Source organism: Gobius niger (genome assembly GCF_951799975.1).
Source record: "Gobius niger genome assembly, chromosome: 5".
Taxonomy (NCBI): Eukaryota; Metazoa; Chordata; class Actinopteri; order Gobiiformes; family Gobiidae; genus Gobius; species Gobius niger.
In genome coordinates, this window is record NC_136856.1 from 28,394,996 (window position 1) to 28,513,749 (window position 118,754).

At 40.8% G+C, this 118,754-nt stretch overlaps 3 protein-coding genes across 3 annotated transcripts; 1 reads left to right on the forward strand and 2 right to left on the reverse strand.

The window, feature by feature from the left end:
* Positions 1 to 1,769: 1,769 nt before the first annotated feature.
* Positions 1,770 to 36,190, forward strand: neil3 (nei-like DNA glycosylase 3). Its single transcript, XM_079557280.1, has 10 exons — positions 1,770 to 1,964; positions 2,459 to 2,565; positions 3,361 to 3,495; positions 8,892 to 9,105; positions 12,517 to 12,591; positions 15,481 to 15,647; positions 23,833 to 23,999; positions 27,298 to 27,712; positions 33,962 to 34,154; positions 35,872 to 36,190. The coding sequence occupies exons 1-10, from the start codon at positions 1,860 to 1,862 to the stop codon at positions 36,034 to 36,036; spliced, it is 1,743 nt and encodes a 580-aa protein (XP_079413406.1). The 5' UTR covers positions 1,770 to 1,859; the 3' UTR covers positions 36,037 to 36,190.
* Positions 36,191 to 36,326: 136 nt separating this feature from the next.
* Positions 36,327 to 57,262, reverse strand: aga (aspartylglucosaminidase). Its single transcript, XM_079557301.1, has 9 exons — positions 56,971 to 57,262; positions 52,999 to 53,152; positions 50,898 to 51,010; positions 48,663 to 48,775; positions 43,840 to 43,948; positions 42,332 to 42,407; positions 40,517 to 40,624; positions 38,510 to 38,643; positions 36,327 to 36,564 (listed from the first exon to the last, which is right to left on the reverse strand). Exons 1-9 carry the CDS (start codon positions 57,080 to 57,082, stop codon positions 36,464 to 36,466), a joined length of 1,020 nt encoding a protein of 339 aa, XP_079413427.1. The 5' UTR covers positions 57,083 to 57,262; the 3' UTR covers positions 36,327 to 36,463.
* A 6,953-nt stretch (positions 57,263 to 64,215) lies between these two features.
* LOC306963604 (protein NLRC3-like) lies at positions 64,216 to 68,933 on the reverse strand (the record flags this gene model as incomplete). The annotated part of the gene is made up of 6 exons (XM_079557180.1): positions 64,216 to 64,745; positions 65,165 to 65,211; positions 65,351 to 65,524; positions 65,627 to 65,794; positions 66,037 to 67,796; positions 68,859 to 68,933. The coding sequence occupies 6 exons, from the start codon at positions 68,931 to 68,933 to the stop codon at positions 64,216 to 64,218; spliced, it is 2,754 nt and encodes a 917-aa protein (XP_079413306.1).
* Positions 68,934 to 118,754: the final 49,821 nt, after the last annotated feature.

A 118,754-nucleotide genomic window follows, 5' to 3' on the forward strand; every position in this document is an offset into this window, starting at 1 on the left:
GACCCATGAGTTCATGAACTGAAATGTTGTTTTACAATCATCAGTCCATAGAAATGTTTCCATTTGATGCGTTAGGTTGTAGCATTAACCACAGAGCTTCCCTGTTTGTTTGGACTTGCTGTAGGAGGTGTTATAAGTTCACCTTCTCTGTTGGATTTGGCTGACTCCTCCATGCCACGCCTGCACCACGCTCCACTGGCTAAACACAGCTGATATGCTCACCTGTCTCTAACTGTGCACTGACAGTCAGCAAGTCCTGTTCTGCTCAGCAGCTAAGCCTCCCCCTCATCACCCCCAGAATCAACATTAAAAGCTACAAACAACACTTTTCAATCTTATTTGAACCTTGCAAATTAGACTTTTCACTCACACCTGTACTCACACCAGTACCTTCATATTCTCTAGTTCAGTTCTTTAGTTTTATAAAGCCTGACTTTGTGGAGGACATTGCCTCTTACTCTCCTGAATCAAACTCCTTTTTTCGCTCTATAAGTGCTGTCCTCTCCTTGATCCACAGCTAATACACATTATGCTGAGTGTGGCCCTTTCTGCAGGAGGGAAGGGCATTGCTGGAGACGAACATCGCACTGTCTGTCTATTTTTATCTTTGCCCACACAAGTGCAGAGGAAACAAGTTGTTGCAATTACACAGGGAAGTCATGCAGAAAATCTTACGCCCATATTGCAAATTATTATTCCTTACATTCCCCTTGCCAGATGGGACGCCGTACAGGGACACAAGGCTCGCAGCTGTTAGGCATCGAGGACAGCACCGCGACTTGATCACAGCGTTTTGGTTGTAAATGTCACCCAGCCATAGTAATTCAATTAACATCTTTATTGCAATTATCAGCTCAAATTGATGAAAGACCTGCAGGTAGTAGGCCTACCCTATGACAAATCTTATAACATTGTTTTGTTTATACAGCAGGAGCTTGGATTGCATTTTAGCTGTGGCATAAGAATGATAGGACTCTGTGGACTGGCATGCTTTACCACCAGGTCCTCCATGTATTGCCATTTTAGGACTGATACAATGCCTCCCTCTAGTGGGCATATGTGATTCTACACTTGCTCAACCAGAAGAAGAATTTCAACTATGATTTCAACAGAGCGCAAACATTCATCATTATTTATTATTAGATTATTTTATATTTCATCATATCACAGTTGAATAAGGCTAGGCATTGGTAGGCTGTCAGACCAATATTTTACTGTTTTCAAAGGAGTCAAATAATGTAATAGGTTTTATATAGGGGGAAAAAGTCAGATTGAGTGTGCGTTTTCAGTGAAATGCAAAAAAGATGATCAACCTCTTATACCTCTTAATTAGGATTTTAAATAGTAAAATGGACACTTTTTCTTAAATGCCTTTTATCCTTCGAGCTTTTAGATCGTTATATAACTCTTGATGCTTTTTTTATTGTTACTTTTATTGTTTTGTGTGATTGGCACATTTCAGATTTCAGGTCAGACATTTGTTCTTTCCTACCAGTTAGTCTAAAAAAACTATTGTATTGTATCTAATTTTGTTTGGACAGGAGGCAATTAGCTACGTGGCAATAAATTGAACACCATTTAAAGAAATAAGACTGCTATAAAATAAAAAATGTAAGTGAACAATTTATTCATTGATTTTTTTTTTGTATTTTTTAGCTTCTGTCACCACGTGGTTATATTAACTACTTCCGTACACACGCATTACTGCGCATGCGCTGAGTCAAACGTTATGGCGCGGAGCTGAACTTTCATAACACTGCACTGCTTTTGTACTATATGTATGACAACACCGCGTGCCTCTGTTTTCTGTCATGAAACTCAGACGTACGATGAGCGGGTGAAAACAGCCGACAGGAGAGATGGTCGAAGGTCCAGGCTGTACGTTAAACGGGGAAAAGATCCGTGCCAGAGTTCGTAAAGGACAGTCCGTGAAGGAGATTAAGGGAAGCCTGGCGACTACAAAAGTGAGTATAGCCTCATTGTAATGTGTAAAATGGGCTGCTGTTCTTATGCACTTGATCTAATATAATTATGTCTTCATATAGTATAGTTCACATGTAATTCAATGTATTTCATATTGTAATTTGTATGCACCTTGAGAGACTTGCAGTACTCGTACTGTACTCCCCGCCTTTGTTTATAATAGAAGAAGAAGAAGTTCTTTATTTTCTTCTTCTTCTTCTTTTCTTCTTCTTCTGTTTATAATATCATTCTAAAACTTACTAACCCTGTTCTGAAATAGCAGCAAAGTGATCCCAAATGCTTGTGATTGTTGCACCTCATATCTCAACCTTTGATCCAATGGTATTGCTTCTGAAGTTAATCTGCACTGACTGGGAACTTCATCATGAGTTTTAAACATAAAATTGAAATATTTGCACAAAAAGAAAAAGGGGGGTTGAAACTTGCAAACCTATATTTACACACATAATGTGCACGCCAATGTCTTTCTTTGCAGACAAAGCCAGGGGAGAGTCTGTTCCGCAGTCTGAACGGGGCCCAGTACAGTGGCACTGAAACTCTGGGAAAAGAGCTCTTCATGTACTTTGGCCCAAAGGCTTTACGGTACGCAGTATATCTTCCCTGCTCCATAAAATCCTTTTTACCATCTTCTGTGATCATTTTTAAGGTACTTTTTTTAATGTCCCACAGGACTGATTTCACCACAGTTAGATCAGTGTTTCCTAACCAGGAGTGTAGGGACTTGTCTAGTTAAACACTTAGCAGGGGATACTTTTAATTACCTCATATTTAGAAAAGAAGGTGAAACGGAGTGAAATTTCAATATTACTTTATAAGAAAAGTTATTTTTAAGTATGTTTTTTCAGTAAAAGTTTTGAGTTTGAGAGTTTCAGAGGTTTTTTAAACTAAACTCTGAATGATCTGAGTTTAGTTGATCAAACTAAACTCTGAATGATCTGAGTTTAGTTGATCACTTTGTAAACATTTTTGGTAGGATCCTCAAAGTAGGAGGTACTTTGGAGTATAAATTAATAATTTTATTTTACAAACTAACACGTTTCGAGAGCCACTGCTTCTCTTCATTAGAGCTTAAATAGACTGAGATGACGTCTAATGGCAGCGCAGAGGTGTCATACTTCATGTTGGAATTAACTGAAAATATTTTGTGCAATTACACTATGTCTATAATAATCCAGGCTACCTTAAGTACGAGAAAATAGTTGAGCTGTTAATAGCATTATTCTTTGGACTTCGACATTTGTTTACATAGCAACAAACCACAATGCTAAAATTGCATTGTGGCTGATTTTGCAATATGACATATGCATTGTAATATTATTAATCACATATCTTTTTGACATGTACAAATGCTTTAATTTTATTTATTTTCCTCCTCAGAGTCCACTTTGGCATGAACGGCTCCATGCGCATCAACCCTACTGTGCTGAGGGAGAAGAACGGCCAAATCCCGGCTTTGGAAATCCACCTGACTAACGATACGGTGTGCTTTTTCGACAGCACTGTGGAAATAAGGTAAAGAGGACAGCAGCCAGATAGATGGAGGTGACAGTGGCAGTTCACCTTGGGCTATGCGTCTCATTCGGTGTCCTACATTCGGCTGGTGCTTCTGAAGACCTTGGCTATTATTGAAAAGCTTCCCTTGCTTGAATAGATTTGTTCTGATCATTGACCAGACAAACATTTTCTCCTCCGTTGTCTGAAAGTGTCACCTTTGCTCCTCCGTCTCTTCCGTCTTGTGGGCGACTTCTAGCTGCATGATCTAAAGGAAACAGAGTGATGTACAGGCTGACCTCCTAAGTGCCTTAGTTGAACTTGGTGCTGGCTCGCAGACGTATCAGCCTTAGGTTTGGTTGTGTTTGGTCTAGACCAGTCCAGATGAGGTTTCAGGTGTAGCATTTGTTCTTACTGGTTTAAAACAGGCACCACAAGCACAATTCAGTCTAGGTGGCCTTTGCCTACTTAATCTTTCATGCAGGTTTCTCCCACACCAACTATAACTTACCCTTTGCGATGCTTATTTTATTATCTTTTCTTGACTTTCTCACCTGCCATGCTTTTTCAGGAAATCAGTACACGGTCCCACATCTTTAGCAAGTGTATTAATGCATAAATGCTGACATGTTTGGTCTCCACGTGTAGCACGGAAGGCGATCGAGATGCAGTGTTGTTTTTGGCAGCCCTCTTAGTCGTTTGGATAAAAAATGTGTTTGTCACATTTAGTCCATTATAAATGTGACAGTTTTAGACTTCTGCCGGAAACTTATTAAGGTTTTAGTCAGCCTAGTTTTAGTCACTTCCATATAACACAGTAATTGAGTGTGAATATGTGTTCTCAAGCTCCGCACACAAGCACTGGTTGCGAACAGTCTGACGAACTTCCTCCCATTTTTGTCTCGTCTAAGTAAAGAAAATGTCATCATGTTTTAGTCACCAAAGATTTGTGTTTAGTTTGTCATTGTTACATTACTGTCATTTTAAAAGCGTCAAAGTAATGATAACATTATAGTCTTGTGCTGCGTCCACACCAAACACATTTCTGGCGTCAAAAACGCGCCTAAAGCCCGTAGTTGGGCGCTTGTGCTTACTGAAGTCAGACGCTTGTCACAATGTCACCGAGCGTCAAGACGCTCTGGCCGCGCGTCAGCTCAGAGTGTGTTCGTAGCCATCTTGGAAGTAGGTCTTGCCTGAAAAATACCTGCTACAGCTCATTGTTGATTAATAGTCTGCAATAATCCACAAATGTGTGAAGCCCGGCTCAGTGTATGATCATCATCAAGGCTGCTCTATGTCGTTACGGCTTCATTGACAATGTTAGTGCATAATGCTTGTTTTCACGGGAGAAATCCGGAGCTCGATGCGAGCTAACTGAGCTAACAAGCTATGGATTTGTTTGGAGCTAAATTGTAGATGATTTGAGTAATAAACTACAAAATCAGCCAACCCAGCTCAGTGTGTGATCATTGCTAAACGGTTGCTTTATGTAGATGGTGGTTTTATTGACTTTATCTGTGCACATTTCACGTTTTTCATGTGAGGACCGGAGGTTTAGCGTTTGTCCGGTGGTAGCGCTACAACAGGCATCCTCGAGGCCCAAACACATTCCCAGTGCAGATTCAGCGACTGAAATAAGTTTTCTTGCTTTTAATCCTGGGTGTTTAGGTAAAGAAACACTGATGTGCGTCTTTGTAAAAGTCCCAGAGCTGCTGTAGCTCCGGTTCATAATGAAGCTAATCCCTGAGTTGTTTACATTTGCGGGCCGCATAGCATCTGCCCTGGTAGCTCAGCTACAATGTACGTCACTGTTGGAGAGAGCTCCTCGACGCTCGCAAATTTCTCCAAAAAGTTCAACATTTCCCAACTCTAGCGTCGGTCGTGCTGGAGGTGCTGGACGCCATGGAGGCGCGTCAAAAGCTTACCACGCGTGAAAAGCTTCAAAACGCGACGCAGGACGTATAGTTCAATCATAGCCACACCATTAGCTCTAATGCTAACGGCCTGTCAATCAAAGTCCAGCCCCTTTAATTGTAACTAACCCAGCATTATCACAGGAGCAATATCTAGCTGTAGAAAGTTCCAATATATTAGACACCAGGCTTTACGTTTAAAATGTGTGGAAAGTGCAATGCTATCTAATGGAAAACTAGCTTGTTTTGCCTCCCACATAGGTACTGCAGCAATGGCGGACAATGTCGGCCCCTAGCCTCGGGGTCATAAAGCAGTGCAACCAGCAGCCATTGGGCAAAATAGGCAACAACTTACAAACTTTAGCACCCATTTTCTTAAAATAAGGTTTCCCTTGCACTCTCGTAACATCTCCACTATAGTTGCTCATACAGACTCTAAACATTCTAGGCTTGTACTTATACTTGTACTATGAAATTTCTCAATCTGTGAGATCAATAAAGTACCATCTTATCTTATCTTATCTTATCTTATCTTATCTTATCTTATCTTATCTTATCTTATCTTATCTTATCTTATCTTATCTTATCTTATCTTATCTTATCTTATCTTATCTTATCTTATCTTATCTTATCTTATCTTATCTTATCTTATCTTATCTTAACAAAAATGTTTTTTATATCTTATCACTGGGCTGATTTATGGAATTTTGAACCCAAAAAAACTTAAAACTTAATTATTTTTTTTCACCAGCAACTTGCTTATTCAAGAGCTAAACAAGAGAGCCAAAATCTCCTCTGAAAACACCTTTGCAACTAATATATCAACAAAAACAATACATTTAATCCATAATTTAGATTTAGGAAATTGTGTCCATTTACATGAAAACAAAAATGACCCAGCTTAGGATCTGGCTCTCTGGTTTAAATGCAGGGGACATTGGCCCTCATTTATCAAACTTGCGTACGGTGAAATCAGAGCGTATGTGGGGTGTACGAAAAATTTCCGCCTGTTTTGGCATTTATCAATCTGAGCGCACCATACACTCGGCGTACGATGCGCTCAAATCCTACACCAAGTCAGGAGGTGGTGCACATGATACACCAATATTAACTAAACACTAAACAGCGCTGGAAAACAGTTTTTAGCTGCATGAATTGCATTGCCACACCGCATATAATCCACTTTGATGATTTAAACATGAAACAAGGCTACAGCGTTAATGTTTATGGGCAGACTTGATTCAGTGTTGCGCTGCATCGACCTGCTCCTCCACGCCACGGGCCGAGCTCAGAGGCTCAGCCCGGACCAGAGACACTAGAATCTGGACTGCGGGGATATTTTCTTTTTTAACAAAAAAGACCGCTGTGGCTGCGCAATCTTTGTGTGCATGGCTGCCCCGCCTCACATGCCGCTGCCGTCGGGACACCGGGACTCACCTGGGTCTTCGCGAGGCCCTGCTCCGTGTTCTGGCTGGTTTTAGCGTCAAGTCTGTGGACCGTATTCCGTGGCGCGAGCGACCCGGGTGTCAAATTAATCCTTCGACAGCACCACAGCTTTCTTGGGTCCGGACGGGTTCGTAAGGTCCGGGAGCGGCGCGCGCAGGGTCTGCTGACCGCGCGCTCTCCTCTCCTCAGGGGGAGGCTCGTCCCGTCGTCGGGCTGTCTTCGGTCCGGACGGGTTCGTTAGGTTCCGGTTGGCTGTCAGCTCTCCGCACCTGTTCCCTCCCGGAGGAAAGCGCTGCTCGGCCAAAAGACGCGCAGTTCTGCCCCGGCTCCAGCGCTGAGTCCGCGGAGCTGACCACTGCTTTTCGCTGGTCCAGTTCATGGTCCAGAGTCTCTGCAGCGTTACATCCACGCTTTCTTCTTTTTTAAACACATTATTTTTTTGTGGTTTAATTGTATACCCTTTTTCATGTTATTTAGGCCTACAGCGTATTTAATAAACGTTTTTTTATTATTAACCTATTTCTTTTCAGTAAATGTGATCTTGGATTGGCTATAAGGCTATTGTGGGTTTCTAATAGATTCTTTAATTTTTCTCATGCGCAAAAATATCATATTTGTTGTGTTAAAAACAATTCTTTATCATTTCCTGGTTGGAGAAATGTTCCTTTTTTGCCGTGATTCGTGCGTGCGTGCCGTAAAACCCGTGGGTGAGGCCTCCTGATTATGAATATTTTTGGGCGTTTCATTCAAATGACGCTGGGATTTCTCCGTGGCATTTACCATCAGATGCTTTTGCGTACGGAGAGATCTGAGCGTAAAGCACGGGTTCATAAATGCCACGCGCACTCTGGCGTATATCGCAAATACACCTACACGTACACCGTTTTTGTACGCAATGTTGATAAATGAGGGCCATTGTATGCTTTAAATAGACACGGTGACTGTAAAGATAATGGCTATAAACCAATACAAGACACACAAATATGACGCTACAAATCTTTTAACTACAGACTTTGGCAATACTAGGTAATCAACAGACATGTGACATAAAATGTAGCAGGTTTACTTTGGCAGATGAAAATATCCACCACCTTTTCTAAACTTTACTTCAGATCAAGTATCATCAAATGACTGCAGATGGTGCCCATGTGATCACCTGGCTGCTGTTCAGCACATCATGGCCTGAGCAGCTGGATCATAATGAGGGGCAGTAGAGGTGGCAGAAAAGAAATGGATTTTCCAAACAAATCATCAAATGAGATTTGCAATTTTAAACATGTTTAAATATGTAATTTGAGCGAAGTTGCTTCAGCCCAGTTTCATGTATCTTCTGTCGCCTGCAGTGAGTCCCGCAGATTTCAAGGAGACTATGGTGGGAGTGCTATAAAATATACCAGATAACATGCTAATGAGAAAGAGTTTGGCCACGGACAGAATCAGTTAATGTTTGGACCTTAAAACAGAGGAACATTATGAAAGTCTCCGTGTGACGTATACGAGAGTGTGTGCTAGCGTTTTGAATGTGTCAGCAGAGGGACTGAGTTTGCATGATTGTAGAAACATGCACAAATGAAACAAAACACGTGTGTTGATAGATTGCCTTTATCTAAAACCAATAAACATAATAATAATAATCATAGTGTTCTATGAAAGACCATTTCCTTAAATGTAATCATTTTTTTATTGTCATGTATTTTTGCTAAGTAACTTTCTGTAGTGCTGACACGGGGTCTGCTTTGCAACGTTGTATCAAAAGATAATCAGTTGAGTCTTACTAAGAAAACTTTTTCTGCACAGTTCTTTGTACATGCCATAGTGTCGCCTACGCTTAAAGTATTGTGCCTTGACATTTCTCTTGGCTTAATCTTTTATGTTTCAAACGATATTCTTAGCTAGGTCAAAAACTTTTTCAATACAACAAGACCTCTGTTTAGGTCGAGAGCGAGCCAGCCGTGGCGAAAGCAGCTGAGAATGAAGGCTTTAGAAAGAGAGCCACAATTTGTATAAGTGCTCTTATACTTCAATGAAAGACTCTTTAGAATGATCTATTATGTGCAGGTGTACGGAGGACTGTGAGCAGAGGGTGCGGTCTTCCGCATGCCTGGACATCTGCTCTCCTAAGTTCAGCCAGCCCCGCTCAGAGGAGGCCGTGAGGGCCCAGGGAAGTCGGATGATCTGTGATGTTCTTCTGGACCAGGGCGTCATGCCGGGGGTGGGCAACATCATTAAGAACGAAGCCCTGTTTGACTCGGGACTCCACCCAGCTGTGAAGGTAGGCACGCTTCATTAAAGCTACACTGCAGAACATCCCAGGTCATATAGCCAGTATGGTATATTTACCACACACAAATGAAGTTCAAGTCAAAATCAGGCCCTTTTGACTCTCTTTCATGAGAAAATCAAGCAGGTCGTCCACTAGAAATGAAAAATCGAGGCTTGCTGTCAGCATGTAGCATTATGGTTAGCCTTCTTTGTTGTGTACAAATTTGGGCCGTTGAACCAATTTGTTCCTCTGTATCTTTATGTGCTTGAAAATACATCCACAATTCACAATTTCTTAAGGGAATAGGCCACCGTTTTTCCATACTGAGATGTGTTCTTACCTGAGCTTAGACGAGTTGATGCGTACCTATCTGGTCTTTGTGCATGCGCTCAGTCACGCAAATGGACCAAAGACGTTGTTAGCATTTGGCCTCTCCCAGCATATTCCTATAGCTCCAAACTGGGTTGAAGTTAGAAGTGACCAAGCTGTTCTTTGTTTTCCCTATTTAAATGCAGTTATTACTCCTTTTATCCGCTTAGAAAATCAACATGTTTAATTTTGTGTAACTGTAAACGCCTAACTTTTTACGTAAATGTTTAGTTTAGTTAATTTAGAAACATGGAAGAACTTGGTAGCTTCGAACTTCACCCCAATTTGGAGCTATAGGAATATGCTGGGAGAGGCTAAATGCTAACAACGTCTTTGGTCTTTTTGCGTGACTGAGTGCACGCACAAAGACCAGTTACGCATCAACTTGTCTAAGCTCAGGTAAGACATATCTGGTATCAGGTATAACATATCTCAGTATGTAAAAATGGTGGCCTATTCCTTTCAAAGTAGTTTTGGAGTTGTCTTTGAAAGAGTTCTTTTCTCTCTTTGTTTTCTAGTTTTGCAGTCCAAGTCACAATAACAGTGTTATTGCAGTATTAGTGTCATGTCATGAGATTATTTAATTTTAGGCTGCTTAATGAAATTGCTGATGTGTCATGCCAGGGCTAAACCAGGACTATATCATGACCAAACCAAGACCAAGGTAGGACCAAACTAGGAACAAAAGTAGGACCAGACCAATCCTGAAGTACACCAGAATAAATCAGGACTGAATTAGGACCATAAGACTAAACCGCAAGGACAGCATGTTGTACAGTATTGCATGAAAAAATGTGTTCAGTGCAAGGAAAATAAACAAACAGTTGGAATACACCTCAAGGCATCTCATGAGTCGTACATAGCAAAGTTCTTGGACTGTCTTGTTTGAATCGTTGTGAGTCGATATGAGTGGGGCCAAATGGGGTAAGGTTAGTTCCACAACTGCAGAGCTGCTTGTGCAGGCATTGTGTAGCGTTGGTCTGATAAAATTTCAATGTTTTTCTTTCATTTTGATAAATATGCAAGCTTGAAATCCCTGAGTCAACAGCGTGTTTCCTTTAATTAATATTGCATACTAAAACGGCGCGACCCAAAATGTGCCATGAAAAATTAAGTAGCCCACGCTCTATATTTGTATTATTTATCAAACCCTGCAATGGAAGGCACAGGTACGGGAGAGGATAAAGGCAGCTGTAAAGAATAGCTCTGTCATTAATTTGAACTCAAATTAGGTGTTGATGTGTAATCTCTTTCTTTATTAGAAACAATATTTGTGTGCTGACAAAAATAATACAATCCACTTTATTTTTATTGCACATTTAATGTGAAACAGTAACAGTTACGTTAATTGGTCCAATAGCAGAAGTGTTCAGCCTCTTGAATTAAACCTTAAAGGATATAATTTCTTTGAATCTCTGTATTTTCCATGACAGATCCAGCGTGGTGGTGTCAGAGCCGAAATGTGAAGGTCTTTGCCACTGACCTTGTACTTGGGTTTAACGTCAGTGCGGCTGTGCCTTTACTGCATTTCAAATCAAGTCATTTCACTTCACTTTCTTCACCTGAGAATGTTTAATTTTGCGAAGCTGTAATTCCTAAACCATTCAATTTAAAGTTAAGAGTCAATTAATTACATGACTGTAGTTTGACTAAGTTTTGCTTGAAGAGCAACTAGAAGACCAAATAACAGACCCCATTTGCAGTTTGCCCCAGAAGTGGGTCGCCTCGGCGGATCTTGGGGGAAGGGACAGGGACGGCAAGGGGGCGTGATCAGAACTACGGGAACCTGCCGTGAAGGGCGCCAGATAAACACGTTGGGCACCCCTAGGGGTGTAGCACCATCATCACGCACCATCATGTATTTAGCGATCATCTTCTAGCGCAATGTCAATGATCCCGATTATTAAAATATGTGGCGATCAATTAATTTCTGCATTTTAATCTCAATTAACGGTATTATTATTTATCGCCCCAAACCTAGCGCTTAGTGCTAATGCCGCATGCACCTGCCGCAATGCGGATGTAACACAGAAAACCTACACTTCCGGCTCCTCCTGGGTGTGATCGGGGAATGATCCGCTTATCAGCTCAGGACGTGGAGTTCACAAAATCAATATTCCATATACTTTTTAACCATGAGGGAGCAGTGCACACACGGTTATAGACTGTTTTAACCAATATAAGTGCAAAATATAACAACAAATAATTATCAGCAAAAAAAAAAGTTGGTTTGGCCTTTTATAGTTGCTCTTTAACAGAAAAAATAACATTTTGATCACTGTCTCATTGTTTATGGACCTAACTGTATAGACTTTTATGAAAAAAGTTATAAAAATATATCAATGATGATCCTTATTTATTCAAGGATCATTATTGGAGGATTGGATTAGATAGATTGATCTGTGTTTTGACAATTAAGAGGAAAAGTCGACCATAGAAATTTGACTTTGTCTCATTTCAATATTAGTCGATGTTGAGCTCTAAACTGTGAAAATGCAATGTCGGTATTCCTAACGTTGTCCGTGACTGTGCAGAATTCTTACTTTTGTTCCAGAGTTGCCTTTTTATTTCCTCATTAAACAGACGGCTGAAGACTCCCGCCCCCCACGCCAGTGTGAATACATGTATTATTCATCCATCTCCATCGGCTCTGCTCTCTCAGGATGAGGAAATCTCAGCTGGTTTAGTCCAACAACAACACACACTCATCTACTAACATTCACCTACCACTTTTGGCCTCTTTCTTTTCTTCAGGGAGCAGTGGATCTTTACGAGGCTCTCCATTACCGCACCCCATGGTGTCCTCGCTCCGCGGACATTTTTATTCTGACTTTGAGAGCCGGAGACGAGACCTTGCAGCTTTTACTGACTTGGATAACAGAGTGCATGGCTAGTGTTTGTGTCATAGGTCTGCAAAATTAATCGCTATCGGGATCGAATTCAAGAGTCAATTGAGTTATTGTCTCTTTAATGTTTTATGTTTGTGTCTTTGATTTGGAAATGTTTGAAATAATAATAATAATTGTAGCGATGATGTTTGTGTTTCTGAAGGTGCAACAGCTGACGGACAAACACGTCCATCATCTGGTGAAGATGACAAGAGACTTCACGCTGCTTTTCTATAAGGTGTGTTTTTATTTTGGTCATTTTCATTCTAGGGATGCCCATTAGGCTCAATTTCATTCAACAATCAATAGTTAACTTTAGCGAACGATTATTGATTAACCGTTAACCACTGACTTTATGCTGTTGTACAAGAAATGTGATGTCAGTAAGACTGGAAACAAGATTTTCTTCTTCAGTAATAATCATGAAACATCATTTGAAACCTGAATTATTAACCAAATACAAATAATAGGTTTGTACAACTTGCACTTGGATTACACTGTGTTAATCTTAATATAAAGTATATTGATTAAAGGTGCATTAAGTTGATATTTGTGCGTATTTGACCTTGTAGTTGCTGTATGAGTGGTCAGCATGGCCCCTATACTTTCAATTGCAGTGGTCTCTAACAAGCTCCAGGATCAATTGTTTGGAAGGCTTTCACGGCTGACGGAGCCTCTCAACAGAAAAACTACAAAACAATTGATCCTTGTGCATCCAAGACAGTGATTGAAAGTAAGGCCGCCATGCTGACCACTCATATAGCCGCTGGGTCACTACAAAGTCAAAATATAACCTTTTTTTTCACATAAAAATTGCATAATGCACCTTTTAATTATTAACCTTCTTTTGTTTGTAACTGATTAAGTCCATGATCGTGATTAATCATGAAAATCACTATTTCATTCAGCTCATTCTTCTTTTTTTTCCCAAGCAAATATTTATATTTATGGGGCGCTGTATAACGTATTAGATATGATGCTGGTATCAGATTTTATGCTGATGGCTCTGACTTTTCTGTTATTGGCATCAGTTGTATTTTGCTCTGCCTTAGTACCGACTCCCGTGTTTTCCACTTTCTTAGTAAATCAGACAAAGTAATTGTACCACACACAACGAACACCAGAAGACATCAAACTCAAATCTGGGTCTAAATCTGGCAAGTTTAAGGCTTTAGTTCAACAATAAAAACAAGAGTAAATCCTTTTATATGCTTATTGAAACCATGTTGAAATCAAATCTTTAAAATATGGTCAAATCTACACCAAATCCGCCCGGTTTTATAAACATGTGAAAAGTACCCTCTGTTCTGTCCCATTTTATCTCGGTAGAGAAGTGAGCGCTCAGCGAATGTGTGGTCACAGGTTAAGAACAAATGCAGAGCAGGCAGAAGCATCAGCAGGTGAGCTGTATTTAGCCCCGTTTACCACAAACACTGGGACAGCTCCAGAGCGGAGAACAAGCTGCTGGAAGGTTGACAAGAGAATCCATACTTGAGCTAGAACATGTATTATTGATTGCATGAAGCAACTTACATTTTTGGTTGAAGGTGTAAGGTGTAAATTTATACCTCCTTATGTTGCAAAATATTATAATATTCTCTTGTCCAGAGGTTTCATTTGGCCTGTGAGTGGATGTTGAGATGTTAAAGAGGCACCCACACTGATTTATCTGTTCCCTGAATTCGCAAACTGTGGTTAAAACGTTATTCTATTAACCATATTCCAGAAGTTTCCATGGGTGCTGTCATGAAATGTGCCCACCCCTTCACTCGTATTAGTTTGCACAGGGCTGCAGACGTCAAGAGAAACTCCGTTACTACAGAGACACAAATCTGATTTCAGGCCGCCCACAGAAACAGTGTTGCGTCGACTTTTTGGTGCAAATGAACATCGGATATTTTACACAAATCAAACTGTGCATCATATTTTAGCAGCAAACATTTTCCCTCGTTCCCTCGAGACGAAAGTGGGCGGAGCAGAATAAGGTGAATAGAATCCCATGTGTATTAAATATCTCTTAAATCAGGAGTGTCCAAAGTGCGGCCCGGGGGCCAAATGCGGCCCTCAGACCAATTTTTGGTGGCCCTCTGCCTTCTTGCTGAATCGGGACACATCATCAGAGATAGTCCTTTTTGTTTGAAATGTAATAATTCTACACAATTCTAACCAAACAACTAACCTTTTACTGTGAGACAGAGCTGGCATGAAGGTTTTAAGCAGAAATAAAGGTGTAGGGCACAATTTAAACCTCTGCTAGTCAAAGGTTTTGCGGCACTAACCACCGATCTATGGCCCTTCACCCTGTGTACACTTCAGTATGCGGCCCCCCATGAAAAAAGTTTGGACACCCCTGTCTTAAATGGTCACATTTACATAGCGCCTTTCTACCTGTTTTAGGCACTCAAAGCGCTTTACATCACGGAACCAGTCACCCAATCACTCTCTCATTCATACACCACTGGAGGCAAGGAGGGTGAAGTGCCTTGCCCAAGGACACGATGACAAAATGACAAAATAAGGAGAGGGAGAGAAATTTGAAAAGTAAATGAAGTCACACTCCCCTTCCCTCTTGATTGGACCCGAAAGGCCAGTTCACAGGAAAGCTCTTCTCATTGGTCAAAGTGATGGCACCGGGGATTCTGATTAGTTGCTGAGAGCAGCAAAGGGAGGGACTTCAGAAAAATATCATTATTTAATACGACTTACGTTATTGTCAGATTGCAGGCCAATTCTGTCAATTATACACAATCTATTACATTTGTAAAACATTTAAACTTACACACTATCACTTTAACATTATCTGTATGCTAAACATCCATGATTTTGGGCATTGTGAACGTTTTTCCTTGTTGACCCTTGAAGGAATGAAAGTTTGGGCACCCCTGCTCTAGTCAATGCTGGAAAAAAGAACCAAAACTTTGTAGAAAATTAATCCCAGTGACATCTTTGACTCCGTTTCCAATTGCACGTTCTTTTAGTCACTTCCCTGTCACCTGGTGTAGTCGGTGTTAAATAAAATATTACCTCAAGGAACAATACCGAATGTCAGAGTGCAGCTGCCTGGAGACTTCGCTCCTCCATGTTTAATGTAAAGATGACGGCTTCTCCTCCTCTCCTCTCGCCCCAGTGTCGTAAGTCCGGCTCGGCTCTCCACAGACATTACAAAGTCTACAAGCGCCCGCAGTGCGGACAGTGCAGTCATGTGATCACCGCGTGTCGCCTGGGGGAGCACGGCCGCATGACGTACTTCTGTGAGCGCTGTCAGAGGGGAGATCCCAGCGGACTGGATGTCAGGTAGACACATTCAGGTCGAACGCATTTGACTTTTGTGGCACATCCAAAAATATAGCCCTTTGTTGTGCTGTAGAGTTAGTGGCTTCTTAGTGTGGATGTGACAGGGAGAAAAGTGAGTGCGTGACTGTTTTGTGGTGAAATGTGTTTCTTATTGACATCAAAAGCCACCCAAAAAAAAAAAAAACCTAATAAATGAGTAACAATTCTGAAATTATTGATTAAATGAGGCTCCACTGATACTTCGGCCTGGAGACACCGAATGAAAGTTAGTGAATATAATCAAACCTGGACATGTTCTACTGCAGATTCTTCATAATTCTATTGATTATGGGGCTGCATGAAAAAAAAGGTGATATTGGATACCGGCTTTGACTTTTGCAATGACAATAATATAATTTATACATAACAAGTTCAACACATTAAACTCCATACAATTTTAAACCAAGTTCATCTTTAAGAACACAGATAGGTCATGTTTATGATACTGTATATTCGGCCTTGGCAAAAAATTTATTTGAGCTAAATATCGAGTTGGTAAGTGAAATTGATTCATATTTTCATATTTATTTATTTTTTAGTATTAATAATTTGGATGTTTAAAAATCTTTGTTAAAAACTGCATAGTGACTTTTAAGTTTTTTTTTTACAGTGATTGCCTTTGCTTTTTTTCAAGGTTTGTTGATGCCCTTTAACTAAAAACAATAAATATATATTTTTAAATATATTCCCAGCTTTATGATATATTACTCTAAAATTCCTGCTAGTCCAGGTTGCGCCGCACGGGAGGCACGGTGGCCTCAAAGCAAAAAGGTGCTTGTTGTTTCGATGCCAGGGCAAGGCGGGGCTTTTCACTCCACTCCCTAGACTTCCACTGTTGCTTCCCTCACATGTAGCAGCAGCCCACCCCACTTTTCTCTGTTCCCCTGGTCACGCTTTTCAAGTGACAAAGGCGACCAACAGGGGGTAACAGATGGATAAAAATCCATTAAGGGAATAACCTGGTCATTCAGTGTATTCAGGTAGTCACTGAACCGAGACCTGACCAACTGCAGGAAACGGCCAGATCATACAAATCCTGGTGTGTGTTTTTTTCCCAGAGCTTGTTTGAGAATCCTTGAGTTGCAACACCTCATTAATTTATAATAATGTAAATGAAATACAGTAATTCTTTTATCTAAATGAGATGAGCAAAGAAATGAATGTTTTATATCAGCAATTTAATTAGTTTTAATTATTCACTAGTCATTTGCATCTGTTATATTGTGCTGTTGTAAAAGCAGCGCGAGGAACTAAGCATAAAGTTTAATCAGGATAAATAATACATGTAAACTCCGTTATTTTACAGAGCTAAGGGTTCAGTTCAAACCTAGTCAGCGCATTTCGTAAAGGAGGTGGAATTCATTAAGTGCTTATGGCTCCGTAGACACTTTATGAAACTGTCAACAATCTCTTACCGTCTCACAATAGGGCCTCATAGTTTTGACAAAAAACAAACAAACTGAGATTGTTCTGACAGATATTGCGATTGGATTTGTGTGTTATATTTTTTGGATTTGTTTGTGTGCACATTGTGGTATTCATTTATTACATTTCAGCTTCATGTAGCAACAAGATGCAAATCTAAAAGAGGCAGCAAACAGGCCATTTTAGGGGTTTTCAGAAAAGCATCTTCAAGTGCATTTGACTTTTTTATATGGATAACATCTGTTGTAATAATTATCATTTTATTTCAGTGAAGCGGCCATTTTTGTGAAGAAATGTTTGGAAGAAATGTTTTAAGCTACTGACAGGAAGTGACACAGATAGAGTTGACTTAACATGGTCGGCATGGCAACAGTTTAAAATTGTTTGCCTCTATCTATGTCACTTCCTGTCAGTGTCCAATGAGGAAGTGAAGCTATAAACATCACAAAAAATGTCACACAAAAGAAAGCTGGGTCAAATTGTGAGCAATGTCTTGCATATACAGTGCCTCTAGAAAGTACTAATGCACCTTGAACTTTTGCACTTGTCATGTTTGTAAAGATTTATTTTTATTTTTTTTAATTACTGAACGTTCTCACACACAAGTAACAGACAACTGTGAAGTGAAAGCAAAATGATACATGATTCTGTTATTTTTCAGAAAATAGAAAAGTGAAAAGTGGGGCGTGCATAAGTATTCATACAGCATTTTCTGAGTGCATTAAATTACCTTTATAACATTCCTAATGACTGCAGAATGTTCACTCATTACCAGTGTTGGGAACGTTACTTTTAAAAAGTAATTAGTTATAGTTACTCACTACTTGTTCCAAAAAGTAACTGAGTTAGTAACTGAATTACTCTATAATAAAAGTAACTCGTTACCAGGGAAAGTAACTATTTGTGTTGCTATATGTCAAAGAATTTTGTTTTTTTGTTGTTGCTGTTTTCACAAGTCAATTGAAATGGTTAGAACAGACAGGTGTTCAAAGATGTTCAAAGATGTTCATAGTAACTGAATGAACTGAATGGGGGGTGAGTGGGGGAGGCCCCTGTGACTGAGTGGTATTGTATTTGCGCCGCTGTTTTATTAATGTAGGAATATGGCCGTATTCAAAGAGAATGGGGAGGAACAAGAGTAACATGTGCCAACGATCAGGGCAGACTTTACGCACAAGCATGATGTCTCTCCGTGAAACAATCGACAGCAAATATAAGTTTACATGCCCCAGAAGGTTAGTGGCCTTGCACTGTTCTATGGAGCGGAGAGCGGGGAGAGAGGAAGAAGAAAGGCGCTGAGAGAGAGAGGGAGAAAGACGTGTCTCCACCGCGTCCACTGCGTCTTTGGGTTAAAAATAAGTTCCAACACTACTGATCAATGATCACCAACTTGATTCTCCCCTGCGGCTGCACCGCGCTGTGGGGATGACAAGCCGCGGGTCGGGGACACAAGTAGTTTATGGAGCAGAGAGCGCGATGCAGTACTCTGCACGGACAGTCAGATGTGCGTGTTCTGCTCCGTCAGACTCCGCCCACCCTCTCCACTGCTCTCCCCATGCTGACACCGCGGCGCTTCATTCAGCCCAATTGTAACGTGCCACTTTGTTTACCCAGTAACGATAACGGCGTTGTAACGACGAGGAGAGTAATGAATTAGATTACTCCGTTACTGAAAAAATAACGCCGTTACCTAACGCCGTTCTTTTAAACGGCGTTATTCCAAACACTGCTCATTACCCTAACATTTAAATAGAGGCCACCTGTGTGAAATCGAGTCTCTGTATAATTACAGCTGTTCTTTTAGGCCCTCAGAGCTGTGGTCGGAGTGTTTTGGTCACTAAACAACATCGTGAAGGCCAAGGAGCACCAGAGAGGTCAGGGATAAAGTTGTGGAGAAATTTAAAGCAGTGTTAAGTTATACAAAGATTTCCCAAGATTTGAACATCTCACGGAGCATGGGCTAAAATGTCAGTCTCTAAATGTGCAAATCTTGTAGAGTCATACAAACGACTTGCTGCTGTTATTGCAGCAAAAGGGGGTTCCACAAAGTATTAATACATGCTGTATGAATACTTACGTATGCATTCCCCACTTTTCGGTTTTCTATTTTTTTAAAAATAACAGAATCATGTATCATTTTGCTTTCACTTCACAGTTGTCTGTTTGTTGTGTGTGAACGTTCAGTAAAAAAATTCAAAATAAAATCTTTATGTAAACTAAAACAGATTGGCAGAACATAAACAGGCCATACGTACAGGGAATCCTCTATACCCCATGGCACTGCATTTTAAACACTCTAACCATGGACTTAACTCCTTAAAAGCGTTTGGTATAGATCACATCCCTGAGCCATTAAGAGGAGGCGACAGACTTAAAAGTCTCCTACAGAGGGAGTCCTTCTGGATCTACACTCTTAAAGCAACAGAGTATCCAGGTCTCAATGGGGTACTGGACTTCACCCCTTTTCTTTAATGCTTCTGTTTATAGAAGATGTTTGTATATATATATGACTGTAAATAATTTGTAGATATTTGTATATCATCCTGATATGTATTTTTGTGTTCCTTGTATTCTGAATTCCTGCTCATAGGATTTACTGTGTGTCTGACTCTTGGTGTTTTGCTCAGGGTGCATATAGCCTAATGAATTCATGCACAGAGAGACTTAGACTCGGGGACTAATAAGCTACATAAAAGTGTTGAATGAATGCAACAAGCTGAATACTGCTGCTTGTTTTATGAAAATCCTTCTCATATTAATGTCAGAAACCTGATCCGCTGGGGCGATCGGCTTTTGGGACCACGTCTACCCTCTGTGCGATGAAATTATAATTCTGTAGTCAAACCCAGCCAACGGGTTGCGAGACGCACAGTTACGGTGAGACTAGTTTGCAGTTTGCACAGAGCGAGACACACGTGGAGTTATAGCGCGCTGCAGAGCAAACATCTCCTGCAGACACTTTTGATTGGCCAGCGAGCCAAAGGCAGTGAGGCTCCATAATTCTGACTGCAGACCCTATCTATTACTCAAATGGTGGATTCGTAAGCCAGGGAAAAAAACAACAACAACATCAGCCTTTTTCAGTTAGGATACCGCTGTAGGCAAAACCTCAATATCGATGTGCTAAAGGTGAAGGTAAAGTGTGCAGCTCTATTCTACTGTCTACTCTTACCGTCTTATGCATGTATACACTTCATTATCAATTCAAAATGGAAAATATCAATGCCACGATACACAAATGAATGTTCAATATGCATGATGTATATTTCTACTCCACTGATGTGTTAAAGCAGTACTAAGTAACTCTTCCCCCTAGAGGCCATAAGCGCAACTGCAGGTGTCGTAGCAAGTTACGATTTTTTTACTTATTAATTGTCTTGGAGAGTAAATACTACGCTGACAGGAAAGGCAAAGGGGGAGAGGGTCACTGTGCATCCAATTATACAATAGAAATATTTTTTTTCACTCAAACTTGGCTGTAAATACTGTTTAAAGTGACGTTAGCCCGCAGTTAGCTTTGCCCGTTAGCATGTAAGCTTCTTCTTCGTGATTTCATTAGTGTGTATTGCTTTCTCCGGACCGGTGGCAGTCAAGTTGCAAACATGGTTTTCTGTCCAGAGACACCAGGGGGAGACGAAAGACCCTCCAATCATCCCATTAACACTTGTACTACCCCCACAGGGACTACAAAAAGGATTTATTAAGGTAAACACGTTACTTAGTACTGCTTTAAAGACGTGCTTTTTTTTTTCCGTTAAAAATTCATCATCCAAAAATTTCACCACAAACATCATCCAAATCCACATCTTTTGGAGAACACTTTCTAAATGCTGACACGAGGCCTTTTTTCTTTAAACAGCCTCCCTGTGCCAGGCTGCCACTTTCACACAGGTACAGCCTAAAAACACATCAAACCGATTTTCCCGTTGAGCGAGAAGCCTCAGACTTTTTAACTAATGGGTTGAACTTGCGAGGGAGGCCATCTTTGCAGGCAGATGGACTTGGCAGAAGCGGGAGGTGTTGCGAGGGGGGAAAATGCATGCGCATGTTTGCCAGGCGGGGCACGGGCTCAACACCTCCTGGGCTGTGTTTGAGCAGGGCTTCGGCTGGGGTTAGCGCCGAAAGCCCGTACAGAGCGTTCCGCAGCTGATAATGCAATCTGTGGGGGGACGTTTGAGGAGACGCCGCTCGCTCCCGCCCGACTGTTGGCGCGGCACAATCCGCTCGTTTGTTAAACACAGTGTTAGCTTGTGTGCTCAGGGCAACGCAAGGAAAACACGCTGTCTGTTGTCATTTTGCTCCTTAGTCAAATTGTTTATGTAAAGGGAAACTGTGGACTCGGGCTGAATACAATGAGAAAAATGTTTGATCACTGTCAACTGTTGTGCATTGCAGTTGTGACACAGAGTAAGAAGATACTGTGATAAACCAGACTAAAGAGGACCATTTTAATGATAATTATGCTTTTTGCAGGTATTTGGTAATAACATCAAACATATCTTCATTAATGTCTTACACTTAGATGGTTAGAAAAGGCAATTTGGATCGAAAACAACTGAAACTAAATATCCAGCAGTTTCACTTCCTGGTTATTCAAGTAAGCTAACTCTAAGCTCCTCCCACCCCGTTCTCTTGCTCCCCCTTGTTGCGTAGCTGTTTCAATGAACAGGAGACGAGAAGGAAAACTAAGTTAGTGCAGCAACCACAGTATTTAAATGATTGACAATATATGAATTGGGGGTGGGAGTAAATAAGTGTGTTCTTCCTACTCCTTTTTGAGCTAAAATGTTATTTATTTTATTTTGTTGGCCAATTATAGGGGCAAAGGAAGTATGTTGTACTTATGAAAGGTAAAGATCTTGGACAGATATGGCATGTACCCTTGTCTCTGTATTTGTTCTTGAACACCATTTGTATAGTTTTATTTATATGGCTCGAAATAAAATGTTCAATTCAACAGTGTACAGTGAAGCTATGGTGACTGTCTTTACTTCACATTAAAAGGATTAAGCTTAGCAAGAGATGGAGAGGGGAGGAAAGCATTTACTGGATACATAAGATACCTCATGGAGGAGATTCAAAGATGCATGAGTGGGCAAATCACAGCTCCTGGTTTGTTTTTTGTTTTTATCAGAGAACGACATACATTGTAACATAAAGCTCTAAAAGAATGTAAAAGCTACAAACTATTCTCACCGCTATTCACAAACGACAAGTGTTTCGTGAGCCGTAGGTCGGACTGGGCCACAAAATAATTATTGAGCAGGTTGGGGCGGTCAAAAAAAAAGCTGATTGCCTCAATGCTTGTATCATTGTATTGTATAAAGCCGCGCCTATTTCTAACATCTTTACAGACGGTTTCTGACGTAAATATGAGTCAGATTTTCATAAAACAAGCAGCGTTTTGCAGCTTGTGATTGAGAGAATGCTTTTATGGAGCTGAATAGGGATGAAAGAGTGTGAGGGCGCCACATTTATTTGAGAATGTTTGAAACTAAGCAGGATTTTCTGACAACTCCATAAATCTTGCAGACGTGTAACTTGTTGCTGCGTGAAGCTGAAATGTAATAACTGAGTAACATGATGTTTAACAGCCATTTTAGAAGTGCTGTGTGCTGTACTGTATATGCTGCTCAAAGCTCAGTTGCATGAAAAATAAAACATATGCTCTCTATAAAATATTGAAATCGCAAATTGATCTGTCAGAATGATTATTTTTGGGTCAAAGTTGCCCTACTTAACGCAACCATGAAAAGCACATCTATTCTGAAATGCATATTACGGCGCATGCACTTTATGCAGCTTGTTCAGTTTGACTCACAATCAAAGGAGAGAGGAACTGGAAAACGCCTCCCTTTATGAAAGGTTTTGAACACAATGTCCGAGACCATCAATATTGAAATATCGATCGATCGTCTTCGAGCATTTGAGTAAAACTTCTGTGAGAAAGGTCTATCGCAAATTTGTCATTAACAAAAAAAGCTGAAATATGACAAACCCAGTGTGATGGAGAATTATAGAGTTAATTCGGCCATAGCACATTCCTTTCGAATCTTATCATATTGTACTGTCAAAGGGGAACATTCAGGCGCCGACCTTCTACATGACTTGTGGCCTAGTCAACGTGGCACATTGTCCGAGAGGTAGACTGTTAGTGCCTACGTCTAACCGAGGCTATATAGCTCTCTTCATGTGGAAGTATCCCCAGACTCTGAATGATCAATGCTCTGAACATTGTGTTGACTGTTCAAATGTCTCCAGGCCTGTAATACGGTAATAAACTTCTAACATGTAAGACATCCAGACCGTGTCCCGTCTCTCCATCCACATCTCCTCCGGACTCCTTTAGTATTTCCCTAACACAGTGTATCCTTGTCTTGGCTGAAATCAAATCGGCTGCGCTTCGGGGCTTCAACAACTCATGAAGATTCATCATGATTGATCTATAATTAAAATAATTATCACATAATCGTGTTTAATCATGGCTTAATTGTCACCGTCTTGATACACAGACTCTTAAACCCGCCGTACACTTAAATATGAGATTTTGTTACCAATGCAGAAGGAATAATATTACAGTTTTGGAGGGGAAAAAACATCTGTCTATAAACAACGTCATATGGACCATAATAATGTAAAGTATGTAAAACAAACACCCGAGGAGACAAATATCGAGCCCAGCAAACAATAATTGCACTTTTGTTTCTGTGTTGTTTCCCAGTGCCCTGCCGGTGAGGAACAGTCTTATCGGCTGGGCGTACAGAGAGCAGGAGATGGACGCCAGTGTGGGCAAGAGAGAGGAGGAGGACTGGACCTGTGGGGTGTGCACGCTCATCAACCCTCCCACCGCTGCCGCCTGCGACGCCTGCCTCACCCCCAGACCCAAGGGTGAGCGCGCACCCAATGAGGTCAATCTTAAAAGCTCGGGATCGTGAGTCGCTAGCGCGTGACTTCATTAAGGATAATCGCCTCTATATGGTACAGTATTCTGCGCAGATGTGCATCGAGACAAATGGCTCCGTTGGCGTTGCCTGGTTTGCCGCCTGATTTACTCCGTGTTTTCTGCTCAACAGCAAGACAGTCTGGTACGGCTTCATAGAGGGTCGGATTGCCTCTTCCAGTGCAATCACAGTGCAGCAAATTCATCTGTCAAACCGAAGTCTTTTCTAGTTTGCTTCTGTTGTTAAAAGAGCAACTGGCTTTTGTGAAGGTCTCTTCAAAAAATAAGATGTACTTTGCCATAGGAAGGGACAGCTGCTTTCGTCAAGAAACCAGAGCCTTTTTAGCTATGCACCGTCGCTCCTTGTCACAGGGAACAGTGAATGGTGCCGGACGAACCTTATTTCACGAACTTTAGCCCGGGTTTGGAGCGGTTACCCAACTGCTTTTTGTGTTATTCATTTGCTGTGGCGTGCCAACATGGGGGCACACTGCAGCTACTATGCCGCGCTGAAAGTTTGTTCACCTTTTACAGGGTAAGGTCTGTTATTGAAGTTGGCTCGGTATGAATATGGACTTGCCCTTCGTTGCGGGGCGGTTCTAAAAGACTCAAAGACTGCACGAGCTGAAGGGTAGGGCTGGGTATTGTTAAACGATGCTAGTATGGTAGCATCGTTTAACCAGTAATACCAGTATGCATGGAAAGCAGATATTGAATTTTTTTTATATATCTTTTGATTTGATGCTGTTGGTCAAGGGACAGCATTAAATAAAGTGACTTGGTTGTTTCAGCTCAAATTAATTATTTTGTTTCCCCCAATTATTGTTTATTTTTTCCCATTTTTTCCCTTCTTTTTTGCCCAATGTCTGCCCTATTTAATTTTTTTTCTTCCTTTTTTTGTTAATCTTCCTCATTTTTTTATTACTAATAGTTTCCCCCATTTCCCCGTCCAATTAATTCCCAATATATTATTTGCCAAAACATTTTTTGACACAATTTCTTCCAATTTTCTCAATTTTTTTCCAAAATTATTCCCAATTTTCCACACATTCTTGGCTTAACTCGATATTGTACATTTGCAGATCTTCCACACAAAATATTTGTCATTCTAGTTAGACGACAAATATTTTAGTATAGGTACTACAAAAACAATTGTTCAGGTATCGGTATCAAAAAACAAGTATTGCTAAAGTACCAAAAAAAAAAAAAAATTGTTCCTGGTTAAGGCCTGGTTGATGCACCAATTCACAATAACATTATAAAACGATCCCATTAATCCTGAATATAATGATTGGTCATTACTTTGTGGTACTATGACAGCCGTGCTCCCCTAGTCTAAAGTGCAGAGTTGGCAGCTTTTATATCAAATGTAGACGACATACTGAAGTAAGTCAACACTGGTTTATGATAAAGAGTATTTGTTGCGTCCCTAGTTCATGATCTGCTTTAAAACACTCAAACTATCAGCGTACCTCTGATCCTCTTGTTCCATCATTACAGTGTGATTATTAGGGCTTGTATCCTCCACAGTGTACAGTGGAGGAGGGGGGGGTGGGGGGCTCTCTGCTGAAGGGCACATTCATTTAGCAGTTGATGGAGGCTACAGTAATATTTATTCCCAGCTCTCCTAATGACTGATGTTCGGCATTCAGGGCCGCCATTACAGATATAATTAACTTTTTATATGGGGACATTTCCCTGGGTCCTGCGCGGGGGTTTCATCAACACGACAGATTGCACATGGCCGCTGCTCACTTGTTAATTTAACGGCGCGGTTTGAAATTTGAAGTTAACCTGCATTTTATGGCTGGCTTGTTTATTGTAGTGGAAGCAGATGTTCAAATTAGAAACGTGACCAGACAGATTTTTGAGTTCTGTTCGGTTTGGAGTATGTTCCTGATACTCACTCCTATCACTGCAGAGACTTAAAGGTCGAGTCATAACCAATCTGTGACCCCAGATACAACGTGAACATGTTTACATCTATTTTTTGGATTTGTAATGTTTTATTCACAATTACACATTGCTAAAACATTTCACATAATGTTAAGATTCTTTACGTTTACATTTGCCTAACAGTGAGTTGCCAGATAGTGTGGGTAATGCCAGTATTCAGTAAACCACTTTTTCTAAAACTGAAACGAGTACTTTGATATAACTAACAACATTTAGCTCTGGCGTGTGGTGTCGGTATATACCCAATACTGGTATCGGTATCGGTGCATCCATCATAAAATTTAGCTCATAAATTTCATAGAAGACCTGAACTTTCCCAGGAGAGGGACGTCTCCAGCTCGTTTCCATGGAGATGTTGACTAAACACAGCAAAGTATGAGATTTAAAAAAGGTTAGGTTCTCATCCAAATCCATTCTGTGCAAAAATATGTGCAAAAACTGCAAAAATATAGCATTTGCTACTTATTAGGAGCATGTTTTGTATTCCTGGCAACAGTTGAATCCAAAATGTTACGCAGTGTGCCTTGAAACCCTCAGACAGTGGTAATAACGCTGGGAAGAGCATCTGTGTTTGTCAGGGCATACTGTAGTTTCACTGAAATATGAACATAAATATTTACCCCAAATCACTGCACTGGGCACTGTTTTATTCAGATGTACGGTGTTCTTGCATGCTACACACATTGTATGGAGTCAATGGACTCATCCATTGGTAAATTAGTAAAACTAAGTGTCTATCTAAGAACAACAAGGTTAGGAAAATAGTTTGGCTTAGGTTTATATAGCATAATCATTTTGGGAGGCTGCTACCCTTATTTAAATGGTTTGTACAGAAGAATAAAGCTCCTGCGCACTGTCCGTCTTGCAAAAAGTGAGATAATATCTTTACAAGTTTCTTAGGACAACATTTCAAATAGATAAAAATGGTTAATTACTGGCATAATGTCAAGAACTATTTCCCTAAAAGAGGGAATGGCTTTTTGATAATAAAAATAAGCTCCAATGTTATACAAAAAGATTAAGACATTAAGCAATGTGTCCCTTTGAGAAATATGTATACTGCTACAATATTTATACAATGTCTTTTTACAAACCATCTGAAGCATGTTCCATTTTTTATTTTGCAAACATGTTTAGGTTGATGCTCCATTTTTGTTGATTTGTATGAATATTTTTTGCTGCATTTTGTTTAGTTTTTGTTCTTCGAAACAGCATCCTCGATTTGATCTCGTCGGCAATACTATCAGTGTATTTCATATTGTTAATCCCTGGTTTCCTTTCCCTTCACAGCCCACATCGACGGCGTTTGTGCCGAAGCATCGTCCTTCACCAGCCACCTGATCAAATACCCCTGCACCGCCTTCACGAAGCCAGACCAGGAGCTCAAACTCAACTGGAGGTCCGCGTTTGGAACCTCCACCCTGGTTTTCTCCGACTTAACCCCCAACCAGACGGCGAAAAAGCCCCAGCCCCAGCCGCTCCACTCCCCACGCGCCACTCCAAATCAAAATTCCACCGTCTCCGCGCAAGGTTCACATAAATACGCCGTGTGCCAAGGGACAACAAGCCCCAATTATGCCTCTGGTGGCTGGCACAGGCAAAGCACAGCGGCGCGCTCCGGTGGGGAAACGCTGGCCTCCTACAGTCACCCAGCCAAGAAAATGAGAATTGATAACGGCGCTGCGCAAGGAACCCCCAACTCACGGTGAGAGGAGAGCGACTGCTGTTTGCGCACTCATGAATACGTTTATACAGGGACTTTTAAGTGGCAGGGGGAAGGAGGGTGGAAATTTCTGCACAGTGTTAAGTTTAGAAAGACTCGATGGCTGCATGTTTAAACTGCATTATGATGGTTTACAGTCAGAGCAGAGATTTATCATCAATTTGACTAAAACTAAATGTCAGGACAAATTTCCATAGACCAATAAAAGCCCTTCTGAAAATGAAGTGTCTAACAACTTCCAATGACAGTTTGAAAAATCCTCATTTCATTTAAATGCCAGAGAAACATGGACCTTCTCCAAGGCCAGCAATACCATACACTTTATAAGCTGGAAAAAAAAATCATAAAAGTGTAAAGTTGACTAGATAAGTTTTAGATTTAGTCAACTATGGCTACACGGGGTCCACATTTGAAGGGGCTTCTACACCCCTGAAGATTGTTGCTGGACTTCACTCAATAAACAGGCTGGAAGTTGTCTTTATGTTGTCTTTATCAGTGTCAGGCAGTTAAAAAAAACCTTAGAAAAAGGTTTTACATAAAGAAAAACAATAAATTGCAGTAGCATTTGTAAACACGGAATTAAAACAGAATCAACCAGTATGAGGTTTATAAGTTTTAGGAGGAACGTATAAAGGTAAGTAATAATAACTTTTTGGTACAGGTAAGTAACACCAGGTTTTTAGGACTATGCATTTGACCATGTAAACCTTTAAGATTGTAGCCTTTAATCACTTTTAACGATGTAGCATGAACTGTGCATTACTATTTTTAGCAAGCTACACCCGTCAACGTGATGTTTGAAGAAAGCTGGGAAATTACAACACTTTCAGAATTGATGAATATTTGAATAGTGATGAACCAAAAGAGACAACCTCCCAAAGTGACCATTAACCAAATAGTAACTTTTCAAATGAACATGATCATTTTAAAGAAAATAATGCAACAAGTGTTTACGTCATATTCTGAGATGGCAAAAATAAACACTTGACAGCCATAGCCACTCTTACCGGCAGCCCCTTCAGCTTCTCTGTGTGAGTTTGATCCGTGTGTTTGTAGCAGCTCCTCCACACTTTGCCACGTCTGCTCCGCTCCCTGTGCACGTCAGGACGACTGAGCACGAGAGGACTAGTAAAAGTCGAGCTAAAAAGAGTTTTTCACGAAATCTTGACTGAAACTAAATAACATTTCTGTCAAAATGATGTGGAGGAAAAAAAAACATATTTAATATTTTATAGAAATACTAAGAAAGAGTTAGGGATGAACTGTGAAATTAGGCCTATTGCGATGTCCATAGTGCTGAGAAAAGCATACCTGTAGCTAGGGCTGGGTACCGTTAAACGATACCAGTCTGATATCGGGGGGAAAAAACGTATGGTACTACCAGTGTTGAAAATATTTAAGTATCTTTTGTCTTTAGATCCAAGTTTTGATGCGGTTTCGTCCAGGAACAGCATTAAAGAAAGTGACTTGGTTGTTCCATTTTTTTAATAATTTTTTTCTTGCCCAATGTTTTTTTTTTTACAATTTTTTTGGAGATGAAACTGATTTTGTAAATTTGCAGATCACACATTATTGTTCTGTTTCCTGGTAATATTTTAGTACCGGATTTTCTGGACTACAAGTCGCTTCGGAGTACAAGACGCACCAGCCAAAAAAAATAGCCGTATTGAAGAAAATAAAAACAGGCTGAATAGGCGTACGGTTTGCTAACGTAGCATGTTGATTATGTTCATTATGATCATGGGAGCACAAACAACAAACTAAATAGGTGTCTGGTATGTTAACGTCACATAAAGAGTTAAAAAGATAACTATAGCATAAAGAACCAAAACTCTCGATCTCACTCCATATCACTAAGTCCATAGATACAGACGGCATCTCTGGAATCGTCCATATATGGTCATTTTTTAAAACAGTTAAGGGGGAAAACAATTTTGAAAAAATGTAAATGTTCTCTAATTATTCAAAAACTACTGTAACAAATGCTGAATTATGAATATAGTTTTCTTCTAAATAAAGATACAAAGACATGGGGTGGAGCAAGGTGGTTCAACAGCCCATAAATACATAAATAACGGAGAATGCTAACTTGATGCTACATGTTAGCATCGGGCTAATGCTAACGGTTAGCTAGCGCTAGCTACAACTGCCGTTTTTTCACTTAACTACTGAACAATCTTTTGCGTCAAAATATCCTTATGGGCCCGATTTACACTTGACTTTATTTATGTGTGATAAATAAGTTGATATTCCACCAGAAAATGGCTAAAAAGAGTGGAAAATTGTGTTTCTCTTAAGATTCTATTTTCCCCCTTGGTGAAGCCACGCCCCCTTCTATGACGAGATGCCGTCTGTATCTATTGAAATCTCCATCCGCGGTGTCACTTCTGAACAATCGCCTTGGCAACTCCCTGAGCACAGTGGCGTAACTGCACCATTGACAAGCCTCTCCCGGCAGCGCGTCTTTCAAGCTCTCATTTGCGATCTCTTTCCGCTAAATGTGGCCATCTAGCTTTTAGCCCGTGATTAGCTTTGCTTTGTTTTCTTCACTGCGGTAAGAGTAACCTCCGCTTTCTGCACACTCCAAACTTTTTCTGCTGCTCGATTAGCCTGCAGCGCCCTCTAGCGGCATGTGAAATTATATGTTTGAAAAAAAAGTCTCTCCGGAGTATAAGACACACCCCCAGCCAAACTATGAAAAATAGTGTGACTTATAGTCTAGAAAATATGGTATAGGTATCAGAATAGTATCGTTCAGACATCAGTATCAAAAAAATGTAACGTACCCAGCCCTACCTGTAGCTGGACATAATTTTACTTTGCCATTTCACACATTTAATTAAAGGAATGACAGGGTCTTGATGTAACCCCGTTATATGATCAATTAATCTCCTCATGAATTACTTTAGCATCTTTGCAGAGATACTGCAAGGAAGAAAAGATGGAAGGTGGAAATTTCAAAGCGGGATTGTTAAGAATAGAAACACGGATAGCTGCGTGCAACGCTATCATGACCCATATATGTTTCATGCGTTGTTCTGTGTAGTTGATCTGTGGCTGGCGTGTCGTGAAGGTAAGGGAGGCATGGGCAGGTATGGTGAACAAGAATAATTCCTCCTGCTGGAACTAGCGTCCCCCGAGGCAGACGGGAGATTTCTTGAGCTTTCTTTTTTTCCTTTCCTTCTTTCTAAAAGTGCCATAAACAAGACCCTTACACAGCAACCAGGCCTCAGAGGAGTTAGTTAATTCGTAAAGTAGTGGGTAGGATAACAGGGTGAGTGGCTTTGTAAATGTGGAAAACATGAACCTTTCCAAACCTGACTGTGCTGCCAGAATTTCCTGCCCTGATTAATAATGCTATAATATGAAGAGTAGGAGCACATAAACCTTCTTGTTTCAGCCTCGTACTCCTACTCCTTTACTCCATTACTTTTTTATAATGTGAACCTTAGAAAGAATCAGAATGTGAACTGCTCAAATAAACTACTACAACTAAAATGACCAGGGTAATTCCAAAACATCTCGAATGGTCAAAATCCATTGTCAGTATGTCATGTAAATCACTTTCTTATTGGTTGACCCTCTTTGCTGGGAGACCGATGATTACTGTGATTGATTATACTGCTCTGTTTGCTTTGTTAATGTGACTCTTGACATCAGGCCAGGGCGATGTGGCCCGTCACAGTATGAAAATTAAATACTGTGATAACAATATAATTGGCAAAATAAATGATAACAGAGAAAATGGCCGCGTCCAGCGTGCTGTGACATGCCATCAACTAATTTCACTTTGGTCAGCAGCTCTCTGCGACCGTTAGGGCGATTGTCATCAGAGAAAGTGTCTTGAGATGAGGCACACATTTAAATCAGCACAATGCTCAGAGTCTGCCCTTCTGTGAACACGGTCAGCTGGCTCTGAAGATCGTAGTTTGGCAATGCCGGTGCACATTTAAATGACTGATTAAAATGAACAAAATGTTATTAAGCCAGATCAGGAACGAGCCTAAATATATTTTATTTACCGGATTAAGGAATGTTTCATCAACAATTCATTAATAGATTACTTTGGAAACAAATATAATCTATAGATGGAAACAAATTAAATGAATTACACTTTAGTTTAGTTCTAGTATAAGTATAGCAGCAGATAGAAAATCGTGGATCATTTCTCGCTATGGGGATGAAACATTCCAAAGCCAGTGTCAGAACCGCAGAAAAATGTTCAGTCTTGCTCATGAACACAACATTTTGAACTGTGAATGGAAAAAAAAACAAAGAGCTAGTTTAAGAATAGCTACAATCAGTGAATAATTATCATTGTTGAGGAAACAGCTCCACACTGTGTCCGTGAATCATCCCCTTTGTGATGTCTTTAATCGGTAAGTACTCAAGCATAATGATGATCTAATCACTGGGTCTTAAAGCGCACATTCACTTAAGCAATAGCAGCTAGTAGATTATCTGCTGAAGGAACCATGGATGTTTTTGTGCTCACAATCTACAAAACTGCATCGTAGGCTGCATACATTGAATTTAATAACAATATAAAAGGGACAGTAGCTGTAATGACATAAACCAACAAGAGAAAACTTTTCGCAAGCAAATGCTATTGACGTGATCACAGTGGGATTCAGCTGCTAGGTGTAAAGGCGCTAACCGTCGTCTCTATGAATTGAATTACCTGAAGCAACATATTTTACATATTTAGTCATATTTCATATTTGATCTCTGCCCATTCATTTCAATGGACGAGAGCTTCTATTTCTAAGCGTTCGACCGCGTCCCTCGTGGTGCCCTGTGGGGGGTGCTCCGGGAGTATGGGGTCCGGGGCCCTCTGCTAAGGGCTGTCCGTTCCCTGTATGACCGCAGCAGGAGCTTGGTTCGCATTGCCGGCAGTAAGTCAGACCTGTTCCCGGTGCGTGTTGGTCTCCGCCAGGGCTGCCCTTTGTCACCGGTTCTGTTCATTACTTTTATGGACAGAATTTCTCGGCGCAGCCAGGGGCCGGAGGGTGTCCGGTTTGGGAGCCTCAGAGTCTCATCTCTGCTGTTTGCAGATGATGTTGTTCTGTTGGCTTCAACAAACCAGGACCTTCAGCACGCACTGGGGCGGTTTGCAGCCGAGTGTGTAGCGGCCGGGATGAGGATCAGCACCTCCAAATCCGAGGCCATGGTCCTCCACCGGAAAAAGGTGGCTTCCCCTCTCCAGGTCGGTGGGGAGTCCTTACCTCAAGTGGAGGAGTTCAAGTATCTCGGGGTCTTGTTCACGAGTGAGGGACGGATGGAGCGTGAGATCGACAGACGGATCGGTGCAGCGTCAGCAGTGATGCGGTCACTGTATCGGTCTGTCGTGGTGAAGAGGGAGCTGAGTCGGAGGGCAAAGCTCTCGATTTACCGATCGATCTACGTTCCCACCCTCACCTATGGTCATGAGATTTGGGTCATGACCGAAAGGACAAGATCGCGAATACAAGCGGCCGAAATGAGTTTCCTTCGCAGGGTGGCTGGGCGCACCCTCCGAGATCGGGTGAGGAGCTCAGCTACCCGGGAGGAGCTCGGAGTAGAGTCGCTGCTCCTCCACGTCGAAAGGAGCCAGCTGAGGTGGCTCGGGCATCTGTTTCGGATGCCTCCTGGTCGCCTCCCGCGGGAGGTGTTCCAGGCATGTCCTAGTGGGACAAGGCCTCGTGGAAGACCCAGGACACGGTGGTGGGACTATGTCTCCGAGCTGGCCTGGTGTCGCCTCGGGGTCCCCCCAGAACAGCTGGAGGAAGTGTGTGTGGATCGGGAAGTTTGGGCATCTCTGCTGAGACTGCTGCCCCCGCGACCCGGCCCCGGATAAAGCGGAAGAAAATGGATGGATGGATGGATGGAGAGCTTCTATTTCACCCAGGGGGGGAGCTAACCTTCCCAGTGACGCAAATGTCGCTCCCATGCATACATTAAAATACTCCAAACACCAGTATTTATATCACTTTTTCATTATCAACATTGCTTACCCTAAAAATGTATTGCCTTTATGTAGCTTTGCATTGTGCATGATAAATGATCTTGGTCATCAATCCTATCTCCAGCGTCTAACATTGTGACACCCCTAAACACCCCTATTATCCCGACAGCAGTTTAAAAAGCCCTTTACAGACTCACCCCAACAACTCCCATTGTCCTCTGGACCCGTCATCGCAGCGAGGATGTGTTTGTCTTGTCACTAATAGGACATTTTTCTGTGTTCGCTAGTTTTCCCACGGCAGACGCAGCAGCCGCCGCCAGCCACGGCTCCTCCGCGCTCTCTCGAAGTCCCAGCGCTCCTTGTTGTTCGGCCCACAACAGGCCAGCTGCCCTGCGAGTGGTCCACAAGGATGGGGAGAATAAGGGACGCGTCTTCTACACCTGCTCACTGCCCCGGGAGAGCCAGTGCAGCTTCTTTGAGGTGAGCGGAACAAGTTTATCACTCTGACGTGAGGTAGCAGGGAATACAAACAAGGCAATGTGATCAAACCTTATAGGGGTAGAAGTTGTTTGAAGTAGAAGGTGCATGAAGTTAAAGTAAGGGGTGTAACAAGATCGCAGTACTAATACAATAGTTTGTTTGTTTTTTACTAGAAGCTCTTACCTCGTTTCCAGTTGGGTTGTCAAAATAATTTATACACAGGTAATAATAAATACCAAAACACGTACATTAACAAGAAGGGTGTCAATACGTGTTCTAAAGTAGACCTTTCATGAATAAAGGAGACCTTTGCTCTGCCTGATCCCGTCAGATCTCGGAAGCTAAGCAGGAAGGGTCCGGTTGGTACTTGGATGGGAGACTGTTTGGTAACACCAGGAAGCCAGGGTGAATGTACTGTGTGTGTGAGTGGTTGGTGGTGGTCAGAGGGGTCGATGGCACAGACTGGTCAATCTACCCCAGGGCAGCTGTGGCTACAACTGTAGCTTACCACCACCAAGTATGGAGTGAATGAATGATGCAATGTAAAGTGCCTTTGAGTGTCCATATGCATTATATTATTATTATTGTGTTATCTCTATCTTAAAGTCAAATTTGAAATTCACATTTTGTGGAAACAGCCATTTTCAACGGTAAGCTCCTACATATAAAATGCGCCGTTTAGTTGCAGCTGATTGAGAAGACATTTTACTATATCAATGCTGCCAAAATAACAGTTACTCCTGCTATTATTACATCCAGTAGTAGTTGTAGTTTATGGTGGTTCTTGTGCTAGAAATCAGCAGTGACGGGCCGGGGTACACCTTTAATGCTTACACAAGGCCATGTAATACCATAAATATTGTAATATTTACTTGTGCAATCTTATAGTTTTTCATTGTACATATCGAATCGTATGAATGCTTATAAAACAGTATACGTCACTGTTAAAAGAAGGTGTTTTTAGAATGTTTTCATCAATGTACTGTTTTGGCTAAATTACTGCCTGAGCTTGTTAATCTCCTCCCTCAATACACGATATGTAAGAGCAGTGTTTCCCAACCAGGGGTATGGGGACACTTAGCAGGGAGTACTTGAAAATATTTCTTTTTTTTTTAACACAATAACTAACTAAATATCTCAGTTTAGTGGATAATAGTTTAGGGGTGCTCAGACTCAAGAATCAAGGGGTGCATGAGACAAAAAAAAAAGTTGGGAATCACTGTCAGGAGGTACTTGGTAGTATTTTAGCTTTATTTTGAACACAGCACACCACTCAAAACTAGTAAATCTGAGTTTAGTTGATATCTTTATAAGGGGTACTCGGAGTATAAATAAAAGACTCAAGGGGTGTGCGAGACATAAAAGGTTGAGGACAACAATCAGTGACTAAATTTGTTCTCAACTCTCCAAATTATTCATGGCAGAAATGTTTACAGAATATCTATTTTAATAATTTTTCTGTAGATTGTTATTTAAATCAACACAACTTGCCTATTCATCCTTTACACATGTCAAAACTTAAGACAAAATATTGAATAACTTCCTTCCACAGTAATAGCTTTGACCTTCCATAACACAGCCACACACAGTAATTGTTCAGCTCCGAGCCGCGTGTACAATCCGCTGTCTGCATCTGATTTAAATCCCTCAGATAAGTTTAAATCCCTGTTAATAATGTTCCGTCGTTGTTGTTTTTTTTCCCCCTCCTGTGTTGCAGTGGGCCGACACACACTTCCCCTTTTGTCACCATGGGAAACGCTGCCTAATGAGGACAGTTCTCAAACTCGGGCCCAACAACGGCAGGAACTTCTATACCTGCAGTTTGATAAAGGGTAAACAGTGTGACTTTTTCCAGTGGGCGCCGAACGGACCAGGCTGTTAGCGCGCCCTAATAACATCGCACTCCTAAAGAAAACTGCCAGCCCCTGCGCAACTTTCAACTTATATGCGACAAATGTACCGCGTCGTTATCAAACTTTGAAATATTGTTACTTTGTGCCTGAGAAAATGCCCGATATTTCCGTAACTTTGAATGTTTTTGCGCTTTTAAATGAACTGTGTGCTCAGAGCTTTAAAACTTTGTTCAATAAAGAATCCGTTGAGCCAAACAAAATATTAATTAAGGTTTTATTTACATATTGAAATCATATAAAATACAGAGATTGGTCATTTGTTATTGTCTGTGAAAGTGCGTTGCATTATTCAACAGCATCATAATTGAGGTTATCAGATATCGTTGACTGTTGACAATAATTGATAACCTCTAACAAAATGGAAACTTCCTGGATGACTGAGAACATACACATAAATCAAAAACAGTCAACAGATAAGAGTGCAGGTTTGTCCGTTTCAGGATTTGACACCATGTAAAAGAAAGTGGAGAATCCAGCCACTTTGTTACACGCCGCCCCTGTGGAAACAAAGAATTGGAAAGAGTTAGAGCAAAACCAATCCATTAAAATAGGGTTGTAAAACTCCAGGAATTTTCAAAGCCAGAAATTATCAATGGGAATAAACGGGAATATATGGACAGATATAAAGTGTAGCATTAGAATCTGATTTTATAGTAATACACCTAAAGCAGAACTAAGTAACTCATGCCCGTACAGGCCTTAAGCATCACTGCAGGTTGCTTTTTTTTTTGTCATTAATTGTCCTTGAGAGTAAATACTACGCTGACAGGACAGACAAAGGGAGAGAGGGATATTGTACATCCAATTACACAATGGAGATATTTTTTTCCGCTCAAATTTGTCTGTAAATAGTGCTAAAGTGGCGCTAGACCGCAGTTAGCTTTGCCCGTTAGCCTGTTAGCTTCTTCTTTGTGATTCCCATCCCATTAACACTTGTATTACCCCCAAAGGGACCGCGGAAAGGATTTATTTAGGCAAACAAGTTACTTAGTTCTGCTTTAAATATCTATCACAGCAGAGATGAAAAGTCTCTAAGAAATAACCATTGCGGTATTGATCAATGTTTGTCAAGATCCAAGTTAGAGGCAGGTAAATGAAACCAATCACTGCTTATTAGAGTATTCAGCAGAATGTAGCTTTAGGAGACTTGAGGATCATGTTTTTTGTCGTTTGACATGACGATATAGGCCTCATCTCTTTTATGGGTCTCGGGTGTAAATTATAAAAATGCATGTTTTATGGTTCAAAAACATAATTCATGTTTAAGAATTAGTTCACTAATTGTTTATTCGACGGACTAAAAATATAATGTTTTTGACAATGTTTTTTTGAAATACCCCAAATTTCCAAGCTTAAGTTCCCATTGAAAGTTTCCAGAAAATGTCCAGACATTTGCAACCCTAATTAAAAATGTACACAAAAAAGACTAAACATTGGTGTTCATTATTGGTGTTAATATTTTTGGTGTTAATATTAAACAGCTATTATTAATTAATAACATGAATTGCCCATCAATAACATAAGTTATTCACTCTAGCCTTTTTCACTTAAAGGAATAGGCAACCACTGAGATATGCTCTTACCTTAACTTCAACGTCCGAGCAGTAAAGTGAAGATAAAACTGCGGACGTCGAAGTGCTCCTAAGGTGTTATTACGCCTTACAATATAGTACATCTTTGTATCCGCTTAGTATCGATATGTTTAATTTTGTGTAACTAGACTTGGATCGTGTAACTACTCACGTCATGTAAGCGTATTTAAATAGGGAAAACATGGAAGAGCGTGGTCGCTTCTAACTTCACCCCGTTAAGCCCCATGAGGAGAGGAGGAGAGGCTAAATGCGAACATCATCTTTGTGCGTGCGCTCAGTCACGCAAAAAAAACAAAGGCCAGACAGGTACGCATCAACTTGTCTATACTGAGGAAAGAGCATATCTCGGTATGTAAAAACAGTGGCCTATTCCTTTAAATATGCAAGAGTGGACTTTGATTTTTTTTTTTACTTAAGAGTGGTTGTCATAAGGCTCAAAATACACGTTCTTTTGATTTATAAATCTCAATTTGCCTGTCTAGTTTATGTCACTGATGTCCAAATAAAGAAGACTATTTGAAAGAGATAGCACTTCAGCTTGCAGATGTTGACAGGCAGCAAAAATATCAAAACACATAAGTTTCAGCATTAATTCAAAGTTGAACCTCTCAGTTTTGCATTCAAGTACAATCCTTATGTTACTTACAATTATTTTCCCTAAAAAATATATATATTTCACAAAATCCCCTCATCTGCCCAATAGTTGCATTTTCTACTGCTTCTTAAAGTCATCCATATAATGTTCATTCCTGCCCCTCACCCTGTCATGTGCCTGTACGCCAGGTATACCCGCTGTCTCCATCTCTCTTTCTCAAACTTTTGGCCGAACATCCCCAGCCCAAACCCTCACCATAATGGCCCGTCGTGTTGGCACAGATGATGGCGCCGAAAAAGTCCGCGTAATGCCTCTTGATTCGGGAAATGGCCGTCTTGCAGGCTGTGGAGGGATCTGCCCCGGCTCTCATCTGCTCCACCGCCAAGTAACTGTTGGCAGGAGGACACGATGCAAAGGAAATCCATTGAGCTCGGTTTGGGCCAGTAGCAGATATGTTAACGGGGAATGACTGCGTGTACAATCTGAGCAGAGCAGACTGAACTCTGAAAGCTAAATGTCACAGAGGTCAGGTTCGGATCTCGCGGGACACAGGCGTGTTGAAGTGTGAGGGCTTTCCAAAGTGCATTAGATTGGTGTGAAATGACGAAGGCACAGGCACAGTTTGGCACATTATTTTTTTTTTACAAGGAAATGGCTCTGTTCAGTTCAGTGCCCAGAAACTTGTTCGCTTTGGGTGCTGGCTTTAAACATGAAAATTAGCTCAATCTTAAGGCTTTTAAAAAATGTGTGCAAACTGATGATTCCGAATTGTTCATTTTGTCTGAGGCACACCAACTTTTTGTATAAATTCCTTTATTTCGACGGGGATTCAATGCATTTAAGGCAATTTGAGCTGTAGATAACTGATATTAATATTCTGTCATTGTATGTATAAAAATTGCCATATGTTTCCAGTGATAAAATTTAAATATAGGATAGAGCCAGGTTTAAATGTATGGTTTTATATTGTTGAAATATTAGTTGCAAAGATTTTTTTTGGAGGGGATTTTAGATATCTTTGACTCTGCAAACTTTTTTGCAGTTCAAAGCTCAATCAATCAATAATCAAAACATTGTTAAGCCCAAGTAAGTTTGGTGTCTGTAGGAGCAACTAAAGTGGAGATATTGTTGCATGAGTAGAATGAAAATCTCATTTGGAGAAAATGGGTCCTAATGTTCTGTAACGTCTGCACATGTCTCCCAGAAAGAAAATCTCCATATTTGGATCACAGCGTCATCTCGGTCGCCTTTTGTGTTATGCGATGTTACTATTTATCGATGAAACGTCTTCTTTTACTCTGACATTAAAACCAAGATGTCAAGGGAGAAAATATTCAAAAAATCTCAACATCCCAACGTTTTTATGAAATAAACTGAGTCTCGCATCACATTATTGGCCAATGGAAGGTCATTTTCATGTAGTAATGAAAATTATTAAAAATTTGATTAAGGTAATAATAATAAAGCATTAGTCTCCTATAGCCCTTTCCAGACACAAAGTCGCTTTATGATCCAACACCAATGTAGGCAACGCTACCAATCTGCACCACCTGCTCCTCAGACCACGTTCAGCCATCCTGATATCAACCAGGCCCATCTTGCTTTGTCAAGGTGGTATGGCTGCATCATATCATCATCATTAGAATCCGAAAGCCACCAAAAAACACAACCATTTTTGATGCCAATTCTACATTTCTGAAAACTGGCCATTTTAGCTGCTACTTTCTGAAATCCCACATATTTACTGTTCCGGAGCAGGGGACAAAACTAAACTCAACACAGAGTCCTGTCCACATTTGTTCCCTTTTCTGAAATACACACTCCCAAATCCCCGCAGTTCCAGCTCGCCGTCCTCTGAGGTTTCTCCCGCGCGGACAAACATAAATAAGAGCATGACTTCAAACGTGTGCTGTACAACGCACTTCTAAGAATCTATTCTCTGAGCGGCAATACAAAATTCAGCTTAAGTCAAATGCAGCCCGCCTGACAGGCCGCCTGACAGTTTTGGGGCAACGCAGTCACGCCCCCACATTTCAAATCGGTATTGTTCGACTTTTACACCGCGCTTTAGCTGCGTTTAGTGGAATTATTTTGTCTGTTTAGAGGAATGATTAAACGCTTCGCATGACACTTCAAAGACGCAGTGCCCCCCTTTCTTTTATGGTTTTGATGTCAGAAATGTCACACCGGAGTTGGAGTTTTGTTTTCGCTTTTGGAGAATGGAGCCTCACAGAGTTTGTTTGGAGTTTTTTTCTTTGGTACCTGGGAAGAAAGCGCATCATGACGTCTCCATCACCGGTGGCGGCAGCACCTCCGACCGAGCTGTCTGCGTAAGCCCCCGCGCCCGCTATGGGGGAGTCCCCAACGCGCCTGCGGATTCAAGCAACAAACACATTTTTACTTTGGTTGTAGACGATGAAAGTTATCCTACTTATATTCTTCTAAGGATATATATATAAACGTGGAAGTATAATCTAGTGTTACTATCTATCACATCTCCATGGGGGTTTTATTACACACAGAACACTGTAGTTTAGACCAGTGTTTCTTTATTTGTGGACTGGGACCTGAAAGTGGGTTGCGGGAAGATTTTAAGTGCTAGGAATGCCTTTCTCAAAATGCCAGCAGTTCAAATGTTTTCATAGTCAGTCAGACTGACAGCTTTCTACACCTGACGCCTACTTCAAGTGTTTTGGGGTCACAAGTTTAAAAAAAATAAATATCCAGTACGATTAAAATGACAGTTTACGTGACTTAAAACAACAGAAGTTTGTGAGGAAATGCTGTATTTTGACCGAGATGGATCACGAAGCTGCACTATCACTAGTTTAGATCACTGTGAACAAAAGCATGTGATTCTTGTATGTAACATAATTTTTTCTTTCACTCATTTGTTCTTCCAAAAGCACACCCTGGAACAGGAGCGTGCTGGGACCTCATTGTGGCCCATGAATTCAACAATTTAGTCCGATCCATTTTCCTTTGGAATTATAGCTCATGCGCTGGCTTCATAAACCAGAGAACAATTTCTCTTTTCACATGGGCCGCTGCACACGCAGTCTGAGCCTGATACAACTCCACAACCAGCACCAACTTATATAGATAAAATACATATTATTTATTTATTATTCATCCACTTTGTCTTTTTCCCTTCCCTTCTTTACTCACGCAGAGACTTCTCTGTCTCCACTGGATTGGACTGCACCAACTCGAACTAAAGCAGAGGGGTGTTCCACTTAAACACCAGTTCGGCTTTACCCAGATCTAAAAGCTTCTCGACTGGACTTGACAGCCTCATTTGAAAGCTAAGACCTACAAAACAAAACAGATCCTTTTTCTTGTGTTGCTGCCGTCACTGTTTTCATGTTCTTTTTCACTGCATTTTTGTCACTTTTGTTGTTGCTCTTTTTCCAATTTTTTCCACTTCCATCTTTTTTTTTTGTCACTTTATGATGCTTTTTTTTGTTGCAATTTCTTCTTGTTTTTGTCACAATTTTGACGCTTTTTTCCAAGAAGCTTTTAGATTTGGGTAAATGCGCTTGATTTAGATGGGGTTTAAGAGATTAAACACCCCTCTGAGTTACATAGTTCAACGTTAAATGGTATCTCCCTGCCACAAGAATAAAAAGTTTGATGGATTTTGTCATCGTTTGATAGATTTACATGACATGCTGCAGCCCAGTTAAAGCTCTTAGGCCTGGAATAGCACAACAGTGGGAATCTGTTATGAATTTATTATTTATTCTACACGCCTTTGCCCTGGAATGGACCACTGTAATGTACAAACTGTTCAACTAATACAAGAATGTTTCAGAGATCTGAAATACAAGGTTAGCAGGTTTCATACATAAAAAAATTACATGGGGATAAGGGAGATACAGGTAGTGATGCCTAATTAATGTCCGTCCAAGCTGATGCACAACCGTTAAAATTGTGATTTGGATCATTTTTGTATCCGACTATCCGTATAAAACAAGTTAAAAAAAAAACTTCTTTAAAACGTGTCAATGACATACCAAATCCCAGTGACCAGCGCATTTCAAATATTTGGCAGAAATTTCAGCATTCTGTACAAACCCTGGGACTTTGTGTGTCAGTCCATTGGTGGAGGTGCCAGCAGCAACATGGCCGGCTTGATCGATTGCTATCATCCCTGGGGCAGAAATACAAGTTCCATGTCAGACTGAGCAAAACACAACGACGATCGGGCAATTTCCACTGCAACAAATGTAACGGGTTTGGTTGGCCAGAGCGCCTGGACACAAGGAGAACGTGCAACCACAATTACGCTGCTTAAATAGAAATAACATTATTCAAGAAGTAAAAATGATTGTTTAAAGGTCCTATATCATGCAAAATCGACTTTTTGGAGCTTTTAGCCATGTTGTTATGCTATTTCCTTATCAAAAACACCCCCAGAGTGGTTTGCGGCTTCATTCACGCAGCTCTCAGTAATCCTCCTGAATCCTGCTCTCTGAGCAGCTGCTCCTCCCTCTCCTGGTGAACGACTGAGTGTTCAGTTGTGTCGTAACAACGGAACGGAAGTGCTCGACGTCTGTAATGTAATGTCTTAATTCTGTGCTTACGGCCTGATTTTAATTTGTAAAACAGCTTTTTCATTATTTCTGTCGTAAGAGAGAAACAAAGAGTAAAAAATGAAAAAAAAAAAGAAAAAAAAAAAAAAAAAAGGATGTGCCCGAAGTGCTTCCAGGTCAGCTGTGGCCAAAACAAACACATCCCCTGAGCGTCTGAACAGATCAGTCATGTTTGCGCTGCAGCTGTGAAGATGGAGCTCGTTACCTACTCTGGACACCTGTTTTTTATTCTTAACTAACGATAATGTCACGGACGGAGAAAAAGAAGCGCGTTTGGCTACGGGGACAAGGAGTTTATATTCAACCCTTTTCAGGAAGAGGCCACTCAGCTGTTTTTTTCTCCGGGATTCAGCGACTATCAGCCAAAATATTGTTTTTCTGTGACTGTCTCTGATGGATGTTTGGGGAACCTTCGCCAGAACCAAAGTGGATTAACTTTTATAACCAACGCAAGTCCCATAATGTAAACAACGATGGAGCAGAGCGGTGAGTCAATCCAAACGCGGGTTAGCTTGTGTGTTAGCATATTAGCATGTGTGTTAGCCATTTATGAAGCTGTGTTGCAGATGTCAACTCCATATAACTGCATCGTGAAGTAACTTCACTTATTGTTGTTTATTTATATTACGGTAAAGTTGTATGCGCGGAGAGAGGGGGCGGAGTTAACTGAATCGAAGCGTTGTGTCTTCCGGGTTTGAAAAATACCTCCAGAAAACACTTATATTTATCACAAAAATGAGTGCTCCATAATGGTAGAGGTACAATATATCATATAAATGCCTATACTTAACTTTGGAATGGCTAAAATAGCATGATATAGCTCCTTTAAAAACTTACTCAAGCACTTGCAACTCATGAGAAATGAAACTCATCTCTCTCCACCTTTAATAATCTTAGTTGGTTTCCTTCCCTCTTTAGTGCCCGTTTAATGCGAAGCCAAAAGACGCCACTTGAAAGCATCACGTATAGTGTGCTAGCGATAAGACTTACCGATGGTGTCATGCGAGTTCACATTCGCGTGTCTCCTCATCTGCTTATCTCTCACTGTGGCCCTGGGCTTGTACGGGCCGCAGTGCGCTGAAGGATCTGGAAACACGTTCTGAGGAGGGGAAAAATTACTGCGTGGTTACCGAAAACACAATTAATATGCATATTTGGATTGCAGCTTAAAGATTCTGAACAGATGTGTGAAGGAAGGAAATGTCACCAAACTACAGGGAAATGGCCACAAATACACACAAACCTATCGATGCACCTTTGCCACAAGCTTAAAGTGTTTTGTCGAAAGGTACTTGCCAGTCTTAACGCAAATAAATAACATGATTTGCTCTAAAATAAAATAAAGTTTCTTGTTGTCACAAACCAGGTATTGTTACCTCGCAAAAAAGTCGAACGACACACAGCCCTGCAGGACCTTTTTTGTGAGGCAAAGTCTCAACCACTTTACCACCATGGATTCTTATAGACGCATTTAGCATCTTTGTCCTCCTGACCTACCCAAACAAACTAATTAAATAAATGGGATTAAAAATCTTTTCATGCTGAAGCTGTTATTTCTGCCTGTACTGCCTCTTGTTTTTAGCAGTCGCTAATTGTCTATTGAATTGCATTCAAAATAGTTTAATCAGCGTCTATTTGTTCTGCCCTCTGGAAGTCCAAATTGAATCAACAGGGAGCATACTAATTATTTGCATAGGAATAAACAGAGAATGAGCTGTGAAAAGAACAAAACCAAACAAAAAAAACTTGACAAAGCTGTTATGTGCTCTGCTCAGAAAAATAGAGGCATTTAAGCTGGATATGTTGCTATTACTAAGCCTTGTCCAATTTGTATGGGGGAAAAAAAGACTTCCAAATGGCTTGCAAATGTTAATGTAATTTAGAAACTCCAAAGCACATCACGGTTCTCAACTGGTATGGCGACGGGACCCACAATCACCCTGAGACCAATATTGTCTTTTCCTGAAAAAAATGACTATACTATTCTATACTTTTTCTGTGCATAAATATTAAAATAAATGTTTTCTGGTCTGGACAATTGTAGCCTCTTAATCATAAACCCATCCGACACCCTGACTATACCGAATTGAACCGGTCTGTCGGGAGTCAAAGAACGCACTGCAAAGAGGAGCATACACGTGTGGGTAGAGAATTAGAAACTTAGTGGAAGTCCAATGACGTATACCGGAGTGTGAGCTGGCGTTTTGAGTTCAGAAGGAGGAGACAAACTGAATATTCAGGATTACCAAAACGTAACACCGCTTCAGATATCTTTCTATGAGGATGTAGCATTCGAAGATGGTTAAACCCCAAGAAAGTCGGATTTTCAGGATATAAGCCCAACAGATTTTCATTCCAGGCTCCTCAAATTGTGCCTCTGTTTGATACAAGACCAAGCACATGCAACAGACATGTCCTCTGAATAGCCACATCACCTCTTGACGAACAGTTAAAATCCTTGTACCATTTGAACTACGCCTGTTTCCACCGGTGTAGGTCACATGAATAAAACATTGCCTCTTTACTGCAGCTCGCCTTATATCCTGTAGCTGTCAGGGTGTTGCTCCTTATTGAGACGTAGACATTGCCCGGTACCTGCTGCTTCAGAGCACGGCGTGTTGAGTTGAGTGTCAGTACATGATGTGTGGTGCACTTCTGACAAAAGCCCTACACGTCTCTATAGCTCAAGGCCTTCCCGGTGTTTCTCTGAATGACTGAATGACTGACGGACTGACTGAGAGCTTGACCCGCAGGGAGGAGTGAACGCTTCATGTGGAGGCGAGCTATTCATGTCAGAAGTCAAAGCATTTGGCCGAGAAATGTTTCAAGTCGTAAGAGGGAGTCTCGATGTGTGTCTATAATGTTAAAAGGCAATACTGCGCAAGACTTTTTGAGCTTTTGATCATGTATTAGTGTTATTCCCTCATGAATAACATACTGTACCTGGAATAGAGCTTTGGTTCATTCATGCATGTTTGAGTAATCCAGCAGAATCGATCAGTCACCACATGCTGATGTCATGAGGCCGTGGTAATTAGGAGACTATTCCAAATCATAAATGTTTTTGTTTCTTTTTTTATTGGACTGCCTTTAGCTTTGACTACAGCACATTCGCTGTGACATTGTTTCAATGATGTCAAAACATCCAGTGTTGCATTCATTTTCCACCAAGATTTTCTATTGATGATGGGAGAGTGTGACCACTGTGCAAAGCCTTCCCCAATCCATTTGTGAAAATGATTTTGGTGTTTTGGTTTGGTGTGAATGTGTAGTATGGGCCTCGAAATGATCCCAAATCTGTACATTTCTGAATTTCAAAAAAGAAATACTGATACAGAAACACTGGTTCTGTCCCACTGAGTGTAAACTCAACATATTTTGATATCGGAAAACAACCAAGTAACAATTCACAAAAGTGAGGCATACAGAAGTGCATAACAAGAGTAACAGTACAGTAGTAACCTAAAGACCTGAGGCGAGGAACACAAATGGAATGCCAACTGAAAGTACCGACAGGCAAAAACAGAGCCAAATCTCACAACAAAGCAAAAAATACAAAGTGCTCTGATTGTTTGAAGTGTGTATTGTGTGTACCATTTATGTTGACAACTGCCTTTTGTTTTTGACAAATGTAAACCCTTGCCCACTCACCACTGGTCTAAATCAACCACTTTCTTAACTTTCCTCTCATTCATACAGCAATACAAAAAAACAACCTTTTTGACTAAGGTTTCTTTTCAATACCTTTATTCTAAAATATGCAGTTATTTTTTTCACCAGTCTTGTAAAAACAATTCAAATACGAGCACATCAGAACGTCTATAAAGCCATTCTAAAAAAGCCGGGAAGGAAAAACCTTGACTGCTTTTGTCAGTACAGTGAGCGCCTGCACTGAACTTAACAGCAGTTTATCGAAAACGGATGACTGCATTAAATTAAAATAAAATTGAAAATAGAACAATGCGCTATTCTCTCCTCATCAGCTTGTGTCATGAATCACCCAAAAAAACCTCACTGTTCAAGGTGCAACTTCTATTAGTGCCAAATGAAATGATTTATCTGCGCGGGTGCTTTACATTCTGAAGTTTGGGGACTCAAAGAGGCTCAGAGATGTCCTTGACTGATGGAGTGCTGGGGAGTTTGGCTCGATAAGCATTAAGGGCTGACTGTCCTTGTTAAAGAGTAATACGGCAAATATGATCGATAGGACGGGCCACGTGTAAACAGGAAAACGAGTCATCGCAGACGTTTGGAGGGCAGAGGTAGGAGCCAAATGGCGACGCAAAGACAATTGGGGTTGATATTACTGTGAATTTGCTTCTTTGGCAGGATGGATTGAAGGCATTGTCTCGAACTCGCACATACATACTCTCTCATTCACCTTGGAGCCGGAGGGGACACCCATTGTACATGTTTTTGGTGGCCGACTAGACTGGAGCAGGAACAGGAAGTAGGAAGGAACCACTGCTTTTTTTTATTTTTTATATACCACTACTTTTCCGATGTCTTCTAAACATGAGCTGTGCTGTTCGATGAGAAAACTAAACTAACTTTACAGGCGTATTGTTTTAAAAGCTGTAATCTGTAAAGCACTTTGTGATACCTTTCGGTATGAAAAGCGATTTATAAATTAAGTTTGATTTGATTTGATTTGATGTCGTCACAGAAATGATTTTGACTTCATGGGCTGTTTTTCAGGTGACTGCCTTAAGAAGCCCATTGACAAAAGAATAAAGGAGCTTTTTTTGTTTCCTACATAATTCCATGTGCTCATTATAGTTTAATGTCTAATGTTTTGTCTAATGTTTAATGAGAATCACACAATGTTAATAGTGTTGAAAATAAAGAAAAGCTAAGACATAAAAGTGTTTCCAAACTTTTGATCAGTACTCGACAACGTAAATATAATGTCTTTCTTGTTGTCAATGCTGTGCCCTTATCTTAAAAAGAAGCTCAATAAATCTAGTTTCCTTATTCAGTCTTGGATTATAACCGGCAGTGGCGCAGCGGTTAGCGCTCGTGCTTCACAGAAGGTCCTGGGTTCAATCCCGGACGGGGCTTTTCAGTGGAGTTTGCGTATTCTCCCCGTGTCTGCATAGGTTTACTCTGGGTAAAAACATGTACAATAGGTTAATCCTCCAGCCAGGTGATACTGACAATTAACCTGGCTCCATATCTGGAGATGGTGCTGCTGCGGCTGCCTGCTGCTCCTACAGGCTGCCCCAGCGGCATTGAATGATGGGTCAAATACATAATAATAATTTCCCTACAGGGATTAATAAAGTATAACTTAATTTCCTGGTTTAGCCTTGGCCCATAACTTACAAAAGGTTTTTGTAAGTTAAAGCCTTCCTTTACTTTAAATTTTTCAAGAAAACAAGCTGCATTTACAGCATGGCTAATGATAATAATTATAATTAATTATCTGTCACATCATTTCTTCTCCAGAAACAAAGATGCCGGTGCATTTATGTTGCTTTATAAACCCACTATGAGTGATAAATTGGCGTAGGGAGGGAACAAGGTGGCAAAAGGCCGTACCAAACAAATAGTTTTCTTTATCCGTTTAATGGTACCCCGCCCTACAGGAGATAATGCAAATGTGGAAAGGCCCAGGAATTGAACCCCAGTGTCCTTAATCAGATGATTATTAAGAATGACCAATCTCTCATTTATAGCACTTCAGTTTAAAGTGAGTCGTCTCTGGCCCTTCAAACTACTTTATGCTCACGTCTGCCAGTCGATTTCCTGCGCCTGCATCAATGTTTCAGAGGGAGCTCGTCTCGAGCTGCGAGCAGACGGGAAACACGCACCTTCCGATAATTAGGTTGGCAGTTGCCCTTCAGCCACTCAGAGAAAATATTCAGAGATTTGTTGGTGGTCAGGTCTTCTGCGGTGAAGCCCATATTTTCAGCAAACAGAGAAGCTACGGAGAGAAGAAAAAGCAATCTCAGGTCAAGTTACTCAGCATGGACCATTCTGACCTTGGACACGGTGCTTTTTTTTGTTGTTTCATAATGGAAAGTGTGTTGAAAAGCCTTATTACAGGAGTCCTTGGAGTTTCTTTCACTGACATGTAGGTAGAAGTGTGCTGTATCTTTCTCCATTACAAAACATCTTTGTAATAGTGGTCATGGGGGCACACCATGAAAAATCTAAAACTATTTTTCTTTTCCCTTTCAAGTGCGAAACAAGTATGCACGTGAAAAATATACCCGATATATCTTTGTCCATTCATGTGTGACTCTACAGTATATAGGGAGGTTGTCTACTTCAAAACGCATTGTAATCGAGATAGATGGGCAGATAAAAGTTATTTTTTTCGTATTTTCACCAATAATAAGCCAAGTAAGTCTTTGATGGGTGAATTTTAGAGGATATGGAGATTTACATTGGTAGAACCACTCGTAAAAGTTTTTGTGTGTCTGTGTATGGAGTGAAACTGTGGAACAAGCTGGATATATAACTCAAGCAATGCAAAACTATTCATGGATTTAAACTGTTAACAAACATTTGATCCAGTCAAAATATATCAAGATAGGGTCTTAAATTTACATCTGTACTTTGTCTTATAATGCTACCAATTTTATACTAATCTGCATCAATTGCTGTTTTAGGCCGTCTGTATTACATGTTGTCAGCTGCATCTGCACTATGTGCCCAGAACATTTCCCCATGTGGGACAATAAAGTTTAATTCAATTTAATACCACGTGCTTGTCGTTTCCTTACCATTGTTGGTATATTGTCTATTATCATTCTTGGTTATTCAGCTACTGATTGATTAAAAATGTATAATAAGCATTAGGACTGGGGCAAAATATCGGATTGCAATACTTTTTGCTGCAATACCAAGTATCAATACTTTATCAAGTATCACAATACTTTCAATAGTTGTGTTTGGAGGCCTTTTTATCCTGCACACCTTTAATTTCCAGTAACTGTTACACAACATTGTGTTTCAGTCTTAACAATTCAATAAATGGCATTTGGTTAATAAACTTTGGACACATGACTGTTTTCTTTTTATACATTTTAACCCCCGCCTTAACTGTGCACGTTTGATCCAGGTCGAATTTAACCACATCTCTAATCTTCTTGAAAAAAGTGTCAAAATAGCGACAAAACGAGACATAAATGAGGATGAAAACACAGCAAAAAAGCATCAAAATAGCAACAAAAATGAAACAATAGAGGCGATAAAAAAGTGACAAAAAAGCACCAAAAATACAACAAAAAAGTGCCATAAACGTGGCCATAATGCATGGTTAAATCTTGTAGGTTTTTAGCTTTCAAATGAGGCTTCAGTCAAGAAGCTTTTAGATTTGGGTAAAACCGAACTGGAGAAAATGCAAAGTGGGGGTTAAGGTAAACATATTACTTATTATTATTTACTGTATCACAATACGCATCAGATCAGCCCCTCAGGATGTGATATGTATCGGATCGTGACAAAAGTGTGTGGTCCCAGCCCTAATAAGCATAGTTTTAAGTTTTCTTCTTCCCACTGCCTTTCAGACAGAATTGGTGCTTTTTTTTCCACTTTTTTTTCCTTGTATGTTAAGCAGTTCATTGCTGCTGGTGCAACATGACACGAACCGTGAAATTGCTTTGATTCACTAGTGCTCACTGTGAGGTGCCATTGCCTGAAACAAATCAATGAAAAATATAATGATAATAATAACAACAAACAACAAAAAACATATGACTAATTTGACTGCATCCAACTGTTGACACCAGGGGACGACAGCCAGAGGTGGTCATTATCAAAGTAAATGTACTTAGTTCTGCACTAAAGTACTTGTTTTAAGACTCCACTGCATTTGAAAGATAGTAGAAGTATAATTCTCTACTCCATAACATGCTGTGAAGGTTCCAAAGTAAAAAAGTATTTTATGCTGGCACATTGTGGTGAACCCTCCAGACCAGTAGGTGGCGGTGTACAGATGCACTGTTGATGCCAAGATTCACCACACACACACAATGATCACTCGAAGTATACAAAGACATTGTATGACAATTGTGTGAGTGTCTGGTATCGATGTATACCTGACTCTCCCACCAGCATTGTGTGAGTGGTGCGTTCCATCACGGCTCGCGCTACTCCGACGGCGTTCTTGATTCTCCTCAGGTCTGCCACAGCGCCAACCTCCATTGTATCCCTGCACACCCAATATAAAGCACTGCTTAGAATGCACGGCCGTCCTCACTCATGCAATATAGCCCTGTGCCCTCAGACATCAATAGCTAATAGTAAACAACTCGAGTGAAGTGCAGGTTCGTCACTGGCCTCAACTGAGGATAAGGGATAAGTCACACACAATGACACAATATCATACAGCACAATGACTTACTACAGTGTTTGTCAAAATGTGGTACGTGGGCTTTTTTCATGTGGGACTTGTCATTTCCAATTCTAGATTCATTTTATTCAGATCATTTTAGTTATGCTTAAAGTCATAGTGTGTAAGTCATAGTGGAAAGTGAGGACTCTTATTATAGTCGATGTTACATGTTTAGGGGGTTATTTTTCACACACATCATAAAATAACCATGTTTTATTCTGTTAATTAGGTGAGGTGAAGCGTGGCTTGAAGAACCCAAACTTTTATATAATTCATTGATTCAAGTGACCATATAAGTCTATTTCACAAATCCACACGGGGATTTCATCACTGCAAGTATATCTGTTCAATGATGCAACTAAAAGACACTAAACACATTATACAGGGAGGCAAAGCTTTCCCTCCCCCACTCTGCCTGTGTCCTGTCTTGTCACTGTGATGCCTACATTATTTATTTGTTAGCTTTAGGCTCCTTTTAGAGCAGCGAGTGGATCTGTTGATAATATTAGTTTGAACTCCTGTTTGTTTTTCTATATGAACTTCTGTAAGACTCATCACTGTATAAACCTGCTGTCACTCCACCTCTGACCATGGACTACAGATGAAAATTAGCTCGTAGCTTTCTCTGGTCTAAACATACAATTTATTTGAACATTGGTTCTGACCATTTGTTGTTGTTATTATTGGATAATATTTTCTCTTCTCAGATTATTCACCTTATTCTGCCCACTTTTGCCTTTTTTGCCACTGATCAGCACTTCCTTTGTCACGACTCTTCCGGTAGAGTGTAAAGTCCGTTCATGAGGTGGAGAACTAGGTAACTAAAAAGGCCACTAAAATCTGATGCACAGTAGATTGATTTGTGTAAAATGTCCAATGTTCATTTGTACCAACAAGTCACTGCATTGTTTCTGTGGGCCTGAAAACGGCTTTGTGTCTGTGTAGTAACTGATTCTTTCTTGACGTCTGCAGAACTATGTAAACTAATACAAGAGAAGGGGCGGGCACAAATATTTGCGGCACCCACCGGACCTCCGGAATAAAGTGAATACGTTTCCTGTTTTCCAACAAAATGGTTGTAATGGTTATGGTTGTAAAACTCAAAATTAGAGTTCAAATGAACAAAAGAATGTAAATAAAACCTCTACTCATCAGGATTTGTGCAAACTGTATCATTCTAAATATAGGATCTTAAAATTAAAAGTGAAGACTACACGCACCTTTATAGATATGATTGTAAAGTCAAAATGTTGTGAAAGTGATTTAGAATAAAATAGATATAAAAATGTATATGGACAGAAAGGTTGCTTTGTTGCTGTTGTTTTTTTGGATAATTCGGATGATAATCTAAAATATAAAAATCCTCCCTGACAAGGGCCACTGGCCGAAACATTGTATTGAATAATTGTATATTGGTGTTGCAAGTAAGACAGTGTGCGAGAGTTTTTTTCCCTGTTCTATGCTTGGCCTTTACTCCTTCTCTTACGTACCTTTTCTAAACAAGAGATGTGCGACGTAAGCCCGTGTTTAAATATAATCCAGCAAATTCCAGCCAAAATAATTGACCTATTGAACATTTGAGCTGCCAAATTTTACTTTCACACAGAATGTGCCAAATACTGCATGTCACTATAGGTTTCAGATTTCAACCTATTCCATTTTATTCTGTCTATGTTGTTGCTAAATTTTCAAAATAGGATTTATCCTGGCATCATAATGAAAAAGCTTAAAGTGTTACCCGCTTGTTCTCTTTGCATTTTGCCCCTTTGAATGTTGTTTGGCTGCAAACTTGTGAAGTTGTTTACCCGTTCATAATCATGGCGTCCAGGGTAGTTTCCCCGTTCTCATCTGGGCTGCCTCCGTAGCCCACGCTGCCGTCACACTGATCAGCCTCACAGCGAGCACAGCCTTTCTCCACCGCATCCAGCACTGAGCCCCCAGACTGCAGCGCCCCCCACGCTGCACACAGAAAGACTAGTATGTTAAAAACGGTGGCTTTTCATTGATCTGTGAACAAATAATACACATGTTGGTCACTGAAATTCCCCTGTGCAACTGGTGTTCTCAGCCGGAGTGCCGCGTCCAATTAACGTACATGTACAAAGAGTGACTGTCACTGAGTCTATGGGAGAGACCAGTAGGGATGGGACGAAAATGAAATTTGGGGTCACGAGTAACTTGGCCAAAATCACTGCGATTAACGATATCACAATATTTGCCTATGGTTTAAAAAATCACAGCAGAAATGATGGAGATTGGGCAATTGTTAAATATTCCTCTTCATTGTCTGCTGTAAATGTCATTTTGAGTGAGACATGAAGTATTTAAAGGCACATTGTGTAACATTTTGGACTATACTGTTGTCATCAATACAAAACAGCTAATGAGCAGCTCGACACAGAAAATGTTATTTCTGCGGTGGGTGATCAAAGAATGGATTTGGATGAGGAACTAACCTACTGAAATCTTGAATACTGTTGACTTAAATCCCATCTGCATGGAGACGTACCCATTCCCAGTAAAGTTACCGGCACTGTTTATCTTATGGATTTAGTGATAATTTTCTAGTACGATAATCAAAAAATGTGGTGATCATAATATATTGAATTTAACTTGTTTTTGTGTCTTCCAAAAACACATCGGAGGAAAAACAAATCAATGCTTCAAGTGATGAGCAAAAAGGCTTTGGGAAAAAGTGCTACTGAGGCCTCATTTTTTTGACATAAAACTATTTTAAAAATATACATCTGTATCTAATATAAAATATCTGAAAAATTCAAGCACATCATAAATCATCATTTTAAATGTGTCTGTACGTTTTATAATTGTTGTTGGTGTTACACACCAGGTACAACAGTTCAGAACAAGCTCTGAAGCTAATACTGACATATTAATGTGTACTGTCCATGTCAATTAAACTTTAATAAGTAAATGAATAAGTCATATACAAATGGTGAAAGAGGTCAGACACAATAACCTGAATCCAATCTGCATCATTTAAAAAGAGTGATCTGAATTGTGAATAAAGTGGCTCACAGCAAACATACAAACAGCTTTTTATTAAAAACACAAAATTAAATACAGTATTTGGTTGACGATACGACGACACAATTTTGTATAAAAGACAGAGTAACGAGTTGCCTGTACAACATCCAGGGATTGTTCCAAAGGCAAGACTGTGTTTATAATTTCCGAAAGGAAGGAACACGTACATGAGAACGAGTGTAAAGCAGCATTGTATTTCTGTTATTGGGTTCATGTATGGAGTAAGTTGAACCTAGAGCTAATAAATGATACTGCCATATAGAGCAGGAGTGTCCAAAGTGCGGCCCGGGGGCCAAATGCAGCCCTCAGACCAATTGTTGGTGGCCCTCTGCCTTCTTGCTGAATCGGGACACATCATCAGAGATAGTCCTTTTTATTTGAAATGTAATAATTCAACATAATTCTAACCAAACAACTAACCTTTTACTGTGAGACAGAGCTGGCATGAAGGTTTTGAGCATAAATAAAGGTGTGGGGCGCAATTTAAACCTCTGCTAGTCAAAGGTTTTGTGGCACTAACCACCGATCTATGGCCCTTCACCCTGTGTACGCTTCAGTATGCGGCCCCCCATGAAAAAAGTTTGGACACCCCTGATATAGACTAAATCCACAGTTCAATCCAACGTGCAGACTGTTATTATTTCAAGTGCTGGGCTACATTTCTGTGTAAGCTCTCAGTGATTCAGGAGTTTTCCATCGTAGACAAAGGTTCCTGAGGCGTCGTCTACTCTGTTTGAGTACAGTTTTATTCTAACAAACTTTTCCCAGGCACTTCAAATCCCCCGGATTATTGTAATATGGGCAGAATTAATTTTGCGGTGACATAAGATGACCGTTCGGAGGGATTCTAAACAAACATGAAGCTGACTAACATTTGGTCACTGATCCCTGAAAGCACCAGGCGGATCAGGACGCCAACTGCTTGCAAAGCCCTTCTGATAGCAGCTCGCCAGGGCAATCTCGGGCCATTACAGTGTGTTCGCAAACCACCGCAAACCACTTTATCAAGCCATATTCTGACCATCTGATGCAGACGTTGAAGTTTTTGAGCTTTTAGTTGAGTTAAAATGTTTTTTTTTCCCCTCAACAAAAACAGAGAAAGAATTGTCCAAAAAGGAATTATTCTTTCTTATCTTTTACATTATGAGTTATAAAATGTAAAAGACAGCATAAATGATAAATAAATCTCTATGACCCCACACTGACTCAGCAAACATTCAGTATTATTTTATCAACAATGAGGAAGAATGAAAGCATTCGTTCATATTGTCAGCTCCCATTGACGGTATTATGCTATCAAAATGGAATCGGGAATGTGACGTCATATCGCTAAGCATTATGGGATTAGCAGCAATTGTAAACTAATGTAGATTTTAAAAGTTAAAATACTGGAGTTATTGTTCACATTAAAACACTTGGACACCACAGTGTGTTTGATGTATTTACCAGCAGTAACTCAGCAGCTAACGGAGTTGTTCCACGGCTTTTTCCTCCACTTTTTATACTGTTTTTAGCTAATGTTAGTCTATGGAAATGTATGCTAACAGCTGCAAAGATGGCCGATCTCCATGGTAACTGTGGACTTTCCCGAACTCTATTGACCTGTGACCATTGGGTTTAGTTAGTTATAGAGTTTGGGAAAGTCTACAGTTACCATGGAGATCGGCCATCTTTGCAGCTGTTAGCATACATTTCCATTGATTAATATTAGCTAAAAACAGTATAAAAAGTGGAGAAAATAGCCGTGGAACAACTGCTGAGTTACTGCTGGTAAATACAGCTAACTCACTGTAGTGTCCAAGTGTTTTAATGTGAACAATAACTCCAGTATTTTAACTTTTAAAATCTCCATTAGTTTACAATTGCTGCTAATCCCATAATGCTTAGCGATATGATGTCACATTCCCGAACTCTATAGTATATTGCTTGCCCCACTAAGCCCACTTAACCCCTTGACCGACTTAACCGAGCTCATTTTCTCCAGTTCAGCTTTACCCAAATCTAAATGCTTCTTAACTGGAGCTCACAGCTTATAGGCCAGAGTAACGCCTTATTTGAGAGCTAAGTCTAACAAAACTGTTCAGGACTTTTTTGTTACATTGTCGCCGCGTTTTTGTCAAATTTTAGAAGCACATTTTTTATCCCGTTTTTGTCTCACTTTTTTGGTCGCTTTTTTTTTGTGTGCGTGTTTTTTGTCGCTTTCTTCACCGCGTTTTTTCCCTTGCTTTTTGACACTTTTTTGTCGCGTTTGTCGTCACTTTTTAGTTGCGTATTTTTTCCTTCACTTTTTTAATTTCTTGTTGTTACTTTTCCGCACACTTTTTGTTGCTTCTTTGTTGCGTTTTTGTGACTTTTTTGTTGCTTTTGCATCACTTTTTAATCGTGTTTTTGTCGCTTGTTTTCAATGTATTTTCATACTCGTTTTCGTCGCTGTTTTGACGCTTTGTTCAGAAAGCTTTTAGATTTTGGGTAATGCCAAACTGGAGAAATTGTGCTCGGCTCAGGTGGGGGTTAAGAGGTTAATCATCTTTTTTTTTTTAAATTACAAACACCTGTGGTCGTGACAAATGATCAAACATCAGCCTCGTGTGACAGATTGAACAAACGAGTTTACTCTCCGTTTTACTGACTGGTAAACGATGAGAAGTTCCTGTCGCCTTCTTCCTGTCATGAGATCCCGTGATAGGAAGGACAACAGAGCTTTGTATTAAACTGATGTGTGCATGTCTTACCTGCACCTGTGGCGTCTTTGAAAGGCCATGTGTTGATGACGAGCGGCAGCGAGGCTTGTCCGAGCGGTAAGAGTAAAGTTAGGGAGTACACAACAACAACAACAAGACACATGGCTACTGCAGAGACGACTTCACGCGTGGCGGATAAGTCGCTTTAGCAGCAAAAACAGAAAAAAAGCACCCCGCGTTTCTCGAACAGGATCTTCCTCTTTTCACGGGCAGTCTGTGTTGAGAAATGTGATTATTTGACAACCTTCCTCCTGAAGCGACGAGCACCGCGGGGCACTTCCTTGTTGTGTCACGTGGTAGCCGGTGAATGGGCGGGGTCTCATTTAAACGTACAGTGCGTTTGTTTTGAATCAGGCCAACATTTCAAGACAGACTGATTATTCAGCTGATTAACCTCTTAACTCCCGCCTTAACCGAGCGCATTTTCTCCAAGTCGAATTTACCCAATTATAAAAGTGTCAAAATAGTGATAAAAATGAGAGGAAAACGAGGACAAAAACGCAACTAAAAAGCGATGAAAAAGTGAAAAAAGATAAATAAACGAAAACGCAACAACAAAAAAGCCACAGAAGAGCAATAGAAAAGTGACAATCAACAAAAGGAAATAGATCCATTTCGATGAGTTTTGTAGGCCTTAGCTTTTACTCTGGCTCATAGGCTGCAACCTTTTAGATTTGGGTAAAGCTGAACTGCACTTGGTTAAGGCTTGGCTTAACCGAGTGCATTTACTCCAATTCGACTTCACCCAAATCAAAAAGCTTCTTGAAAAAAGCTTATAAATGGCGACAAAAACGAGACATAAATGACGATGAATACGCAGCAATAAAAACATCGAAAGAGCTACAAAACAGTGATGGAAAAGCAACTAAAAACACTGAAAAAGTGACAACAATGTGAGGGAAAGTCTTAGATCAGTTTTGTAGGTCTTAGCTTTCAAATGAGGCCTTACACTGGCCTCTAGGCTGTAGATAAAGTTGCACTTGGATTATAAGAGTTTTTGTTTTTAATTTTTAGTTGACCCTCAAAGTTCTTGATCAAAGTTGCCATTGGTAGGTGCCACTTTTTTGTTGTACAATGTCAAAAATCCTAAATCATCTTGTACAGATATAACAAGCATTTTGGTGTAAGATATTAATAGTAGTACTTTCAGAGTAAAGGATCTGGGAACCACTATCACCTTTATCCTAGAATTGAGATATTATAAAGGTGTTTAATGACAGTGTTCCGGTACCTGTTTTGGACTGTTCCCCACGAATCCATCACATCAGTTGTTCCTGAAACTACTGATTTACAAATTAAGCACTGATTAACTTAATAAGAGGTCAATTCTGAGAAAAGATGTGAGAGTGCTGGCCAACCCTATTGCTGTGAATGCACTTATCTGAATAATTCATAGCACTGACCACCAGTCTTTGGCCCACAGTTTTATATTTTTTTTAATATGTGGCTCTTAATCAGTGGTTTGGGTTTTCCCGATTTCCATTTTATCAAATCAAGTCTGTTTGTGGTTTGCACATTGTTAATAATACAAATCAATCACTCAGGGGCATTGAACTTTAGCTTTATGAATGACTAACATTATGTTCAAGTAACCGACCGTACTAGGCTACACTTAGCAGCTGGTTTTGAGTTTATGGCTATTAAACCTCCTTTTCTATTGTACTGCACAATCAACATTGTTCATGGAAAGAATATCTTTTGATCTACTGTAATTAGCTTATTTTCAAAAAATGGTGCAACAGAAATCGTTAGTTTATAAGGATGGACCAAAATAGTTCAGTGATGTGAAAGTGGACTAATTAGGCAAACTCGCTGAAATCCGGTGATGTTTTGAAACTTCGAAAAATCGTGTGGAGGCAAGGTTTGCTTGAAAAAGTACAAGACAGGGGTTCATGTTTTTCTAACTGTTTTACACCAAAGGATGGGAAAACTAACAAAGGAATGGTCAGCTGCTCTGATCAAATTGAATAATCACCGTCAAAACACAGATTTGGATCAGCGTGCAGTGAAACGTATGTGAAACTGGACAATGAACTTATGAATACGTCAGACAGGTTTGATGACATGGAATATAGTGGAACAGTTGATGAAAATGAATAAGAATAGAAAGGATTAGGTATATTTCTGATAGCAACTACAAACTTACAAACTTGGCTACTTTCTTGCAATATCTTTTAATTTATTCAATAGGCCTTTGGTTCTTTCTCTCGCGTTTCTGCCTCTTTGAAACTGAATAATGCTGACAACATTTATCCCACTTGAACTCCATATGGCCAGTCGTACGCATATCCAGCGCCTTTGACAGACCTATGGAGGAACATATAGTAAAATAAAGTGTATGAGCGAAATCCTCTCGTTCTGTACGAGCGGAGACAACTGACAGTGCTACAGCCCAACCTTGAGACGCGGACACCGGCAGCACGGCCTCTTTTACATTATTCATGCAAAAAATACAATTTTACCTCATATTTTATTCATCGCTTCTTTTCCTTAAACAATGGGTGGAGCCGTTGTGGGTTTGGCAGCAGTATCAGGCAGGGGAAAACATGAACTGTAGTCAGGACGGCGGAATAGCATCCACCTGTTATTGATCAAAACACTCAATAATTGCAGAGTCAGCGTTGTAATAAGTAGTTGATATTTTTTACCCAGTGATTCTCAAATTGTGTTGCACTATGTAGCCTAGTAATATTATCTTGGAAAATATGTTGCCTTTTTTTCCCAGGTTGCCATGTGAACCAGTCCCAACATCTTGTCTTTACTATAATTGGGAATAGTTGGTCTAATCGGTCATATTGAATTTCTCTCATTTTATTGAACCTGTTTGCTGTAGCCTCAGCTCTTTTGTAGCTCTCACAAACCACAACCAGGCCAAAGACTGAACTTCCCTATCTATTAATGTCATCTTCGTAGTGGTGTGCTTGGGACACATGATGGTTTACTTCGTACATCTCTTGTTTGGAAAGGTGCATAAGAGAAGGCACTTACTTATCGGCCCAACGTAGAACAGGGGAAAAAAACTCTCGCACACTGTTGCACACCAGCGTTCCTTTATTCAATGCAACGTTTCAGCCAGTGGCTTTCATCCGGCAAAATAGCCATCTTAGGGTCTGGCCTATGGCAAACATAGGCATATATTAATATACAACATACATCCAAAACAAAACAAAGCCAGGATATAGTGAATGACATTAACTTAAGTCAGTAAAGAGATAAATATATACAATAAAGTATTTTGTAGCATATGACATAAAAATGGGAGATAGATATAAAAGACGAGCCATACCCTATTTATAAAACATTTTGCCTGACGAAGGACACAGGCCAAAATGCTGTATTGAATGTAACTTCCTAAAGAGTTTTTGAACGTATTGCGTAAAAGATTTGATTATTGACATACTGCGTAATTTAATGCCTAAATTACTGCAATAATGATGATGAATGAACTATGATTTGTTAACTGTGAACTTACCTTTTTTTTCTATGTTTGTTTTTTGTACACCCTGAAACTCCCATGAACTGAACTGATGGCGAGCTGGTAGGAACCACCATTTGTTTTGTTTTGATTCCTCGTGGGTCCTTGGATTATGGACTTGTTTTTTTCCCAACTACTACGATAAGGATTACAAACTGAACTTTTGCTAACAAACCTTAACGAAGGATTACAAACTGAACTCTTGAACCAAAGTCACTAAAGGACATGAACAATTTTCTTCATTTCTTTGGTCGCTCTTTGTTTGCTAAATCTATTATTTGAACTGAACTTTATTTGTGGTTTAAATTCCACATAATTTTCCTTAGCATAATTAGTATTTTCTTTGTTTAAACCTTATTGGTCTGTTGTCTTTCATACCCCCCTAAGCTCCATAAACAACCGGTTCTCCTGAGTACAGTCATATTGCCACATTGCCATAACCCTCTAGTCCTAAAACATATAGTGCTACACAAGCAAGACAGTGTGTTGTTTTAAGATATAATAAGGAAAAATCTTTGTATTTATCCTTTATTTAACCAGGAGAGTCCCATTGGGAATCTTATTTCCAGGGGAGTCCTGGCCACTGAGGTGAACCTAATGTACGTGTTTTTAGTGGTAGGGGAAACTGGAGTACTCGGAGGAAACCTATGCAGACTCGGGGAGCACATGCAAACTCCACACTGAAAGGCTCCATCCAGGTGGGAATCGAACCCGGGACCTTCTAGCTGTGAAAAACAATCAAATACAGTGGGAGGAAAAAGTGAGTACACCGTGTGGAATTTCTCACATTTCTGCCTAAACTGGTCACTAAATGTGGTCCGATCTTTATTAAAATCACAAGAAGGATTAAACAATGTCTGCCTGAACTAATAATACAAACTAATAGCTGCTTTTCTGTAGTTGCAGATTAGACGCTCACAACTATCAGGATAAATCTCGGACCTTCCCTCTTTACAAAACTGCTGCAGTTTAGTGAGATTCAGGCGGTGTACTTACTTATTCCACGCTCTCCTGTGAATGTTTACATGTTATGGCCAATAAAAATATGATTAAATGTAAATGTTTGGGTGGTATTAGTTCAAGCAGACACTGTTTAATCATTCTTGTGAGTTTAATAAAGATCGGACCATATTTAGTGACCGATTTAGGCAGAAATGTGAGAAATTCCACACGGTGTACTCACTTTTTTCCTCCCACTGTACATATGACTAAAGCAGATTTTAAATGTCTTCTGCGTGATATAATCAATATTACAACCAGATTGGGATAGGGCATAGGGCAGGGTGACATGGCCTTCACTTTAGGTTTTAATCATGGAGAAATCACAAAAGATGAATGTGCATTTTTCACCTCGGAAAAATATTGCAAAAACTGTGTGAATGTAGACAGCCATGTGCATGTGGCCATGAATATTAATGTGTGCATTACAGTAGCAGATGCAAACAGCCAACAGCACCTGACCTTATCGAACGCAGCTGCCCTTCCACTGTAACACTAATGATGTGTATGCCAGCAAACCACACACACACACAATACCTCAGGCCAAAACTAATCACACTTTTATTTATATAAACCATGTGGAAAACTACTGTGCAGACTTTTCTCTAATAACACATCCTTTTCCAATAGTTTGTGTACCTTCCATAAATTATGAGTGGAAGAACAGAAAAAAACAATAGTAATACAGTATGTTTTTCTCCCACTGAGTTCAACAGGGCTGAGGCTCCTGAGAGCTGCTGTGAAGAGAATGTGCATGATTGGTTGAAAGTTAGTTTACACCACAGAATTCTGGCCTGCCCTCCGCCTCAGTTTCAAACAATACATGGGTACAGGGTGATGAAATATGGGAAGTGATCTGGAGCCTTCACTTTTATCTTTTTCTTTAACGACAAAACTACACGGCAAGCTCTAAATCCTTACAAAATTCTAGTTTAGCGTTGACTGTGAAACAGGGTTGGGTTTGGGTGATACTGTACAAACCTATGGTAAACACAAAGTGAGATGGAGACAGACAGTTAGAGTTGCGTCGTGGCTGTCTGCTTGCCGACTGATGTCAGCAAATAAAATCTCTTATCACTGATAAACAGAACTAACCTTTAAGATTTCATTTTAGCCTTCTCAAAATAATTATCACATTCATTTATGTGTAGATACCATTACGGCACTTGTTGTTTAGGGTTAATGAATAAACATATATTTTTATTGTTTTTAGGCTACTACTTTTACAATGTGTTCACAATTTCAACTTTCACAACTTACTACATTGCATGAGCTCTAAAGAAACTAACAAACAAAAAACAAATAAAGATATACAAGCAAATTATAATACAAATATAACGCAAATTGATATCTATACATACATTAATAGTACATACCCCTACCCACACATAGAGTACATATGCCCGTGTATAAACATTAATGTTAGTTAGTTCTGAAAAAGTAATGGAGTAAGTACACATATTGGCAAAGGCACACGGTAAAAGTACCAAAATATCATACTTTTTACTTTACTTTCCATCCCCCAATAAATTCAGAAAAGTGGCAACCTTCAACCAAAAGCTCACTTTTTCCTCACTGCAGAAGGTGACATCAGCTGCAGATGTGTGGCAGCTGGCTTTGCCGACTTGAGCAATTGCTTGTGTATATGTTTCAGTTGCCTGGCTCTGCCATACTATTCCCTGTCCATTCCACACAGGGTATTAGTCTGGTCACGGAGCAATTGGAGCAGTTTGAATGGGCCGGCCTAACGCGCACAGATTGTCAGTGAAATAAACCAATTGGCAATTAGCGGACGTGACGACAGCTGTAGTCCAATTCACAAAATATGAACTGAATATGAACTCACGCGGAGGCAAAGTCCTCGTCTACTTCATCCATGATTAGTTTTTGTTAATGTTAATCAAACAACATAGTGTTGCAGCGAGTGACGTAACCAGAGCCGGTGCTGGCCCTTCTGCAGCCCTAAGCAAAAAAACACACGAGGGGCCCTACAGTACACGTTCCATGGTTATTTGACGAAGAGCGAATCCATTTATGGTCAAAAACGGTTCCACTGTGCATTAGTGCAGGGCAGAAGTGGAAAACAATTACCTCAATTCAGGCCCTGCCCCTCAGTGTGAGAACCACAAACCACTAAGCTACTGTGAGACTGGGATTTAGGACGACTACTCTACCCAACTTTTTAAAATGGTAAATGGCAAATGGTCCCATTCTCTCACCTCTGGTCTCTGACCCACAGTTTGGGAACCACTGATTTAAAACTAACACCTGCACCAAAACAGTTATTTCTGTCTGACCACTGAGAATTAGCCTGTGAGCAGCCCAATTCGTTTTAGACTCAGAGAACCAGAGTTACTGTAAGTAACTTCGTGCATGAGAACCGTGTGGATTCAAGTCATGCTTGAGACAAAATAGGCCTGTAACAACGCCTTGATTAATCAGTGAAACAACACTGTAGTTTGACTGAGATGCGGGGCCCTTGCGGCTGCGGGGGCCCTATGCAACTTGCATAGTTTGCCTATAGGAAAAAACGGCTCTGGACGTAACCTTGTCGTTTCTCTGTGACAGTTGTGATTGGTTAGGCTAGGCCTAGCCGCTAATCAGCAACTTGTTTATGGTCGTGCAGAAAGAAGTGGGTGTGGTTTATCAGGCTAATTTTTCAGCACAGTTCCGAGGACCACAATGAATGCCCCAAAGTCTTGATATCCCTCCATAGGCTGTAGGAACATTGTGAATGTTTCTTGACAAACATCTCCTCAGTCCTATGGAGCACACAGTGACACTGAGGAGTCCTCAGACCAGAACCTAAACCCAGGCAGCAGTGGCTGGGTAAATGTGGTGTTGAAAGTGTGAAGGTGGATCAGTTGATCGGGGGACACTATGTAGAAGGACAAAGAGCCGGCGGGACAGTCCATGTACACTGCTACTGTCCCAGAAGAGGAGGAGTACGGGAGAAGGGTTCTGTTGAAATCGTGCCAAACAGAAAAACCTCGCTCAGAGCAGACTAGACTCCAGGACTGATCATTGCATCCAAATTCGCTGTCGGCGCTGAATCCGTTCCTACGGATCCCGCTGTACGCCACTGATATATGAACCTCTCCACTCCACTGGACCTCCCAGTAACAGCGCCCAGTCAGCCCAACGGAGCACAGGAGCTGAGGTTTGTACTCAAATCGGTCCCGATGGTCTGGATAAGGCTGCTCCTCTCTCACGCGTGTGACTTTCTTGTTGTTGTCAGACAGCTTGAGTTCTCTGTGAGCCGTGTTTGGATTCAGAGTAAGTTCACAGAAATCTGATGGAGAGAAGACACACGGCAGCAGTTAGTCACTTGTCCAAATGCGGAGATCAATTGCCGTGTAAGTGAAAAATAAGATGCTTCATTCGAATAACCCGATCTACTGACTGTGGAGAAGTGTCAGGCTCAGAATCGGTCTGTGGCTGCCCCTTGTTGAAAGAGACATTGTCCTCAAGTGGACCCTATCCCACATTGTCTAAATAGTAGTACACTTGGGCCGCAATGAGTTTCATCGGCTAGAGATTGACCTTAACAGTAAGACCAAGATTAATATTTATATTGAGACGAAGGTTAGCACAGTGATTTTGTATCGAATTGTGTCATTGTAATTTTTCAGGAAGGCTTTCATTGGAGAATTTGTTGCTTGATGCTCTGAACATAAAAGTAGTGAAATAATAAAGTAAGTCAAGACTTACACTTCCTGAGTCCTGGAGTTAACCACTCAGCTCCTGCAGGCTCCAGTCTGAAGGAAAGACATGACATTGTTTTGAAGTCTGAAATAGGGCCTATATTCACAGACCCTACATACACAGCGATTCACAAATAAATTAATCTTTGTTCTTGGTACTGTGATGTTTACATGGCAAATGCCTTTTCAATACCTGAGAGTGGCTAGTGTGCAGTAGGGATCCTCCTGTAGAGCAGTTAGGAGCTTTACTCCTGTGTCTCCGAGATGGTTGTAGCTCAGATCCAGGTCTCTAAGATGTGTGGGGTTGGTCCTCAGACCTGAGACCAGAGAAGCACAGCCTTTCTCTGTGATCAGACAACCTGAGAGTCTGAGACACAGCATTCAGCTGAATAAGTCAAAGTACGCATCACAAATGTAATAATGAAACAGTTATAATAGTTATATATTTAGTTAATAGTGCAACACTAACCTAAGCTGCTCCAGTTTACAGTGAGGAGTCTTCAGGCCAACAGACAACATCTCCAGCCCTGAGTCCTTTAAGTTGTTGTTGCTGAGGTCCAGGACTGTCAGACTGGAGGAGCTGAGGACTGAGGACAGGGCTTCACAGCTCCTCTGTGACAAGTTACAGCTGCTCAGTCTGGAGAGAGAAATGGTCACATTTATATAGCGCCTTTCTACCTGCTTTAGGCAATCAAAGCATTTTACATCATGGAACCAGTCACCCATTCACTCTCTCATTCATACACCAGTGTACGAAGACCTTCCGGTCACAAGACAACCTATCTACTATCTATGCCACTGTCGCCCCGGACAAGGAAAACATTAGCTTATTTGTAGAATTGTTCTAAAATCGTCCTATGTTAAACAAATCAAACTCACAGAGCTTTGCGAGAGGCTTTGAGCACAGGCAGCAGCCTCAGGAGAGCCTCATCTGAAGCAGAGTATTTCTTCAACTCAAACTGGTCCAGATCTTCTTCTGATGACAGTAAGACAAAGGCCAGAGCTGACCACTGAGCAGGTGACAGGCCACCGTTAGACAGACGCCCTGAGCTCAGGTACTGTTGGATCTGCTGAACCAGAGAATGGTCATGCAGTTCATTTAGACAGTGGAGCAGGCTGATGCATCTCTCTGCAGATATATCCTCACTCAGCTTCTGCTTGATGTATTCTGCTGTTTTCTGATTGGTCTGGATGTTGTTCCCTGACTGCGTGAGTAGACCTTGTAGAAGTGTCTGATTGGTCGGCAATGAAAGTCCCAGTAAGAAGCGCAGGAACAAGTCCAAGTGTCCATTAGGGCTCTGTAAGGCCTGGTCCACAGCTGTCTGGTAGAACTGCTCTGGGGCATTAGTAAACATCTTTGCCCACAAAGAAACTGTTTGTTTTTCTGAAAGCAGGTTGACTCCAGTGTTGACAAAGGTCAGATGGACGTGAAGTGCTGCCAAAAACTCCTGCACACTCAGATGGATGAAGCAGTAGACCTTGTCCTGGTACAGGCCTGGCTCTTCTCTGAAGACCTGCGTGAAGATTCCGGAGTAAACTGAGGCAGCTGCAGCATCCAGCCCACAGTCACTCAGATCACTGTCGTAGAAGATCAGGTTTCCTTTCTGCAGCTGCTCAAAGGCCAGTTTTCCCAAAGACTGCACCATCTTCCTGGTCTCAGGACTCCAGTGTTGGTCTCTCTCTGATCCTCCTTCATACTTGATGTTCTTCATTTTGGCCTGGACCACCAAGAAGTGGATGTACATCTGAGTCAGGGTCTTAGGCAGCTCTTCTGTGTCTCTGGTATTTAACACATGCTCCAGGACTGTGGCAGCAATCCAGCAGAAGATTGGCATGTGGCACATGATGTAAAGGCTTCGGGATATCTTGATGTGGGAGATGATTGTTTCTGCGTGTTTCTTCTGTAAAAACCTCTTTCCAAAATACTGCTCCTTCTGTAGGTCGGTAAACCCTCGCACCTCTGTCACCATGGAGATGCACTCAGCTGGGATCTGATTGGCTGCTGCTGGTCGTGTGGTTATCCAGAGGCGAGCGGATGGAAGCAGGCTCCCCCTGATGAGGTTCACCAGCAGCACCTCCAATGAGACACACTTCGTGGGGTTAGTCAGGACCTTGGTTTTGGTGAAGTCCAGAGGAAGTCTGCACTCATCTAGACCGTCAAAGATGAAGACCACCTGTAGGTCTTCTAAGAGTTCTGCTTCTGTTTCACTAAAGAAGTGATGGAGCAGTTGCACCAGGCTGAAGCTCCTGTCTTTCAGAACATTGAGTTGTCTGAAAGTGAAGGGGAACAGCAGTTGTATGTCTTGGTTGGCTTTTCCTTCAGCCCAGTCCAGAGTGAACTTCTGAGTGAGCACTGTTTTCCCAATACCAGCCACACCCTTTGTAAGCACTGTTCGGATCGGTGCCTCTGTGTCTGCTGGACCTTTAAAGATGTCTTCACATGTGATGGTGGTCTCTGGTCGGCCTGAGTTTCGGGAGGCTGTTTCCATGTGTCTGACCTCATGTTCCTGGTTGACCTCTGAAGGCCCTCCCTCTGTGATGTAGAGCTCTGTGAAAATCTGCTTCAGGAGGGTAGGGTTTCCTGCTTTTGCCATGCCTTCGAACACACAATGAAACCTCTGCTGGAGGCTTGACTTCAGTTTGCGCTGACGAACACCTGAACAACTCCCTGGATGAAGGCAGAGAAAAAGTGGTGAGTCTTGGAACATGAAATGACTGTGAGCACCTTGTAAAGAGTGTTTAATGGTCCTACTCCTCCACAGACGCTCAGCCAACTCTGTGTGCTTCCTCCTTCTTAGGAGGTTTAGTGCAATCTTCAGAAAAGCCTCACTGTTGCTCCTCTGTTCTTCGTACTCATCCTTCACAGGCTCTAAGCTTTCTGGATCATCTGTGCTCAAGACCTTGTGGAGCCTCTTCATCTCATTCTGGACAAAAGTGAAGATGTCCTCCTGCAGAAGCTGAGCAGAAAATTATAAATGCAACACAAGAATTCTGTCCGCGTCCAAGTTCACATTAAACTGAACATCTCTAAACTTAAATCTTTGGTAACACAAAATGATTTTTCCAGTCTAAAAATAACCCAAATCTCCCTCAATCAGCTGACTCAGGCACTGCATTACAATTGTTTATCTCCTATGTCACAAACAGACAACAGGCCAAAAACACCTGGACTATGGAGTCTCTTAAGGTACTCTTTTATGTTCACTTGGGTTTATTTCTCCATATTTACAATATTTTGCCATTTTGGTATATGCTGATGACACTCAACTGCCCATAAAGTGTAGTTCCACCTGCCCCACTTCACTCACCGACTCGCTATATGCCATCACATCTTAGGCAACAGTAAACAAACTCCTTAGCAACAAAGGTGAACAACTCATCAGTGGCTCTAAATCCAAATCCACTCAAAATCCCCACTCCTCAGTATTTGCATCAATAGTTGTCTGGTTCCCATCTACTCACAAGTCAAAGCATTAAGTTACTGGAGACTCTACTCTCCCATTCATCCACCACCACCAAAGCAACATTTCTTGACTCTGCTCATCTCTCACTTAACACTCTGCCCAGGTTCACGTCCTCTCCCTCATCATGTCACATCTTCTTCTCTGGTCTCCCTCAAAAACGTACGTTGGAAATGAAAATAATGGCAAAAACGGACAAAAACATGTGTGGTGCAGCCCCAGCTTAAGTGAATGACGAACCTTAAATATGGAGTCCATCACTGTCTGTTGTTGCTCACTACTGGAGTCAGGAGGCTCCAGTCTATGGTTGATCATGCTTCATTCAAAAAAGGAGAAAATGTAAATAAAGTGTCAAATTGAACCACACTTTGACAGATTCAGAGTTGCTAGAATTATGTAAATCTGAAATGTTTCTTCATCTTCATTATCATATTGACTAGTATAACCACAATGAGTTTAAAGCTCACTGCTGTGTGCTGAAGTGTGGATATCTCATTGACCAGTCACTGCTGAGGGACTCGCAGCTGGCACCAAGTTCCGACGGATTAAGTTTTTGTTGGATCCTGAGACAAAGAAGAAAACACTTTTTAGTCCACAGGAGAACACATGGATTGGTTCGGCTCAGTTTTGAATTTATAGTATCATGCAGTTCACCAAAGAGCTTCTGTGCCCTTCCACTCTGAAAAGCTTTAGCCTAAGTTGTTGTTGTTGTTTTTTTAAAGGGCTTTCATTATGCATTATTGTTGCTAGGGTAGCACAATGTATATAATTTACATTTCAGAATTTGAAAAGGAATGAGAGACTATGCTGCTCAAGGTTTCCAATTGGCAAAATGCGCCCTCTGCAGGCCAACGTAGGAATGTTAAAAATAAAATGAAAATAAGCTTTCACTTTGACCAACTGCATGAAGGCGACTCCATGGCACCATGAAGAGCACAGATAAGAAGCCTTAAAAAGGGGTACGAACAATAAAATCTGGGGAATTTCAGCCGCAGAAGAACAAATTATAAATTAATAGGATTTCTCAAAACAGCTTGAATAAAGGGAAAACTACCTCAGGAATGTTTTTGATAAGGGATTGTTATATTGTGGTTAAAAGCTAAAAAAACTCTATTTTGCAGTATATATATATAAACTTTAAATAATGAAAAATAATCAAATCACATGGCTGCTAGTTACTTACTGTGGATCATGTTGGCTTTTAAACTCTGGCCACAACTGCTTAGAGTTGTCACTCCTCAGTGACAGCGCCCCGCTCCCAGGAGCAAGTCTGTGGACGCAGATGCATCAGTGGCTTTAGTGTGAGCTGTAACATGGAGAACCGTCCTCATCTCACCTCTGAGCTGTCAGGGACTGACTCCAGTTCCATTTACTTGCATACAGTATTTAGGCAAATTATATTTTGACCAATATAGACATGTGGCACAGATTTTTAAACAGGCAATTCTCCCCAAAACATCTATTCCAGTCATGGAACACCATCACATAAATTAAAACATTAATTAAGGACAGAAAAATAAAAGAAAATATGAAAATCAAGCATTAAAATTAAGCATTTCTTATCCATATTAAATTATTTGTGGTACAATCATAGGTTGACTGGATTTTTTTGGTCCAAAATACTCAAGTAAAATATAATTCAACAAAAATTTCAACAAAATACTCTTTTTGGAAAATTTGGCTCATTATTTTCAATTTTCACGGTCGGAAATTACCTAAAATTACTCCACAAATGAGAAAATCTTCTTGTAAACAAACTTTTAGGCAATTCCAGTTCTGTTCCCTTATTCCTCATGACTATTCTCTTAAAAATGAGCCATTTCCCAAAGAAATCCATTGATATTTGTGCTGGCAGTGCTCAGTGCAGGCCAGAAGCACATGTTAGCCACATGTTAGCCACATTAGCATGTCGGCACAAACTTGTTGAAAATGTCCACAGGGCCATTGATTTCACAGGTGACAGTGGTACATCTGTGCCATATAGTCCATATCAACAGTGAATAAAGACGTGTAAAAGCTCTTTTCTGAGTAAACAAGGCGGCCATTTTGTTTCGGAGAGGGGTGTGACTGACGCACCTTTGTGCACTTACATAAATATGGAAAAGAAATGACCCACTTCATTTTGCTTTGATTTTGTCAATTGTCGGGAGGTTTGTTGTTACTGCTGCACTTTTTTTGACAAATTTGTGAACATATTTTTGCTTTTATAACATTTGGCACTTTGGAGAGGTTTGTGCACAATGCTAGTTGGATATAGCACCAAAAAATTGAAAAGTTTACAAATCCAACTTGCTTGGACCTAGACTTCTGAAATTTTGCACACATGCTGAGTGCCAGTAAGGTTACAACTGTACTCAATTTGGAGTGTATGCTATGAAGTATATTTTCAGGAAAGATATTTCAGTTTATGTGTAATTTTCGATATATAAAAAAGCTATTTTTCAACTGCAGGACCTTTTTATATGTTTTTGTCACAATGTCCTTCTAAATTTACAAAGAAGCTATTTTTTGTCCTGATTCCTATGATGTTCACATAAGCAATTTGGACAAAGTATGTTGTTTTAATAGTAATTTTAATATGGAGAGGTTACCGTTTAATTTAGCCAGGCGAGAGTACATCAAAATAGGTGGTCTTTAACAGGTTAAAAAGGGGTGCGAACAATAAAATCTGGGGAATTTCAGCAGCAGAAGAGGAAATTATAAAAGTTAATAGGATTTCTCAAAACAGCTTGAATAAAGTTAAAACTACTTCAGGTATGTTTTTGATAAGGGACTGTTATATTGTGGTTAAAAGCTCAAAAAACTCTAGTTTGCAGTATATATATAAACTTTAAATAATGAAAAATAGTCAAATCACATGGCTGTTAGTTACTTACTGTGGATCATGTTGGCGTTTAAACTCTGGCCACAACTGCTTAGAGTTGTCACTCCTCAGTGACAGCGCCCCGCTCCCAGGAGCAAGTCTGTGGACGCAGATGCATCAGTGGCTTTAGTGTGGAGCTGTAACATGGAGAACCGTCCTCATCTCACCTCTGAGCTGTGGCTCTGTCCATGGTCTTAGAGGAAAGGGGTTCGACCTCTCTCTGCTCTGTGTCATCCATGTTCAGTGCAGCTCAGCCTAGGGAGGACCAGAGAAGTCTATAAAAGGATAGTGTCTTTGTGAAGTGGTATAATAAATCTTACTCTAGCAGGAATAAAACACTCACTACTTTACATGTAAAGCCCAGTCAGCTGCGCTAAAACATTTAAAGCTCTGATGGGAATCTTCTGTCTGTCTCAAGGCCCCAAATACATTCTCCCCGCTGATCCAGCCACTAAAGTTAGCACTCCTGACCGACGTAGCTAGCTCGATGTTCTGTTGGTGTTCCTTTTGGCTGCTTAACATTCCGTTTCCGGAGCAGGGACAACGTGCACAGAAACTTTGAACCAATTCAGCATGCTTTGATTCGACCAGGCTGCTGTAGTCTGACTATACAAGGGCGCTGATCGGCTCAGGGGAAAGTCAGATTACGCCCCACAATCAAACCTCCCGGGTTTACATGGGTTTCGGCAAAGCATGGGTTTAGGCGACATATCCAACTTTCTCTGACCCCTGACTGATGAGGGTCGGCCCATTAGTCTGACAACCCATTAGTCCGAAAACGTCCCATTGAGTAGGGGTGCCATTAGTCCGACATCTCTTTAGTCAGAAAAAAACAGTTTAGGGTTAGGGACGGGTTTTTTTTTTCTGAATAATGAGACGTCGGACTAATGAGACCAATGGCACCTGATTTGATGAATGCAAATGGATTTCCAGATATTTCTCTTGAATCAAAACCTTGTCCTGAGTAAAGTAGACCAAAGGTGTTCTAGGCGGGGTAGTTGCGTAATCAATCTGCTGGACATCAATAAATGATTAGGCTCAGAGCACAGTTCAACGTCTTTTACCGTAAGCACATCCATAAATCTTTTTTGAATAGTTGTGTTCCTGTTTATCAGAGACAATTAATAATTATTCAAATAGTAATGAGATAAAAGTGTCAGTGAGCAACATTTTACTGTAGACAATAAAAAATACCAATTCACACAAAAAGCCAAAACTGTAAAGGTAAAAGTTACTGTAAGATAACATGGTCCATTACAAGTTTAAAAAAAATATGTTCAAATGTATTAAAAATGTTCAAGTCTCCAATGTGTATATTGTCTCATAAGTCAACAGCGTGTTACAATAAAACTATTAGGAGGGTGGATTGAAAGAAGCCATCTTTGTGAAGAAATGTGATCCTTCACTGAACAGAAATGGGGGGCTAACATTCAAACAACCGCTTTTCTTCTTAGGCCCAAATCACAACAACAACATAGGTACGGTCATGCTGGTAATAAACCTCACAAATGGTAGGTTTAACATGCCGAAACAAGGTAAACCACAGATCACGGCTGACTCACGGCCATACAATAAACTGAGCTGAGGACATGTACTCGGACTCAACGCGAAACTTTTTAAATTCTACACAAGAAGTCCATACATTGCGATCAATCCCTACATATTTACCATATTAATCTTGTTTTGAGCGGGTTTTCTCTCATTTAGACTTCTCCTGATTCTTGTTAATGACATTAGAGACTGTTTCTAAGGCCTTTTTATTTGAAATAAGGAAGTAAAGCTGCCAATGGGACAAGTGCAATTTTCTGAAATCATTGGCGATCAAAATCTTCTACAATAAAGGCAAAAAGCATTGAAACGAGTCAGAAACATCTCAGAACAAAGCAACATAATCTGGGTCAGATCCAGTCCAAACAAAGCTGAGATCACCACTATTATGCTCAATCATCCTTGTTTGGAAAATGAAAATCTTGCCAAGTGAACTTTCTCGATTGAATTGAAATCAGTAGCAGAACTCACTATAGCTGGGGGGGGTCCCATTGAAGACGTGCCTCAAATCTGTTCTCCTCCTGTCGTGTTGTTTCTCCAAAGGAAGTGCTGAGGAACCTGCCTGACCCGGTGCAAAGAGCAGCCCCGCCTCAAATGACTTAACCGTAATAAAAGACTGGGAATGATTAGATTAGAACAGTGTGTGCTGGAAAGGGGCAGGAGCGGTAATGTACACAGCTCTTTTTTTGCAAGCAGAAAGCGGGAGAAAAGCAATGTCAATGTCAAATGATTTCCCGCAGACTGCAAGAATGAGAAAAGTTAATTCATACCATTGCCTTTTTAGGTACACTTTTGGTGTAAAGTTTTGCTAGCCGTGTTTCCTCCTACTTCTTTTTTTTAATTTTTTACATGTAGTAAAGACAGAAAAGCATCTCATTGTAAAACCCACAGAGGTGTTGAGCCAAGTCAATTAGGGCCCTCTCCACGCTGGTGCTCTCCAAACAGATGGCTGTGAGGCCTGCCCAATGCCCTGCCTTTATACCCAGGGCACTTGGAGGAGCTCACCTCGGCCTGTTTGAAAGAGAAGCACAATTTAAAGGCAATACTGTACCTGCAAAGTAAGCACAAACACCAGCTGTCGGGAGTCTCTCACCGAGCGTAACTTTGGGAGAAAAACGTACATTGGTCTGTGCTTGTTTCTAATAGGAGGTGAAGTGCGGTGAACTTATTCATGCAACAGTGTAACCACATTACATTACATATACAATGAGCAGCCAGTGGTGAGGCTGATGAAGAACATGATGGCCCAAACACTGCTTTCACCCACTTTGATGGCCAGAAATATTTTGTTTTGAAGAGTGGAAAGGTGTTTTATTTAGCATTTATCACATGATGCAAGTCACCCAAAGCACTTCACACAGGGGAAGACCATTTTTTAGTTTGCTCCACACTCAGCGGTGGTAAGTTACATATGTAGACACAGTTTCCCTGAAGTGCATCACTGCCATCGGGGCCTCTGACCACCACCAATTACTCACTCACTCACCTCTCACAATGGCTTCCTGGTATTCCTGGTAAGTGCTAATCAGGACCAACTCTGCTTGGCTTCGGCAATCTGAGAGATCGAGCATTCACAAGGTGGTATGGCTTATCAGAATCAGAATCAGAATAGTGTTTATTGCCATTGTTTGGAACAGGCTCACAAAGTAGGATTTTTTTTGGTACAATCGTGCAACATAAAACATGTAACACAGAATTTAGATAACAAATAAGCTATAAAAACATTAAAACTTTAAGGGCATGCATGTAGAAGATTACAATAAATAAAAGTAAAATATGATAAAGACGACAACAATTTCACATATAACAACAATGGGATTGTATTCACAGACGTCGTTTTTTTTTTTTTTGGTTTTTAATAAAGTAAATATTGAGACTGCTTCGGCTTCAAGCAAGTTAACATTCTTCATTCTCATTTCATCAAATAAACACAGTGTGTTTTTAAAAAATCATTATAAAAAGATTTGGGGAAGATTTACAGTGTGTAACATTTTGTATGGATTTGACTGTTGCCAGCAATACAAAACATGCTCCTAATGACCAGTGAGTGCTATTTTTGCAGTGGTAACAGGTAACTGGTAAATTTCCCACCTCCCACTTGGAAAAATGCCTTGGAACACCGCTCGAACTGGTAATTACAACTTGTAAACTCGGAAACCTTGAGGTTTAATGTGAGAGTAAGACTGCAATGGCGCCCCCAGTGGAGCAGTGCTGCTAATGTTAAAACTGTAATAAAATTAGTTAATTTTTTTTTTTAGTTAATTTATTTTCTTCGGTCATTATGAACATTTAAATCACATGTCACATGTTTTCCAAAGATCTAAGACATTATACAATAAGAAAAACACATACATTTAGATTTAAATCTAAATGATGCCTGACCGAAGGGGTTTAGGCTGAAGCCAAGACTTATTCTGCCTAACCCCTTTTACAACTGTGACTCTGTGTCCCAAGATGACACATTTTACACTTTCTTTAATACCAACGATGGTAACACTTAAGCACAAAACTTAAACTTCAACAAACAAAAATTATGCTATGTATCCTCGATCGACTTCTCTTCTAATGGTTTTCATTCAAGTGTTCTATACTTCTCTATCATGTTTGATTTATACATTTTCTTAAATGCTTTAATAGTTTTGGAGCCCTTAAGTTGAACAGATAAACCGTTCCATAGATCAACGCCTTTAACTGATAAACACCTCCTCTTAGTATTACTGTGCGCCAGAGGTTTCTGTAGCAGATCAGTTCCTCTAAGGTTGTATCTAGATTCTCTAGTTTGAAACATCTCCTGTAGACTCTGAGGGAGCATGAGATTGTGAGCTTTGTACATCACAACTGCTGTGTAAACATCAACAAGATCATGCAATTTTAGGATATTTAGTCTGATAAAAAAGTGGATTTGTTGGAGCCAAGTATTCTGCATGGCTGATCACTCTAATTGCTTTCTTTTGCAATAAAAAGATAGGTTGTATGTTAGTTTTATAGGTATTCCCCCATATTTCCACACAATAGCTAAGGTATGGAAGGATGAGGGAATTGTACAGTATATATAATGCATTTTGATTCACAGAGGTTTTAATTTTACATAGTATGGCAATAATTTTAGAAATTTTAGTCTTTAGTGTATTTATGTGCGCTTTCCAATTTAACTTATCATCAATATTGATTCCCAAAAACTTTGTTACATACACCCTTTCGATTTCTACCTCCCCAATTTTGAGTTGACACGGTTTATTTACTTCCTTGTTTCCAAATACAATATATTTAGTTTTATGCAGATTTATGGAAAGTTTATTTATATCAAACCATTTTTTTAGTATCTTAAGCTCAGTTCCTACTGTATTTAAGAGCAGCTCGAGATCTTTTCCTGAACAGAACAGACTGGTATCATCAGCAAATAGGATACATTGTAATTTGTTGAGGACTTCAGCGATTTCATTAATGTACATGATAAATAATTTAGGTCCCAAAACGGAGCCCTGAGGAACACCGTGGGTTGTTTTTTCCTCCTTTGAGTTGATGTTATTAATATGTACATACTGATTTCGATCACTTAGATAACTTTTTAGCCAAGTGTGAGCTAGGCCCCTGACACCATACCTTTCAAGTTTATTTAAAAGCAATGAATGGTCTATTGTGTCAAAGGCCTTGCTGAGGTCAATAAATACTCCAACAGCATACTCCCTGTTCTCAATAGATGTTGATATCTTTTCTACTAGTTCGGTGACTGCCATTGAAGTGGACCTATTGGATCTAAAACCGTACTGATGTTCACTTAACAGGTTATGCTTGTCTACAAAGCTATCAAGTCGTCTGACAAATAGCTTTTCTAATATTTTTGAAAACTGCGAAAGTAATGAGATCGGTCTGTAATTAGTTAACTGTTGCTTTTCTCCACTTTTAAAAATAGGTATTACTTTGGCGGTTTTCATTTTACTTGGGAAGATACCGGTTATAAAAGACTGATTACATATATGCATGAAAGGAGTGACAATAAAATCAATAATTTCTTTCACGAGGACCATATCTATGTCAGATCCATCTGTTGATCTCTTAGCTTTGAAGGAATGTACAATTTCAATGATTTCGCTCTCACTAACACTTTTAATGAAAAGTGAGCTAGGATTATTTTTTACGTTTCTTTCTTCAAATTCTTTTGCATTGTTTGGTTGCACAATTTCATTGGCTAACTTAGGCCCAACACTGACAAAAAAACTATTAAATGTATTTGCAATATCCTTTTTTTCACTAATAATTGATTTATTCACTGTGAAGTAATTTGGATATTCTTCCTTTTTTCTCCCATTCCTGATAAGGCCATTCAATACCTTCCAGGTACCTTGGATATCACTCTTGTTCTGCTCTAACAACTTGTGATAGTATGCTTTTTTATTGAATCTTATTATTTGAGTTAACTTATTTTTATACGTTTTATACCTTTCTTCAGTTAGATTAGTCCTTTTCTTTAGATGTACTCTATAGAGTTGTTGTTTTCTTTTACAGGCCTTAGCTATGCCCTTGGTAAGCCATGGCTTATCCTGACTGTTTTTGTTTTTAATATAATATTTTTTCTGTGGACAGTGCTGGTCATACAGTTGGATTAGAGTAGATAGGAAGGCATTGTATGCCTTATCAGGGTCAGGAGTTGCATACACTTCTTCCCAAGTTTGGGCACATAAGTCACCCTTGAGCGCAGCAATAGCTTCAGGTGTTCGATGTCTTACAAATTTGAAGTCATTTATTTTGGTTGTATTATTTTGTAATTGTTTAAAAATACTAAAAATAGGAAGATGGTCAGTGATGTCATTGATAAGTACTCCAGAGGTAATTTCACTTGCTAATTGATTAGTGAATATATTATCTATTAATGTTGATGAGTCCGTGGTAATTCTGGTTGGCTTAACAATAAGGGGAAAAAGAGTATTGCTATACATAGCATTGATGAAGTCTGTTGTTTTTATATTTTTCTGAGGGTTCAGAAGATTAATATTAAAGTCACCACACACAATATGGACCTTGTTTAAGTTACTGAAAAGGCTGTCAATTTTTTTGTTGAAAACATCTAGACATGATCCAGGTGTTCTGTACACACAACTAACAACAATAATTTTAGATTTTTCTACAATAATTTCACATGTTATACACTCCAAAACATCCTCAATGGTGGTTGACTTACTACTGATCTTTTTACACCTCAGATCTGTATCTATGTACAGTGCAACACCCCCTCCTCTTTTATTTATCCGATTGGTAGTGAGCAATTCATATCCATCTAATTCTACTTCGCAGCAACTATCTGCATCCAGCCAAGTCTCAGAGACAGCAATGACACTGAATTTATTTAACTGACTGAGGTAATGTTTAATATCGCTATAATGTTTGTTCAAACTTCTACTATTAAAATGTATAATGCTAAAGGCTCCATTCCTATTAATGCACCTAAATTGCTCATCAGTATAGTAGTCACAATCATTAATTATATTATTAAACAAATGCTTATCCGGATCTATGTCACAGCCAAACTCATTTGTCCTATAATTTATATCATCGTACAGAGTGTCTTCACTACCATTTATATATTCTACATCACTGTTGTCAGCATCCACTTCGCTCAATTCACCCTCACTGTCATACATCGTTTTTTAGTTTTGTCATGCACACACATTCCCACCATAAGCACATAGCGTTGGACACACCCAAAGACAGGACCACTCACGCTCATGGAGCACACATTCACGCACACGCACTCAGGACACGCATACACACAGCGCAAACATCCACATTTATGCACAGACAACACACTCATAACCACACACAGGCGCGCACACAGCACACAGTCAAACGCACGCAGAAAACTACAGTCCATTTCGAGATGTCCCGTAAGGTTCCCAGTCCAGAGCATAGTCCCCTTGTCCCCAGTCCTCCCAAGTCCAAAGTCCAAAGTCCGAGTGATCAAAATATCCATATCCACTTGTCGACTCCACTGAATATTATTAGCACAACCGCTGATAGGAAAGAGGCTCTCTGTCATTAAATCCTTTGAAAAAAATGTCCCAAAACTTAAGTCTTCCATCCAACGTAAGACGAACACGCTCTGTCCATTTGCAGAGTTACAGTCATATATCCTCAGTCTAACAGAAAAATATCCATCAATCCATGGTGTACTTCGTGTTAAATTATTCCTCCAGGAAACGTCCGCTGCGTAACTAAAAATAATAATAAGGCTAGATATCGCCTGTGAGCATCCATGTTTTCCCAACTGAACACAATTTTCTTTCCCATTAACACTAGGGCTTAGTTTCTCTCGAGTTGTAGCAAGAATACTCAGTGGAATCGGCAGCATTATTTGAATTGGTCAAGATCTTTCATTTCTCTTACCAATATGACTCTAGCTTGTTCCGGAGTGTGCCCATTTAGCTGGATAAATACCTTACAATTCCTCGTCCATGTCGCTTTGATCTTCCCATTTTTTCTCAAGATACGCGCTTCTCTGGCAATTCCAGCCGTTTTCCTGGTGAGATGATCATTCAGATACACTGATGTTCCTTTTAACTTCTTCCCTTGACGCATGAGTTCTGTTTTATGTTTGCGGTTTGCAAAACGCAAGATGATAGCTGGATTTGCCTTGTCCTTCCGTGGCAAGGTGTGGCATGCCGAGATGGTGTTCGGATCCAGGTATACATCCTTCTCTGCCAGAAACTTCACAACTTGCTCTTCCAGCGTTTGCAAATCCTCGGCGTGCGCATCCTCACTTATGTTTCTGCCTTCCATAGCTGCTCTAGCGTAAGAGCGGGGCTTAATGGTAAGGCCTGTAATGATTACATCTTCCATTCTGGTGTACTGCTCGAGATTGTCTACTCTTTTCTCAAGCTCCTCGATGGTTTTGTCTCTTTCTCTTACAATGTTTTTAAGTTGTTTCACTTCTTCGAAAAGTTCCGCTAGCTTCATCAGCTGTTGCGTCACTTTCGTTAGCTCCCCCGACATACGGTTTAGAGACTCACGGATTTCCTCCAGATCATTCTCCATCTTTGCCTCCGTTGCTGCTTTCTTCGGAGGCATCGCAAACTTCTCCTGTGTTACTTTTTGTTTCTTACTCACACAGAAAAAACATAAATTAGATGCCTAAGACTGCAGCACTTCGCAGGGCGCAGCCATCTTGGACGAAAATCACTGCATCAGTGACGTGAACGTTATTTTTGTTCAGTTTTCAACATAACGTTATGTTACATGTTCTTTATCTGGTTTGGAGAAACTTTGGTTTGTCGTAATTTTCAAGTGGGAAAGATACCAGTTACCAGTTGCCTGGAACGCACGTACCACGCACAAGCTTAAACAGAATTGTAGGCCCCCACCCCCCGTCAGCGCAAACCCTAACCTATAACCCTAAATCCCACAAAAACCCTACCTCCGCTACTCCTACATGTATCCCTCTGGGCCAGGTAGGGCTTCTCCAGGTACAATCACCGCATACAGTTAGTCATGCCACAAAATGAAGTGATTGACATCAAAATCAACAAATCACCTTTTTTTTTCTCTCTTAATTTTTGATAGGCCCTTGACTACGATAGGCCCCTGGGCTCCAGCACCTGCTAGTCCGTTGGATAAGGTGGCTCTGACCGTAAGAGTTCGGATGAGGACCTAACTCTGAAAACAAAGATAAATTGTTTGATCGTTTTTTAGGTATTTAAAAAAAAACAAGATGTATAATAGATTAAATGACTGTGTTTTGTTCTGTTAATTAGAAGAAATGTTACGCGATGTGGCTTTAAGATTAAAGGAAAGCCTTTGCTATAGGGGTTCCTGTTCTCGTTTGGGAAACCCAAGGATAAGCATGTTAAACATTAACAACACAAGAAGCATTTTTATGTGGTTAAACTAAGCACAACAACCAATATTTACAAACCTGTCCTCTGGAAGAATAAACCAAAACAGTGAAAAATAGCAACGTTTTTACTTCAAACCTGAAATCCAGCGGCACTTTTACTCACCTCCTGGCTTCTGCCCACTGCCTGTGTGCATAAACCCTGGTCCCTGGCTGGCTCTCTCTCACGAGGGACTGTTGCACTCCCATGCACCAAATCCTTCACTCTCCAGCTCCTCGGGGAAATATTAGCTCTGCTCGCCTCCATAAATCTGCAGGTCACTGTGGCCCGCGGTCTGTGCTCTGCTTTAGCCTCGCTCAGAGTTTAAGCAGGGAAATGTGTTACAGCGCATACAGCCATTTCCATATTATGAGCTGCGTCTGTATTACATCCAGCAGAGGCTGTTTATATTTCCTGCTTGTGATAATGTTTAGCAATATGTCAAAGCTTGTCAGAGGCTTTGAGTAACGCTTGTGCTGAGGGTAGGTTTTCAGTCACAAATGCTGCTGCAGCCTTACGATATGAAAGTCAAATAAGACTTGTGTCGGTCCAGAGCTTCCCATTTCTAAAAGAATAGAATATTGTAGATTATTGATAGGAGGGGGAAAAATGCATAGCAACATTTCTGTCATTTTAAGCTGTTCATATAAAGCTTTTTATTCATGTATATGACCAACATTGACCAAATCTAAATTATGGATAGAGAATTGATACATTTTAAATGTATGATTTTTTTTCTTGAATTGTGGATCGTTTGGTTTTTGAATAATCGAAAAAAGAAAAAAAACAACTTTAAAATATTGTTTTTGGAAAGAGCAACTAACAGATGTTGGTCCCACAATGTGAGAATAAATAAATCCAAATAAATCCATAGTAACGCTTTATAAGGGGCACATATTAATACGGTATGAATAAGCATTAGTGAATAATAGGCCATGAATATCTTGTAAAGATGTTATTCTATTATCTATTACAATTCTACTACGCCATTGTGCTTGTTATACTATCAACTACCATGTCAATAAGTCATGATAACATTATTCATGGGTAACCCATAAAGCATTGAGATGTTTCATTTATTGCAATATTTAACCTCTTAACTCCCACCTGAACGGATCCCATTTTCTCCAGTTTGGCTTTACCCTAAACAAAAAGCTTCTTGGGAAAAAAGCACCAAAACAGCCACAAAAAATGAGAAGAAAACAAGGATGTAAACGCTACAAAAATGTGACAAAAACTCAACCAAAAAGGGACAAAAATTCAGCAAAAATGTGACAAAAATTCAACAAAAATGTGACAAAAACTCAACCAAAAAGGGACAAAAATTCAACAAAAATGTGACAAAAATTCAACAAAAAAATACAAAAACTCAACAAAAATGTGACCAAAATTAAAAAGAAAAAAAAAAAAAACATAAAAAAGGTGACACAACACAGCAACAACATGAGGAAAAAGATCAGTTTGGTGGGTCTTAGCTTTCAAATGAGGTGCTACACAGGCCTATATAATAGCCAAAGAGGACAAAATGCATTTGGTTTAGGCGGGTGGTAAAAGGTTAAACACCGTATTGTGAAGATTTGGGCATTTATTTGTTTCCATGTTAATGTTTATAAAGTAAGAGAGCAAAGTGGCCGAAAAACCTGAAAACTGGAAAAGAATACCTTACTTTCAGGAGAAAAAGTACACACTAATGCGCCGCAGGGGTCTGTCCATGTTATAACATGAGAGCGCACACACACGGCCGACAAGTGCATCAACAATACGAGCAGCAACAAGTGTCCCTTCTCTTTGCCGTTTCATTCTCCTCCTCCTCCTTTCACAAACGTGCTGCATTTTCCGTACTTTTACGCACTAAATGGACACCATCAAACTATTCATCCCACTGTGAGTTAAAACTGTTCTGAGATATAGAGCGATGGTCTCGGTGTGGCTCCGGTTTCTGCTTTAGAAATGTGACCAACACACCCAGTTACCCAGAAACGTCTGCTATGAGCATTTTCCATTTCATAAAATGAAACAAAATCACTCAAAATGTCTCATTTTTTAAAATTTCGATAAGATACAAAAACAGAAAAATGAAAACTGAAATCACAGGCTCCGAGCGTGATTATTTTGTTTTATCGATCATTTGGAGATCTTCACATTGTTTGGCTTGGGAGAGGACGATCGTCATCACAACACCTTTGTTTTTGCGTTGATTAGTGAAATATTCGCAGAGATATTCATATTTTCAGGTTGCACTGGAGCTTCTGTCTGTTTATGGAGCCTTATTACCTGAGCCGTATTTATGTGTCCGACGGAAACACGCAATGTTTCTTGTTTATTTATGTCGGATGTTTTACTCAATAACGATCAGAACATGGTTGGTATGCTTTTTCCATAACTTATTCTATGAACAAGTTAAGTGACAGTGTCCCCACCAATAGTAACACCAAACCTACGCCCTTGGAAAGTACCTTCAGGTTCGCCCTGTCAGTGCTTATTTTCTATACACTTTGTCCTGGGGTATTCGCACTCTTTACAATATGACTTCCTCCGAGATGGCATTGGTTATGCATGGAGCTAACCACAGCGCTGTGCTAGGTGGCCAATGTGCCCGTAGCAGGCTGTGTACATGGCACGACCTGGGGCGCATAACTCGTGCACTTCCCCAAGCTCCTTTCTCCTCCACTAAACAATGCACTAGTCTTGTGTCCAACTAGATGCGGACTCTCTACATTTGCTTAAAATCTGACATTCTGCGAGCTGGATTGGACCTAGTGCTTTAGCCACAATTACGCACGGAGCTAAACAGCTAGTCATATTGGAATTTTAAAATACGTGCCAAATAAGTGATTTTGTTTCATTTCAGGAAATGAAAAATGCTCATAGCAGACGTTTCTGGGTAGTTTCATTGTTGTTTTTGAATTGAAAATTGATTGAACAAGCAATGCACCGACCCAGCACCCCCTCCCTGCGCCGCAGTCTGGTAGCTGTAGGACAACTCCTTCATATTACATGATATTCTGGTCATTTTTAAGTTAGCCGCATCATTGTAGAGGCCGCATGATTCTGGGCGTGTGAGAAAAGTAGCGGCTTATAGTCCGAAAATTATGATTTACCAGTGACAATGACAGAGGCTTTATAGGGCTATTGTTCAGTTGGTGTGAAGGGTACTTCGTTGGTCAGAGTACAATTTGGACTGGAACATGTGACATGTCTACGTTTATTTATTACTTTTAGCCCTTTTGCGACTCACGACTAGCTACACTGCAAAAAGTGGATTCTAAGCAAGTAAAAAGCAAGTTTTTTCCCCAAAAAGTGATAATGTCTTGCCTAGCAAGATAAAAAGATAAAAATCTTATTTAAGGAAAAAAAATCAAGCCATTTCTTGTTCAGATATATTTGCTAAAAAAAATGCTATTTTTTCTTGTAACAAGAAAGACAAACTTTTTGAATCTTCTTCAGCATTAGACAAAGAATATTTTTTCTTATTTTCAGAAAAAATAAGATCACAACAACTCTTAATTTAAGAACTGATTTTCACAGATAATACATTCCATTCTTTAAAGGGGACGGCACGGTATCGCAGCGGTTAGAGCCTCAGCTTCACAGCTTGAAGATACTGGGTTCGATTCCCACCAGGACGGGGCCTTTCTGTGTGGAGTTTGCATGTTCTCCCCGTGTCTGCGTACGCTTCCCCTACCACTATAAACATGTGCAATAGGTGAATCCTCCAGCCAAGTGATTCTGACCATCAGCCTGGCTCCACATCATGGAGATGGGTCCCCGGGCGCGGGCAATGTTTTCCTTAAATATTAGTATTTATTAAGAACATTTTGCTCAAAAATGTGTGTAATTTAGAACATTATACTTAAATCAAGCAACATTTAAGCAAAATACCCCACAATTTCTCACTAAATAAGAATGTTTTCCTTAAATTATTCCATTTTCTGTGGACATTTTGCTTAAGTCTAGCTATTTATTTGCTTAAATTTAGTATTTCTTTCTTGTTTTATGATAAGAACAATATTCTAGAAACAAGAATTCTTAGCAAGAAAAAAATGCTTGCTCCATTGGCAGAATTTTTTCCTTAAAACAAGACAAAATGTCTTATTTTAAGATTTTTTTTCCTTGTTTTTAATAGGGTATTTCTTGCAGTGTAGCTCTGTCTTGAGTAGTCGAGATTAGTAGTCGATAATAATAATAAGCATTCGTTTGTGTGGCCTTCACCGCACAATACTTACCGGGACCCCCAAGCCGACCCAAATGAATTGCTCCTGATTCCTCGTCTCTCCCGCGGTCGCTGTCCTCAGTTTGCCCGCCTGCACCTTGATACCGCTGGCATTGTTTAACATAGTCTGGTATGTTCCGCAGTGTCTCTACAAAGGTACCTTTTCTTTGATTCTACTCTAATTAAAAAATGAAGAAATGATGCAACGCACAGAAATGGTTCCCTGTTCTAATATTTAATGTTGTGCTTGGGTAAAGGCAGACAGACGGAGCTCGTAGGCAGAGTTTTAGAGAAAGTTCCTCTGAGTTGACCGGAGCTGAACCATTGAGCCGTGGAGAATGTCGTTAAACGGACAAAAGAGATGGTCTGGCTTTATTTTATTTTACTTAAAAGTGTTGTTTTTTATTCCACCGATCGCTTTAAATGAGTTTGAACAAATAGACCTCCGGTGCATCAATAAACCACCAGCTGGGAATTGGAAAGAGAGAAAAGCGAGAGATGGAGAGAGCACAAAAATACCAACTCCATGACTTTTCAGAATGCTTTACTCCTTGCTATGGCCAGCAGAGGGCACTGTGGAAGCCTTCTCGCCTTCTTTCTTGAATTAATGCTGACTAGTTTTTATCAGAGACTTTTTTGTTTAGCTTTTGACCTTATCATGTTCCCTGTCACAAACGAACGCGCTGTAATGCTTTGCTTCAGGTTCAGAGGTTTCAGTAATCCTATTGATTACTATCGATTGTTTCCCTTTGGACTGCCGGAGTGCTGCAATCTGTATTTCCTGGATTCTGATGGGTAACAGATAGAATCCATGACACAGTAAACCTCATTGGATCTTTTCGGAGCAGTTCTGCGCTCAAACTGTGCTCATCACGGCGCCATTGATTTGTTAGCATGAGCATAAACGGCGGCTTGCAATCAGCTTACTAGCAATTAAATCCATTTGTTGGCGACGAACGGCCCTGGGGCAAAATTTGGTCCTACAACCTCTGACCCGGGGATGATTTTGAGAAATATTATCAGAAAGTAAATATCTGTGAAACTACTCTACTCTAATTTACGAGGGGTACATCCGTCATGTACAACAGGGGGATTTGAAGAAAGTGGTAAAAATCTGTCTCAAAAAAAAGGGCTGCGGTGAGTGCTAAATGTTCATAGGGCTGTGACAGTGCGGGTGCAGAGGGAGTAGAGAGAGAGAGAGAGAGAGAGAGAGAGAGAGAGAGAGAGAGAGATAGAGAGAGAGAGAGAGAGAGAGAGAGAGAGAGAGAGAGAGCGTGCACTGGTGTGGTGCTCTGTAATTGTGCGTGCGGTCCAGAGGATGGGGCTGATGCATTAACACATTCCCCTCTGCTCTGTATGAAGGAGTCATTATCATTATGTGCTGTGCTGCACTTCGAGAGAGAGAGGGAGAGGGAGAGAGAGAGCGGGGGGATGAGGGAGAGGAAGGAGAGGGGAAGACAGAGAAAGAAAGAGAGGGAATAAGCGAGAGAGGCAGAGAGATAGAAAGAGAGAGTGAGAGGAGGGAGGGAGAGAGAGAGAGAAAGAGAGGGAGAGAGAGGGGGAGAGAGAGAGAGGAGGGAGAGAGCGAGAGGGAGAGCGAGAGAGGAAGGAGAGGGGAAGAGAGAGAAAGAAAGAGAGGCAATAAGCGAGACAGGCAGAGAGATAGAAATAGAGAGAAAGGGGGAGAGTGAGAGGAGGGAGAGTGAAAGAGAGAGAGTAAGAGAAGGGGAGAGATAGAAAGGGTGAGAGGGAGAGGAGGGAGGGAGAGAGAGATAGAAAGAGAGGGAAAGAGCGAGAGAGGAACAGAGGGAGAGAGATAGAAAGAGAGGGTGAGAGGAGGGAGGGAGAGAGAGAGAGAGAGAGAGTGAGAGGAGGGGGAGAGATAGAAAGGGGAGAGAGAGAGGTGGGCTGTCAAAGAGAGAGAGGGGAAGAAAGAGAGAGAGGCAGGAGATAGGGGAGAGGGGGAGAAGAGAGGGGAGGGAGAGAGAAAGAGAAAGCTGTATGTGAAAAAAGATTCTCAAACAGTCATCTGTACTCTGTAGTTTAAGGCTTGTCCCAACACTTGCACTTCCACCCTCGCGTCCCTCCTTTGCGCGTCCCCGATGATGGGTGCGAGTGCGTAGGGTGTCCCAATCCTACAGAGGGTTCTTTCGCCCCGCCCCCTTTGCGCCCTTGATCCACACTTCGCAGAGGCCTGCATCCAAACGGACTTTGGCGAAGCAAATTGCCCATAATTCTTTGCAGTGCAGACCAAAGAGACAGAGAAAGAGCTGCATCCGCGGATCTTGTGCCGAAAAAATTAACTTTTAATGAAATATTTCAACTTTTGTTATATGTGTAAATACAGTCAAGGTTTGCTTGAAGGTTACTTGGAAAGAAGCATAAATATCTGATGAAGCATTACCATGTTATTTAGGGACATTGTGCAACAATTTAAATATTTTTTTTGTGCATCCATTCATATAAAATTAAATTTCAACTTTTCACTTCAACAAAACTTCAGATGTATAAAAGCATAAAACTTACCAGACACCAGTAGGTAAAATAAAAATTATACAGCGAGCTCAAAAAAATTACTAATATCCAAAATAAATTTTTTTCACAGGGCCGGACGAAATTACCTTCAACTTCATTAAGTTTTGGTCTGAAAATGACGTAAGCCGCATTGTCCCAATTCCCAAATATTGACATGTTTAGTGTCCACGTGAACCACAAAAGCCAACCGAGATGACACTGCAAGGTGCGGCTAAAGACGGGAGAAATGTACTAATCGCATGATCAGACATTAAGAAACTTTTAAGAAACCAGACTCTTGGTTTGTTTTTGTTTTTTGCCTCATGGCAACATGTAAACAAGCCGCAACCTCCCTCTCTTTCAGTACAGCTGAGTTTTTTGCGTGTCTGCGAACTGCATGTATGGTTTCTGTGTTACACACTGTTTTACTGGATGCTTTTGTATGTTTATTTTATTTTATTTTAATTCTGCAATGTTTGCACACTTGCAACCTGCGTACTCGAACCCTTGCGTGCACTTCAAACAAGTGCACACTTCGTAGAGGAGGTGTAGGGCACAGTGTAGTATTGGGACAGGACCTAAGTATTGGATGTTTCACCCTCTGCTCCCAGAAGCTTTGTCAGTCGCACTAATGATCTTCGTTTTTGGCTGTAGGACAGAAATACAGCATGTAAAGTATATAGGCTAGTTGACGAGGAGCATAAAGTTTCATAGATTTCAATCAGATTAAACATGAAGAAAGCAACAGCTTACAGTAATAGGATGACACTGAAGGACCGTCCCACGAGTGACTTTGAAAATAAATATCTGCTCTACATGAACGGACACAAGAGTTACTACCATTAAGTGACTTGTGCCTACATTGCATAGTATAGATGTTCCCATGCTGAACAAGTGGGGAAAAAGAACCAGCCACATATCAGGCTCATAATAACGTGTTCCAGCCATTTGTACTGCTCTATTGCAGCACAAATACTGCAATAGAGCTCTTTCCAGCGCAATCCTGTAAAAAATATTGACAAAACCAGCTTGGTGTTGGCGACAAATGCATGTGACGTTATGTTTCCCATGCACTACATTATAAACTCTGCTCTGCCGCAAGACTGAAACATTTTCCAAAGCGTCACTGCGTCTATCCACAACAACTTCCTCCTTTGAATCCCCACTCCCTCTGCCTGCAGTCCAGCTGACAGCTCCCTCATGTCCGCTGATTGACACTGTAATCGACAGCCAATCCCATAAGAGCAGACAGAGAGCAGCGGACGGCTCTAAAAATACCATCAAACATAGTCGAATATCTGCCACGGTCCCACGTACACCTCCCTCAGAAGACGCTTTCCAAAAGACTGCCTTGCTACATGTATCTCTGAAGCACATGTGTCCCGTCCGTGTGGGCTGACTGCTGCATTTTGTCCTCCTCATAGAAAGAAGAATGAGTGTGCACATCTGGTTGCCGGATTCTAAGTCTAGTCCTCACTAAACCTGTAAGGACTCTCACTTAAAATCGCTACAAGGTCAATTTTACTCAGAACTCCCCTGAACGCGCACAGGAATGGGCCCTACAATGGAGCAGGCGACACAAGGGAAAGCTAAATGCACTAAAGTGAAAGCTAAATGCACTAAAACATGATTTGTCAGACAGTTGCAGCCTCTTTTTAGGTTATTAAAGGGACGAGATGGAAGTTGTCATTTTTTTTTACTCGCGACTGCCACCTTAGGTCTTATGCGGAACTGCTGTATGACTCATGCATGACGCACACATGCTAGTAGTACACGCATGGATAAAGAGAACAGCATTTGTATCCCGTTTTGCACAGACTTGCAGACATTCTTACTGAGATAAGAAAGGTTTATTTGCGCGTTATGTCCATGTAGACAAAGTATAAATATTAAACGTCGGCATAACAGGTGTAACGAATCCCACAATATACACTACAGGCTATGCAAAATAATCACTCCACCATTGACTGAGCGAGCACTCACTGAAGTTGCACTTGCTTTGAAAACGTACTGCAGGCTAAAGGCAACGCTACCTTGATAGTTTACCTTTAGTAGCAATGGATTTTATTTTTCACGTAAACTTGTAGTTATGTCTTTCCTTTCGAGTAAAAAGAAGGCCAACGGTGGGTCATTTTTTCATACCGAGAGCATCTCTTAGCGATCGCCATTGCTGAAAAGCTGCTCCAATAGTCTTTAACCTGTGCTGGTCTGACTCCAGTTTACGTCATTTAGTTGTGCTCTAAAGTTGTTTCTTGTGTTTTCTTGGGGTCTGTGATGGAGTTTCAGCCGTGCTCGAGGCCCATCTCCTCTTGGTTTCCGCAGAATCCATCCTCAGAGTTCAAAAGTTACCTTCCGTTTGACGTTTGCTCTGTTTATAGCAAGAGAAGCGGATACCTACGTCTGCTGTTTGGGCACGGGCATGAAGTAGCAGCTCGGTCACAGCACCAACTTTTTGAGTGACAGTGCAGGATCTTAGCGGCAGTTGTGGTGAATAGGTCTGGGCTCATTCCAGCCATTAGGACATTGCTGGAGCATGGGGATGGAAAATGTTAACATTTTGTAACTCCATCTATCCATTTAAATGTTTATATTAAAACGAGCCAGGCTCGACATGTTTAGTGTCCACGTGAAGCACAAAAGCCCACCGAGATGACACTGCAAGGTGCGGCTAAAGACGGGAGAAATGTACTAATCGCATGATCAGACATTTAGAAACTTTTAAGAAACCAGACTCTTGGTTTGTCCACAGGGATCTGTTTTTTTTGTTTTTGTTTTTTTGCCTCATGGCAACATGTAAACAAGCAGCAACCTCCCTCTCTTTCAGTACAGCTGAGTTTTTTGCGTCACTACCGCCAAAAACATGCTGGTCAGGTTGGCCCACAGGGGCGCAGCTCAGTCGCAGCGGCTCAGGACTAACACCTGAACACTATTTCGTTGTACGGTTGTACAATGACAAATAAAACACTTACTTACCTAATTACTTACTAAGTACCTAATTCCTGGCTTATTTATTGAGCTTTGAACATCGGAAAAACAAGGTATGCATATTTCCACTTATATATAGCTAATTCAAAAACTAAACTAAAGATAAAAAAAATCGGCACTATTTTGAAGCAGTAATAGTGCACCCTCGTAGCCCAAATTGTAAGAATGAAGTGGCACATTAAAAGCATTTTGAGTGTTTTGTGGTCCCGTCCTCCGCTGCCTGAGAGCTCCCGATAAGGCGCACAGGTATCTGGGGGAGGCTAAGTGAGGCGCTGCTCCGATTGTTTGATGGCAGTGCTGATAAATTGTCTTGTTTCTTTGTGTGACTTGGACTTCAAGGCGTTGCCAAGAGACGCACGGCTTGCAGCATGGACACGTGTGTGGATTTTTTTTTCTTTCTCTTTAATTTACTCGGCTTGGATGATAAAATATATTGGTGTGGGGAGTCAAATTCCGGAGAGGACAAAGAAAGCTTGCATAGTAGCAGGGGGAGGTGAAGATTATCCGGTTGATTTAAATATTATCGTATTTAACTGCTGTTGAACTGAGTGTGTGGATCGGTTGCTCTTCTTTGTTGGCACGGAAGATTTTGTACATCCAAGTTTCTGATCACATTTTTACACTTTTGAAATCAGTTCTTTTTTTTTTACTTTTCTCTGCGTTCAAAATGGTTTTACTTTGCGATGGCGTCTTCACTCTTTACGTTACTATTTGTAGCCACGGAAAACGCCAATCTGTACCTCTCAGCCCACCACCGATCACTCACTGGCATTCAGAGACAAACTGGTCGGGTTTCAGCCAGCAATCTTCGACCGCTTTACCATCCGAGCCACTGCTGCCCCAGTAAGAAAAAGAAAAAGCCCTGGATTTCACAGTTTTGTAGGCAATTCCTGCACAAATCGTTTTCAAGCCACAAGACTGAGAGGTAGTGATTTAGAGATCGCGCCCCTGTGTCTTCCATGTAGGCCTATTAGTGGTAGGTGGCAAAATGGGTGCCTTTGTTTCAAGAGAAGAGAGATGAGGTGTTTGTGGGGGTATTGTCTTGCTGATGCTCAGTAGAGTACAGTCACAGCCTCCTATAGCAGGGGTAGGCAACGTCACGGGGACCAAAACCGGCCCTCCATCATCAAACTCTGGCCCTCGAGATGATTTTGAGAAATATTATGACCCAAATCGGAGATCAAATGCCTGTTAAAGTACTCAATTTCTTAAAATGTCTTAGCAGAGCACCCTTTAAGGCCATAATCCTAAAAGAATAATCAATCTATAGGAAGAAATGACTTAAATCTACTTGAATTAAGAGCACAAGAGATTAAATCTAAAGTTTGAGTAGATTTGGTCTGTCAGATAAAACCTATTCTTGCCAATGGAACAAGCATGTTTTTCCAAGTTTTTTCTTAATTCAGATTATTTTGGATAATATCAAGTGATAAAGAAATATTTTTTACAGTAAAAGTTAAATTGTCTGATTTCCAGTGGGATTTCTATTTGTTCGATTGGCATTAGCGTTTTTTATCTGATCTTAGATGAGTTCAAACCGACTCAAATTTATTCAAGCAATTTTAAGTAATTTATCTAATTTAAGATGGACATTTTCCCAGTGTAGAAAGTGATGCTTTAAGTCAATTGCTTCAATTGAAGGGTCCGGCCCTTGGTCTTTTGACGATGAAGAAAACCGACCCTCCACTGAGCAAACTTGCCGACCCCTGTCCTATAGCATCGGGAAAGTGTTTGCATTCAAAAGAGTGCCGCCAATGTGATCGCTACATGAACCTGTAGGGAAACATAAAATTCAAAATCGACTTTTTGGGGGGCCATTAAACAATGTTCCCATATCTGGAGTAGCACCATATTTTGGTAATTTCCTCTTCAACCACAGAAGCTCTCCGATCTGTATTTCCTGGATTTTGTAGCACAATAGATGGAACCAAAAGACTGTCCTCCACATTTTTAAGGGGAGACACTACAGGCAAAACTAAATTTTTTCAGTTTTTCAGGTTTTGGGCCAAATTGGTTTCTGAACATATAAGCTTTCTTTCGGAAACCAAAAATATACCTAAACTTTGCAATAACATGTTTAAATATTGCGCTGATTCAATGTTTGCCCATAGACTTATATGGGAGAATGCAATTTCAAGGGCCTTTTTCTCAAAACACATTTTTCTGTCATTGTGGCGACACTATGTCCACGTCAGTCGGACCTAAAGACTTCACTTTTTCCAGCCTTGGACTGAATAATATTTGGAAGGTTTTTTCAGAGGGATTTTTTATTATTTAATCTCTAGCCCCGTTTATTGAGTTTTGAATGTCAAAAAATGAGGCGAAAATTAAATTTTTACAAATTTTTCCACTAAAAAACAGCTTATTTTCAAACTAAACAAGAAATCCAAAATCCCCTCTGAGAAAGTCTTGGTTACTCATTCATCAATGAAATGAAACCATATATTTGAATGTAGCTCTATCCATTATTCAGATTTCGTCGCCGAAAAGATGGGAAATTTGGGGCATTTTTAGGCATGAAACACCTTGTTCTTGTATGAAAAGATAAAATGACAGAAATCCTGCCATGTATTTTTTTCTCACATTCATGCCAGTGATCAACAGCAAAAGTTTCAAATTGACATCTGTAAAAATTGCTATTCACCAGCAGTGTCTCGCCTTAAGTCCATGAATGTGTTCACAGTAAAGCCATTGATTAGTTAGCACAGTATCACCTTCAGTGCTGATTCCGTCTAAAATGGTCATTTCGTCGACTAAAATGAAAAGAAGAGGTTAAAATCATCCAAACTTTTGAAAGAGCCCCATATCATTTAAATCCAGTGCCAAAGGAACAGATCTGAGCTTTGTTCATGTGCGACGTGGAAGTTTAAAATATGACCAAAAAACTCCAGGAGAGGAGCGGATCGTGTCCATTTATTAACAAGAGAAACAATCAGAAGAGCACAAATTCAGAGAGGCCACATTCAGAGCTATGTCTCTGGTAAGTAAGAGATTCACAAAGAGATTCACATATCATCATATAGTTGTTAAAGCCCTTGTACACGTAATCAAAACAAATAGACGACATTCATTCTCGGGCAGCTGAGATGCTCATAACAAATTGTACATAGTTTACTGTCTGGTATCAAATTAACCATAGCATTGTTAGACAAGGTTATAAACAGAATAACTGAAATATTATCTCCACAGCGAGAAGCTCCATAAAGCAGAGGGCCTTGATTAAATAAGATTATATATGTACATATTGTGGTATTATCAGTTTTATTTAATGTATTTCATTGATTAAATTAAACACATGCACTTTAATTATTGAAACGGTCAGCAGAATAGTATAAAATGATAGTGAAGTGTGAATAGTGAAGTATTTAGCTTAGAGTGTATGCGCAAATTGGAAATAAAATGTAACAAAGAGTAACAAAATATATATATATATGCCATGGATTAATGCCTACGTATGCAGTAGCCTCTATCAAACTTTTTTTTCCCTTTTAAGTACCGATAAGAGAACCAGATCAATAAGAGTAGTAGTATTGATAAATCCTTAACGATACCCATACCTCGCCTCATGGTTATCCCTCTTAAAATAATTCTTCTTAAACTAACCTCTGTTTAATGTGCTTTAAGGTGGACCTGGTTGCCATGCTGTTGTCTTGCTTCTCTGTTTTGTTTCTCTCCGGAGTTGCTTCTGGACATTTGCATCACAAACTAAATGTACAAACTTTGAAGCTAAACGAAAAGCGAATGTGAACCAAGTTATGTGTAAAAAACTGTGAGAAAAACTGAAAGCTAATGTAAACTTGACAAAAACGGTGAATGTAAATGTCTACCGTGTGCAAAAGCATGAAACAAGAAAGGGAAAGATAAAAAAAAAAAACACAATATAGAAATAAACTGACTGATAAAGGAGTAAAGGACCTGTGTTCCTTAAAAAAAAATGAATAAAATAAACTAAAAAATAAAGCTTGTTGGCAAAATGAACACTGGTCACCTCGAAGCTTGTATTCACTGCTTTATCACGTGTCATTCCCACCACTGCCTGCAGAGGGTGCTCCAGGCCAGTTCATAATCTGTCTCACTTGCTGCTGTCTTTCTGTAAAATATAGATCTTGTATGACTTGTCCACTTTAACTTCCATCCACATAACTATAAGCCACTGCTAATGAACGAGTCAAACAATATCCAGTTATTAGGCACTGTAAACATCCAAAGCAGTCCCGAACACTGTTTTACCACCGCACCTCGATTATTTTGGGGTCAAGGGCCTTTGAGTTTGACTTTGCGCCGCTGTGTTTTTGTGTTAAAAGAGCCCTGAGTCCCACCGGGAACAAGGCGCCGGCAGGGACAGAGCGCACCACCTTTTATTAATTAGCCCGCTCCGCTTTAGGCCAACCTGCTAACCCATTTAATGAGTAAATAATTGCTTCCCAGGTCTTATGTCACCGTGTCTTTTATTAATATGGCAAGCTATCTCCAAATTACTCTTCAACCCTCCGAGTGCCAAGGCGAATTTGGAGCAGACGGAATTTGGCCCAAAGATCTGTCCAGGAGCGGCAAATCTGTCCGGGTGGCTTCCAAAATAAGATAAACTCCACTGTGATTCCTCAAGGATCTTGTGAATTGTCAGAAGGCTTCATGACAAGGGATGGTTATCAAATAATTGCAAAAGTGCGTCCAAATTAAAAATCTTTCTGGGAAGTTTGGCCGTCGGACAAAAAAAACTCACATTCAGCCCCACTTTTGTTGTATTATTCTTTATTAGATGTGGGAGTTCAGTTGTCGAGATTGTGGGGTTTGCGAATAATAAACTTTTAGTGTTGATTGCATCGATATTTTCTATGTGAAACAATAGACTAGACATTACCAGGAGTGATGTGTTTGGGGAAGTTTGAAAAGCTGAATCTCCAGATCAATTCATTTCCAAAATGGCATCAAAGCAACAAAAAACACATTTCGATTTTTGTAGACCATGGAATAGATGGGTTATTTGTGTTTTTTACAACTCTTCGCAATGTTAAGTTTTAATGCAGGATTTGTGGTGATGAAGAAAATAATGTTTTCATTGTGTGGCCCGCCATTACTTAAAAAAAAAAAGGAAAATATGTAGTTGTTAGCTTGATGATGATTTTTTTTGTCACAAATTGCTATGTGAAACTGTGTGTTGTTTTCCAGAAGAGCTCTGATCATACTGACGTGCTGTTCGGTGATTGTCAATTGTCGCAGTGGTATTGATTATTAATAGTGGGTGATGCTTTGTGGCCAATGCTAACTCCTCCATTGAAAATGCATTAGGGGTTGAATGTTTGCAAAGCACACTGGAAGGGTCATAAGTGTAGTATACACATATACACATTCCTATGTTAAATGTGTTAGTGTGAGATATGGTTAGGGTTAGAGTGTGTAATCAGGTCAGTCAATATGGTTAAGCCGGGACGTCTGGTATTTATATATTTTTTTTATTTTATATCATAACTAATTGCCTATTGTCATTCATGTGTATATTCACTGTCGTTTTACATGACAGGGACCAGTAGATGACAGTCGCGCATGGTCCTTAGCCATCAATTATCATTTCCCTTTATATTACGTCTGAGTCTGATCTCAGTGGCTACGTTGCATCGTTTGAATGTTAACCTACCATTCTGCGAGCGGGGGAGGCGGGTGTTGTAGGTGACGTCAAGCGTTTGCGCCGAATTTGCTGGTTGTAGTTTGGCAAAGGCTGCCCCCAAGAGTTATGATGGCTGCTTCACTCACTCGGACCAAATGCTAGCGAAAATCAGGTCCAATTGTTTCAAACTTTAATAGGAGTTCACCCCTCCTACCTGAAAACAGAGCTGAAGATCTAGAGTAGACCCTCTGTACGAAATGAGTACGAGGGTATGGTAAGACCAGGCTATGCCCGAGCACACATACACAAACTAGGACTCAGTTGGGAGTCCTGCAGCATGCAAAGTACCTTGAAGTCACGCAGAGGCTCCTCATTGGTCATGTTCACTCGCGTGCGGCTTCTCAAAACACTGGAGAAACTAGCATCAGACCTCTAGATTATACGGATATTCTCTGTTTTTTTTTTTTTTTGCAACACTTTGCGTCTGGACTTTTTGCTGCCAACAGAAGATGAAGTGTGGAAGCTGCCATGGAGTTTGTGGAGTTCCAATGAGGCTAAACAGATGTACTACGACAATGCTACTGCCATGAGTTCATTGGTTAACTTTACGGTTTACTTTGCCTTTCACATCTGTCTGTGCTACGCTGTTGTTATCCTTTAACAAGACTCCTTTATGCTTTCATATCATTGTGCTGAGGGTAATGGATTGTTAGGCAACAGTCTGCTGCGTAAATGCTGTTATGTAGCAGTCTGATCGCAGTTTATAGTGAAGCCTTTGGCCTAGTTGTGTCTGCAGTCACATGTCTGATGTGCCAGATTCTGAATGATATGTGCTGATATGTGGTTGAATAATTATTTCAAATCTGACAAGCAGCAGTAAATGTGTTAATTATATCTGATAGTAAGACACGTAAGTAAGTATGTATTTTCACCTGTGAATACAGAGTGGCCATGAACCATTGTCTGCTTTAAACGTGCCCTATAGGCTTCAGTTAAAGTGAGAATAAAGCATCTTATTTAGCGATCTATATGTTCACGCTCATCATTTATCTATTTCATAAATGCACTTGCGCATGACCTTGCTGTCTAAAAACTTGTCTCAAAGACGTTCATTCAGAGCGCAAATTCAGCATGGGTTTGAATAGTCTCTATTCTTTTTCTATACTGTACTTTATTTTATGTTAACGCAGAATTTTTGAACTATTTATTTCAAAGAGAAAATTGTGACTGATCCAGCTTGTAATCCAGCTTGTTAACTTCTTTTTTAATGACTTGAAATATTCTAATGGCTTTTACGTTGCATTTGTATACTGTTGTAACTGGACTTTGTAGCTGTTAAAAGCATGCCATCCTGTAAACCCTTTCCAAAACCACATAAGGTCATCAAGCCCCAAACCAGGATATTCAGCTTTATATGAGAAGAATAGTCACAATCAAGAAATCCATAAGTGCTTGATGAGTATTTGTTAGGAATGTCTGCAACCGCTTTATGAAAGGAAAATGACTGAAAGAATGTACCATAGTGTTTTTTTGTTCAATTTTGTTCAGAGAGACAAGTGTTTGACCATGGTTTATTTAAGTTCCCTCATTGAAAACAGAACTGGTGCAGTGTTTGGTTTTATTGGCTCAAGTTTGACTGTGCTAAAGTTGTGGTCCCGACAGCAGAAAACATGTCAATGTTATAGATTTCTACCCACAAGTCCTGTTTTTTAAAGGAGAGATATCTTCCTCAGCAGTTGGATGGGATTTCTAGCATTATGAACAGAAACGCATCGCCAGACTGTTTTCTGAGCAGCTCTGCACTCAAACTACCTTTATCATGGTGCCATTGAAAAAGGAATGAACATTCCATTTAGTCCTTACTCATAGTTTGTTCCACACATAGACATCAGTTTAACATGTAAAAACATAAAATACCCATTGTGATGGTTTGGTCTTTATTTTTTATTATTTTGAGGCTCTTTTTTAACTGGGGTGTCAGCCAGGCATCCCTCCTGACATGTTTTGTATGGGGCAGCACGGCGGTGGCAGAGTGGTTCACGTTCACTGCCTTACAGCTTAAAGGTTCCAGGTTTGAACCCCAGCCGGGGCCTTTCTGTGTGGAGTTTGCATGCCCTCCCCATGTCCACAAACGTTTCCTTCAGGTACTCCAGTTACTCCTGCCTCCAAAAACAAGCTGGACAGGTTGACCCACAGTGGCAGAGTCGCAGCGGCTCAGGACTAACCCAACATCTGATAATAGAGTTCTCTTCTAGAGTATTATTTAGACAGTATGGTCTTTGGGTAAAGTCAGCCAAAGTCACACAAAAACATGCACCACTTGACCCTTCGAGAGGAATGACACTTAACAAATCAACAAGAAAAAAAAAATTGCACTCATAAGTCTAAAAAAAAAATAATCACAACAGAAATCATCATCACAGAAGTAGAACCCGTAAACTCCCCAACTCCCATGAAAAGTCCTTGAACTGCGTGGGATTTCTTCATGTCACGCGTTGGATTCATAACTGTCAGGCGCACTGGCCAAAGGCACGGACAGTCCATGTCACTGACCTTTCACCGGCGGTAGACCTTCTGAATGTTGACAAGAACAAAGCGGGTTGAGAAGGATTATACGGCCTTGTGATAAACCAGTCTTTAGAACCTGCTACGCTAATATCTTTGTTACTGGCTGAGTGCCTCTTTGAATCGACATAAGTTCCTTCGACAAAAATGACTGCGAGAAACTTCACATTTCCCCATTTAGCCCTGTCATTATTTCATTCCACACCATTAGCTTCGCATAAAGTAATCTCCAGCTCTCCCAAGTCTTTCTAGTGTCAGGACACCAGCTTCCCAGCACCAAGAAAAGTGGGATTTTTGAAACTTAATTCTTTCAAAGCCCGCAGAGGTCTTCTTCAGATTCTCCATATCCCGAATGACAGAAGATGTGATGATAATTCAGCAGGAGCGCCGTGGGCAGGATCCAGCGCTGGGATGGAGGTGAAGGTGTTCTCTGTGGCCATGACAACAGCTGCCTTTTGACTGCTCTGTTGTGAGGCAATTTGTCAAAAGCCCTGACAAGCTCCGCTGGAAACTTCGCGTGCAGAGATGTCAGACGAGCTTTGGAAAGAAGGCAAGACGGCCACGAGAAATCAGCAAAATGATGATTTCCAAAGCAAATCTGGTTGTGCTAGAATTTGGCTTTTCATTTGCACCGAACATTTTTCATCGGTACTGCAGGAATTTGAAGGCGAGACAAAGGTTAATTAGTAAATTCCATGTGAAAACGGGAATGAGCTTTCACACGATATCTTCTCTCTTACAATATTTGAAGAACAACAAGAACGAAGTGTGTGATTAGAGCAGATTTGTAGCAGATTTCACACCTCATAAGACACACATTTTGTTGTTTGAAAAGGATATTTTAGATAAATAATTGCCAAATGCTAATTGTAACCATTTATACTGCGATTTCAATCCAGTTAATAATCTTGGTCCTGTTGTGTGCTTCTGTCTGTGTGTAAAGTATCCCATTTTTATACAAGAAACATAATTTCCTATCTTTAATAAAACAAATAGGAGGCTACTTGTCTTTATATGTGGAGGAAGTATAGTGGATGCTATGTAACAGGTGTTCCTAAATGGGGTTGCAAAGGGTTGGAAAATTCCTTTCCGGATACTTTCAATGGGAACTTAAGGTTGTAAATTTTGGGAATTTTTGACAAATAAAAAATGTGAAAACACTTTAATAAACATGATATTTTTGCTTTTTGTTTGAACAAGCAATTTGTCAAGTTACCCATTAATTACCGTATTTTCCGGATTATAAATTGAACTTTTTTCATAGTTTGGCTGGATGTGCATCTTGTACTCCTGAGGCACTAATATGTGATTTATTTATTTTTTATTCAAACATATAATTTCACTTGCCGCCAGAGGGCACTGCAGGCAAATCGAGCGGCAGAAAAAAAGTTTGGAGTGAGTGAGAGAGTTTACTCTTACTGAGATGAAGAAAACAAAACAGAGTTAATCACGGGCTAAAAGCTCGATGGCCACAGCTAGGGACGAGTTTGCAAATGAGAGCTTGTCAAACGTGCTGCCGGGAGAGGCTTGTCAACGGTGCAGTTACGCCTCCGTGCCCAGGTAGTTGCCAAGGCGATGAAGATTTCAATGGATATAGTGATTTGGAATGAGATTGAGAGTGTGTTTTTTTATACTATAGTTAGTCTGAACTGCTTATGTGACTTTAACATACCAGACACCTGTAGTTTGTTGTTTGCTTCATGTAGCTAAGAGTCAATGTGTTACGTTAGCATACCGTACGCCTATTCAGCATGTTTTTTTTCTTCATTATGCATTTTTTGCATCTTATACTCCGGAGCGACTTGCAGTCCAGAAAATACGGTATGTTTTTTAACCATAAAAGATCCATTTGTGTTAAGTCACACCCTGACCCTGATGTCAAAACAAAACACAACTTTCCTAAACCTACATTTTGCTGCATACTCTTACTAATAAGTGGTTGGAAAAAGGCTACGTTTTAAATCATGATTTTGTTTTATCACACTGATTTCTTAAATTCACCTGTCGCTATCTCAGATCATGACATTAGTACCACTCCCCGTACCAATACTGTGCGGGGAGTGCTCAGAGCCCCGTGTCTGACACAGAGGTGCATTAAATTAATAAAGATCCATTTCTATGGACTGACACATAGGCATAGACTGCAATACTGCACACATTTAGTGAATATATGCTGGATAAAAACATGAAAAATACATGGAATGAGTCTGCTCCATTTCCAAAAGCCCTTATTTGTATTGGCCACAACCTAAAACACTGTACTCTTCAAATCCTGGTGGTCGGACATGACGAAGATCATTTCTTTGAGACTCTATCATGTGATGGATATGTGAGTGTACAACCATCAAAGCAAATTCTTATGCTTCAGGTATGTTATTCACATTACATTTGCATGTATTCCTGGTAATTCCCATGGAAAATGAAAATAACATTTGTTTTCTCTTTATAATTTCACTAAATGCAGACTGTGTCCAGATGTGTTCAATACTCATACATGTGACTTGAGCTGTTCAGCCAAGACAGTAACCAAATTTGACTCATCGAGCTGAAATGCATAGAGCCTTTGGGGATCTTCCTTGAAATGGGTGGGGAGTTAATGGGAGCTCCCAAGTCCCATGCATTTGTACTGGGACAGGCTAACCCAATTTAAATCGCCTTGAGTCGCACCCGTTCCACTTCTGCTCAGGTAAATGTGCCTTGGTAATTGTCGAGTTATACGAATAAGGTCACACACGGGAAAGTTTTTTAAAGAAGCCGTTTGGACTTGTCAATCAAACGTGCCTTGACGTCACCTCGCGCCGGAGATGAAACGATGGGGAGAGATGAAAGCCCTGTCTTCTGTATAGAACATAAAACCCTTTGATTGCAGTTATTTTCAGCCGGTTGCCTTGAAGCCCTTTTTTTTTTTATTACAGTCATCCTTCCTCTTCAGAGTGAGTTTAAACCCTCGCAGGATGCTTAACTGAATAGACTTTACTTGGGAATAATGGTAAGTAAGTGGGTATAATGTTGGTAGGCTGTTGTGATAACTGAGTCATGGGGCCCGATCTTGTGCATCAAAACGGAGACGATAGCGTGACATTTTGTGCTCAGTAGGAGCGCACTTTGTGATCTTGCCACTCCAGACTTAGGGCATTTAAGTAGGTGGAGACTCAGATTTTCCTCCAACCAGATCGACTCCGCGTCCAGGAGAGTGGTTGTGTGGGGTGAACATGTGCTTTTGTTTTGCTTCGCGTTCACAGCCACAGCGGACGCTGTAGCTCGTTTTCTCTCGAGACGTGAACATCGTTTAGCTCACGATGGGGTAAATAAAGTTGTTGGTTTGACCTGTGAGAGCCTAAGGCTTAAGAAAGAACGCAAGACAGCGCAATGTAAACGAGGAAGTGAATGTCAGCCGTGTTTCCATCAGTGCAGTCACCTCCTCTTGTGACGCCCCCTCACAGGTGGCGGAGGCGAATGGCACATATAGCTCCGCCACTCGGAAAATAATTCGCCAAGAGCCTGCGCCGCCCCGTGCGCCGCCACAAGATCTGGCCCCTACTGTTAGCCGAGCAAATGCTAACCTGGTGCTTGTGTTTAGCTGTAGTGTTGTGTTGGCTGTCCAGTGATCCTGTGGAACTTGAGTGCCCAGTTTTTCTCGGCCAGACCCGCCTTTTAGGACCCCGGTCACTTAAAGGCGTTAAGCTCTGGACCACCGAGACAGGGCATTTGGTATGTACTCTTCATTTCAGGTGCAGCTAGCCAGATAGCCACCAGTTTATAGCTAACAAACCTTTCCCAGTCTTAGGTAATCACACATGGACATGGACTCTGGTAGTTGAAATTGTTTAACCGAATGGAACTGTGTGAACAAAGTAACAAATAGATAAAGGTGTGAATTCCAAAGCAGGACTGTGCCCAGTTCTCAACCATTGAAAAGTGTTCCACTGAAAGTAATGTTTTTAACCAAACTGTAGATAAAATGTTAATTTAGTGTATTCTGGTAGGTTGTACTCGTGGTGGTGACACCTGCCTTCTTTACATCTGTAGAGGCCTATGATCAAGGAGGGTCGTCACTGCCGCCTGGCTTTTACTTTCGCTCCGTTTGTGTTTGTATTCCCTGTCACTGCTGGAAACTGGAAATTATGTGGAGCTTCCTCTGTGTGTGTGTGTGTGTGTGTGTGTGAACAACACCTCTGACTGTGGTGGCCTGGACAAAGGACTGAAAAACTGAACTGTGACATGAACTAAGAAACAAACGACTCTACTAAACAATGTGAAAATAAATGTGAAACTTTTGTATGAACTTGCCAGGCCTTTATCAACAACAAACCTACATGCTTTAATTTAGTGCTGGCCATCTCCAGCTGGCGCTGATTGGCAATTTTGTGTCAAACTGTGTAGCTAACCACACGCAATGCCACATTATACAATGAAGAACAAGTGTCTGTTTTAACCCATACACGCAGATGTACTGGCGGAGACACGTCTTTCCCCTCTCTCCCTCTCTCTCTCTGCACCTTCCTTCTTTCTCTCGGAAGGGCGGAGTCATGTTTTGGCCTGGAATCATGGGAAGAGAGCTGGTTGGCACCTTTAGGCTCCCTGAAAATGTGAAATGACGTCTGAAGAATATGTGGAGTTTGTGACCACTTTCTACTATGGTACAAAAAGAAGAGCCGTGCTTTCCCAAACAAAATCATCTTCATGCCTGACAACGCACCATGTCCTGCTGTAAAGAACACCTCTGCATCACTGGCTGCTATGAGCATAAAAGGAGAGAAACTCATGATGTGGACCCCCTCCTCCCTCATCCTGTAAACAAATCCAAGCAGAAACTCTCCAAAAACTCACAAGTTTAATTTAAGAATTTTGAAGCTGCTATCAAATAATGGGCCTATGTTAAAATGTAACTTGACCTGTGAAGACGTTTTTGGTTGAAATAGCTTTTGATTTGAGTAAATATGACCTCCTAATGCTGCAAGTTCAACGAATGACCATTTTCAGTTCTTTACAACCTATAAATTGTATTGAATAATTTGGAACAATACATTTTAAGTTGTTTACTATTTATTAAAAAAAAAAAAAAAATCTTTAATCACATCCAAATGATCCTTGAAGACTTGAAAATTATGCTGACTGTCATTTGAGTTGACAATTTAGAAAATCATAGAAAAATATGATTTGCATAATAACATATTATGCAAAATATGACATAGTAAATATGGCACACCCGCTTTTTTCGCTGCCCACCCGCAACTTACATCGCAGTCAGTGACAGTATATACTGTCAATGGTCACCCTAAGATTGTCAAATTATAGTTTTCCCAACAGGTAAAGGGTTCCAGTAATCTAACGTAATGACATTAATGTGTGAATTATCAGTTCAAGCTCTTCCTGAGTGACGTTCCAATCTGTTCATCTCCGCACTTCTCCTAAACTTAAAGAGACTAGATGCAAGTTGGTCATTTTATGCTCACTATTGCCACCTCAGGTCTTACGTGCAACTGCAGTCGCTCGTGCATAGCGGTGCTTCGGACCCACAGTAACACCTTTTTGAGTGATGGTGCAGGATTTTAGAGGCAGTTGTGGTGAACAGGTCTGGGCTCATTCTACACATTAGGACGTGGCTGGAACATGTAGGCAGATGAAAGTACTTAGTTTTACACTCCGTATAGTCCCTTTGAATTAAAAGGGGTGTTGCAGAATTGACATGAACTGAAAATAACTGTTGATACATTTTTTGGTTCCAAGTAACAGCATTGATGACCTGTTCCTACAAATGCCTACTTCTGTCAGCTAAATGGCCTCCCGGACCTATTTGAATTGAAGGCTCTCACCGCATACATATGAATGGAGAAGCCAGTCCCTGTATCAAATTTTGGCAAGGTATGAGAGGTCTGTTTCATGGCATTTATAAAACGTATTGTGGTTTCTTTATCATTAACTTATTATAAGACAGTGTTTAGTGGCCATTAGATGTGTATCCGACCTCACAAAAAGCATGATTTAGCATTTAGCTCTGAGGCCACTAATTCTTATCTAAAGTCAAATCTCAAAAGGTTTGTACATTATTTAATGATTTCTAACTAAGCTTTGGTCTCACCGAAATGTGTTTGATGGCTTTAGGAAGCATACATTGAAAACGCTAACGAAAGGACTAGCCAGCTTGCTAACTGCCCACGTATGTTAGGGGAGAATGGCGCTTCTCCTCTGTAATTCTGTGGTTCCAAGCTGTAAATTTCAAATTGAACACACTTCCATGTCAGAGTTCTCTCTAATGTTCAATTTATAAAATTGTAGCGTAGCAGTTAGCGTTTATTAGAGTGCATTTCGACAAGTACTATCGTAAAACTCTTCACACCAGACTCTTTCATTGCATAAATTAAAAATAATGAAGTTCATATTTTGACTTTTACCACGTTAATAGATCATACTATTTATATTAGTTCTCTTCTCTCACTAAATTTGACAACTGGAACAGAGCAACTCCGATAAAACTGCTCTTCCGACTCTGTTTTCTCAAAGCGCATTTCATTTAAAGCCATTCTCCCGCCTCATCCTGAGTTTACACACTCCCGGGACACTTAATTGAATAGACTTTACCTCGGAACAGTTCATCCCGTGTCCTCTGACCGCCGATCCCCGCGCTTTCCCCTAAACAACAGTTGCTCAATTGAAGTTAATTAGAATGAATGTAGAAGGAATTATTCGGGCGATTGAGACAAATAACCAATCTGGCCCCGCGCGATTGAATTGTTGTGTTGGCAAGTGCGCGTCTAATCAAGCCCGGACACTTGTATCGGCTCCCTCCTGACTACACGTACCCAAAGACAATGCTTTGCTCATTTGCTTAGTAAAGATTTTTGTAGGCATTTCCAAATTCAATTTAAGGCCAATCTTCTGAGAGGGAAAGTGTCCTCCTGAGTATTGGCTCCTGGTTTGTGTGATCATTGTTTTTGGTTTAAAGGTGTGTGTGTGTGTTTGTGTTTGGGGGGTGTATTGATTTGGGTTGCAATGAAGTGAATGGAAGAGGTCTATTTGGCCAATCGTGTGCGTCGCTCCGGGTAATGAGCAAAGCAAGAGGCAGGCCGGGTAAAAGTGCAGTTTTGGTTATCGTCAATGGCGACCGAGCTGTGGTCGGCACCTCTCGCCTGTCAGTGGAGTAATGTTTTATACTTTGCCATATGTTACGCGCAATGAGGGGAAAGAGAATTCTATCTAGGGAGCCTCCAGAACTTCGGAAATCAGCTGATAAGTTGCAAGTGCATCAGGTGTAGATAAGACCCACAAAGCTGTAATATAACTCCATTCTACTCAAGAATTAATGTAAACAAGGACTCCACTTTGTGACTTTGTGAAATCACCAAGGCATGTACAGTACAAAAAAATAAAAACAAATAAAAATGAAAGCAACAGAGTCCTGCAGCTGGAGCAGTTCCTCGCTCAAAAGGTGATCATCATGGTGTTAGCATGCTGTTAGTTGAAAGTGAAAATTGTTTTCAGTGTTTTCTAACATTATATTCCTGGTACTGCCTGCAGAGAGCGCAACTGTAAATTTAAACATTGCTTGTAAGACCCTGTTATTAGTACTATTCAACAACAACAACAAAAATCCAAAGCCATCTATAAAATGAAATAACAAACAATTAGATGAAAAACAATAAGGGGACAATTCTAAGTAACCCGTGTTACTGTAAATCCATACATTGACCACCAATGGCCCTCAAGTTTGTATGTTCAGTGGGAACCAGATGTTTACATACACACTATAAAAAGTCACATTTGCATTTTTTTTCCCTCACTGTCTGATATGAAACCAGAATTTACTTTTACTTTTTTCAGTCGAATAGAATTTCCAAAATTATTTCTATTTGTCAAATGCTAGAAGAATGACAAATATAATTCTCTACACAATGTTTTATTACTTTTTACAAAACCAAAAGTTTACATACATTTCATTTCTCCTCTGTAATTCTGTGGCTCCAAGCTGTAAATTTCAAATTGACTTCCATGTCAGAGTTCTTACACAGACACTGTGGCAGCATCTCTTATGTTCAATTTATAAAACTGTAGCGTAGCAGTTAGCGTTTATTAGAGTGCATTTTGACAAGTACTATCGTAAAACTCTTCACACCAGACTCTTTCATTGCATAAATTAAAAATAATGTTCATATTTTGACTTTTACCACGTTAATAGATCATATTTGGTAACATTGCCTTTAAACTGTATATTTTGGGTCAAACGTTTTGAATATCCTTCCACAAACTGCTCACAATAGTTGGCGAGAGTTTTGGTCCAGTCTTTCATACAGAACTGGTGTAACTGAGTCACATTTGTAGCCACCTTGCGTGCTCATGCTTTTTCAGCTCTGCCCGTGCATACATGAGATTCCTCCTTTTCCCTCCAAATGGTGATTATGGCCAAAAAAAGGGGGACACAGAACCGCCTTCTTTCTGATCTGTATGATGACTTGACATTTCCATCATAGTTTGAACCAGTGAACCTGCCACCTTCAAGTGTCTTTCCAAGGATGAACCAGACTTGTGCTTCCACGGTCATGACATCATCATCTGGGCTTTCTCAAATTGTTTAAATGTATAGTAATCTTACGTAAACTTCTGACTTTGTAGACAGTAGCAGAAATCTATCCCTCTTTCAATACACAGTTGTTATTTATCAAATGTATTACTTCAGTATCGTTTTTCTTTTTTAATTAAGACTTTTTGATGATTTTTGCAAAGGGGCTGGTACTGGTATCAATTGGTCAAACATGTAGAAGACTGCATCTAACCCCATTTTGTGCATGTTTACTTTACTATTGTGACTTTGTTTGCTGTGTTTTCTAATTTGTAATTGTACTGTACTTTTTAAGGATGTTTCTTGTAATTTTTTTCCAACTGTTAACCATCTGATGCTTTACTGACTTTTGCATTGTCTGTTTCAGTCTTTGCTGTAACGTGATTTGGAATACTGAAGGATGTTCACTGGAGTCCATGGAGAGGGGAGGCTCGTTATGTCTTTGGCGTCGGGGGTGGATTTAGGTCAGGTCAAGAAGGTTCGGGATACAGGTGTGAAAGTAGCTACTGTAGAGTGGCAGGCCATGTGGGTAGCTGCCACTGTGTGCATGGCCGATGTTTTAATGTGGGGGTGAAGTTTTGTACCCTGGCGCTATGGTTTGCGCTTGGCTTGGAGGGGTTAGTGGCCATTGTCGGGGCGCCGATGCAAATTGGGAGGGGTGAATGTAGTGCAGGGTTGCCAGGTCCGCGGTTAAACCGCGGAATTGGGCGTTTTTTAAAGCCATTCCGCAGGTGAAAAAAACTGTCCGCGTTTTTTTGCCTTGCTGTAATCAATGTTGAATTGATCACAATCACTATTTCGATGTCAAATCCAAGGCTCTGTAAGCTGCTTTTTCAATAAGGGAGGGAAATAGGGGCGGTTTCTCATCATCGCAGGAGCACATGGGCTCTGTTTGCTAGTAAACAATATTGAAAATTCCAGCCGCGCCATATGTCCGCGGGTTTTCCGCGGTTTTCAGATATTTTTGGGCGGGTTTGGCTGCCCAGACCTGGCAACCCTGATGTAGTGAGACGGGCGTTGCGCGCCACCCGTCCCCTTTAAAAAAGCGCTCCTCTCCTGCTCGGCCCACCTGACCTTTCCCCTCTGACGTCAGACGCCGACAGGAGCCAGAGCAATGGCGGCACATGGTACGAGAAGCATGAGTTAGCTAAAAGGAACAGGCCACCGTTTTTACATACTGAGATATGTTCTTACCTTAGCTTTGACGAGTTCTTTAGGACCTGTCTGGTCTTCACCCGTGCCTTCAATCACGTAAACACAGCGCAGACGGCGTTAGCATTTGGCCTCTCCCCCTCTCCTCTACAGCTCCAAAACAGGTCAAGATAGAAGCTACCAAGCTCTTCCACGTTTTCCCTATTTAAATATGGTTACGTGAAGTGTTACACTACAAAGTGTAATTACACAAAATTAAACAATGTGGATTTTCTAAGCGGATAAAAGGGGGAACTATATTGTAATACCAGGAGTAGTTCGAAATCCGCGCAGTAATCTTCACTTTACTGTGCGGATGCCAAATTACTCCTGGTATGATTACGCCTTACAATATAGTTCCCCCTTTTAGCCGCTTAGAAATTCCACATTGTTTAATTTTGTGTTATTATACATTGTAGTGTAACACTTCACGTAACCATATTTAAATAGGGAAAACGTGGAAGAGCAAGTAGCTTCTATCTTGACCTGTTTTGGAGCTGTAGTGGAGAGGGGGAGAGGCTAAATGCTAACGCCGTCTGCGCTGTGTTTACGTGACTGAAGGCACGGGTGAAGATCAGACAGGTCCTAAAGAACTTGTCAAAGCTAAGGTAAGAACATATCTCAGCATGTAAAAACGGTGGCCTATTCCTTTAAAGACGTCAAGTCTAGTCATCGTTCAAAAGCGTCAAGCCCCGGTGACTAATGCGCGAAGACGAAGACTCAAGTTTGTTATCGGTAAGTGCATCTCTGTAGTCTTGTTAATGCTCAGTACAAGTGCTAATGCTAACATAGCTAATGCTTGTAGCTTCCATGCGACCCCGGTGCTGTGTGTGTGGCCTGGGGCACGGTGTTGCGTGTGACCGGCAGATACGGTGCTTTGGTAGGTCGTTCACGCCTGTCTTGTCCGTGTTTTTAAGTAGCCCAAATGTTGTTTTAATTGAAGTTCTATACTGCAGGCTCCTGTCGGGCCAGCCTCTCCTCTTCATGACCCGTCTGTTGTGTGCCCATGAATTGTCCCCCGTGCCTGTACATTTGGACTGTGAACACCACAAGCATTCAAACAGTAGTCGGGTCGCATGGAAGCTACAAACGTTAGCTACGTTAGCATTAGCACTTGCATTGAGCACTAACAGGACTAGAGAGATGTAAGCGGCCACTTACCGATAACAAACATGAGTCTTTGCGCATTGTCACATCTTTCGTAAACACAACATCCATTTCCACTTCTATGCGGATGACACCCAGCTCTACCTCTCTACCAAACCATCTTCATCTCTTCCTCCATCCTCCCTTGCCCTCTGTCTACAAGAAATTCATTTGTGGTTCTCCTCCAACTTCCTCAAACTGAACAGCTCCAAAACAGAAGTCCTTCTCATAGGCACCTCCTCCACTCTCTCCAAATCTAACAGTTTTCCTATTCCCTTCAACAACTCATCTGTCCTTCCCTCCTGTCAGGTTAAGAGTCTGGGTGTCATCCTCGACAGTACACTCTCCTTCCAGTCTCACATCAATAACATCACTCGGTCTGCATATTTCCACCTACGCAACATCTCTCGTCTCCGCCCCTCTCTCACCCCCCACACCACCGCCCTCCTCGTCCACAGCCTCGTTACCTCCCGCATTGATTACTGCAACTCTCTTCTGTTCAGTCTTCCCAACAAATCCCTCCAGAAACTGCAGCTCCTCCAAAACTCTGCAGCTCGAATCATCACACGGACCCCTTCCTCTCATCACATCACCCCCGTCCTGCAACAACTACACTGGCTCCCCATAAAACAAAGAATCAACTTTAAAATACTCCTCATCACATTCAAAGCACTTCATAACCTGGCCCCTCCTCCGTACATATCTGACCTCCTCCAAATCACAACTCCTGCCCGCACTCTCCACTCCTCCTCCACTCTCAAACTCTCCGTCCCACCGGCCAAACTCGTCACCATGAGGCACAGAGCATTCAGCCGCTCTGCTCCCCAGCTCTGGAACTCTCTCCCCTCCGACCTCCGTACCATAGACTCTCTGCCACTCTTCAAATCCAAACTCAAACTCACCCTGACAGTCCTACACCACCTTGCTACGCGCTCACCTTCTCAATCGTTTGTACTGTTTTATTCTGTTGTTCTTGTTTTTAATGTTTTTAATGTGTCCATTGTACAGTGTCCTTGGGTGTTCTGAAAGGCGCTTTAAAAAAAAAAAGTATTATTATTAGTCACCGGGGCTTGACGCTTTTGAACGATGACTGTCTTTAAGCTTAAGTTTCAAGTTTCAAGTTTAATGGTTTTGTATAGCCCAATATCACAACAGAAGTCGCCTCAAAGGGCTGCAACAAACATCAAGGCAATAAAACACAGCAATAAATATGACAATTAAAAGTTCAGGTGAATCCAGGCAAATATAATGTCCAAAGGTAGCGATGAGTGGCGTGGGCGTCCCCCGTCCTTAGACTCTCCAGTACGGCAAGGAAAAACTCAAAAACCCGGCAGGAGAAAAGAGAAACCTTGGGGAGAACCACAGAAGGAGAGATCCACTCCCATGGACGGACAGGCTATAGAGACCCAGGGCCGAAGGATCCCTCAGCAGACGGGCCAAGATCACAGACCGTCCAGTCCTCAGATTCCAGAATGCAGGGTTCCTCCGTTCACCCAGGTTCCTCCATTCGATCTAGACAGGCACTCCCGAGGGGGAGTGGGACAGGAGACACCATGTGAATAGTGATGAACAGACTACAGATAAATTAAGTATTGTATCATGATAAAACAAAGTCTGCAGTAAGAAGAAGAGGATAGCGCTCAGTGGACCGTACTTCCCACAGCAGTGTTTCTCCTGAGGCAGCTTTACTTCAGGCTGTGGGTTAGTGCTTTACCTAACTGACCTGATTATAAGCTAATTCGAAGAGGTACGTTTTGAGCCTAGTCTTAAATATAGGGACTGTGTCTGCTTCTTTAACGTGGGCTGGGAGTTTATTCCACAAAACCGGAGCTTGGTAGCTAAAGGCTCTGCCTCCGACAGTAATTTTGGAGACTCGAGGAATTACTAGTTGCCCTGAGTTTTGAGAGCGGAGAGCTCTGGTTGGCTGATATGGAATGACAGCGTCTTGGAGATAAAGCGGAGCTTAACTCATGCTTCTCGTACCGGGTGCCGCCATTGTTCTGGCTCCTGTCGGCGTCTGACGTCAGGTGGGCTGAGCAGGAGAGGAGTGTTTTTTTATAGGGGACAGGTAGAGCGCAACACCCGTCTCACTACATAAACATCTGTCCCCACTGTATTTCAAGATGTGAACATGAAGAGGGTGGGCTGAATGAAACATTTGTAAATGTGCATGAATAAAAGGCTCAACATACAATTTAGCAGATAGAACATCTTTAAAGCCACACTAGACATTGACATGCTATTTTTGCAGAGAATAAGCCCCCCCCTCCCATCGGATAACATAGAGACGAGCTGGTGATGTCCCACTCCTATAAAAGTTACGAGTCGGCTCTGAGTAGAAACGAGCCTGTGCACTCATTTTTTTCTTACTCTTCAGTTTCTCGATTTTCAGATCGTCAAAGTTGAGATTGTTTACATGAATGTGAAGCTCTTTTTCCAATGCCTCTTGATTCTCCCAGTCTCCCGTCACGCTCTAATTAGCTGCTGTAAGGATCTGCCGGGAACAACAACATGTTTGCAGCGTGGCGGGGGGTATCCGTGGGTCAAACTGCGCAGCACGGAGCCGAGTACAGCGCCACACCCACTCCTAAGCGCCAGCTATATTTAGATTTGAACTCACCTACATCCACATGGGAGCGATGAGTTATCTGTGACTTTCTGAATCAGGTTTTATGTATATCTATGAATCTATGAAACATTTCGGTGGTACTTCGGCAAGGATAGACCAGTGGTTCTCAACTGGTGGGTCAGGACACAAAAGTGGGTCATGGAGCCATTTTCTCTCAGTCGCGAGCATTTTCCAGGGAGCCTTGCTTTCACTCTGTTCACCAAAAAAGTATGGAAGGTATAGCAGAATATCATCGCACAATCTCAAAAGTTGCCTCTTGTGTCTTAAGAAAATAAGTATGCCCAGATTTATTTTTAGGCATTAATTTTGACCATCTGCTCTAATTTGTGTGGGAGAAAAAACAGTATTTTACATAAACAAATTCAATTGCTTTTTGGGTCTCTTGTTTTCAACCAATGGTGGGTCCTGACATCGGACCAGTTGAGAACCACTGGTATAAACGACAAGACTACTCACTATTGTGAAGTCAAACATACAACCAGTAATTCGACACGTTATATTTCTTTGTAGGTGCTGATTTAAAGCAGTATTAAGTAACTTGTTTACTTTAATAAATCCTTTTCGTAGTCCCTCTTCAGGATAATATGTTAATGATAAGTGATAATAATAAGTGTGATGATTGGGGGGTCTTTCATCTCCCACTGGTGTCTCTGGCCAGAAAACCACACTTGCAACTTTCCTTGCACCGGGTCGGAGTCACCAATACACACTAATGGAATCACGAAGGAGAAGCTAACAGGCTAACGGGCAAAGCTAACTGTGAGCTAGCGCTGCTAGCAGTATTTACAGCCAAGTCTGAGTGACAAAAAATATCTCCATTGTGTCTCTCCCTTTGTCTTTTCTGTCAGCATAGTATTTACTCTCATGGACAATTAATGAGTAAAGATAACAACACCTGCAATGGCGCTAATGGCCTCTAGGGGCATGACTACTTTAAATTTGGGGCATTTTATCAAATACTAGGTAGAACCTGGAACGGCCCTGAGCATTTTTACTATGTGTATAATCTGCTCTGAGTGCTGCGCCCAGAGTGTGTTGATCAAAGTGCTATTGATTCGCTAGCATGCCGTTAGCTTGTAGTTTTACTGCTTCTTCGTATTTTTCATATTATCTGCCTTATCTTGTCGACATGTTTTAAAAACAGCCATCAACGCTTCTCAACACGCGGAGCCTGTTTGGCGTTGCCGGCCGTGTACCAACAAGGTCCTTTTTTTGTTTTTTTTGTTCCTGTTGACAAAAATCTGGGGGTGGTGGCTGTTTCCGTGTCAGCCCTTCCGTGCGTAACCTAACAAGCGTTTGCGATGAATAATGTAGCATGTTTTTTTTTTTTTTTTCCTGGGTGAGGGGACGGCCGGGGCGCATACGGCGCATTAGCCCGGCCGTTTGATTCCTGTCCCGCTTTAGGGAGAGATGTTCAAAGCCGCGAACGCCGAGGCTGCTTCAAAGACCCCCCGCTGTCCGTGTCAAGGCAGACGATCCCTCTGTACTCCGCAAATGAAAGTTATCCCCAAATGTCTCGTGGCACAGAATGGAAGGCTCCAGCTCTTTTTTTTTTTTTTGGCTGGCATTAATTAAGAGAACCGGCGCGGCATCCCTCGAATGAGCAGCAAGTGGTTCGGCCGCGATGCCCCCCCCCCACCACCACCACCACCAAAAAAATGTAAGCTTTGTTTTAAACTCGCCGCAAGGCCGGATCAAAGCGCGCCAGGAAGGCCCATTTGTATTCAGTCTGGAGAAGGGTTTGAATTTGAATGGCAGCTTTGTAATCATGTGGTGGAAATGTGTTGAAATGTGGCTCTTTTCACCTCTTACCTTAATTGAGCACATTTTCTCCAGTTCAGCTTTACCCAAATCTAAAGTAGTGTAGTTTCCCAACACGCAAAACTTCATTTGCACAATCAGTTTTCATATAAAGCAATCGAAGAATGGAATAATCTCCCAAATTAAAAATCAAACAAGGGGCTGCTGAGAGACCAAACCTGCCAGCACTCACAGGGACTGGTTTTAGGTCCTTCATTATTCTATGACAAAATGTAGCATTTGCTTATTCATTGTGAACCACTGGGGGCAGCACTGCGTAAGGAATAATGTATAGAACGCTGGTCATTATCGGGAAAATAAGTACCGACAGGGCGAACCGGACCTGAAGGTACTTATTTTCCCGATAATGACCACTGTTCTATACATTATCCCGCTTATTATACGGCCATTTGCCAACCGATTACACACAACATAAACTTCATACACTTTTATGAAGGCTGAAAGGTTTACTTAATTACTTATGCGGCAAATAGTTCCCAAAAGTTTGCGCGTTGCTTGACAACGTTTGGCTAGGCTAGAAGCAGCAAGGCTAGTAGCTAGCCTAGCTACTTAGTTGAAGGTGCAGTTGGAGAGGAGGAATGGTGGTGAATCTCTGGGTAAGTTGAAAGTCAGACTCCCGCTAACTTCACGAGCAATTCCCCCAACTTCTCTCGCAGAGATGGGGACAGAGATGAAAGCACGAACTCCATTGCAATTGGCAGCGGTCATTATTTTTTTCAGAGGTCCTCTATCAGAAAATAATGACCGGTTGAACGTTGGAAAATCCCATTCAAATCAATGGAGCATTCTACTTACGTTGTGAAGAGCCGCATAATACATAATTTGTATGTATTTTGATATGTCTGTAAATAGGAATGGAGATTGGACTGATGCAGAATGAAATGTAGTGTGATTGGTTGTGTTATGTGACTGACTATGTGATTGACTGTTAGAAGAATGAACGGTCATGCTGTATATTGTTATTTATTTTGATGTAACCAGGGACTACGGATAGAAACTAGCTATTTAGCTATAATCTTGTGCAGTACATCTCTGTGTCTTTGAGCTTAATATCTCTGTACATTGTCCCTTCAATAAAGATTAAAGTAAAGTAGAGTAAAGTAAAAGGTTTCAGCCTATAGGCCAGTGTCATTTGAAAGCCAAGACCGACGAAACGAATTGTTGTGTTGTCGCTGCGTTTTTGACTGGTTTTCGTTGTTGTTTTTTTAATGTGTTATTGTCACTTTTTCGTGGCTCTTTTTTTTACCACCTTTAAGTCATGTTTTCGTTGCTCTTTTGTTGCATTTTCCTTCCTCGTTTTTGCCGCTGTTTTGCCGCTTTTTCCAAGAATGTTTTAGATTTGGGTGAAGTCAAACTGGAGAAAATGTTCTCGGTTCAGGTGGGGGTTAAAGTGATAGTCTGGAAGTGTAAATGTATTACAAATTTGATAAAATGTGCAATCCAGTCCTCCTGGTCTTGCATTATGATGTTAAGTAAGTAACAATATATAAATTATGTTTTTGTCAAGTCCCACCTTTCCGGATTTCAGCAACTAATCAGAGTCTAGTATCCTCTGGCGTCGTCCAATGAGACAAGCTTTTCCTGTGAATCAGCCTGTATGAAAATTCTGTTCCTGCTCTCCTTTTTTTGCAAACTATGAAGTGCTTTCTTGGTTAAAAAGGGGAGGAATTTCATTGTTTACTTAACAAATTTCACTCTATCTCTCCTCACTTACAGACTATCACTTTAAGAGGTTACACATTTATACTGATTGCTACTCCTCATGCTTTTTTCTCACTTTTTGAAAAAAACTTTCCAAATCACCTCGTCTCTGCGACCACTGTCACCGGGAGTTTGTTTACCAGAATTCTCCTCTTATTTCCGTGTTATTATTTATTGCTTGTATTATTACTTTTTTTGCCGTAGAGATAAAAGTCTTTGTTGGATAGAATATTGATGAAGTGCCTCCTGTGGGATATACATTATTGCATACAGTGAGCGTGAGTCCCAGAGGTGTGAGCATTGATTACATTTCTCGGTCTGTTCAGGGCCTAATTAAAGATCTAAGGATGCTCCTCCTGGGACCGGCTCCTGTTTCATCCGAGCACCACATCACCAGGATACACTCTTTACCTTTGGAGAGACGTGCAGCATGTGTGAAAGAGGGTGTTTCTCTTTAACCTGACGCCAGATTTAACTTGTTAAACATGGGAAAGCGTGTTTTAGCTGAGTCCAAATTCAATCTGTGGATTTTGTTTCTAAAAACTAAAATACATTATCATAAAGTTTGCGCAACACATTTCTGCTAAAGCATGTACAATGAATGTGGCAAATAATATATCACATATAAGAGATGATAACATGATGATAACATGTGACAAAAACGCAGCTCAGTGTCCAGTCGAGACGCTTTTAGATTTGGGTAAAGCTGACTGGACATGTGAACTCGGCTGACATTTTGGCAGATTATTATGGCCGGCAGGGTAGTACAGTGGTCAGGGCTCGTGCTTCACAGCTAGAAGGTCCGGGTTCGATTCCCACCTGGACGGGGCCTTTCTGTGTGGAGTTTGCATGTTCTCCACGTGGCTGTGTAGGTTTCCCCTACCACTAAAAACATGTACAATAGGCAGGTTGAATGAGAGTGTGATAGAGAGTGCGCATGGGATGGAAATTAGCCCAAGGCCACAATCCGGAGTGGCGTGTTTACATACATGAGACCCATGTATGTTCATTAACATGCACTGTCCCGACCAAATAAACTAGAAATAAATAAATGGAGAAAATCTTGTAGCTCAAAAGTGCAGGAACACAAGCAATATTTACAATCAATTGAACACTGTCTTTTAAAAAGCATGGTAACACTTTATTTTACACTACCCTTAATACATTGTACCAAACTAAATTTAGTACAGTGTAATGGGCTTTGTAACAATGTGTAATAAGTTTTACCTATGAGTTAGATACACAATGGGATAATATGTATTTGTTTTTTATAGGTACATAATGTAATAAGACATAATTCTAACTCTAACCCTGACCTTAAGCCCTAACCTTAAGGGTCTCGTGTCCCATTACATTATGTACTTACAATGTACTAATGCAAGTTATTCCATTGTGTATCTAACCCATAGGTACAAGTTAAAACTGATAACTGAGCACATTACAATGTACTAAATTTACTTAGGTTCAATGTATCAAGGTAGTGCAAAATAAAGTGACACCAAAAGCATATATCAAAACTGATTAAAAATGTAACATTCAACTGATCAAAGTTTCATATAAATTCACCATCAAATGAGCATAGATGCAGCCAAGCTTTTTATGTATGTCATATTTTCATATGTTGCATTTTGCATCACAACTTGCTCTTTAACCAAAATATTAGTTTAAAAACAAAAAACTGAACTGTATGAAATTCTTCTCGATTCAGTCAGATTTGTGATCACAAATCCAGTAATAATGGTATTTTTCAAAAATTGTAAATAATTGATCAAGTTACTGCACATATAGTATTGGACTGTTGGGCGGTGAGGAGGTTCTTGTTGCTGCCTGTGGGCTGTTATCTGTAGTTTATATTATGTATGGGCTCTAAGTAAGAATACCCACAGCTCCCTGTGTAAACCTGCTGTCACTCTGCCTCTGCCCAGGGACGAAAGATGAAAATGAGCTTGTAGCAACACTTGTGTTGTGTAATGTCCCTGTCAGATAAATAAATAACGGAATTCCCCTTTAGGACCAGGTTTCACCAGAAAAAAGAAACTGCAAGAAAAATAAAGGTCCAATAAAAATAAAGCTCTAGACTTTACAGAACCCACGTTTGAAACATTCTTCAACCTGCGCCTCAGAGCAGCCGGTCAGGAGCAGTGGGCGACCGCAGAACACTGCCCAGGAGCCCATCTCCAGATCTTCAGTGAGGAGGGTCATGGTCAGGATTACTTGCACTGGGTCGTTTTTCGTTGGTGCTTTGTAGTTTAATTTTAGTTTATCAATACACTTTCACTGACCCTCAAGATCTTAAGCTTTGGAGAAGGGTCCCGTGGCACCGTGCTGCGATCCCCCGCCCACAGATATACCCCAGCACGATTGAAAGTGTTGACCATCTTATTCATCTTTTATATCTACCTTTCTCTTACCTTGGAGCAACTATGGCAGCCCTACAGAGACACTCTTCGCTCTTTGCACAAACTGGATGGAAACAGACATGAAAGCCCAGGTAGCAAGTTTAGCCCAGGAGTAACTTAACATGGCATGCGTGCAGGATGTCTGGCTTTGGGCTCGAATTCTGAAGTTTGACTTGATTCACTGTCTGTTCTCAAATCAAGCGAAACCTGCCGGTGCAAGTGGGCAGCGCTTTGTAAAGAGTTGTGGAAGTTGTCTCCGCCACAGGGCGCGGGCAGGAGAGAGGGAACCATTGGAGTATTTTTATCTACTTAGCGCTTCTCTGAGGGGAGCTCAGTCTGTGGACGCCCCCACACCGCCGAACGCACTGACAGGCTTCAAACCGGCAACTCAACACCAGCCAAAATCACTATCTCGCAGAGTCACCCGCCTGCCACACCTCCGTCTGGGCGCTACAGTCGGTAAGGAAGCTTTGAAGGAGGCAGGAGTTTTGTACTGCGTGCATGGGTACACTCAATACATTGCACTTGGAACTA

Excerpts from the sequence above, each read along its gene's own strand:
- aga (XM_079557301.1), bottom strand. The coding sequence starts at position 57,082 with ATGTGTCTTGTTGTTGTTGTTGTGTACTCCCTAACTTTACTCTTACCG. Across the intron at positions 43,949-48,662 it reads GCCAACCTAATTATCGGAAG|AACGTGTTTCCAGATCCTTC; the intron begins GTGCGTGTTTCC and ends TCCCCTCCTCAG. Across the intron at positions 38,644-40,516 it reads ATGATGCGCTTTCTTCCCAG|TTACTTGGCGGTGGAGCAGA; the intron begins GTACCAAAGAAA and ends TCCTGCCAACAG.
- neil3 (XM_079557280.1), top strand. The coding sequence starts at position 1,860 with ATGGTCGAAGGTCCAGGCTGTACGTTAAACGGGGAAAAGATCCGTGCC. Across the intron at positions 3,496-8,891 it reads GACAGCACTGTGGAAATAAG|GTGTACGGAGGACTGTGAGC; the intron begins GTAAAGAGGACA and ends TATTATGTGCAG. Across the intron at positions 12,592-15,480 it reads TCACGCTGCTTTTCTATAAG|TGTCGTAAGTCCGGCTCGGC; the intron begins GTGTGTTTTTAT and ends CTCTCGCCCCAG.